The sequence below is a fragment of the Eschrichtius robustus genome, chromosome 15, assembly GCF_028021215.1.
Source record: "Eschrichtius robustus isolate mEscRob2 chromosome 15, mEscRob2.pri, whole genome shotgun sequence".
NCBI lineage: Eukaryota > Metazoa > Chordata > Mammalia > Artiodactyla > Eschrichtiidae > Eschrichtius > Eschrichtius robustus.
Genome location: NC_090838.1, coordinates 2031012 through 2171787, shown reverse-complemented (window position 1 = coordinate 2171787; position 140776 = coordinate 2031012). Strand labels below are relative to the sequence as shown.

The following is a 140776-nucleotide window of genomic DNA, read 5'->3' as shown; positions in this document are numbered from 1 at the left end:
GAAGTGCTTTACGAATAAATGTGATTTTCAGGCCACACGTGGCTCTCGTATTGACCGCTTGGTGCGGCCGGCAATTCTGAGACATCTGCGAATGGCGGTGGTGGGGCGGCCTGAAGCTGGAGGAGAACCACCCCAAGGGGTGAAGACCTGGGGGCCAGATGCAGGACGTGCGATTCCAGGAGGAGGGCCAGAGCGGGGGAAAGATGATTGGGAAGAGTCGGGGCTCGAGCTGGAGAAACGGATGTGGTCAAGGTGTGGTGGGAGATGGCGAATTGCTTTAGAATGGGCCAAGAAGTCAACAGAAGAATGTTTTGTTGGAAAAGTGCCTACCGTGTGTGTAAAGCACTCCCTGCCCTAGACAGGAGCCAAAAATACAATTCACAAATAATTGTTCATGCGAGTGTTCCGTGCTAATACTGCCCTAGGTGCTAGTTATAAGGGAAACCCACTGGATCCTTGCCCTCGCGAGATTGCAGTTTAGTGAAGATGGCATCCCATAAATTGTATGGCTAAATATATAATGATGAATTGTAATAACACATAACAGTAAAATGAGTAAAGGTGGCCAGGAGGATTCATGCTTTAAGAAGCCAGGGAATTCTTTGGAAGAGATGAAATTAACCTGCAATGTGGAAGAGTAGTCACCAGGGAGAAGGGCATTTCCGACGCAGGGAACTACTTGTGCCACATTATCTGGCAAAGGGGAGATAACTTAGTCTACTTGAACTTCAGTTTCCTCACTTGTCAAATTTAACAGCAATTATCTACATGGGCCAGGCGCTGTGGAAAATGCTGAAAACAATGCACTAGGTGATCTCTAAGATTTCCAGCAACTTTAAATAAGCTAAGATGGTGTTCATCTCAGATTTTTAAAGCTATATATGCTTCTCTAATAATGTTTCAAAAAAAAGAGGCAACTAACTATCTCACTGGAAAATTAAGAGTCAGCTTGGGACTTGTTCAAGAGAGGAAGTATAGCTGCATCTGCAGTCTTATCTGGGCAGCCATTCTGAACCCCCTTGATGAACCATTTCCATCTCAATGCTCTACATGCCTTTTCAATCCGGCTTCAGTGACAGCCACTCCACCAAAGCAGCACTCCAAAAGTGCCTTCAGTAAAGTACTTTCTGGTTTCCAGTACTTTGATGAGAGGAGTGGTGAGAGAGGACATCCTTGCCTTGTTCCCCATGCCTCGGGGAGGGCATTCTGTCTTTCATCAGTAAGTATATGATGTTAACCTTAGGTTTCCATAGATGTTCTTTATCTTTATTTATTGAGGAAGCTCCCTCCTATCCCTGTTTTCTAAGAGTTTTTATCATAAATGGGATTATGCATTTTATGCATTGATTAATCACGTGAGTTTCTCTTTTTAGCCTGTTAATATTGTAGACTACATTAATTGATATTCAAATATTGAACCCACCTTGAATGTCTGGAATAAACCCCAGCTGGAAATAGGATATAATTCTTTGTCATATTACTGGGTTCCATTTACTAACATTTCTTATGAGGATTTTTTTTTTTTTTTTTTAAAGTGTGGGTTGGGAATCAATTTATTTATTTATTTATTTATTTTTGGCTGTGTTGGGTCTTCGTTGCTGCACGCAGGCTTTCTGTAGTTGCGGCGAGCGGGGGCTACTCTTCATTGCAGTGCGCGGGCTTCTCATTGCGGTGGCTTCTCTTGCTGCAGAGCACAGGCTCTAGGTGCACGGGCTTCAATAGTTGTGGCACATGGGCTCAGTAGTTGTGGCTCACGGGCTGTAGAGCACAGGCTCAGTAGTTGTGGCGCACAGGCTTATTTGCTCTGCGGCATGTGGGATCTTCCCGGATCAGGGCTCGAACCCGTGTTCCCTGCATTGGCAGGCGTATTCTTAACCACTGTGCCACCAGGGAAGTCCCGAGGATTTTTTATGTCTATGTTCACAAGGGACGTTGGTCTGTAGTTTTCTTTTTTGTACTGTTTTTGTCAGGTTTTGGTATTAGGTTAATACGAGCATCATAAAATCAGTTGGGAAGTGCTCCCTCATCTTTTATTTTCAGAAAAAAATTGTGTAGAATTGGTGTTAATTCTTCAAGCATTTGGTTGAATTCTGCCATGAAATCATCAGGGCCTGGAGATTTCTTTTTCCAGGGTTTTTTACTATTATGAATTCAATTTCCTTAATAGTTACAAGGTTATTCGAATTATCTCTTTCATATTGGAGGAGATTTGGCAGTTTGTGCTTTTAGAGGAATTGGTCCATTTCATTTAAATTGTTGAATTTATGCAAGTAGAACTGTTCATAATATCCCCTTACTATCCTTTTAATGTTCATAACAGTAAAAGATACCTTTTTAAGTAGGTTTCACAGGGAACCTTCAAGTCAATACATTATTTCCAGTTCCTGTAAGAATGAAGGAAACAGAGCACGTACCCCCCAGGGTTAGTTTAGCAGAAGAGCAGGGACATGATAAATGACGTATAAGAGAACATTTGGGCAGTGATTGGGAGAGTGGAGTCTGTTAGGGAGGACAGCAAAGCACCCCTTCTTTAGGAAGATTTGACCTTCCAGAGGTCAGAGGAAGGTCACTCCATACCTAGAAAGGAGAGGTATTACAACAGGAGAATAGAAATATAGAAAAAGTATAGATTGGAGGCACTGGAGTCAAATTTTGCTTAGGCCTCTGCCTAACTGAAATACACTTCTAAGTTGTTTATTCAGGAGAGGTGCCATTATGAACACAGAGTCCTTGCCATACTGGAATACAGCAACACCTTCATTAGCTAATTGAGCATAAATAGCCCACATCTACCTTACAGTTGGTTATTAAATTGGCATCACTGTCAACTTCTAACAATACATCAACTTCTAACAAGTACCTCAATCCATTGTCTTGTAAGCCCTTTGCAAATGGAAATAACCAAAGGGTGACCAAGGGAGATGAGGTCATCCCCGCTTGCTACATCAGTATTAGATGTAATTGTACTGCATTGTTCATCCAGGCATGAAGTTAACTCCATGTCCACTCTGAAAGGCACAGCATGTGCAGAGGCTTAATGACAGCCATTTTCCTGCACACTCAGGGCCCTGCTTAATTGCTGGCATCAGACACAGAAGCAACATAATGATGCCTTTCTTCCCTCCTAGCCTCAGGCTGCATTAGTTTTCCTGCAGGGGAAAGCCTTGGCTGTGGGAGGAATAGGCACATTACAACTAAAACATGCCTGCTGACCGGGAAGGTCAGGAAAGCCTTAAAATGGTGCAAGTAGGTGAAGCATGCAATGAAAAATGGCTGTATTAGGAAATCCAGCTGCAAACCCAAATGTTAAAAAGGTACTTTGTCCTTTCTCCCTACCCCCAAGAATGCTACTGAGTGAGCATCTGGACAAGGGCATGAGGGAGAATTGAGAGGCCCCAGGACACCAACCCAGGCTGACCTGGATGCTGTGAGCAGAGGTCGAGGTGGCCTCTGTCCAGTGACCTGTGTACAGCTGATGAGGAGTAGAGTCAAGTGCCCATATTGCAGGTTGTTCCTCCTCTTTCCGAGGGAACAGATGCAGCATCTTCATCGCTTCAAGCATTTCCTTTAGTATTTCAAGAAACAATTGTGTAACAAAACTTTCTTAAAAACTAACAACTTCTTGTAAATCCAGTTAACATATATTAAAGAACCTAAAGCTTTCTTTAGATATACCAATACTAAATCTAGGTTTCACCTAAAAATCATTAGTCTAAATCTATTACTCAGATATATATTTCAAATAACTGCCACTGGGCTGTCACTCTAAACAGACAAAACTATCCCTTACATATGGTTATGAGAGAAAGACCAAGTATGTACTCTTTCTCCCTTGACTGAAAGTTATTTGTACAATGGGTCTAATTCTCATAGACATTTTTATACAAAATTCTAGATCTTCCCGGACTGAAAACTACTTACCAACCTGAAGACCAGTTGATTGATTTATCTACTAACAGATTTAGGACAGAGGCTGCCTAGATTCTTATTTGTAACCCTCATGGCATGTGCTGAACTTTTAAAACTTGGAACCTGAGAGAATGTTGCATGTGTACATTTAATAGGTGTTTTTAATGTAAAAAACACAAACACAAGGAGGCTAAACAATATGTTACTAAATAACCAAGAGATCACTGAAGAAATCAAAGAGGAAATAAAAAAATACCTAGAGACAAATGACAATGAAAACACGACGATCCAAAACCTATGGGAGGCAGCAAAAGTTCTAAGAGGGAAGTTTCTAGCTATACAAGCCTACCTCAAGAAACAAGAAAAATCTCAAATAAACAATCTAACTTCACACCTAAAGGAACGAGAGAAAGAAGAACAAACAAAACCCAAAGTTAGTAGAAGGAAGGAAATCATAAAGATCAGAGCAAAAATAAGTGAAATAGAAACAAAGAAAACAATAGCAAAGATCAATAAAACTAAAAGCTTGTTCTTTGACAAGATAAACAAAATTGATAAAACTTTAGCCAGACTCATCAAAAAAAGAGGGAGAGGACTCAAATCAATAAAATTAGAAACGAAAAAGGAGAAGTTACAATGGACAACGCAGAAATACAAAGCATCCTAAGAGACTACTACAAGCAACTCTATGCCAATAAAATGGACAACCTGGAAGAAATGGACAAATTCTTAGAAAGGTATAACCTTCCAAGACTGAACCAGGAAGAAACAGAAAATATGAACAGACCAATCACAAGTAATGAAATTGAAACTGTGATTAAAAATCTTCCAACAAACAAAAGTCCAGGACCAGATGGCTTCACAGGTGAATTCTATCAAACATTTAGAGAAGAGCTAACACCCATCCTTCTCAAACTCTTCCAAAAAATTGCCGAGGAAGGAACATTCCCAAACTCATTCTATGAGGCCACCATCACCCTGATACCAAAACCAGACAAAGACACTACAAAAAAAGAAAATTACAGACCAATATCACTGATGAATATAGATGCAAAAATCCTCAACAAAATACTAGCAAACAGAATCCAACAACACATTAAAAGGATCATACACGACGATCAAGTAGGATTTATCCCAGGGATGCAAGGATTCTTCAATATACACAAATCAATCAATGTGATACACCATATTAACAAATTGAAGAATAAAAACCATATGATCATCTCAATAGATGCAGAAAAAGCTTTTGACAAAATTCAACACCCATTTATGATAAAAACTCTCCAGAAAGTGGGCATAGAGGGAACCTACCTCAACATAATAAAGGCCATATACAACAAACCCACAGCAAACATCATTTTCAACGGTGAAAAACTGAAAGCGTTTCCTCTAAGATCAGGAACGAGACAAGGATGTCCACTCTCACCACTATTATTCAACATAGTTTTGGAGGTCCTAGCCACGGCAATCAGAGAAGAAAAAGAAATAAAAGGAATACAAATTGGAAAAGAAGAAGTAAAACTGTCACTGTTTGCAGATGACATGATACTATACAAAGAGAATCCTAAAAATGCCACCAGAAAACTACTAGAGCTAATCAATGAATTTGGTAAAGTTGCAGGATACAAAATTAATGCACAGAAATCTCTTGCATTCCTATACCCTAATGATGAAAAATCTGAAAGAGAAATTATGGAAACACTCCCATTTACCATTGCAACAAAAAGAATAAAATACCTAGGAATAAACCTACCTAGGGAGACAAAATACCTGTATGCAGAAAACTATAAGACACTGATGAAAGAAATTAAAGATGATACCAACAGTTGGAGAGATATACCATGTTCTTGGATTGGAAGAATCAATATTGTGAAAATGACTATACTACCCAAAGCAATCTACAGATTCAATGCAATCCCTATCAAATTACCAATGGCATTTTTTACAGAACTAGAACAAATCATCTTAAAATTTGTATGGAGACACAAAAGACCCCAAATAGCCAAAGCAGTATAGAGGGAAAAAAACAGAGCTGGAGGAATCAGACTCCCTGACTTCAGACTATACTACAAAGCTACAGTAATCAAGACAATATGGTACGGGTGCAAAAACAGAAACATAGATCAATGGAACAAGATAGAAAGCCCAGAGATAAACCCATGCACCTATGGTCAACTAATCTATGACAAAGGAGGCAAAGATATACAATGGAGAAAAGAGAGTCTCTTCAATAAGTGGTGCTGGGAAAACTGGACAGCTACATGTAAAAGAATGAAATTAGAACACTCTCTAACACCATACACAAAAATAAACTCGAAATGGATTTGAGACCTAAATGTAAGACCGGACACTATAAAACTCTTAGAGGAAAACATAGGAAGAACACTCTTTGACATAAATCACAGCAAGATCTTTTTTGATCCACCTCCTAGAGTAATGGAAATAAAAACAAAAATAAACAAATGGGACCTAATGAAACTTCAAAGCTTTTGCACAGCAAAGGAAACCATAAACAAGACGAAAAGACAGCCCTCAGAATGGGAGAAAATATTTGCAAATGAATCAACGGACAAAGGATTAATCTCCAAAATATATAAACAACTCATTCAGCTCAATATTGAAAAAACAAACAACCGAGTCCAAAAATGGGCAGAAGACCTAAATAGACATTTCTCCAAAGAAGACATACAGATGGCCAAGAGGCACATGAAAAGCTGCTCAACATCACTAATTATTAGAGAAATGCAAATCAAAACTACAATGAGGTATCACCTCACACTGGTTAGGATGGGCATCATCAGAAAATCTACAAACAACAAATGCTGGAGAGGGTGTGGAGAAAAGGGAACCCTCTTGTACTGTTAGTGGGAATGTAAATTGATACAGCCACTATGGAGAACAGTATGGAGGTCCCTTAATAAACTAAAAATAGGGCTTCCCTGGTGGCGCAGTGGTTGAGAATCCACCTGCCAATGCAGGGGACACGGGTTCGAGCCTTGGTCTAAGAAGATCCCACATGCCGCGGAGCAACTAAGCCCATGCGCCACAACTACTGAGCCTGTGCTCTAGAGCCTGTGAGCCACAACTACTGAGCCCATGTACCACAACTACTGAGCCCATGCCCCACAACTACTGAAGCCCACGCTTCTAGAGCCTGTGCTCCACAACAAGAGAAGCCACCACAATGAGGAGCCCACTCACCACAACAAAGACCCAACGCAGCCAAAAATAAATAAATAAATTTATTTTTTTAAAAACCCTAAAAATAGAATTACCATATGACCCAGCAATCCCACTACTGGGCATATACCCTGAGAAAACCATAATTCAAAAAGACGCATGCACCCCAATGTTCATTGCAGCACTGTTTACAATAGCCAGGTCATGGAAGCAACATAAATGTCCATCAACAGACAAATGAACAAAGAAGATGTGGTACATATATATAATGGAATATTACTCAGCCATAAGAAGGAATGAAATTGGGTCATTTGTAGAGACGTGGATAGACCTAGAGACTGTCATACATTGTGGAGTAAGTCAGAAAGAGAAAACAAATATTGTATATTAACGCATATATGTGGAATCTAGAAAAATGGTACAGATGAGTCGGTTTGCAAGGCAGAAATAGAGACACAGATGTAGAGAACAAACGTGGACACCAAGGGGGGAAAACCATGGCAGGGGGGGCATGAATTGGGAGATTGGGATTGACATATATACACTAATATGTATAAAATAGAGAACTTATAAGAACCTGCTGTATAAAAAAAATAAATAAAATTCAAAAAAAAAGGTGCTTTTAGTCTCACAGTCACAACTTATTCTACTGATATTTATGTTAGAGAATACCTGCTAACTGGTTTTTATGCATTTGCTAGTTTCTTTATTCTTTAACTGTACAATAAATAAGTCGGTAATACGGTGATTGAGTAACAAGCCTCAAGAGAAATATGATCTGTCTCACTCTCTGGCTTTTAAGATACTTTGTTAACCTTTTTCTGGTGTATCATCATGGACTCCTGACTCGTATTCACTTTATAACAACCAACCGCAGCCACTATTCTCCTTCAATGTTCAAGTTGTCTTACTCAGGTTGGGCCAGAAGGAGCCCCTTTTAAATCAGTTCCCGTGTCCTGTGATTGCCATTAATCTCTAAGCATCTTCTCACTTTCTGGCATAAGCAGGTGTTCCAGGCTCATTTTGTACTATTCTGTCTCAGACATGGGATTAGCCTTTTCTCCAAAAAGCCTTGATTCCTTTTATTAAAAAGTGATATTGAAAAAAAAAGTGACATGGACTATCTTTAAAAAAAAAAAAAAAAGTGATATTGGAGGCTGGAATTTCAGTACTAGGGTGCATCATGGAGGTCCTCTTACACCACTTCAGTAGACAGGGCTAGAAAAGATGCATTTTTACAATAGGTTTTTTCATATAAAGCCAAGAGTTCATATTGATATTTCCAGTCCAGTTCTAACAGAACAGTTCCTTTTAATATCCTTGATTATATAATTGTATCTCCTTTTATAATAAACATCTTAAACATGAAAGCATAATTTACCTAAACATGTAAATACAATTACTTACTTCTTTATCTGGCAGTATGAGAGAACAAATTCAAAAAAAAATTCAGGGCTTCCCTGGTGGTACAGTGGTTAAGAATCCACCTGCCAATGCAGGGGACATGGGTTCGAGCCCTGGTCCAGGAAGATCCCACATGCCGTGTGCTCCACAACTACTGAGCCTGCGCTCTAGAGCCCACGAACCACAACTACTGAGCCCATGTACTAAAACTACTGAAGCCCGCACACCTAGAGCCCATGCTCCGCAACAAGAGAAGCCACCGCAATGAGAAGCCCATGTACCGCAACGAAGAGTAGCCCCTGCTTGCCACAACTAGAGAAAGCCTGCGCACAGAACGAAGACCCAACGCAGCCAAAAATAAATAAAATAAATTTTAAAAAAATAACAATTCAATATTAATATAAATCATACAATTGTTACTGAACCAAACTTGGGTCCGCTCAGCTGCGTGCAGCAAAGCCAATTTACTGACCCCTGGTTGTGGTGAAGGAAAGTACAGCATTTATTGCAGACACCAAGCAAGGAGAATGGGTGGCTCATGCTCAAAAGAACCAAACTCCCTGATGGCTTTCAGGGAAAAGTTTCTAAAGACAGGGTGAGGGAGAGGGTTAAGGGATGCATAATCGACTCATGCATGTCCTTTTGATTGGTCAGTGGCGAGGTAACAGGGTGGCATTTTAGGAGTCAACATCATCAACTTTCTGGTTCCATTCGATCTTGGGGCTGCATGCCGGCAGTCAGCATGCATGCCAGTGGTCAGCATGCAGTCAGCTTCCTCCACCTGGCTGGGGTTTTAGTATCTGCAAAACAACTTAAGAATGTGCATCAGACTTATCTTTACCTTTGAAACAGAACTGGGAGCTCTTGTGACTGATATATTTTTTAAGTTATGGATGTTCTCCTGCCTGACTGTCCTATCTTTGTTTCTGCATTCTTTACTTCCCCAAATATTAACTGCTAGGGCCTGTTCTTTGTTCCACATGTAGGAGCCTAGGAGGTCACAGTGTATTTCCATAGCCTCTTTTCCCAATTAATAATAAGCGAGGACACAAACAGGTCTGTCACTGGGAAGGCCTCTACTGGGCCTGCTCAGTTTCAGTTCCCCCTTTTCTTTGACTCTTTTCCATCCTGAGGGGAGCAGGGGATGGGACAAGAAAGAGAATAAAGTTTTAAATAAAGAGGTTAATCATAAATTCAGCAGGGGAACTCAGTTTTGGGGGAACTTAATTTCACAATTGCTTAATAAAACTCAAAAATTTTCTAGTAGGATTTGCAGTTTGTTTGCTTTGTTCCACATTATGTCTCATTCTGGTGTGTATTGAAATTTCTCTGATAGAGAGTTTGGGTCAATCATTTGAGATTGTTTTCACTTTGAGGGTCTTTTTAAAAATATTTATTTGTTTGTTTGTTTATGTATTTTGGCTGTGCCAGGTCTTAGTTGTGGCATGCGGGATCTTTGTAATGGCATGCAGGGTCTTTAGTTGCAGCATGTGGACTCTTAGTTGCAGCATGCATGTGGGATCTAGTTCCCCGACCAGGGATCGAACCCAGGCCCCCTGCATTGGGAGTGTGGAGTCTTACCCACTGGACCACCGGGGAAGTCCCCACTTTGGGAATCTTGACATCCTAACAACTAATAGTTATAAGGTCATAGAACAGGGTAGTTTTCAGCTAGACAGAAGACACAAGAGTTTATTCTACCTCCAGTTAATGGAAAGAACTTCAACAACTCAGTCTCCAAAATTCTTTAAATGGGTTTATTTAGCTACCATCTAACATCTATCATTTTGTCAGTATACCAATGCCTAAATGCATGTACAATGGTGAGGAATGGGAATTTTTTTTTTTTGGCCGCACTGCACAGCATGTGGGATATTATTTCCCTGACCAGGGATGGAACCTGTGCCTCCTGCCATGGAAGTGCAGAGTCTTAATCACTGGACTGCCAGGGAAGTCCCAGGAATGGGAATTTTAGAATCTCTGGTAGAACTAGGTTGTTATTTGTTCCAAACCAGAACGTTATCTTTTTATCAAATCAATAATTGTTGAATTTCCTATCTTGTTTTTCCTTTTCTGAAGCCAATTGTTGGGCCTCTCTAGCCAGTTTTTCTAAATTATCATTTGGGGAAATAGCACTTTGGCCCATAACAGAGGTTTGGCTGCTGTTGGCCCTTTTAAGGGCAGCATTCATTGCAGAAATACCAGCAAGGTGTTTTCCCCTAGCTTCCAGAGAGTCAAGTTTATATATACCACATATTCTTTATTCATTCATCTACCAGTGGACAATTAAGTTGCTGCTTTTACCGAACCAAACTTGGGTCTGGAGGCTGTCTTTTCTACATTGTATATTGTTGCCTCATTTGTCATAGAGTCATTGACCATATAAGTGTGGGTTTATTTCTGGGCTCTTTGTTCTGTTCCATTGATGTACGTGTCTGAATTTGTGCCCGTAGCATCCTATTTTGATTACTGTATCTTTGTAGTAGAGTTTGAAATCAGGGAGCATGATACCTCCAGTTTTGCTCTTCTTTCATAAGATTGTTTTGGCTATTCAGCGTCTTTGTATTTCCATACAAATTTTAGAATTGTTTCTTCTAGTTTTGTGGAAAATGCCAGTGGTATTTTGATAGGGGTTGCAGTGAATCTGTAGATTGCCTTGGGTAGTATGGACAATTTAACAATATTAATTCTTTCAAGCCATGAGCACAGCATATCTTTCCATTTGTTTGTGTCATCTTCAATTTCTTTCATCAATGTCTTATAGTTTTCCAAGTACAGATATTTACTTTCTTAGATTTACTCCTAGGTATTTTATACTTTTTGATAAGATTGTAAAATGAGATTGTTTTCTTAATTTTATTTGGTAGTTTGTTGTTATTGTATAGAAACACAACAGATTTCTGTATATTAATATTGTATCCTGCAACTTTACTGAATTCACTAGTGAGTTCTAGTGGTTTTTTGGTGGTGTCTTTAGGATTTTCTATGTATAGTACGATGTCATCTGCAAACAGTGACAGTTACTTCTTCCTTTCCAATTTGAAATCCTTTTATTTCTTTTTCTTCTGTGATGGCTGTGGCTAGGACTTCCAATATTATGTTGGATAAAAGTGGTGAGAGTGGGCATCCTTGTCTTGTTCCTGATCTTAGAGGAAATGCTTTCAGCTTTTCACCCTTGAGTATGATGTTAGCTGTGAGCTTATTATATATGGACTTTATTATGTAGAGGTATGTTCCCTCTCTACCCACTTTGTTGAGAATTTTTATCATAAATGGATGCAGATTTTGTCAAAAGCTTTTCATGCATCTATTGAGATAATCACGTGATTTTTCTTCAGTTCATTAATGTGGCATATCATATTGATTAATTTGCAGAGATTGAACCATCCTTGCATCCCTGGGATAAATCCTGCTTGATCATGATATATGATTGTTTTAATGTTTTGTTGAATTTGGTTTGCTAACATTTTGTAAGGGCTTTTTTAAAATCAATGTTCATCAGTGATACTGACCTGTAATTTTCTTTTTTTGCAGTGTCTTTGTCTGGTTTTGTTATCAGAGTGAGGGTAGAATGAGTTTGGAAGCCTACCTTCCTCTTCAATTTTTTTGAATGGTTTCAAGAAGATAGGTGTTAACTCATTTAAATGTTTGGTATAATTCATCTGTGAAGCCCTCTGGTCCTGGCCTTATGTTTGTTGGGAGTTTTTTGATTACTGATTCAACTTCAATACTAGTCATTGGTCTGTTCATATTTTCTATTTCTTCTGATTCGGTCTTTGGAGATTATGTTTCTTGGATTTTATCAATTTCTTCTAGGTTGTCCATTTTATTGGCGTATAATTGTTCACAGTAACCTCATGATCCTTTGTATTTCTGTGGTGTTGGTTGTAACCTCTCCTCTTTCATTTCTAATTTTATTTTGGGAAGGGGCTCTCTTTTTTATGTCTTGATGAGTCTGTCCAAAGGTTTATCAATTTTATTTATATTTTCAAGAAACCACCTCTTAGTTTCATTAACCTTTTCTATTTTTTTTAGTCTCTATTTCATTTATTTCTGCTCTGATCTTTATGATTTCTTTCCTTCTACTAACTTTGGGTTTTGTTTATTCTTCCTTTTCTAGTTACTTTACATGTAAGGTCTGGTTGTTCATTTGAGATTTTTCTAGTTTCCTGAGGTAGGCTTGTATCATTATAAACTTCCCTCTTAGAACTGCTTTTGCTGCATCCCATAGATTTTGGATTGTTGGGTTCACATTTTCATTTGTCCTCATTGATTTCTTCAGTGACAATTGGTTCTTAATAGCATATTGTGTAGCCTCTTTGTGTTTGTGTGTTTTTCCAGGTTTTTCCTTGTGGTTGATTTCTAGTTTCATACCATTTGGGTCAGAAAAGATACTTGATATGATTTCAGTTCTCTTAAATTTATTGAGACTAGTTTTGTGGCCTACACGTGATCTATCCTGGAGAATGTTCCAAGTGCACTTGAAAAGAATGTGTATTCTACTGCTTTTGGATGAAATTCTACATATATATCTTCACCTGGTCTAATGTGTTGCTTATAGCCAGTGTTTCCCTATTGATTTTCTGTCTGGATAATTTGTTCATTTATGTAAGTGGCGTTAAAGTACCCTACTATTATTGTGCTACTGTTAATTTCTCCATTTATGTTTGTTAATATTTGCTTTATGTATTTAGGTGCTCCTATGTTGGGTGCATATGTATTTACATTTGTTATATTCCCATGTGGGATTGATCCGTTTGTCATTATGTAATGTCCTTCTTTGACTCTTGTTACAGTCTTTGTTAAAGTCTATTTTGTCTGACTTGAAGTGTTGCTTCTCCTGCTTTCACTTTTCTTTTTTTTAATTAATTAATTTATTTATTTATTTTTATTTTTGGCTGTGTTGGGTCTTCGTTTCTGTGCGAGGGCTTTCTCTAGTTGCAGCAAGCAGGGGCCACTCTTCATCGCAGTGCACGGGCCTCTCACTGTCACGGCCTCTCTTGTTGCGGAGCACAGGCTCCAGACGCGCAGACTCAGTAGTTGTGGCTCACGGGCCTAGTTGCTCTGCGGCATGTGGGATCTTCCCAGACCGGGGCTCGAACCCGTGTCCCCTGCATTGGCAGGCAGATTCTCAACCACTGCGCCACCAGGGAAGCCCTCCTGCTTTCATTTTGTTTCCAGTTGCATGGAATACCTTTTTCCATCCCCTCACTTTCAGTCTGTATGTGTCTTTAGATCTGAAGTGAGTCTCTTGCAGACAGCATATAAATGAGTCTTGTTTTTGTATCCATTCAGCTACCCTATCTCTTTTGATTGGAGCATATAATCCATTCATATTTAAAGTAGTTATTAATAGGTATGTACTTATCGCCATTTTATTGTTTTCTTGTTTTGTAGTTATTTTTTGTCCTTTTTCTCTTCTTTTGCTCTCTTTGTGATTTAATAACTATCTTTAGTGTTATGTTTGGCTCCTTTTCTCTTTTCTTGCATGTGTATCTATTGTAGATTTTTGGTTTGTTGTTACCAATAGATTTATATATAGCCATATATAGTGAAGTCCTATAGGGACCCTTCCTATAGGACCCTCCCCTCTGTTCACTAGAGCTGTATGCTCGAGGGGTGCCTCCTCTGTGGGCTGTGTGGACCCTTTTGTTGTAGCAGGGCTGACCATTGTCAGCACACTGGTAGGTAGGGCTACCCCCTGCCCCGTAGCCCTGCCTCATGCAGAGGCTGCTGGTCTGCTGGTGGGTGGGGCCTGGTCCTGGCACAGCAGACTTTGGGGATTGGGGGTCCTCAGGCTGGTGCCATCCCACTGGTGGGTGGGGCTAGGTCCTGGGGTTCCTGCTTGTAGGGCTCAGAGGGTCCCAGGACTGATGCTGGCTCGCTGGTGGGTGGGCAAGCCTCTGTTGCTAATAGGCTAGAGGAAGGACTCCAAAGTGGCTCTTGTCAGCACTAGTGTCCTTGTGGTAGAATGAGCGCCCCAAACTGGCTGCCACCAGCATCTTTGTCTGCAGGGGGAGTCTCGGTTGCCTCTTGCCTCTCTGGGAGGCTCTCCAAGATCAGCAGCAAGTGGCTTTGACCCAGACTCCTTTCAAACTACTGCCTCTGTTCTGGGACTTGTAGCATGTGAGATTTTGTGTGTGCCCTTTAAGAGTGGAGCCTCTGTTTCCTATAGCCCTCTGACTCTCCTGTACACAAGCCCTGCTGGCCTTCAAAGCCAGATGTTCTGGGTCCCGGTGCAGGACCCCAGGCTGGGGAGGCTGATGCCAGGCTTGGACCCCTCGCTCCTTGGAGAGAACCTCTGTGATTGGGATTATCCTCCTTTTTGTGGTTGTCTACCCAGGGGTGTGGGTCTTGACTGTACCACATCTCCGCCCCTCCTACCGGTCTCGCTCTGGCTCCTTCTTTATTTCTTTAATTGTGGAAAATCTTTGTGCTAGTCTTCAGGTCATTCTCGTTGACAGTTTCTCTGTAAATAGTTGTGATTTTGCTCTTCCTTTCGGAGGAGGTGAGCTCAGGGCCTTCCTGCCCCGCCATCTTGGCCACACTGCTAGTTTCTCCCCTTCCTTTTCATGTAGAAAAAGGAAAGCAGGGGGGGGGGGCGGGATCTGATAACTGGGATGCCCATGGGCAGGTGGGTTCTGCAAACTTTTCTTCATGGCCTTGAAGATCATGTCATCTGGTTCTTCCCATAAAATTGGGTCAGGGTTGTTATTGTTCAGTAAAACATAGAGAAGTTTGGCCATAAGAGAGAAATTTGGAATCCAATTTCAGCTGTAACTAGCTGGCCCAAGAAAACCTCTCAGCTGGTTAACTTATGACACCATGAAGCCTGTCTGAATCTAAGTGTAGTCCTTGCTCTGATATCAGATGCCCTAAGTATCGAACCTGGGTTTGAGAAAACTGCCATTTTTCTTTGGCAGTCTTATATCCCTTTATGGCAAGTAGATTCTATCTTCCTGTGAAGAGGCTTGAAAAGGAGAGCAAAGAAGCAAATCTACATATTGCAACAAAGTAGAACCTTTAGGGAACTTTATTTTATATCATCCAGATCAGCCTTAAGGATTTGTGAGAAATAAGGACTCTCAGTAAAACCCTGAGACATTACTGTCCAGGTGAATTGTTTTTCTTCCAAGTGAAGGGGAAAAAGGTATTGGCCTGTTTCATTGACTGGAATACTAAAGAATGCACTTGAGAAATAAAATATTGCCTGCCATATCAGTAAACAAATGATGTCACAGTCATCAGCGATTGCAGCCACCTCCGAAGGTGAGCAGTGAGCCCTGAGGGAACTCGGGAAGGAAACAAAGAATACCTGCCATCTAGCAGCCATCAGACTGCAGCCACTCCCGAAGGTGAAACTCAGCACGTGAAAACAGAGGATACTGGCCCCAGGTAGCTGAGGTAGCTGAGGTGCATATCAAAGGAATGATGTCAGTGAGCCCAGACTCTTGCATCTTCCCATGCATAGAAAAAGTGCTAAATTCCTTAACTTGAGATATCGTTTTCTTTTATTATCAGTAATCTTTTGTTCCTACAACGTGCCCTTTGTTGCAAAACTCCTGTATATCCTAACTCCCCCCTCACCTCCTTGGAGCAGTTCTGTCAGGGTTACTTGAGATGCTGCCTCCCGGGCTTGAAGTCCTCAGTATGTGCACCAAATAAAACGTAACTCTCAACTTTTAGGTTGTGCAATTTTTTAGTTGACACACTGCATAAATCAATTACAGTAAAGGATTTACTTCTGGTGGGAATGGATGTATGAGGGTTAGGAGCAACAGGATGTTGAAGGATAACAGTGTTGTTTATTGCCTGGAGGTCCTGGACAAACCTCCACCCTGGGCCTTAGGGAGTGTTCCAGGGACCAGTACAAGGGATAATGAAGTCTTGAGATTTGTAATGCACTTTGGGCTTTATGCCTCGAAGGGCTTCTTTACTTAGAATATTGATCAATTCTGGGAAGAGTTTTTTGAGGGATCTATTTTGATGACAGATTCGCTGTGAGTTTTGCCAACATCAGTTGGAGATTTTGCCCATAATGAGGTTGGTAGCTGATTCAATAGGACAAACGATCAGTGTTTTCAGGATCAGCTCTAGTATCATCAGAGAGGAACAAATAAGAGACGTCAAAGTGTCAATTAATTCTCCTGATTGGTTACTGTGATGACTACTGTCAAATTCTACAATTATTCCCACCTTTTGAGAGAAAGAAATTCTGGCATGATACTTCTTTAAGAAGTCTCACAAAATAAATAGATAGGAGCGGAGGAACTAAGGTTGAAAGGGTATGTATTTCTCAAAGGGTCTAAACAAAAGGGAATAGATTCAGACACAGGAACCTGTTGAGGTTCATTAGAGATTCCACTATTTGAACTGTTTTAGTGCTCCGAGGCGGGGCTGTTTAAGTAGTGAAGTTGAGCACTGAGCGTGTGGGTCCAGTGTCCTTTAGGACTAGAAATAATTCATCCCAAATCTGCAGAAATGTTTCTCCAAGCTGATTAAGAGGGAGGATTGGGAAGAGCCCCTGCAGTTCCTTGGAGCCCCCCATTGAGAACTGGGAGGATGTCAGAAAGACTGGAGGCACCTAAAATGCTTAAATTTGTAATAGTCTCCTTTCCAATGTCCTGGATCTTTGCAATAATAGCAGAAACTGGGAGTATTTGGTTTTGTTAAGGAGACTTCATTTGCTGAAGTTGAAGATGAAGAATTTTGGGGTCCTGCTTGGACATGACTCACCTAGTGTGAGAGAGCTGGTCTGCAGAGGAACTAAATCTGGAGTGGACATGGTTCCCCATGCCATCCTGGTGCTTTTTACTAGAAGGGAAAAATCCCAGTTCAGCCCATTAATCAACATAGAGCTAAAAGCTACCCAAGATCTGAAGGAAAACCAGAATTAAAAAAAAAAAAAAAATCTGAGGGGCTTCCCTGGTGGCACAGTGGTTAAGAATCCGCCCGCCAATGCAGGCGACACGGGTTTGAGCCCTGATTCAGGAAGATCCCACATGCCGCAGAGCAACTAAGCCAGTGCGCCACAACTACTGAGCCTGCGCTCTAGAGCCCGCGAGCCACAACTACTGAAGCCTGTGCGCCTAGAGCCCGTGCTCCACAACAAGAGAAGCCACCGCAGTGAGAAGCCCGCACACCACAACAAAGAGTAGCCTCTGCTCGCCGCAACTAGAGAAAGCCCACGCGCAGCAACAAAGACCCAACGCAGCCAAAAATAAAATAAACAAATAAATAAATAAAACAATCTGAAGTTGATTGTAATACTCATGAGCAGATTTATCAGTTTTTTGTGTGCAAGCCTGAGTTTTGTTCCAATTAATAGGCTTTGGGAAAGCCCTAGGAATTGCTCAGTGAAGTCGCCTAGTGATTGCTCCAGCCTGACCGTGTAAGTTAGTGGGCTGAAACCTCAGTTGTAACTCTAGAGACCTGTCAGGATTTTCCCCGTCAGTGGTCTTCATGCAATGCTGGGCTGGCCTTCACCAATGAGCTTATGAAGGAGCTGATGTAAGTCAGAGGAACCAGGTTGATAAATTTGAACGACTATATTAAATTCCTCGGCAAATCTGTGAGAACCTTTGGTTACTTTGGGAAATCTTTGACTATGGCTCACCGTTCAGCCTTAGTCCAGGGAGTATATGAAATTAAGGGTTTAGACTTTGGCTCCTCAAACGGCTTAATTTCAAAGGACGTTTTCTGACAAGTTCAGAGGAGAGGGGGTGGGGGGAGTTTCAGAGCAAAAGAAAAGTTTGAGGAGAGAACTAGTGTGAGGGAACTGAGGGTGTAGAGGAGGGTAGGTGGCACAGAAGGGAAGGAGGGAGGTGGAGGCAGGCAGTGTGGCCATGAGGAGGGCCGAGGGAGAGACACGAGATGGTGCCAGAGGGGAGCCTGAGGCCAAGAAGCCAAGAAGAGGAGTCTGAGGCTTCTGGGCCACTTTCTCTTCCTCGAATCACTGTTGCCTCAATTGATCATAAAATCTTATCTTGCAGAGAGACAATTTTAGACCCATGATAATGTTGGGAAGCCGCAAAATGCCAATTAAAATAAGCTTTCCACTCAGTTTTGGAAAACTTTGAGCTATTTTAGTCCAATTTGGTTGTGAGGAAATTAGGTTTGGGATTTCAAAAGTCTCCCATAAGGGCCATTGACATTCTAGACTGCCTTTGGTCAGATCGGTCCATTTAGTTAGAAACACACATGAGGGAGGCACGCGGTTTTTAAACATAAAACCAGTTGGAGCCCCTGTACAGGGGGTTCCTCAAAATACTCAGTTAGATAACTGGGATTCCATTTCCTAGAGGTTTTCCTCTCCAGTAAAGAACAATTTTCAAACAGCTTAAATGGTTTACAGCACAAACGGCTCAATTCAAACAGCTTGCAAGCCAGTCCCAGCCAGTCATAAGGAGACAGCGTGGTCCTGGAGGAGCCCAGCTGAGGTCTGTTTTTCAGCCCATCTTCAGGAGGCCGCCCTTCTGAAGGGACAGGCCAAAGGCTGAAAACCCAGCACTTCTTCCCCTGAAGCAGTCCCTTCCCAAAGGAATTGGGGCAACAGCATTTTCAGCCAGCTTTGGTTGAAACAGTCTGACCTCAAGATTAGACCGAAGTGCCAAATGAAAACTTATACAGAGCAAGGCCTTAACTGGAGAGATGAAACCTTTAAATAGATCCTGAATAAAGCCTGGAGAGCTTCAAACACAAACAGGCCGTGAGCTTGGATGCAGGAGAAAGATGTACCTTCAAACTCCAGGGTCAGCAAGAAAAGCAGTGAGCCCAATGGGGCAATGTGGGTACCACCCCCGTCTGCTCACCCGGAGGTGTTGGGAATCTTCTCCAGTCCCTGTAAGGGCAAGAAAAGTGATGACCTGAAACAAATAGACTGCCAGGTATTTCTCCAGCAAAGATGGGTTTATTCAGGATCAGCAGAGAGGTGGTGCGCCACGCGGAAGCCCTGCATGGTGAGGGAAAGAGCACTTTTATGGAGAGGAAGAGGGAGGCGGGAGGGCTGTGGTAGGCAGTCTGCGGCTTTTCGTTGGCTGAGTCCTTGCCTGGAGAGAAGGGGAGTCCTTCTTTCTGTTGGGCTCTGCCATTGTTGCAGGACATGCGAGCTCCCCGTTCTGGTCTCCCAACTCTATTTAATTCTGCCAATTAATTCTTTACACTGGGTAGTTCTGGTCCAGAACAGAATACTGCCAGGGCAGGGAGCACAGTTAAACAAGCAAGATCTGTTCTCCTTTAAAAAGTTACTTCTTTTTTTCTTTTTTAATTTATTTAATTAATTAATTTATTTATTTTTGGCTGCTTTGGGTCTTTGTTGCTGCACGCGGGCTTTCTCTAGTTGCGGCGAGCGGGGGCTACTCTTTGTTGCGGTGCACGGGTTCTAGGCACGCAGGCTCAGTAGTTGTGGCTCACGGGCTCCAGAGCGCAGACTCAGTAGTTGTGGCGCATGCGTCACGTGGGATCTTCCCAGACCAGGGATCGAACCTGTGTCCCCTGCATTGGCAGGCAGATTCTTAGCCACTGTGCCACCAGGGAAGTCCCTAAAAAGTTACTTCTTTATTGTATAAAAGTCCCCATGAACAAGGATGCTGTGTTGGGAATGCTTTATCTCAGCTCTGTGAGGCAGAAAGCCTAGAGGTTGGTTGGGTGAGAAAGCCTGGACTTCAAAGTCATTCTTTCCCCTCCAAATCACACCTCCCAATGTTAATAATAATAAAGTGACAGAAGGAGAGTTACCAATGGGTCCTTGAAGGTAAAATGAATTTATGGACCTGCCTGTCTGATCAAGAATTAATGGATTGAATTTAACCAGAAGGTTTTTCTCTCCCCTCCACTTATTGCTGGCAGGGTTTTTATTATTATTATCTATCAGCTAGCGTAAGAAGCATGTGAGTGAAATAAATGTGCAAGCCTGAAATGAATGTGAGACTATTATGCATTTAATTGAAGCAAGGTCACTGGCTTCTTCTGGAAAGTCTCAAGGTCACTCTTCCTATATAACAATATGTGACCTTTAGACATCGGTGACCTATCAGTAGATAGAAGGTAATTGCTCACATATTACTTTTAAATTATAGAAATATTTACACTTTTGACTTTTATCATAAACTGATAATTTGCTCATCTTCAATATATTTCATCAAAAGCAACATCATTCTTCCCATTAATCTTCATGAAACATGCGCAGGATGAAAAGCATTGGTGTGCCGTTGAGGACATGCCGTATTTCGACCATGTCAGAGGAGCACGTGCAGTCAGTGGACATGCACAGCCACCGTGCACAGCGGCATCATCTCCATTTTTTTTTTTTAATCTGTGCTAAGTTGGCTAGTTTTAGTAGCCATTCTTCATCCTCTAAGCACTTAGCAGAATATGGCCTGCTGTGTTTGTGAAAGTACCCCTGCGGTTCACCATTCAGCTCGGACACCCTGTTGAGAATTCTTCATCTGCTAAGCCCTTGGATTTCTTTATTCTTTTTTAATTTTTATTTTATTTACTTACTTATTTGGCTGTGTCGGGTCTTAGGTGAGGCATGCAGGATCTTCGTTTCAGCATGCGGGATCTTTTGTTGCTGCGCGCGGGCTCTCTAGTTGTGGCGAGCGGGGGCTGCTCTTCATTGCAGTGCGTGGGCTTCTCATTGCGGTGGCTTCTCTTGTCGCGGAGCACAGTCTCTAGGCGCGCGGGCTTCAGTAGTTGCAGCACGCGGGCTCTAGAGCACAGGCTCAGTAGTTGCGGCACACAGGCTCAGTAGTTGCAGCACGTGGGCTCTAGAGCACAGGCTTCAGTAGTTGCAGCATGTGGGCTCAGTATTTGCAGCACGCAGGCTCTAGAGCACAGGCTTCAGTAGTTGCAGCACGTGGGTTCAGTAGCTGTGGCTCGCGGCCTCTAGAGCGCAGGCTCAGTAGTTGTGGCGCACGGGCTTAGTTGCTCTGCGGCGTGTGGGATCTTCCCAGACCAGAGGTTGAACCCGTGTCCCCTGCATTGGCAGACAGATTCTTAACCACTGCGCCACCAGGGAAGTCCTTTTAAAACTAATAATTAACATTCAAAAAGATGAATAAATTTCAATTTTAATGATATTTATCAACTTTAGTAAATTTTTTAATGTACAAACTAAAATCTGCACTTTAACAAAAATACTTCACCTTGTAGTTCTCACTGCTCTCTTTCATTGTTTTAAATTTTAAACATAAGTGCTGACGTAGAATGACAGGTGAAGTAATGGAAGTTCAAGTCCTACTTCTTTGTGTTTACAGTCATGGCTTACAATCATTTTTTTTACTTCCAATATACTTTTTAAATGCAGGAGGACACAGTGCCCCAGGGGTTGGACCGAACCATGCCTGAAGCAAGGTCTATACTTCTGAACCACGTGAACGTATTATAGCTGAGTGCGCTTGCGTTGGAACCAACTGTATAACTGGGAGGTCTTGGAAGTAACTTCCATGTAAAATATAATGTTTGTGAAACGTGTTGACCTAAAACAATAAAACAGCCAGTTATTTTACCAGCAAAACGCGTTTATTTGGGAACAGTAAAGAATTGCAATTCAAAACTTACAACCCGTGGGGAACTAGAGGCAAGCCCTAGGAACAGAGGAGGGGAACGTATTTTATAGAGGAGTAGGAGAACTGGGAGGGGCTCTTCTGAACTAAGAGCCCATTGGAGGAAACTGGGAGTTTGAAGTGTAGTGGCTTCTCATTGGCTGGGCTGTTGCCAGGCGAGGAGGAATTCTTCCTCCCTTCTGCTGGGTAGTAAAGTCACAACCATCTTCCTGCTGGAGATGCAAGGTTATTCTCTTCCTGTTCAGGCTGCAGTTGTTTTAAATGAGGTTCCTGTTTATTCATTTTCACAAAAGGTTAGTAGTGAAAATGGGAAACTACACCATTTCTAGACCAACAAGAGAGGTTTTCTTCTGGGAGGAGTATCTGTCACTGACAGTGTTTGGAAACTTTGGTTGGGTTTTATTATCATTTTAAAATGCTCTACAGAACAGGCGCCTGGGTGCTGCCTGCACCAGGGCGAGGCTCCCCCCACCCAGGCATTGGTGTCACGGTGGCTTCAGATTAAGAGCCAGAAGATTTGGGATCAAGTTCCAGTTCCAAAACTAACTAGATGACTTTGGGCAAGTCATTAAAACTCCCTGAGCCTCTGTTTCTTCGTTTATTAAATAAACATTAAGATCTGCCTGTTGACCTCACAGGGTGAGGTGAGAAGCTCACGGAGTAGCAGAAATGGAGACGCGTGGCCGGCTCCGGGGGGGAGGGGCGTCATTCAGCAGTGGTCTCAGACCTGAGCGTGCATCACCGTCACCTGGCGCTTGCTAAACCACAGCGTGCTGGGCCCCACCCACACGGTTCTCATTCTGCAGATGTGGTGCAGGTGCATCCGTCCTGACAAGTTCCCAGGTGATGCTGTTACCAAGGGCCGCTCTTTGAGAACGATGCCTTAGGTTTCCCAGGGCGGGCGTTGGACTGGGGTCTGAGCCCTGGCTGCACCCTTTCTATCTGCATGGCTGTGGCCAAGGTCCTTAATCACTTGAAATCTCAGCTTCCTTCTCTGTAAACGGGATAATGCTAGTGTTGGGATCGGTCATGGCTGTGTGTACACTACTTAGTACAGGCTTCCTGAATGTCAGTTCTGACAATGTGAAAGCGATTCTGTGGCGTCTGTACACTCCTGGGTATTAATAAAAAAATACTTCATTTCTGAAGCAAGAAATGGCTTCAGAGAGTTATCTATCCAAAATCAAACATTTTGGGAAACCCTAACATGTTTTACAGAAACATGATACATAGACTGGTAGAAATTTTTATTCAAAAAATATAATTTGCAGGAAAATGTAAATTGGAGTTACAAGCACATAGTTTGAATATATGATGTTACATGTGTTCCTATGTTGATCTATAATTTTTGCTAGGTCAGCAGTTCTTAAGATTTTGGCCTCAGGACTCTGCACTTTTTAAAATGAAGACCTTGAAGAATTTTTATTTATGTGGGTTATGTCTATTGATATTTACCATATAAAAAATAAAGCGCAGAATTTTCATGCCCTCTCTGGGCACACCACCCTCCCAGCACCTCCACGTGTTCAACAACCTGACAGCTCTCTGAACTGCATCGCTTAAATATTTGACGGAGGCTTCCTCATGTGGGCATGATTGAGTACTACCTCAGTCTCCAGCCCCCTCCCCTCCCCAGAGAACAGAAGATGGAGTTGAAAGTTCCAACCCTCTGACCACGGCTTGGTCTTTCTGGTGACTTGAAGCCATCAAGGAACCCACCGAGAGTTGTCTGCTTAGAACAAAAGACGTCCCTATCACCCAGGAAATTCCAAGTGTGGTGAGATAACAAGGTATAAAAATGTTTAACTTTCAGAGGTAATGTCAAGTACATAAAGGTCAAAAACAAAACTTTAAAACTCGTAGTGAAACATACGGGGGAATCTTTTTTATGGGCAGTGGTTCTCAAAGCGTTGTCCCTGGGGCTTCCCTGGTGGCACAGTGGTTAAGAATCCACCTGCCAATGCAGGGGACACGGGTTCGAACCCTGGTCTGGGAAGATCCCACATGCCGCAGAGCAACTAAGCCTGTGCACCACAACTACTGAGTCTGTGCTCTAGAGCCCGTGAGCCACAACTACTGAGCCGGCGTGCCGCAACTAATGAAGGCCACGCATCTAGAGCCCGTGCTCTGCAACAAGAGAAGCCACCTTAGTGAGAAGCCCGAGCACTGCAACAGAGTAGCCCCCGCTCGCCGCAACTAGAGAAAGGCCACGCGCAGCAAGGAAGACCCAACGCAGCCAAAAATAAATAAATTAAATTAAATTAAAAAAAAAAAGTGTGGTCTCTGGCCAGCAGCGGCAGCAGCAACTGGGATTTATTGAGCAGGCACGTCACAAAAAGAACCCAGGTGAGGAAACGCTTTTGGTGAAATGTCCATTGTCACTGGTGATCAGAGAAATGTACATGAAGACCACAGTGAGACACCATTGACACCCACTGTCATAAATTTAAAAGTCTGAAAAACTCAGTTATGGGGAGAGTAGGGTTCTGCAGGCTCTCTGAGAATTTCCTGCTGAAAGTAAAAACTGGTGCAACTACTTTGCCAAAGTGTGTCACAACTTCTTAAGTCCCTTCTGATTACATCGAGAATTGATACCTTTTTAAAAGCTTGTTCCTGATTGACCGCTTGAGGAAGAGGGCTCCCTACCACATTACGACTGATGTCAACAAAGCAAAACGGCACCACGTCCTGTGATGACTGGTAGACAAAACCCCACTACTGTTATAGCGCACTTTCTTCGACATCTCTTACCTGCATACTCCTCTTTCCTATTGCCCAGGTTATTTCTTTTTATCCCTTACGACAATGGTCAAGTACCTGTCTCATGTGTCTAGTAATTCATTCCCCTCCCTAGAGCAGAAGCTCTGTGTCATCTCACCCGTGTCTACAACAGTGCCCTTCGCGAACTCAAGTCACAAGAGTAATTTAAACTTTTCTAGCTGTCGTATTTAAAAAGTAAAACAAAAAATAAATAAAAGTAAAATGGAACAAAACATAATTTTAAATATATTTGTTTAACCCAAGATAGTCAAAATATTATCAGCTCAACATGCAATCAATATGAATCAATATGAAAAATTAACGACTTTCACCTTCTTTTTATTTTCCACAGTCTTCAAAATCCAGTAGAATTTGGATTAGTCCCCTTTCACATGCTCAGCAGCCACACGTGGCCAGGTCTAGAAGAGTGCCTGGTATATTGTTGGCACTCAGTAAATGCCTATGGAATTTTTCAGTGGACCCTGAGAAACAGCAGGTGGTTCCGTTACCCCTCATGTACAGACTACAGTGGAAAATGGCAATAGCTATTTCTATACGAGTATATGTTATATGCCATATGTTACATGCCAGGCAGTAAACTATCCACTTTGCAAACTTTATTATTTCACCTAATATCTCAATTTAAAGAAAACCCTTTTGCAGTGGGAATTTTCATTCCCATCATTCCCATTTTTCAGTTGATGGAATTAAGTCTCCAAGGGCTATGGATTTGACTGAGGGCACATATCCCCTGGTAGGTATCTTCTGACTCTGGTCCAGAGCTCAGTACCTTATTGAGAATGGGCCAGTTTTTGCCCAGGATAAGTAAAATCACACACTGCGAGCCAGAGATTAAGACAGAAAACATTTTCATATGAGTAATCAGTCAATGAAATGCCAGAAGGAAGAGTTTTGTAATTGTAGAAAGCCGCATGGATGATTGTCTGAACATACTCAGATAATTCCAAACTACAACTTTGTAGGGACCGTGAGTATCCTGTGATAAGGGACCACAGGAACTTCCCTGGTGGTCCAGTGGTTAAGACTCTGTGCTGCCCCTGCAGGGGGCACGGGTTCAATTCCTGGTCGGGGGAACTAAGATCCTGCATGCCGTGCAGTGGGGCCAAAAATAAAACAAAATAAATAAAGGACCACAGCCAGCTAATTTACATGAAAAAGCAAGTCCTAAGTAGGTCTGACCCCAAGGTCAGGGGGATAGGGTCAGGCAGCACTTTTCCATGGGCCCAGCCTCTCTCCTCCCCCAGGGAACACTGCGGTCGACAGCTATGTCTATACCCTACACAACTGTCATTGTTTCATATCTGGCTGAGGATCCCAGTTCTTTCAGAGCTTTGAAGTGAAGACGTTTGCTTTTGGCCCACTACCCCGACTTACTTCCACTTCAGCTTCCTAATCAGAAATCAGTGCTTCCAGGTGCCACCTGTGTCCATAACTTAACCTGTGTCACCAGGAGAACATGAGCTAGTGATGCTTCTAAAGAAAAGCAGGTCCAGAAAGAAAACTTCCAAGGCCTGGCGTGTGCTCATCCAGAGGCTACAGGAGCTCCAGAGGCCCCGGGCAGAGGGGGAATGAATGACCGTAAAAAGAGGGGCTGCGGTCATCCTGAGAGCAGTCACGGGGGCATCCCTAGCTTTCATCATATATCTACAGGAGAAGAGATGAGATGATCTATCATTAATTGATTTTTAAGGACAACTTTTTTGAAAGAAGCTACCTTGAAGTGCAATAAAGATAGGGATGAGGAATGGACTAGAGCCAATTTAAATTTAAATTAGGAAAGTTGAAATCTGTAAAATGGATGTTCATTGAGTTCACAGGCAAGAACACACTGACCACACCTTTGCTGTTCCTTCTTCCTGGAATATCCTACTTCCTTCTCTCTGCCTAACTCACCTGAATGAACTCTCCTTTTATCCTTCAAAGCCTTACTCGGGCACTATTGTGTTCCCTGGCCCTCCAGGCAAGGGTGCTCACTCTCCCCTGCCTGGCACACACTTTGCTGACGTCCTCTATTTGTTCACAGGTCTATCTTGGGATTCCTTGGTGCTCAGACTGCCTTAGTCAATTCTGCATCCCCCAGGGCTTGGGTAGCACACAGTGCGTGTTCGATAACGTTTGTTGAACTGAAGACTTCAAGAAAATTAAGTTAGTTTGAAAAGCAAGACGTGTCAATGGAGAGGACTTGGAAGTCAGTTTGCTTACAGAGCAAAATGTGAAATACTGGGCAGAATTCTAAGACACTGCCTTTCCAACTAAATTTTCCCCTTGGGTCGTAGCGCGTTAAGTATTGGACATCCTACTGGTTACACACCGGCCTGGGTGGGGTGGGGAAAAGGGCCACCCCCCTTGAGCGGAGCACCGAGGCGGCGGTGGGATGCAGCGCTCACACCCCCTTCCCCCTCTCCCTCAGCGGCACCCACCCCTCTTTTCCCTTTGTGAACCCCATTGTCTTTCCGGCCACGACAACAGTGAGCCAGTGAGCCAGCCCATCCGCGTGCTTGGCCAGTCCTGAGTGCACCCCGCACCGCGGGAGCGCCCCAGAACCACGGGAGGCCGACGTCGGGGCCCGTGGCCGGGCGTCCGATGCCCACCGCGCAGAGCCTGCAGCGCCCACCGAGCGCGGAGAGCCACCCGAGCTGCTGCAGGCGGCGGAGACTGGGCGAAAGCCGAGCCGCCTTCCCACCCAGCCCGACCGGTCCTGCCCACACCGCCCAGACCCCGCCCACCCTGGGCCCCGCCCAGGCGCCCCTATCCCCGCCTCTGCCCCTCCTTAGGCCCCGCCCCCGGGACCTCCGCCCGGGCCCTACCGTCTCACTGATTTACAGGAAATTGACGAATCAGAAAAGCGCGACTCTGGGCCCCGCCCCAGGTCCCGCCCCCTAGTTGCGTCATCTCCCTGCGCCGCCGCCGGAAGTCCGGCATGAGTGATGACGGCTTGCGGCCGGGATAAGGGGTTCTCGCCGGTGGGCAGTGAGCGATGACCAGGCTCCTGGGCGTGGCGCACAGAGTGGCTTTGGCTGCCGTGCGTTGCAGTGGTCGCAGCTGCCGCGGGCTCGCCATGTTCTATGCCGTGAGGAGGGGCCGCAAGGCCGGGGTCTTCCAGACCTGGTGAGGGAGCCGCGCCTCCTCGGGAGCGGGTTTAGGGTGGCCGTCGGCGGCCCCGCGGCGGGGAGGCGGCTGCCACCCCCGGAGCGCACGGCCCTCGGCCTGGAGTCGGCGCGCGGGGGCCGTGACATGGGAGGCCTCGACTCCGCTTCGTTTTTGCTGGGAGTGTCAGAAACGCCACTTACAGTCTGGGGTGCCCAGAGGCCTCTACTTAATCCTTTTTCCCATCTGTCACAATGAAAGAGTTTCCACAGGGTTACACGCGGTGGAACTCAATGCCTCGTCTAATCTTACGGGTGTTTTTAGAAAGGGAAGGTTTTTAAAATTAATTAATTTATTTATTTTGGCTGCTTTGGGTCTTCGTTGCTGCGCGCGGGCTTCTCATGGCGGTGGCTTCTCTTGTTGCGGAGCACGGGCTCTAGGTGCACGGGCTTCAGTAGTTGTGGCTCGCGGGCTCAGTAATTGTGGCTCGCGGGCTCAGTAGTTGTGGCGCATGGGCTCAGTAATTGTGGTGCATATGCTTAGTTGCTCCGCGGCATGTGGGATCTTCCCGGACCAGGGCTTGAACCTGTGTCCCCTGCATTGGCAGGCGGATTCTTAACCACTGCACCACCAGGGAAGTCCTAAAAAGAAAAATTCTTGTAAACTAATGTTTGTATCCCGATAACAGTCCTTTGAGGTAGGTGGGATTATTCTCATTTTTGGGTGTAGTTACCGTGGTCAAGAAATTCTTGGGGCTAGTAAGTGACAGATGTAGGACTTGAACCAGGTGTTATGACTCCATAACCAGGACTCTTTCCACTGTATGATATCAAGGTTTATTATCAGTCTTTGTGTGTGTACGTGAGTGCATAGTGTTTCCCTGTGCAGCTAGGCTACTGAGGAAGAAGCATCTCAGAAGCTAGCCTTTCTGTTGTAATGAAATGATTGAAGACCCCCAAATTCTAGTATGCTTTGAGGAAAGCCTTATGGTGCAGGTGTATCGTCTGGCTGGCACCTAGCATGACACATGGTGAAGGGTTGGACGTGCAAGATAAGACTACAAACTGTAAGGCGTGACCCTTTGCCCCCAAGGAGCTGACGGCCCCAGCCCTTGTCACACTGTTCCCAGCCTAAGACAAGGATCCGTGAAAAAATAGGGTGACAGAGGGAGGGAGGAGCTTAACACTTTGTTTTGTCACTTTGTTTCAGGGATGAATGCAGAGCCCAGGTGGACCGGTTTCCTGCAGCCAGATTTAAGAAGTTTGCCACAGAAGAGGAAGCCTGGGCCTTTGTCAGAAGCTCCGCAAACCCTGATGGTTCAGAAGGTAGTCACGACTCACATCATTGTAACATTTTAACCTATTCAAAGCCTTTCATATCCCAAGTGTCACTTGATCTGTATAGCTACTCTGTCAGCAGATAGAGAAGAATATGATTGTTTCCATTTTTCCATTTTACAGATTAGGAAACAGGCTGAAAGCAATTTAGCGTAATGACTCCTGTTGGTAACGGTATTGGAGACAAGCCAGGACTCAGATCTCCTGTTCCATTCAGTGTCCTCACCATACTTAATTCCATCTTTTAGAAATACTTATTCTTGGGCTTCCCTGGTGACGCAGTGGTTGAGAATCTGCCTGCTAGTGCGGGGGACATGGGTTCGAGCCCTGGTCTGGGAAGATCCCACATGCCGCGGAGCAGCTGGGCCCGTGAGCCACAACTGCTGAGCCTGCGCGTCTGGAGCCTGTGCTCCGCAGCAGGAGAGGCTGCGACGGTGAGAGGCCCGCGCACCGCGATGAAGAGTGGCCCCCGCTCGCCGCAACTAGAGAAAGCCCTCGCCCAGAAACGAAGACCCAGCACAGCCAAAAATAAAATTAATTAATTAATTAATTAAAAAAAAAAAAATACTTGTTATTGGATTGAATGGGCTCTAGTTGTAAGATGATCAGTGTAGTTCTTTTCACAGCATGCACCTGTATGGTGTTTCATCTTTACCTAGGATAGAGTCACACAATCGGAATTTCCTCCAGTTTCACATGTTACCAGAAGTAGACTTAATTGAAGTTTAGGGCCCAATATAAGGGACATCAGGTAGGCAAGACTGAGGGTGGCTGCTTTCGAGCACAAAGGTTTAAAATGTAGCCTACCTTGAAGAAGTGTTTTTCATTAACTTTACTCACAGACATTTTTTACTACAGTGGATGAAGAGTGAGAGGAGGGTATTTTAAATCAGCTTCTTTTGAACAGTCTCTCGAGCCCACTGAGATGCTCGAGCCCTGAACAGGTGCTCCTCTGGGGTGTCATGACACTTCTGGACAAAGCAGGATTCAGGGAGGGGCAGATCACGCTAGGAATCTGCCCTGAAAGGCAAGCTTCCGAGGCAGAGGAGACACTCACTCGTGGTGCAGCTGCTTCACCCTCCGTTTCCCAGCAGCTTTTAAAGGGAGCGTGATGTGACAGTTCCGTTTTCTACCCAGGCGAGAAATCGGCTTGGGATAGAAAGCTAGTGTGCAAGTACGACTCTTGTCTTGGTTGGGTTCTTAATGCTTCTTTTCACGGGTTTTTCGTTTTAACCAATTAGTAACTTATTCATATCTCAATCCTTCCAGTGTCAGTATATTTCTGTTTATTAAGTTCTCCAAGTCTTAAGGCAAGGTCGCTTTTTGTATCTGTGAATCTGCTTTGCTTAAAACTTTACAGAGATCTCCAGTTGGTGACTTACATAATGTGTGCAAATGGGGTTTAGCATCGTGAATGTTTTGAGAACCGTACCAGAGCAAACCTGTTAGCGTCTTTCCCAGTTTTTCTCTTAACGTTACATTTATCCTTATTTGGGGATTACTGAGCTATTTGCTAGTTATTGTGGTTTATACAAGTTGATTTTAGGTTAATTTACTTAAAGGAAACCCACAATTTTGTGAAGGAAACATTATCTGACAACCGTAGTATCCTTCTCCTTCAAAGGCGTATCTGTTCTTCCACAACTTTCATTTCAGTTTAACTTTCTCTGTTACAGTAAATGAAACCGATGATTTGTATCACTATTAAAATTCTGCAGAATTGCACTTCAGCCTGTACCTCTGGGGGTGCTTCTGCAGAGCACCTGCGGGAGTATTTTCACGGTCGGTATGAGGTGACACCAGTACGGCAGAGCGGACATGTCGGTACTGCTCCGGACCCTCGAGCTGTGCCTGGCTGACCTGAGCTTTCTTCGGAGAGCTGTGGGCTGAGAAGCTCTGCCAGGCCAGCAGTTCCAGCTTTTGCCTCTGCCTAGTCGGCGCTCAGTAGATGCCGGAGCACCGTCTCTCCACCCCTGGTTTAGGGGTTCAGAGCAGAAAGCGCGCGCTGCGGTGTCGAGTTGAGGTGGTTATTTTGGAGCTGCAGCGAGTTGCTGCTTGTGTGTTTCTAGTTCCACTCCAGAAAAGGGTAGCGTAGGAAAAGCTGTTTCAGATCACCTAGTGCTGGGCCTCACTTTATAGCAGCTGAGCGGGCTGAAGTCGCTTGACTGAGTTCACAAGCGATAAAAGGTGAAGCTCAGATCGAAACTAGTGTTTTGAATCCTGGTCTAATTCATCCTCTGCGTCAGCTGCCGTAATTATATGAAAGAGTGAGTGAGACGCAACCTGAGTGGGTGTGAGAACCCCTTGGGGATTACCCTCGGGTCCACCCCGGCGGGGCCACTGCAGGGAAGCTCTCCGACGGCGCCGTCCCTGCAGGGACCCAGTCCCGTTACCTGTTGGTTTCTGTTTCCCTTTTTTAATATGTCCCATTATCCGTTCTCACCTCAGATATGAGATTTGGACCCTCGTTTTCTCTGGGGAAAGAGCCCCTCAAAGGTTTTCGAACTGTCTGTGAGCGCTGACGGGTTCAGCACCCTTGGGATCTGTTCTGTCTCCATTGAAACCAGATTTCGTTTTTAACAGCAGCTTTGCTCTAGTCTTCGTATTGCCCTCGCTGAGCTTACTGTGGAAAATTTAATTTCCCAGGACGTGAGTGTCTGAGGCGGTGTGGCCTGTCTTACGTCTTTCCCTCCATAGAGCCACATACGGGGGTATTTAAGCCCGACTTAGCGAAGTTCCGGATTCTCAGTCATTCCATGTCGTGTCCTTTGTTTCTGGCTTTTGAGCAGACTCTACCTTTCAGGGCAGAAAAATAAACGTGTACAGGAATCACAGGTGAAGGCAAACAAGCGACTTCATGAGCCCTTGGATGAAGGTGAAGGTGAAACCACAGAGCCGTGTGCAAAGCACGTGAAACAGAATGCAGAACCGCTGCCTTCAGTGAGCAAAGACACGTTTTCTTATATGGGTATGTCTTTCTTGGATTTTTAAATTTTTACTACAGTAATCATATAAATACATTCACGTGTAAGAACTTTCCCCACTTTCTTAATGAGGGAAATTTGAACTGATGTATAACATTCTTTTTTCTTCCCCCTTTCTTTTTACATATGTATGTATTTGGTTGTGTCGGGTCTTCGTTGCGGCACGTGGGCTTCTCTCTGGTTGTGGCGTGCAGACTTTCCCTTCTCTAGTTGTGGTGCGCAGGCTCCAGAGCGCGTGGGCTCTGTAGTTTGTGGCACGCGGGCTCTCTAGTTGAAGCGCGCGAGCTCAGTAGTTGTGGTGTGGGCTCAGTTGCCCCAGGGCACGTGGGATCCAAGTTCCGCGGCCAGGGATCGAACCCGCGTCCCCTGCATTGGAAGGCGGATTCTTTACCACTGGTCCACCAGGGGAGTCCTAAGGTCACTATTTTATAATTGATCTAATGGTGTAGAATTATTAGAATTCTGGACATTCATAGGCAAATCGTTATATAGGCTGTGCGTGAAAAACTCTTTGATCTTTGTGAACACCAGCGTTCCCTGTGCACACGGTATTCCTGGTCGCTAAGAAAATGCCAAAACTTCAGCTCTTAAAATAAGAAAGGCCCTGGACAGAGCTCCTTTATATAATTGGTTGACACCAGCAACTTAACCTTTTACGTGTAATCTTTGCAAAACAGAAGTGATCCTACCTTATCCTGAGAAACAAGATAGTTGTGAATTTCTCCTCTGCCTCTAGCTCCAGGAATCCAGTGTTTATACTAAGTAATTTGATGGTATGTGAGTCTCCTTTTCGTCTTCTACACGTCTGAATAGAAGATAAGAATAAATAGCCTTTTTTTGTATAAGTCAGTGTATTTGTAGGTTCTAAGTTCTTCGAGGAAAACCGGAAAATGTTTGGTCAAACTCTATGAAAACTGTATAAATCAATTTTTGCGGTTACATGAAAAGCAAAACCAGATGGTCTTGATCTGATTATTTACGGATAGCAACTGAAGCAGCTGTTTGCGGGGCGACTGGGAGATGGTCCATTTCCAGTGCACTGACAGTTGCGGGGGCACCTGGCACGGCGCCTGACGGCCACTGGCAGTCACACGGAGTCAGGGACCAGGAAGGGCTCGTGTTGAGCGTCACGTTCAGTTGAACGGAGGAGCCCTGCCCGGCGCCCGTGTTCGCAGACTCCCGGCCCCACTCCGGTTAGGAGTGTGCTCCGCTAGCATCTCACCTCCTCCCCGCTTTGCCTCTGCCTGTTCAATCCGCCCTCCTTTTCACACGTCCCTCACGGAGCACGGCCTCCGTTTGCTCCGCAGCCCCGCTCGCTGACCGCCGGCACCCCGAGCTCCCCTCCACCCTGCCGGGTGCTCTGCCGCTCATCGGCGGCCTGAGGATGGCCTCGTGTCGCTCCTTCTCTGCCTTGCTCTCTACCGCGTTGGTGTGTTGATCAAACTCTCTGTCCTGATGGAAAGAAGCAAAGGCGGGACCACAGTTCACTAGTTGCAGAAGGACCAAGAAAAAAAATTAGGCCAACATTTGTCGGAGGACTTGACCTTCTGGCAGGCGGGTCATTATCAAGGCACTGTTGTCTGCAAGGGCAGCTCCTGGGGGTGAACGTGGCCTTCCCGCACTGCCCCCCGCACACGCGTGAAGAGAGGGGCAGTGGCTTTGTTCGTGGGCCTCTGTAACAGGGCATGTAAACTGCAGCGGGGTTTACAGGGCGATTGCCTTCACCTTTAATGCCCCCCGGCAGGCAGAACCGAAATAGGAGTGGGTTCCAAGCAAAAAGCGTCAAGTGCCCCCGTACAAGGCATTGGTAATGTTCTCCTGCACGGAAAGCCTCCAAAGCACAAATACTCTCTCAGTTTAACATGCTATAATTCAGTCGTAGTAAGTTTTTAGGTGAGTTTCAGCTTCTGGTAACGGTGATCCGGTGGCGCTCACGAAGCTTCCCGCTTACAGGGCCCTCTGTCGTCGTCTACACGGACGGCTGCTGCTGCAGTAATGGGCGGAGGAGGGCTCGAGCAGGAATCGGTGTTTACTGGGGGCCGGGCCATCCTTTGTAAGTAAACCAGAAAAGCTGGCTTTTATTAAGCTTCACATTTAACCGAATCATACTCCAAAACCTGGGAAAGACTGAGGCAGGATCCGCTTACTGTTTGATTGTTTGGTAGCGTTGGCAGGGGTAGTGCAAGAGTCCCACGTCCCCGGGAGACGGCTTTGGCAAGGATGCACGAGGGGCAGGTCACCATACTGGGGACCCTGCGTGCCCCTACGAGTCTTGAGGATGAGTGAGCTTAGAGGTGGCCCGTGTTTTTCAAAAGGCACAAAGTCGAGGTGATGTGACGTGAGATCATTCAAATACACCTGCCCCCAAGTATGCAAGAACTTGAGTAGTAACTGACCGCCGCAGAATTCAGTGTGAAAGAGGGGTTGGGTCCCTGTGAAGTAACCACTCACCAGAGTCCAGGGGCCTGCGCAGCCCTGGGCGAGAGCAGGGTCAGCTGCGCACCGCTGATGCTGTTCTCGAGCCTCCTGGCCTGTAAGCCCTTCTGCCTTCACTTCGATGTTCGCTCAGCCTGGAACCCCCTAAGGGGTGGCCAGCTCGGGTGGCATGAGTGTCCGCGGGTTTAGTGCCTGCCCAAGACCACATGCTAGTGTATTTCAGGTCCAGAAATTAAACCTGGCTTTTGCCTTCTGGTCCAGAGTTCTCCTACAAGGCCACACCATGGCACTTTTCAATAAAATGTTAGTATCGTTGGTTTGATTTTTGCATGATTTCATATTTCAAGTAAAAAAGTATACAAGCCTGGGGAAAAAAAAAAAAAAAAAAAGTATACAAGCCTGCTATCATTTAAGAGACTTAAGGAATCACTTGGAGAATTAGCGTATAATTTTATTTTCTTTTGTACTGTTTTGAAACCAGAAATGTAGGAATTAGACTTCCTGGGCGACAAACAAACCAAAGAGCAGAGATTCATGTAAGTTACCAGAGGTATCTTTCCACTAAAAATGTAAGTTTATCATTCTTTACTGTTGACTAGAATGGTATCAATGTACTTTCTACTCTCTGTGTGTATAAGATACTCCGAGTCCAGAAGAAACTTAGTTTGGGGCTAGTAACAGTTCTGAAGAACAGGAGTTTTCTAGAAAAATTATAAAACTTGTTTCAAATAGATGTCTAGACAGGAGAATTGCATGTGTAGCGTTATTTCACACAGACAACGTTATCATTATGGTTAGCACAGGGAAAGGATTTAGATTTTAAATTTTTTGGTAATCGTGAACATCAGTGTCGAAAGTTGAACAATTTCTGCAGCATGACAATTGATTTGTATCTTCAAGGCAGCCTGCAAAGCTATCGAACAGGCGAAGGCTCAGAACATCAATAAGTTGGTTCTCTACACAGACAGCATGTTTACTATCAATGGTAAGCGTTTACATTGGACTTCTTCTAGGGCTTTTCCGGTACGTATGAAGGGAAATAGGTATTTCCTTCCCCTGGAAGAGGTGCGGCATCAGGGCAGGACCCAGACGGTGAGGGGGCTGGCGCTGGGTGTGTCTGGTGCCAGGGAAGCCTGTGCTGCTCTGGTATGTGCCGCGGAGGCATGCTTTGCCAGGCGCCGAGGGCGTGGCCGCGAAGGTAGAAGATGTGTGCACCCTCTGGGGGTACCGTGTTGTAGGGCCCGTGGGGTGGGGGCCTGGGGGGCGCTGATGAGGCTGGAGGGGGCGGTGCCTCAGCCCGACGGCCTCAGGGCAGACACGGGTGAGAGTTAAGGGACGGGGCGAGCCAGAGCACGGCCCCCGGTAAGGAAAGGAAAAGTCCAGAAAGCCACTCAGGTACACGTGGAGCAATGGTCAGAGGGGAGTCTAGGGAGGAAAAAATACCAGAACGTTCGAGAATAATGATCTGTGAGTGTTCCTTCCAGGCATCACTAACTGGGTGCAAGGCTGGAAGAAGAGTGGGTGGAGGACAAGCACAGGGAAGGAGGTGATCAACAAAGAGGACTTCATGGAGCTGGACAGGCTTGTCCAGGGCATGGACGTTCAGTGGGTGAGTGTTGTCTTAGGTGGCCACCGCTGTGGCCGTTAGGACCAAATGAAATAAACTAGCTAGACAGTTTAATGGTTTCTGTGAGTGATTTGATGACTTCAGTTAAAATAGCAGGGTCTGTGGAATTGCTGTCGTAGCATGTGTTAGAGCACAGTGGAGTCTTTTGACCATCGTCTGAGTAATGCTGCTCTAACAGGCGGGTCCTGCGTGCAGAGCGCTGGGTCCCGGCGCTGAGACTGAGGGGCTCTGGGCTCTCCACGTCGTCCTCGCCCAGCCACACCTCGCACTGTTAGAGTGACCTGTGTTCGTCAGCCTCCTGGTTTCTTTGGAAGCAGCCATAATGTCAGTTCAGGCTTATTTATGACGTATCCTCTTAAAAATATAGTTGTGTGATTAGACCTTAGTAACATGATTTTTTTTCCCAAAATGGAGGTATTTTTCTTACACTAGGTCACTTTTGTTAAAGTTACCTTTTCGAACAATACAGAGCAAGTTAAACGGCAGCCATTTTCTTAACCCTACCGTGCTCTCCCAGCCCAGGACCCCTGATGACCGTTTGGCAACCTGACATTTAAACATGCCTTTCAGGGAGTTCCCTGGTGGTTCAGTGGTTAGGACTCCGCCCTTTCACTGCCAAGGGCATGAGTTCGATCCCTGGTCGGGGAACTAAGATCCCACAAGCCATGCTGTGTAGCAAAAAAAAAAAAGCAAACAAACAAAAAAAACCCCGAAACTTGCCTTTCAGCAACATAAGTGCAAACAGTGGTTAAATCACATGAGCGCATCCCTTTGTAACAGCACTGAGGGAGAATCAGGTGTGTGTGTATGTCGTATATGTATCCATCCGCACGTCTGCTCTGTCCAGAAAGCTTGCCAGGTCCCACTGTTAAGTGGGAAAAAGGCAATACAACAGTAAAATCCAATTTGTGGAGAAACAAAACGGGATTCCTGTCGGCGTATCCAGCGCCCGAGTGCGTTGTGCTGTCAGAATTGTGCTCAGGAGGAGCTGTGAAGGGAGCCTTCACACTTGTCTTCTCTGAATGGTTGACGTGTTTTACAGTGAGGATGTAGTCATGTGTTGCTTGTGTAAAAAAGTAGTAAAAATAAAAGGAAACGTTTTATTTAACAGATGCATGTTCCTGGCCATTCGGGATTTATAGGCAACGAAGAAGCTGACAGATTAGCAAGACAAGGCGCGAAGCAACCTGAAGACTGACCAGGTCCTTTAATTCTTGGAACAACTTGAGCCAGTGGCTGTTTGTCACCTTTACTTACTGGTGTGAAAAATAAAACTGTAGGCTGGACCACTGCAGTCGATGGGCAGACACAGCTTTCAGACTAAATCAGAAAGGCAGGGTGGTGGTCCGTGGCATGTGCCTTAAAGGTGGTTAGATGTGTCATAAACTGAACATCCTTTGAGATTTGAGAATTATTTGAGGTTTTGTTAGAAGTATGCTTTATTGGGCTTGATACTGTTCTCATTAGTTTTATTGCAGTCTAGACAGAAGTGTCAGGGCTTTGATTTAATAAGGATGGAGTAGAACATCGGTTTAAAAATGCAGGCAAGAAGCCTAGAAGTGTTCTAAGAGTTCATTTACCCTACAGTTGGCGAGACTTGAGTCATGGTTTTTAGGTGGGCTTGTGCCTACGGGCGGATTGGAGGAAGGCACGGCTCCCTTGCTGGGCACAGGCCTGCCAGGGCCCGCGCCTGGGCAGAGGGAAGGTGGGCTGGTCTTAACCTGGTGGGGCACTGTGATAGGGCCGCCTGCACACGGGCAGCCCTGGCTGCCCGACCGTTAGATAGCAACAGTCATAACTTCTAAAGGCCAAGATTGTAAATAAATGTTTTAAAATTGGGAGTGCTCTTTTTGTTGAAAGCACTATGCAAGTTAAAAAAAAAAGTTTGACGTGACTATTTTTATCTTTTATTACCTTTTTGTCATAAAAACATGCAGAAAACGATACAAAACAAATGTATAGCTTATTGAATTGTTATTATAAGGTGAGTACCCTTGTAACTACCACCCAGGTCAAGAAGTAGAACTTTGCCGGGCGCCCAGAAGGCTCCTCACGTGCTCCTCCAGTCACAGCACCCCCTCCCTCCAGAACTAATCCCGACTTGTACAGAAACGACTTCCTTGCTTTTTCTTTGTGGCGGTTTTTAGCCTAGTCTACTCTTTTTTTTTTTAACTTGGTATTCCTTTTTTTTTTTTTTTTTTTAAACTTGATATTTCGTAAGTCTCTTTAATTTACAGGTTCCACCTCAATCTCTGTTCTCCTTGCGGTTTATCTGTTGAAGAGCCCGAGCCATCTGTCCCGTCGTTTCCCACTGTCAGTTTTGTTGCTCGCGACCCCGAGGCGCTGTCCAGTGTTTTGCTCTGTCCTCGGTGTTTCCTGCAAGTTGGCGGCTGGATCCAGAGGCTCGATGACAGGCAGCCTCCACCCCTCGGGCGCGTGTGTTACGTGCTTTCGTCAGAGGGCAGGGCGCTTTTCATCCTTTGGATGTTGGCGGCTGCCAGCGCTCAGGGCGCAGGCCCATGAATTAGGTTGCAGAATGCTGGTATGCTGTCACTTTGCTTACGTTTATCGGCTGGAACAGTTTTAGAAGATACTTCCCCTCACCTAATGCTGGCGCTCAGTGTAGAATTCACGTACAAAAGGCGGGATAAGTGCTAAGATTGGCTCCCGGTCATCCTAAGAAGGTAGCCCAATTAGGGGCTTTTAGTTATATATTTTTATAACATGTAAACATATGTATATGTCATGAACTCATGTACTTAAGCCTGTTTGATGGGTTTCGGTCCATCGCAGTTTCCCTCTTTATTGAACCCAAATTGCAGCGGCTTTGGCCTGTAGGAGGGAGCCTCTTCAAGTTGGCTCTTCATTTCTTTTGAAATTCATATATGTACACATGCGTGCATGTGTACTGACCACACACAGACACACTCACGCACAGACTGTGCACACGGTCATAGAGAGCTTTCTTGCAGTCTGATGTGTCAGGGTGCTCTAGACCCATCGTGTACCTTTCCTGCTCTAGACCTGGAACTGGCTTTTTCTCTGAGGAGCTGTAGTTTCTTTCAGTGGCAAAAAGAGGTATTTCAGATCCTTGGTGCTCATCGCTACAGGGTTGGTTGTTGTTTCTAGGCCTAAAAAATACACACGTGTGCGCACACACATTTAAAGAGAAAGTGTTTTCTGAGCTCATGTTGACAGTCGCAAAACAAACCCAGGATTCCAGGGCTTCCAGCCCTGGCCATGTTACAGCTGTGTCTCCTAACACTGGGATCCTGGTTCTCAGGCTGTGGGACTACGGAACAGAATATTCCGTAATTACACACTTGCTTGTTCTGCTTTAACATGTGCTACGTGGATACTAACCCTAATATACCATTAATTACAATGAAAACGGCACTGGAGCCACATTGTCAGCTGTTACATAGTAAAATCTCTCCCCGCTGCCCTCACTTAGTCTTATGTCCGTGTACTTAATGCTCATAGCCAGTGTTTAGGTCAGTGTTAGCCTGGGAACCATACTCCCTGGGTTTCTGTATGTTGAGTTCAGCTTGTGTCCTTTATACTTGAAGTTTTGCAGAATACGAAATCCTTTCCTCCGTTTTCTTTCCTTGAGCGTCTTAAATATTCTGTTTTCTTCCAGCATAAAGTGATGCATGAAGAGCCTGATGAATCTTATTTTCTTTCCAAGTCACGTACTCTTTTTGCTTAGGTGTCCAAAGGGTTTTTTCCTCTTTCTCAAGTCAGCAGTTTTATTAGAGTGTGTCATGTGTTGGTGGCCCTGGGTCAGTGTTTGCAGGTATATGGTGCGCTTTTTCTGTATGTATTTTCAAATCTACTGTTTCAAGAAAGTTTCCTTGAATTGTGGCCTAGTGCTCTGTTTTATTTTTTGCTTTGGTTTTCTTTCTGGGGGGGACCCCTGTTATCTGTATGGTGAAATCTGATTTACCCATCTTCAGTATTTGCCACTTTATCTTGAATGTTTTGTCTGTCGTAGATTGCTTCCATGTCTTGGCTGCTGTGAATAATGCTGCCATAAACATGGGGTTGCACGTATCTTTAGAGGTCTGTTTTCAAAGAGGGCAGTTAAAGGGAAGGGGTGTGCTGACCTACGGATTCCCCCTGGCAGAATCCCTGGGTCCAGGAGGGTCCTTGCTCGGCTGAGGCTTTTGAATCCCACCCTCTGTCCTCTCAGTCCACGTCCTCTATAGCCAAACGTGGACCTTCTCCAACACCACGGTGTCCTCTGTACCAGGGGTCTATATGATGAGCAGGGTGCCCCATTCAGGTAGGCGACCTGCTTCAACCTAACGCTTTAGAACCCGGCGGCCAACTGAATGTTAATGTCCCCAAATTCCTGTGTTGAAGCCCTGACCCCCAGTGTGGCTCTATTTGGAGATGGGGGTGTTTGTCTCTCTCTGTTATGAGTGCTTGTCTTATGTTCTGTTCTTGTGTGTTTATTAAAGTCTGATGGGCAAGTCCTGTATTGAGGTTATTGGGTAGCAAGAGGATGAAATGTAAAAAGAAGTTGGATTCAAAACAAGAAAGGTTAGAAAGGTTGTCTGGTTCTTCTCCCCATCATACCCCAGAGAAGCTGCACCCTTTATGGTGTTTTTTAAAAGGCTCTGGAAATCTTGGATCATTCAGTTACAGCCCCTTGGCCACCACGTTATCGTGACAGAATGTGACGGGTCTTTTCATAAGGCCATGTAGCTTCGCCCTCCGAAGGGCCTGTGTTCAGGGCTCGTTGTCAGTAGCAGTGAATCTGCTGGGCCTCCCCCGGGACCTCTCTGTGAGCAAAGTCACGGATTAGCTTGAGTTTGGGAGCGCGAGCGACGCTTTCCCTCTTCCTGCTAAACCCCCCGTGGCATTCAGCCCCGAAGCCACACAGACACATGCAGGACAAAGGGTGAGGGCAAGAGAACATTTCTTCCACAAAGACAGAGAGACCGCCAGCTATGATGCAACCCATCCTGAGGTTTGACCAAGATGCAGGGTGAGGCTGGACTTCTTTTTATAGATTTATCAGCCGTTTGCATACATGATTTCCCATCTAAAGAAGGTGATATCACACTTCATTCAGGCCTCCTGCTGGCTACTTCAGAAGAAGCAGATGCATAGCACGGTGACTCTAGTTAACAGTACCGTATGGTATACTTGGATTTGCTAAGACAGTAAATCTCTCATACACACACACATTTAAAAAGGTGACTGACTTGAGGTGATGGGTGTGTTAATTAACTTGATTGTGGTGATCGTTTCACAGTGTAGACATAGATCATCACATTGGCCCACAATAGAGCCCCATAAATACGGTCAAGTGATCTTTGACAAAGGGGCAAAGGAAATACAATGGGAGCAAAGATAGCGTCTTCAACAAATGGTGTTGGAACGTCCATTGGACGTCCACACGCAGAAAAGTGGATCTACTCTTCTCACAAAAATTAACTCAGAATTTTTCACACACCCTAAATGTAAACTATGCAGAACTATGAAACTCCTGGGAGATAACATAGGAGGAAACCTAGATGACCTTAGGTATGGTGATGCCTTTTTAGATTAAAAAATCAAGGCACGGGACTTCCCTGGTGGCACAGTGGTGGTAAGAATCCGCCTGCCAATGCAGGGGACGTGGGTTCAAGCCCGGGTCCAGGAAGATCCCATGTGCTGCAGAGCAACTAAGCCCGTGCGCCACAACTACTGAGCCTGCGCTCTAGAGCTCATGAGCCACAACTACCGAGCCTGCGTGCCACAATTATTGAAGCCCGTGTGCCTAGAGCCTGTGCTCTGCAATGAGAGAAGCCACTGCAATGAGAAGCTGGCGCACCAATCAATCAATAAGTTTATTTTTTTTAAAAATCAAGGCATGATCCGCGAAAAAGATAATCGATAAACAGACTCCACTAAGATTTAAAAGTTCTCTGCAGAAGACAAGGTCAAGAGAATGAGAAGGTAAACCACAGGCTGGAAGGAAGTATTTGCAAAGTACACATCTGATAAAGGACTGTTAACCAAAACAGAGAAAGAACTCTTAAAATTCCACAGCAAGAAAACATACAACCCAATTGAAAAATGGGCCGAAGACTTCACAGACACCCCGCTAAAGGAGGTACGTAGGTGGCAGCTGAGCACGTGAAAAGACGCTCCGCATCGTACGTCATCAGGGAAATGAAAAGCACAGTGAGAGACCGCCACACAGCTCTTAGAGTGGCTGGAATCCAGACGCCGATAGCACCAAGCGCTGGTGAGGTTGTGGAGCAGCAGGAACTCTCATTCGTTGTTGACGGGGAGGCAAAATGGTGCTGCCAACTGGGGAGGAAGATTCTTACAAAACTAAACATACTCAGCATATGATCCAGCAACTGTGCTCCTTGGTGTTTACCCAAAGGAGTTGGAAATGTCTGTCCATACAAAACCTGCACATGGATGTTTACAGCACCTTTATTCATGATTGCCAGAACTTGGAAGCAACCAAGATGTCCTCTCGTATGTGAATGAATAAACAAACTGTGGCCCATCCAGGCAATGGGATATCATGTAGAGCTAAAAAGAAACGACCTATCGAGCCTTGAAACGCCATGGAGGAACCTTAAATGCATGTGACTAAGTGAAAGAAGCCAGTCTGAAAAGGCTACGGACTGTGTGATTCCAACTGTGACATTCTGGAAAAGGCAAAACTATGGAGACGGTAAAAAGATCAGTGGTTATGGGGGTGGGGGTGGGGGATCGTGGAATAGGCAGAGCTCAGGATTTTTAGGGCCGTGAAAATACTCTGTACGAAACCATAATGGTGATACATGTCATTATCCGTTTGTCCAAACCCACAGGTTGTACACCACCAAAGTGAAGCCTAGGGAGAACTGTGGACTTGGGGCGACGGTGCTGGGTCAGTGCAGGTGCATCGATGGTAACAAACGTCCTGCTCCGGGAGCGGGTATGGATAGTGGGGCGGTCTGCGGGGGGAGAACATGAGAATCCTCTGTGCCTTCCTCTTTGCTGCCAACCCACAGCTGCTCTAAAAGCAGGCTTGTACACTACACTTTAGATGTATACAATTTTATTTGTCCATTATACCTGTGGAGGGGGAGCTGCAAAAAGTGCAAACAACGTGTTAGATGAATGAAGAAAAACGGAGAAGAAACAGTGTTCCCGCAGCATCTTCGAAATTGCTAGCAAGTCTGTTCCAGGTGACTCTCCTTTTCAGTGCAGTTATTAAGACTGATTATCATTTTTGTATAGAAAAGCCACTGTCTTCTGAAACGTTAGGAATTCCAGCTTGCTAGGCTCTTAACTCTGTTTAAAACTGCTCCCATTAACTTCCTCGAGTTGTCCGGTATACAGTCCCGTCATCTAACAGTCATCTCGTTTCTTCTTCCCTGTACGTTGTGTCACTTACTACAGTCTCGTGTCTGATTGCCTCTCCTGGCACTTCCTGACTGTTTCCCGTTCAGGTGAGAAGCGGCGGGGAAGGAGGGCATCAGAGCAAACGTCTTCAGTTACGTGTGCTTTCAACCTTGTCAAGTGTGTGGTGCCGTCTCACACTTATTTATCTTTGGCGTATCCCACCATCCAAAAGCACACTGTCGAGTTTATTTCCTGAAGTCGATTCTACAAAGGATAGTCCCACGGACGCCGTGGCCCCCAGCCTGTGTCCCCTGCCCCGCCTGCACCTCTGCCTTTCACGCCCCCTTGGTGCCCAGGCTCTGCACGCGGCCAGCCCCCCGCCTCTGCTGCCTGCCTTTTCGGATGCTGCCGCGGCTCCTGCTTTCTCCTTTCTCACTGTTGCTCATCCAAGAGGACCCCTTTGCCTCAGCCACCCGGCCCGGAGGTGTGCACCATGGCGGCCCTGGCTGAGTGGCTGTGCTTCCCAGTCTGTGGGCGGAGGCACCCCACTGGGCCGCAGGAACTCTCCGGGGAGCTTAAGGTTCGGAGGGAAACACAGCCAGACTCCAGCCTGGGGAAGCTCGCGTTCAGCGTCAGGCCACGCCTTCCAGTGACTCGCCCCCTTGCCAAGCGGGCGTTGGAGTGGCTGCTGACATAAGAAGCCAGTACTTGCCAGGACCGACCGAAGGCCACGCGTCCACCCTGGGAGGGGTCTGCCGGGCCCACGTCCCGGTCGTCCACAGGTGTGTTTGCTAAGGAGTGAAATAGAAATTTCTTTTGATACGTGTGGATTCTCTTTTCTAATGACTAAGTTGCTGGGCATAAATATTAGTTGTTTAGACCTAACTGTTCATCCAGGAACTGTCAGGTATTTGTTTGGGCCTGAGGGGGGCCGTGAAAACATTTACTGAGACGTTAAGGATGCAGTGAATGGAGAGAGTTCCAGAAGCTGTGGGCTCTCCTGGTAGTTTTCTTACTGTTCCATATAAATCATTTCCTGCTTGTCTGTCTTTCCAGTTGGAACGTGAGTTTCCTGTTTGGGGGAGATTTTACATTTTTGCGTCTGGAACAAGGGCCTCTGTCGCACCTGTGTTCCCTCTGGGGTTTAGACGTGTCCTGTCACATCCCAGTGCCACGTGGGCCCTGCCAGCGTCGCCTGGTTGAGGGCCATGGAGACTGAGAGCCCCCAGGGAGGGCGATCCCAGCACCGCAGTTCAGCAGCTTGAAGACGCTCGTTATTTTAGGTTTCAGCACCTCTGAACCTGGGGTGTCTTACGGTCAGGGGTGTGTCTCTCTTTAGCTGTCTCTTCACTCCTCAGGGGCCGTGAAGTAACTGCACTATTACGGTTGGGGGGGTCTTAGATGTGTTGGAATAGGCGACTCAATCCACAGGCAGTGTCTCGGGTTTGGGGCACTGGGGTCTTCCCGCAGCCCACCCTGCCCTGAGTGTGGAGGAGCTTCAAGCAGAAAACAGACCCAGCCGCTGCGCATCTCCTGGAGGGTGTCCGGGTGCTGAGAGCTCCCGGGTGCAGAGGCCACGTGCTCTGAGTCTGGGAAGCGGGCTGGGGTCAGGGGACGGGACACGCGGGAAGAACTGCCCCCACGTGGGGAGAAGACAAGACGGGGCGGGGGGGGGGGGGCCGCAGCGGCTTGGTCAGGGGCAAACAGCACTTCTTAGACAAACGTAAAGTAATCAGGGCCTGGCTGGAGGACGTGGAGCTGCCTGTGTGCACGGGTGCTGCCATGGGCTGAACTGTGCCCCAGAAATTGTTAGGTCAGAGCGCTGGTCCCAGCACAGAATGTGGCTGCGTTTGGAGACTGAGCCTTCAGTGAGGTGGCTGCATTATAAGGAGGCTGTTTGGGTGGCCCTCGTCGCACAGGGCTCGAGATGCACTTGCAGTGGGAGGACCGCGTGAGGGCACAGCCAGCAGGCGGCCGTCTGCAGGGCAAGGTGAGAGGCCTCCCAGAAACCAGCCCTGCCGGCATCCTGATCTTGGAGCCCCAGCCTCCGCGACTAAGGGGAGGGAAGCCTCTCTGCTTAAGCCCCGGGGCTGTGGTGTTCTGCTGCGGCAGCCCGAGCAGACGGGTGCAGATACATACATGAACGTTTGGAGGATTCCATTCCCAAATAGAAATGGCGACCGCAGGTGGTGGGGTCATGATGACTGCGGATTGTTGACTGAGTTATTGTTGCTAAGTTTCTCAACTAACTTGGCGTTACGTGTTTAATACAAACACATACAAATTGAACATAAACATTGAGGAAGAATCACCTCACACCTGTCAGAATGGCTCTCATCAAAAAGAACACAAATGGGGACTTCCCTGGCGGTCCAGTGGTTAGGACTCCAAGCGTCTACCGCAGGGGACACAGGTTCGATCCCGGGTCGGGGAACTAAGATCCTGCATGCCGCACAGCCCAGGCCGAAAACAAACAAAACCCCACAAATAAAAAAAAAAAATGTTCGCAGGGCTTCCCTGGTGGCACAGTGGTTAAGAATCCGCCTGCCAGTGCAGGGGACGTGGGTTCGAGCCCTGGTCCGGGAAGATCCCACGTGCCACGGAGCACTTGAGCCCGTGTGCCACAACTACTATGCCTGTGCTCTAGAGCCCGCGAGCCACGACTGCTGAGCCCGTGAGCCACGACTGCTGAGCCCGTGAGCCACGACTACTGAAGCCCATGCCGGGCCTAGAGCCTGTGCTCTGCAACAAGAGAAGCTACTGCAATGAGAAGCCTGCGCACCGCAACGAAGAGTAGCCCCCGCTCGCTGCAACGAGAAAGCCCACGCACAGCAACGAAGACCCAACGCAGACAAAAATTAATAATAATAATAATAATAATAAATCTATTTTAAAAAAATGTTGGCGAGGGTGTAGAGGAAAGGGAACCCTCCTGCACTGCTGGTGGGAATGTAAATTGGTGCAGCCACCGTGGAGAACAGTATGGAGGTTTCTCAAAAAACTAAGAACAGAGCTCCCGTATGTAGAGCTGGAATTCCGGGCCTTGTGCCCCGGCCTCTAGTCTGACAGCTCTCGGTTGGGAACTTGTGCTGGGCCTGGGCGGGGCTTTGGGTGGAGCTGGGAGGGACCTCAGAGCCAGCAGCGAACAAATCCCGGGCGGAGCCTAGAGGAAGCCGGGCCCCAGCACAAGGCGGCGTCCCCCCCGTCCCCCGCCACAGCAGGCAGCCGCCCCGGGCTCAGGACGCGCGGCCCGCTTCCCGCCTGCGCTCACCCTGGCTGGCTCCGGCGCCTGTGAGACACAGACAGCTGCCCGAAGGGCACGGGGTTTCCAGCCTGGACCCTCCCCAGGCCCGGGCCGACTCTCCTTGGCATCTGCCCTCGGACCCCTGGCAGACCCGTCAGACGTGCGCACAGCCGGGCAGTCGGCTTTGCCCGCGCCTAGCCCGCCGCGCCCAAGCCTTCCCCGTTGATCTCAAAAGCCTTCCGCGTTGAGATCAACGCGGCGCATCCCCTCCCTCCGGGCGGGCGCTCCGGCCGAAACCCTGGGGGCAGCCCTGACCCCCATGCCTGGTCCGTTCCCCGTCACATCCTGTTGGCCTTCATGTAAGACGGAGGCAGAGTCGGGCCACTGCCCCTCAACCACAGCAGGCCCACCAGCCCGGGACCCAGCTCGGGTCCTGGCTTCCTCCTGCCTCCCCCTCGCACGCGGGGGCCGTCCTCCCCCTCCCCCTCCCCCTCCCCCTCCCTCCCTCCTCCACGCCCCTCCCCCTCCCTCCTCCCCGCCCCTCCCCCTCCTCCCCCGCCCTCTCCTCGCCTGCCTTCCTCACCGCAGCCCCTCTGGGCGCCGGGACCCCGCCCTCAGGCCCTGCCCTTGCTGTTCCTCAGCGGCGCACTTTCCCTCCACCAGCCCGCTGACCCCCCTCACTTGCCTCCTCCCTACACCTGTTCAGAGGTCATATTAACCTGGAGCCTTCCTGGCCACGCCTCAGACGAGTGCAATTCTGCTTCCCTGTCCCCGGTGCCAACTCTCTGTCTCCCTCTCTGTCACTGTCACACACACGTGTGCGCATACACACATGCACAGGGCTGGCACTTTTCTTCCTCTTCACCTGTGTCGTGTTCCTGCCACCATCTGACCCACAGGCTGTTGCTTTTCGCTTGTCCCCCTTATTCGAACTTACACTCTGTGAAGCCAGGGAGTTTTTTTTCCTGTTTGGTTACTGTTGCATCCCAGGGCCTAGGACAGCGCCTGGCACAGAGCAGGTACCCGGTAAATATTTGTTGAATGAATTGCAAAACAGAGCCTTATCTCAAGGGTCTGAGCAGAGCAGAAAACCAGGGGGCAGGGACTTCCCCTGGTGGCGCAGTGGTTAAGAATCCGCCTGCCAATGCAGGGGACACGGGTTCGAGTCCTGGTCCGGGAAGATCCCACAGGCCGCGGAGCAACTAAGCCCGTGTGCCACAATTACTTGAGCCTGTGCTCTAGAGCCCGTGCGCCACAACTACTGAGCCCAAGTGCTGCAACTACTGAAGCCTGCACACCTAGAGCCCGTGCTCCGCAACAAGAGAAGCCCACGCACCGCAACTCGCTGCAACTAGAGGAAGACCGCACGCAGCAGCAAACACCCAATGCAGCCAAAACTTTTAAAAATAAAATTAATTAATTTAAAAAAAAAGAAAACCAGGGGCAGGCTCTCGGCGGGAAGTAGGAGATTCGGAACAGGATGCAGCAGGCAGACTGAAGATGGGGAAAGGGGTGGGGAGGGGCTGGGCCGGCTCTGAGAGGACACCAGCTCCCCGCTGACTCCTTCAGGGACAGCTGGACCCAACCCAGCGTTTAGGCGATCAGCTGTTTAAGGGCCCAGATGTGCTGAGTCACTGCATACTTGACAGGTGGGAATCTGTCACTTCGGCAAGAGTTTTACTTTTCATCAGAGTGAGATTTGCTTTCTGAAAATTATCCTTATAGTTCAGATTTCAGTATCTATTATTTATACAGTCTTGTGGTTTTTATGACTAAGAAGATTTAGTCCTAATACTTACTTTACTCAGTTGGCCTTCTCGTGTTTCTGCTTCCTACCCCCAACATGGGTGGGGTTAAAATCAAAAACAAACGGAGGCCAGCCCTGAAATTCCCCTGAGCAGACAAAACGACTTTGGCCACACAAACAAAGCTTAATATAGCTTATTTTGCAAGACCACCTTGACCTGGGTCATTTCTCGCTTAGGCCTCTGCAAATCACGGGCAAAACTCAAATGGTTTCCCCCAAGTTGGTTATGAGGTAACCACTGACCAACTCCCTATCTTTTAAAAAAAATTCTAGTATTATAGCCAGTCACTGTGAAGAGTCAGCAGTCACGGCCTCCTTGCTACACCTGCTCCTTTATAACCATACACCCCAGCTTCCTTCTGTGTTTGTTTGTTTGTTTTTAAATTTTTATTGGCGTATAGTTGATTCATAATGTTGTGTTAGTTTCAGGTGTACAGCAAAGCGAATCAGTTAGGCATGTACATATATCCACTCTTTCTTAGGTTCTTTTCCCATATGTGTCATTACAGAGTATTGAGTAGAGTTGCCTGTGCTATACAGTAGGTCTTATTCATCTAGTTTATATATAGTAGCGTGTACATGTCAATCCCGATCTCCCAGTTTATCCCTCCCCACCTTTTGTGCTTTGGTTGGAGTTCTCCTGGTTTTCAAACTCTTTCTGGTGTGTGCACAATAAATTTTTACTAGTTACCACTCTGGTGCTGCATTGGTTTTACTTCTGATATTTCTGAACTTTTGACAGTGTTTACCAGAGAATGTTCTGTGGAACACATTTAGAATTAGTGGATGCCACTCTAGAATGGGGACAAGTTTTGTCACCATTAGACAATTTCTCCATGACAAACATCACCAGTTTTCAGAAGAGAGATAACATCAGCAGAGTTTCCTCAAAGTGTTTGACCTCAAAACCCTTTTTTTTTTGGTCATTTTCCTCAACATATGTGACTTGGAACACATTTGGGGAAAGGCTTTACTGGAACAAGTGTTTGGGGGACAGTAGGATCCCAAAGATGACAAGTGAAGATGGGAGAGGTGACCTCACACTGGAATAAACATTCGGTTTTATTTTCATCCTGGAGGCACGAAGGTTTGGGATAATTCACTGACATGCTATAAATACACCTGCATTTCCCCCCCCCCAGGAAAAGGAGGCTACGGCTGTGTGGATGTCTTCGACCTCATTTCAGAGATGTATTAAGATCAAGAGAAACGTTTTCCTTTTAATTAGTTTGAACAAAATTTTGCTGACTGGGGCCTCTAGGCAGCTGGTCCTGAACATTCCTTCTTTGTTAAGAAATCCAGACTCGTGCTCCCTTTTTTCAGCTGAAAAAATTTACATGCACAGATGGCTTGTTTCTCAGTTCAAAATCCCAGAACTTTTTGTAAAAATTAGTATCAGAATTTTTCAAATATACACACAAAAAGGAACAGTTTCACAGGCGTCCAATTCTCAGTCACCCAGCTCCATTCTGGTAAAGTTCTTGTCCTTTTATGTGCTGAGTTAGTGAACTTGCCAGGTCTTCTTGACTTGTGGGATCTGGGGCCGTCCCACTGGTTTCATTCCGTAGGTCTTACTGTTAACCCTACATTTATTGATGGATGGACCCTTGTGTTTCACAAAAAACTTTTATTTCTAGCTCTCGCTTTTAAAATGCTCTTGCAACAGTGCTTTTCGCCCAGGTGCTCTTTTGTAGCTTCTAGCTATTGCCACGTCCTCCATTAGTTATTACACCCAATCTCCCTGAACATCTTCTATATTTTCCGGAAAGCCTTCCAGGTTCTTCCATTTAAAGACATTCACTCAAGTTTGGCCCTAATGGGAGAGGAGTTTAGACACAGCCTCCCGCCGTGGAACTGGGTTTGCTCTGGCCTCGCCCAGACTGGGCTTAGCCTGAGGGCCCGGGAGGGACGGGTGTTGAGCTGAAGACACGAAGGATGAGGAGCCGAGAGCCCTTTTGCTCGTCTCTTTTATTCTCTCTTAATTAGAAACTCTCCCAAAGTAGGAGAATCTGGCAGTTTGTATTCGTCGTGAGCATCCGCTATGCCGTCTGCCCAGCTGGTCCTTCTTTCCTGGGGCCACGCTGTCTCCCTGCCCATCCTGAGGCTGTGATGGGGCTACCAGGCTCGGGGCTTCCCTGACGGCTGCCCACGTGGCCACAACCGGGCCTCGGGCTCCCACAGAGACCCACGGCATGGACACGTGGCTCTCGCTGGGCCACCTGGAAACTTCCATGAGACCGGATGTCCAGACACTACATCAAGAGCTCCTTTTCCCTGAATTACAAGCAAACCGTTTCAGAGCTACTGGTGGCTGTTTCCTGACATGTACAAACAGCTCATCCCGGTGGATGAGAATTAAGCCAAAGCACAGAGAAAAGCTAGTTGGGATGTGGAGAGAGAGACAGACAGACAGACACAGGCAGAGACAGACAGAGACAGACAGAGCTGTTAAGTTCCTCCGAGCCCCAAAGCCAGTTGCGCTCAAGGCAAGGGATGCTCTAACCTTTCTCAGTATCGTGAGCCAGGGCCTCTGTTTCGTTTTGTCTGCTTAAGCAGCTTGTTGGATTTCTGTCACCTGCACCCTAAACAACAGAGCTGAGGGCTGCATTTTTTTTTTTTTTTTATCACTAAAGTATAGTTGATTTACAGTGTTGTGTTAGTTTCAGGTGTACAACATAGTGACTCAGCATTTTTGCAGATTATACTCCATTGTAAGTTATTACAAGACAATGGGTATAATTCCTTGTTGCTTCTCTATTTTACACATAGTGGTTTGGGTCTCTTCCGGAGAGCTGCGTTCTTAAAGGGCAGGTGAGCGGAGGAGAGCAGCTTGGTGAGGATGCCAGGACAGTACCCGCTTCCTCCTGGGCTGCGTGCTGCAGGAACGGGGTGAAGCCAGGTGGGTCACGTTGTTGCTGCCTGAGCGTGGCTTGGGCCGCAGCACAAAACTACCAGCAGTGATCGTGTCCTTCACAAGACAAAGCAAAACAAAGCCCCGTTTCTCTTAAGAATGTCCTGATGAAGTAGTAAAAATTATTAATTTTATTAATCTTGACCCCCCCCCCCCCCCCCGAGTAGACATCTTTGTAATAGCCTCTGGGGCAAAGCAGGAAGCATACAGAAAGCATCTCTACTGTTCGCCAAAGTTCCCTGGTTGTTTTGAGGGAAAAAGCTCTTGTATGATTGAGCTGCAAGCCGAGCTTGCCACCAAATAACTATGGTTATTCCACCCAGGGTGTTTGGCAGACATTTTCCCCAAAATGAACTGAGCCTTTTATATATATATATATATATAAATTTACTTTATTTTATTTAGTTTTGGCTGTGTTGGGTCTTCGTTGCTGCGTGCAGGCTTTCTCTAGTTGGCGGCGAGCAGGGGCTACTCTTCGTTGCGGTGCACGGGCTTCTCATAGCGGTGGCTTCTCTTGTTGCGGGGCACGGGCTCTAGGTGCACGGGCTTTAGTAGTTGTGGCGCGTGGGCTCAGTAGTTGTGGCGCACGGGCTTAGTTGCTCCGCGGCACGTGGGATCTTCCCAGACCAGGGATCAAGCCCGTGTCCCTTGCATAGGCAGGAGGACTCTTAACCATTGCACCACCACGGAAGTTCCGAGCCTGTCTTTTAAGAAAACAACTGACAGGACTTCCCTGGCGGTCCAGTGGTTAAGACTCTGTGCTTCCAGTGCAGGGGGCACGGGTTTGATCCCTGGTCGGGGAACTAAAAGCCCACAAGCTGCACCATGAGGCCAAAAAAAAAAAAAAAAAAAAAAAAAGAGGATATTTACTCTGAAAAATGGAAGTACGCAGGAGAAAAGTGCTTGGAGAAAGGAAGAGCAAGGAAGGAAGGTGGGACAACTGCATGTCAAACCCTGGCAGCGAGGAGGAGCGGGAGATGCAGGCGGAGGCCTGGGCACGTGGAGGGCAGAGAACAAGAGGGAGAGGTGGTCAGGCGCCAGCCACACGGGCCGTGGAGCCAGGGCAGAGTTAGCAAGGAGGGTTAGAGTCGAGCGGTGACATGATCTGGTTTGTGTTTTTAAATATACGCTCTGCATAGGAGGGACTGCAGTGGGGCAAAGATGGAAGCAGGCGGTCAATTTCAGTTGTCAGTTCCATGAGGCAAGAAGACAGGCAGGAGGAGCTGGGATGCAGGGATGTGAGTGGATTTGTGGTGTGTTTGGAGGGTCAGATCCACAGGATTTGCTGGTAGGTAGGACTGGATGTTGAGGGTGAGGGAGAGGAAACAGGAAAACCCCTGGGCTTTTGGATCAAGGCACTGGGTGGTCGGTGCTGCTGTTTACGGAGTTGGCAAAGGACAGAGAGAAACATGTTTGGATGCGCGGGACTCGAGAGTTCGGTTTGGCCACGTTAGTTTTGCGGTACTTATTAGCCCTGGGACACTCCACAATGTAGTGGTCATGCCGAGAGGAGCCAGAACTGGGTGGTGGTGGGGGGGAGTAAGGAGCGAGCTGAAGGAACAGGGAGCGGAGGCTGTGATGAACTGGCTGATGAGAACAGAGGCTGTGATTGGATCTGGGAACCTGAGGGAGTGGTGAGAAGGGTGAGGAGGGGAGAAGAGAGCAGTGAGGGGCAGAAAGAAAGTGGGCAGTGATGTCTCACGTGGAACCCTGAAGGATGGGCAGTAATTGTCAAGTAAGGCGCTGGAGAGGCAGGCTCTCTAAGAAGGATATGGGCACACACGTGCCCACACGTTGCATCCTGTATTTGCAGTCAGGGTGCAACAGAACAGAATGGAAATAAAAGTGTGCCCTTCACACAGTATTTCTGGAGGTTCTAGAGTCAGCTGTATGCTTTGGGGATGTGCTGTCTGAAAGCAGTCCAGCCTAAGTCCCACACGTGTTCTAGTTACCTGATTCCCTGTTAAAGACACTGGGGTGAATGGCTGAGATAAGCTGATCTCTTTGATTGATCGATTTGAAGAGATAAACCTAGGCTGATTGAGCAGCTGGATCTTTCCCCCCCTTGTCAGCTAAACTGATTAGAAATTCAAGGATTGGGAAGCTTGTATTTATTCTAGGACATGACATTATATAGGAAAAGGAGATGAAATGAAAAAGGAAGCAATTTAAAATTATAGGGTGGTATTGCAGACTGCTGATATTGTAAACATGGGGGCGGGGGGGATGGAGAGTACAATATCCCACCCTGAATGATGCCGGGGGTCCTCTGTGGTGACTTGATCTGGCTTCAAGCCACAACTGTGCACCATCTCAGCGGCACGGGCTTAACAAAAATCACTCTTTTTTTTTTTTTGGCATTTGCTTTCTTCGCTGTAAAATACGAACTATTTAATCTCTGTATAAATTGCTTCACAAGATGGCGTCTGGATGTTCAAGGAGACTGTAGCCCTCACCCCGCGAGGCATGTGCGCGGTGCTCGAGGGCGCTGAATTTTACCCGATCCCGCGCACCGGGAACACAGTGCCGGCCAAGCAGCCCCTCCCCCGGCCGACTGAGCTCACGCAGGGCCGGGCCACACTCGGCCTCCTGCACGAGGAGCTGATTGTGGACAGCCACGGGTAGGCGGTTGGCCCCGCTCAGGTTCGGCTCCGTGTGGTCACCGGGCCTGAGCCGAGCCGGCGGACAGCCCTCGGGGGACACCTGCCCCGCGCTCGGAGCCCATCCGCCGGCCCGCGGGAAGGAAGCCCTCGGCCCGGGGCCTTCGGAGCGCGTCCCGCCCGCTTTCTTTTCCCGCGCCGCCCTCCCTCCCTCACTCCCTCCCTCACGGCGGCTGCCGGGGGAGGGGTCCGGGGAGGGGCGGCCCGCGCGGGTCCCGGGTGCAGGTCCCAGGCTCAGACCGGCCCGAGCAGGCTTGCGGTCAGGCGGCGGCGCCGCCCCCGGGCCCGGCCATGGTGCAGGCCTGGTACATGGACAAGTCGGCCGACGACCCGTGGCGGCCCCACCGCGGGGAGCCCGCGCGCCCGGTCGGCCTGGAGCAGCTGCGCGGGCTCGGGGTCCTTTACTGGAAGGTACGCGGGACCGGGGGCGCGGTCGGGGTCTCGCGGGGCGGGGGCTCCGGGGCGGGGGCGCGGGCGGGCGGGAGAGGCCTCCGCTCATATCCCCGAGTTCCCGCGCGCCCCGCGCCCCGGGGAACGGGGGCCGCCGCCAGGACGGGGCCCCCGCCGTGATGGGGCCCCGTGCGCCCTGCGCCCTGCGCCCTGCGCCCTGTGCATGCCCGGCGGCGGGGCCGGGGGTCGGCGCCCAGGCCGCGGTGCGCACTGCGCATGCTCAGTAGCGGGGCGGGGGGGGGGTGTCGGCGCCCAGGGCGCGGCGGGGGGAGGGTGTGAGCGTTCGGAACGCGGCGGAGGGTCCGGTGCCGGCGGGGTCGTCGGCCGCCCGGGTTGAAGGCGGGACGGGCGGGGCGGGAGGGCTTGGGGTCCCTGCAGGGCCCGCGGCGAGGCGCCCCCCACGACCTCCTGGAAGGCGGTGTCTTCAGGGCAGTATCGTGTCTGTTCCGAGAAGAAAATAAGTTTGTTTTACCGCAAATCCCTGCCCTTCGGGTTTCGCGGTACATGTGACAGTTTAAGAGCAGGTGTGAGAGAGTGGCCAACTTCTGAATGTACCCAAAGGATACAGTAAGACGCTGTAAAAGGCATCTTTGCGGTTTCCAGGAGAGCAGACCAGTTTCTCCTGCCTTCTCGGTGTGCTCTGAATGGTGAGGCAAAGGGCTGTCGACATTAAACTTCGTTTACTCGTCCTGTGTATTTTCGTACCTTTCTTAATAATCATCGCGCTTGAGCAGCGACAGCAGGGGGAGCCTTTTTGCCTGCTCTGTTGGTGCCGCCGCAGGGCGGTAGGAAGCGCTCACACGCTCGGGGTTTGAAGGTGGATGGAGCCCTAGTGCATACCGTGTGGATCTGCTCATCTGGGGAGTCGTCTTTAGCAGCTAATGTATCGCTGACTAGTACTTTGAAGTATTCTGAGTTTGCTATTCAGTAGTTGGGATGCCACGCGAATTTTATTGCAACATAAGGCAAAATATGTGAAATTCTTTGCCAGTAGTTTTAAGGAGGAGTTCATAGTAATGGTGCCTGGGGCCCACGGGGTGTGGTTCATGAAGAACATGACATTAGAACTGGACGTTAAACAATTGATAGGACTGTGATAAGTGGAAACAATGAAAGACCGTTCCAGGCGTGGGAAGCTGTCAGCAGCAGGGGTGTGGGGCTGTGAAGCATCAGGTATTTTTGAAGAGCAGCCCATAATCGCATTTGGTTTAGAATGTCGGTGTTTTAAAAATAGGGAATAGGGACAGAGGAGTAGAAAAGGCAGTTGGGGCCAGGTGGTAGAAGGCCTCTTGTCTCTGCCTGAGGAATTTGCCTTTTATTTGTAGGCTCTGACAGCTTCAGGTGTTTTGGCCCAGGGAAGCAAAGTAACCAAAGAGATGCCATGGAGAGATCAGTCAGACTTGCAGAGTGGATTGGTTGGCAGAGGAACAGGACATGGCGGTGTGGACAGGCTGGAGGCGATGAGAGCTTCCCCTGGGCTCCTGGCGGTGGGACTGGAATCCCCAGGCAGGACCGTTGCAGAGAAGGGAGGTGGAAATTAAACACAACTGCGTAGTTTTTAGCTGTTATGAAGAGTGGGAAAACCATTAAAAGAAATAGGGAAAGGAGGGGAGAAAGGTTGGTTTAGTATGGACAAAGGACTAGATGATAAATCAGGAGTATAATCATATTGGAGATCCAGAAGGAGAATGTTTCGATGTATTCATGTGACCTCCTGTTTGTGTTTTAAACTCTTTTAGTTGGATGCTGACAAATATGAGAATGATCCAGAATTAGAAAAGATCCGAAAAGAGAGAAACTACTCCTGGATGGACATAATAACCATATGCAAAGACAAACTACCAAATTACGAAGAAAAGGTAAGGGAGCTCTAAATTATTTGAAAAGGGGAATCATTATACTTGCTGCTAATAAACACAAGCTTTTCTTTCTTTTTTCATATCTTCATTTTGGTTTTATATCAGAGTAATGCTGGCCTCATAGAATAGGCTGCGAAATATTCCCTCCTTTTCAGTTTTTTGGAAGAGTATGTGTAGAATGGGTTTAATTTTTCCTTAAATGTTTGGCAGATTTACCAGTGAAGCCATATGGGCCTGGAGCTTTCTTTGTAGGAAGGTTTTTAGCTACAAGTTCAATTTCTTTACCAGATACAGGGCTATCCAGAATACCTGTGTCTTGAATAATCTTAAGTAGTTTGTGTCCTTCAAGGCATTTGTCCATTCCATCTGAGTTGTCAGATTTATTGGCATGAAGTTATTCAGACTATTCTCTTATTACCGTCAAAATATCTGTAGAATCTGTAGTGCCGTCTCCTTCATTCCTGATATTGGTAATTTGTGTCCCTTCTCTCCTTTGCCCAAGTCCCGCTAGAAGTTTATCAATTTTATTGATCTTATCAAACAGCTTTTGGTTTCATTGATTTTTCTCTGTTGTTTTTCTGTTCTCTATTTTCTTGAATTCTGCTCTTGTCTTTATTTGCCTTCTTCTACTCACCTTGGGTTTAATTTGCTCTTCTTTTTCTAATTTTTTAAAGTGGATGCCGAGGTCATTGACATGAAGCCTTCCTTCTTCTTTTTTTTTTTTTTTTTCATGCTTTTTATTTTTATTTTTTTTTTCCACACACACACACTGTATTTTATTTTTACAAGAGATAAATAGACTGACACCAAGCATTGTACATGGATGACCACAACAAAAGCGACAATGATTGCAATTACCAAACATGAAACACTTCCTTCTTTTTTAATATAGGTGTTTAGTTCTGTAAATGTTCCCCTACGTGCTGCTTGAGTGGCGTCACACAAATTTTGTTTGGTATTTTTATTTTCATTCAATTTAGAATATCTCCGAATTAACTTCCTTTTTGATTTCTTCTTTGAACTATATAGGTTTCTTGACATATGTTGGTTTCCAGTTATTTGGGGACTTTTCCAGAGATTTGTCTTCTATTAGTTGCTGATTTAGTTCCATTGTAGTGAGAGAGTGTATTTTGTATGACTTGAGTCCTTGTAAATGTGTTGAGTCTTGTTTTGTGGGCCAGAATATAGTCCATATTGGTGAATGCTCCATGTGAGCTTGAGAAGAATGTGTGTTCTGCTGTTGCTGGTTGAAGTATTCTGTGAATGTCAGTTATGTCCGGTTGATTGATGGTGCCGTTCAGTTCAACTGTATCCTTCCTGTTGTTAGAGGCATGCCTGTTCAAGACTGTTATGTCCTCTTGGAGATTCGACCCTTTTGTCATTACATAGTATACACCTTTATCCGTTATGAGTTTCTTGCACTGAAGTCTGCTTTGTCTGAAAGTAATGTAGCTCCTTGAGCTTTCTTTTGATTAGTGTTAACATGGTGTTTCTTTCTCCAGATCTTCACTTTTAACCTATTTGTGTATTTATATTTAAAGTGGATTTCCCATAGACGGCATATAGTTAGAGGGTTTTTTGTTTGTTTGTTTTTTGTTTTTTATCTATTCTGACAGTCTCTGTCTTCTAATTGATGGATTTAGACCATTCACATTAAATTGATTATTGATGTGGTTGGATTGATATATACCATATTTGTAACTTTTAATTTATTATACTTGTCCTTTATTATTTAAAAAAGGTACCCCTCTTTTTCTTCCTTGTCTGATTTTAATTGAGCATTTTGTGTGATTCTGTTTTCTTTCCTCTTAGCTTATAAAAAAAAAAAAATGTTTTAGTGGTTGCCTTAGAGTTTTATATTCTGGGCATAAAACCCAGGAAACTCTGGGGCTCCCCTTAATACCGGGCTTCCCACGCCAGTCCACGCTTATCCTCCTGCAGTTTGTCGAAATGACCCCGTAGGTGTTCCTGCCAGCTTAGGCTTCAGAGGCTTCTGCTCTAGGTAAACTGATCTCAGCTGTGACTCTGGGTTCACCTCTGTCTGAGATTTCAGGGTAGCGCTTTGCCCTGTGACGTCAGTCCCCTGATGGATCTGAGAACAGTCATTGATTTCAATTTGTTAAGTTGTTTTCTTGTTGTGAGCATGAGAGTGACAACTTCCAAGCTCTTTACCTGTCGGACCAGAAACCAGAAGTCCTCTCCTCGACTTATCCACCTGCCTTCAAGAATTGTTACCACTTCATGTGTTGGAAGAACCTTAAAGTCATATGCTTCCTTTTCTCCCCTCCCTCTCTTTGTGCTGTTATTGTCAAACATTTTACTTTTATAAACCCCACACTCTATTGTTTTTATTTTCAAGTAGTAAATTATATTGTGAAGAGGTTTAAATCATATTTAAAAATACTCTTTAGTTACCGTATAGTTAGCATTTCTGGTGCCCCTTACTCTGTTGCGTAAGTCCATGTTTCCATTTGGAAACTCAGGTCTGAGTTGGTCTTGGTTGATTGATTTATCTTCTGGTTAAAGGTTATGTTTTCTCGCTTCTTTGCATGTCTGGTAATTTTTGATTGATGCCAGACATTGTGATTTTGTTCCCTTGGGTGCTGGATATTGTTGTATCAGTATAAATATTCTTGAGTTTTGTTCTGGAATGCGTGTAAGCTTATTGGAAACAGTTTTATCCTTTTGGGTCTTTCCTTTAAGATTTGTTAGGTAGACCAACCTATAGCTAATTATTCCCCACTAATGAGGCACAGTTCCTTTGTGTACACCACACAAAGCCCCGTGCATAGTGAGGTTTTTCCAGTCTGACTGGTGGGACAGACACTGTTCCTGGATCCGTGTCAGTGCCAGGAACTGTTCCTTTCAATCCTGAAGAATCGAATGGTTCTTTTCCCAGCCTCAGGTAGTTTTCTCAGGCACACGCGGGTTCTGATGAGCTCTCAGAAGAACACTGGAGGGAGGGAGATCCTGTGCGGGTCTTTGGGATTTTCTCTGTGAAGTTCTCTGCTCGGGTACTCCCGTCTTGCATGCCAGCTCCTTGGTCTCCCCAGATTCTCAGCTCTGCTCTTCAGCCCAGGGTGCTCTGCCTGGCTCCCCCGCTCCCTGCACCACCGCCTGAGAACTCTCCCAAGGTGTAAACCAGAGGAGGAGCAGGCTTCCCCTCTCTTGTTTCCGTCTCACGGGTCACTTTCTTCCCTTTCCTGGTGTCTGGTGTTCTGCACACCATTATTTCTTATATCGTGTTTGTTTGGGTTGTTGGAGGTGGGAGGGGAAATCCAGTTTCTGCTACCCCACCTCATATGGAAGTGAAGTCAGGGTTTTTTTAAGTTGTTAGTTTTATGGTAATTCCCGGGTGCCCGTTAATAAAGACGCTCACTGATCCTTGGCAAAATGAGAAAACAGCTGTGCAGAGCTTTTAATAAGTTAAACGACTGCCTTGGTTTTGAAATTGTTATCTTTGCTTTCTCAGGAATAAGGTGACTCCTTTATGAAACAATAGCGACAATAGTAGTTGTTTTAGAATTTTTCTTTCTTGACCAAAGTTGGCAGCTGTGTTGGTCCCAAGACTTTTTCTTCCATCGTGCTGAGCTATGAACTGTGAAGCTACGGCCTTAGATCACTGAGCTTTAGCCTCTTAATCTTATCATTGGACACCTGGAGGGGACCGCTTCCCATGGCCATGTTGATAAAGCCAGGCCCAGAACCCAGGTCCTCCTCCTGGTCTCAGGCTCTCTCTGCTGAACCCGCCAGGAAGGCTCCCTTCCGTTAGCTTGGACGTCTTCTGTGTGTGTGTTCCTGAAAAAGAAAATAGAAGTAGGTGAACCAACACTTAACGCATTGACCGAAGAATGAAAGTGGTGCAGCGACACCGAAATTGTTTAAAATAGATGTGTTTTGTGGTTTTTATCTCCTTACTTTGTTCTATATCAAATAATTCTTGTCACTCAGAGTACAAATATTATATAACACCTTACAAAATGATGGAAGTTTTCACCAAGTGCCCTACTGAGTCATGAGATCCTCCGAGATTTAAATGGTGTTTTCTAACTTGGAATTTTAGACTTCCCATCTTCCACAGAAGGGGCTCATATATTGTAAATGCTAGTAGTTAGACTATTTTTATCGCTACCATCTTGTAGAATAGCTTCTCTCCTGAAATAAAACCCTGTTCCTAATATAGGCTTCTCTCTCTTGTTCTTCTAAAACAAACTTCTTTATTATCTGATTATCTCGTGTTTGCCTTAGGTTTCCTCGTGGTTAGACTCAGGTTATTCTACAGAAGTGGTGTTGTGTCTGCCCGGGGTACCCTGTCGGGAGGCACGTGCTGTCAGAGGGTTGCATCACCGGTGATGCTAAACTTGGTTGGGCTGGTGCCCATCACGTTTCTGTGTTGTGAAGTGACCATTTTTTTCCCTGTGTAACGAATAAGAAATTTGTGGAGAGTTACTTTTCGACTGTGAATACCGTATTTTCTATCAAACTTTGACTCGGCGATTTTAGTAAATCCTGATGATTCCTGCCTGAAACAGTATCACTGTCAGGGTAAAAACGGTGGCCTTCCAGCCATCGTCCTCCTGTACTGAGTTGGCCTCTCCGTTCTCTGCTGTTGATTTACATCAGTACGGGCTTGTGGAGTCTTATTTTCCTCATGGCTCTGTAGTCCATTCCTGCCGTGATCCACTTTGATGTTCAGATTGTTCCAGACTTGGCAAGTGGACACCCCTCTCAGTGGCCCCTGCCCTCCTGACGCGTCCCCTCACGTTTATCAGCACCTCCGTGCTTTCTGGGTCAGCGTGTTCCAGGCTTTTCCCCTGAGCCGGCCCTGGAATCGGCTGTTCTTCCGGGGACGTGGAAACCCAGACGGTGCTTGGTGCCCTCATTGCTACTCTGGGGTCAGTGCCCCAGGTCCTTCCGCCAGCTGGATGAGTACAGAGAGAGAGAGAGTGTGTGTGTGTGTGTGTGTGTGTGTGTGTGTGTGTGTGTCTACTTGTGTGTATTGTGTCCGTGTGCATATGTGTGTGTCCCCGTGTGTGTATGTGTACTTGTGTGTGTGTCCGTGTGTGTATTGTCTCTGTGTGTATGTCTGCGTGTGTATATTTGTGTGTGTCTCTGTGTCCGTGTGTGTGTGTCCGTGTGCATATGTGTGTCTGTGTCATCTGTGTGTGTCCATGTGTGTGTACACATGTGTATGTATGTGAGTGTGTCCGTGTGTATATGTGTGTCCGTGACTGTATGTGTGTGTCCGTTTGTGTGTGTCTGCGCGTGTGTCCCTGTGTGTCTGTGTGTGTATGTGTGTCTATGTGTGTCCGTGTGTATGTGTGTGTCCATGTGTGTCCGTGTGTATGTGTGTGTCCCCGTGTGTATGTGTGTCCGTGTGTGTGTCCGTGTGCGTGTGTCCCCGTGTGTGTGTCTGTGTGCGCGTGTCCCTGTGTGTCTGTGTATGTGTGTCCCCGTGTGTGTGTGTCCCCGTGTGTGTGTGTCCCCGTGTGTATGTGTGTCCGTGTGTATGTGTGTGTCCGTGTGTGTGTCCCCGTGTGTGTGTGTGTGTCCGTGTGAGAGAAATCGTTGGTTCACGCTGATGTCTCAGAGTCCCGGCACGCTCGTCAGGACCGCTCCTCAGTCTGTAGAGAGAGACTTGGCTCTCTGTCCTCCCACAGCAAGAACGCGGCTCCAGTCCCATCGCTCCTTCTACACACCCCGTGGTTCCGGGATGGCAGCCGCACCCACACCGTTCCGAACAGCAGGCCGGTCCCTGGAGTTCCAGGCTTGTTTGTGGTCCTGTCTCACACTGAGGATGTTGTCAAAGTAATGTGTTCAGAAGGTACTTAGATGAGTTTTCTCTTCCTTCTTTGGTTATGAGTGTATCGCTTGATTTCAGACTTATGGCCCCCCTCCCCGCCCCCAAGCTTGTTTTCACTTTATTTATGTCTCTGTACAACATAACTAGGTTCTGAAGCCAAAATTATACAACAAGGCAGATCCGTCTCCCCGCCGCCTCCACGCCGTCCCGCCGCCCCCCTGTCGTGAGCCGCGCTCCTGGTTTCCGGTGATCGTGATGGCGCTCACGGCCGCTGTGTATTCTCCCGCTCTCTGCTTGGGCCTTTGAATTGTTTCCAGTGTCTTACAGCCAGTACGGCAGGGCGTGACGTGTGCATATTGTGTGTCGCCAGGGCGTCTCTTCAGGGTGAACCCCACGAGGGGTGCGGGGTCAGCGCATGCTCAGTTGTGCTGACCCTCCAGGGGCTCTGGGCCCCGAGCAGCGGGGGCCCGTCCTCGCAGCCTCACCAGCCCACGGGGTTGACAGGGAGGTGTTCATGTGCTTTACTCTGTCAGTGGTGATTTTCCAAACATCTGTGGATTTTCCAGAAACGTGCAGACGTTATTCGAGGAAAGCTTTACAACTCCTGCGCAGGAGGGGGGAGAGATAGGAGATCATAACCAGGCAAGATGGGCGTTTACTGTAGAATTCCTTCAACTTTTTTGCGTATTTGAATATTTTTATTATAAAACGTTAGAGGGATAAAGATCTGAAAAACACAAAAGTACATTTGGACAAGTGGAAAGTGTTTGTTGAGATGGCGACTGCCTTCCTCAGATGCACACGTGGCTTTTGATCTGCCCGTGTGATCAATGTGACTGCCGTGTGCATTTGATCTCGTGGTGGTGTGGGCGTGTGATCACGTGACGTGTGTGATCAGCATGATGGTGCGTGTGATCACGTGATGTGTGTGATCAGCATGATGGGGTGCGTGTGATCACGTGACGTGTGTGTGCGTGTGATCAGCGTGCCTGCCGTGTGCGGTGCAGGAGCCGGGATGTCTGCGTGGGAGTCTAGGCTCTACACCCCCAGGCTGTGTGATGTTGGGCTGGCGACGTAGCGTCTCTGAGCCACACCCTCATCTGTCAAACGGGGGTGACAGAGAGCTCCTGAGTGAGTTGTTAATATAAGCTACTGAGAACGCTGCCCGGCACGTGGTAAGTGCTGTGTGCGCATTCTTTCTTTTCCTGCTCGTCCACCGGTAGGTTTCATGAAACATTCTAGCTCCCGCCCCCTTGTACGTGTGATGATATTTCTTATCTTGTGGAGCGCGTGTCTGGCACCTCAGTCCTGGTCTTCAGGGCTCACGAGAACCCCCTCCTGCTCTAGATTAAGATGTTTTATGAGGAGCATTTACACCTGGATGATGAGATTCGCTACATCCTGGACGGCAGTGGGTACTTCGACGTAAGGGATAAAGAGGACAGGTGGATCCGGATCTTCATGGAGAAGGGAGACATGATCACTCTCCCCGCCGGGATATACCACCGCTTCACGCTGGACGAGAAGGTGGGCCTGCGGTCTTCTCTGCTGGGGCCTGGTCTGTGCGCGGACGTGGACACTCAGCCCTGCCGCCTGAGGCGAGGATGCCACCTCTGAGCGAGTGGCCGGCGCCGCGGGGACCCCGCCCGCCCGGGCCGTGCACGCAGGTCAGCGGGAGGCATCCGTCCAGGGGTCCGGCTTTGTGCGGGTCTCAGGGTCGCTGCCCCCTCGTCATTCTAAGAGCATTCCAGTTGGGCCTCAACAGTCGTGCACTAGAGCCATCGAGAGCAGCCACAGAAGCAGGAATAGGGCGGCTCTGGGGGTCTCTGGGTGTGATTCGGACGAATCTGAGGTTTAGCACGATTTTTGGCTAGGAAATGAACGCACTAGGTTTACAACTCAGGATTATGAGGCGGTGTGTGAAGAAGAGTCGCCTTGTCACCCCTGTTCCCAGCGCCCAGTATCTCTCCCTGAAAGTAACCACTATTATGTCCTTAAAAATCTGCTTAGAGCGATGTCATCCATATCAGGCGAATGTGAGTCAGTATTCTTTCCCTTTTCCTCAGGAGGTAGCCGACTTCTATAGGTGGGGCTGCATTTTCCTTTTTTCTGCTCGCGGTGCTTTGGGATCGTTTCGTTTCAGGATGTAAAGGGCCTCGTTCCTGTTTACAGCTGCCTGGTGTCCACTGTGGGACGTGCCCTGATTTATCCCATTGACGGGTGACCCCTAAAGATGGGTACGCCAACTGTTTCCAGTTTTTTGCTGTTGTAAACGGTGCCGTAATAAGTAACCTCACACATTCGTCATTTTGTACTTATGTGAGTGTACCTGAGGGATAGATTCCTGCAAGTGAACCCTGGATGGACAGGTGCGCACGTTTCTATTGTGACGCAGGCTGCCCTCCCTTCTAATTCGTGGGAAACCGGTGCCAAAGGAAGCAGGAGGGGAGGAGGGGCACACGCCCAGGCGGGGTCAGCGCTCACGGCTGGTGTGTTTGCCGAGGGAGTGCAGGGTCAGCGCTGAGCTGGAGCTGCAGATGCTTTGGCCGCCCGAGCACGAGGCCTTCTCGCCGTGGCACCGACACTGCCTTTCAGAAGATGGAAGAAAGTGCTAAGACCCAGGGATAAAACAGCAAGGAGCGTTAACCTCCGTAGCTGGTCTAACCGTTGCTGCTGTGTTTGCTTGTTTTCTAGAACTACGTGAAGGCCATGCGGCTGTTTGTGGGAGACCCAGTGTGGACGGCGTACAACCGGCCGGCTGACCACTTCGAGGCCCGCGGGCAGTACCTAGAGTTTCTGGCACAGACGGCCTAGCGGTGCCCTGGGGCCTGGTGCACCCCGGCCCCCCTTGTGAAGGTCCCAGACCTGATAGCAGCAGAAAATCAGTCGTATTCTCTTTGCTTTTGTGTTGTAGACTTGAGGGTAGGTGAGCTTTCCTCTGCAAGATTGTTGGATCAGAATATGTTTTAATGGGAGCAGCTGTAGAACCGGTTTGTACGTGGAGGCACCTGTGGAGATCTGGGCAAATCCGCTCATTTTCTCTGATTCAGGATCAGTGGTCAGTGGCCCTGTGTCAGCTCGTGCCTTCAGCTGTGACCCAGTGAGTTTCAGCGCCCCAAACGCAGCCACTTAGCTGCCCCATCTGGACCCGATTCTTGGACTTTAAGCAGATACCAGGCGAGGCCACGCCTGCCCTGTGCGGAGGAGTGACAGTGGATGACAGGAGTGGACAGAGAGAAGACGCTTTTCTCCCAAAACACGGGGGAGGCGGGGTAGGGGGTGCTGTGGGGGACGAGCTGGTGTGTTAGGGGGACCCTCGCTTGATTATGCCACGTTCTTGTTCAAGATAAAGTAGCTGCCCTAATGTTAGGCTTGTGGCTTGGAGTTACCTTATATTCTGGTACATATGGTTCCTTAAAATCATCCCATTTAGATCCTTTGTGGGATTGTATGTGTGTATAATTAATTTTTATTTTATCTGGGTTATTACTTGTTCCAGGTGAGATTTCTAGGTTAAACTCCGTACAGTAAATCTCTTTTACAATCAAGCCTTTGAATTTTAACAGAAAAACTTGTACCTTTTTTTTTTAGTTAACAATTCTGAGACACAATTATACCTAATTCGTTATAATCGTAGAAAAACCCTAAATTAACCTCATATTTGAAGGGCAGTTTGCTTTAAGTATTTTTTTTAAACTGGATTAAAAATCTTTATGTTAAAAGTGATCTGTCGGGACTTCCCTGGTGGTCCAGTGGTGAAGACTCTGCACTCCCGATGCAGGGGACATGGGATCGATCCCTGGTCTAAGATCAAACTGGGAACTGAGATCCCACATGCCGCGCAGCGCGGCCAAATTAAAAACAAAGAAAAGCGATCTGTCATCACTTCCACATTGTTCTTGGGGGCGTGTGTCCACGGCACAGAGGAAATTCTGAATTTTAGGATTAACGCGGCAGCACAATGATAACACCACCAGCCCCCCAGGGCCCCGCGTGCTGCACCTCCCCGTCCTCCCCTTGACGGGGCTCCGGGGACGCCTCGAGCAAGGGCGGCTCCTTCCGCAGGCCTGGCTCAGCGCTGGAGAGCACGGTCCTTCGTGCGTTCAGTCAGGACGCTACGTCGGGGTCTCCCAGGAGCTCGCGGCTGTGAGCTGAGCTGTCCGTCTGGAGCCAGGTGCGCCCGCTTGCTGAGTAGGACACGTCTCCACGTGTTGTTTTACAAACGTGTCCTCTCTCGAAAGGCATGTAGCACTTCCTGGAGGGCGGCGTACGGCTGGGGTGTGATGAGCCAGAACGTGAATTATTGCCCTTGGGTGTAGCTTCACACTGGTTCACGTGTCGGCACTTTCCCCTTGTTCCTACTGAGGGTGTCTGCCGTGCACCCCGACCGTGCGAGGAGACAGCCCGGTTTGGGCCCGTGCCGTGGCTTCCCTCCAGAGGCCGGCGTGGCCAAGCCAGGAAATGGCCAACCTTGTCCTGTCGTGATCCAGGTGAACCATGTAGCAAACTGACGTTTTAGCCGCTCGGTACTTTCCCTGCTTGAAATCCAGCCTTCAAGGCTCCTGGCCTTCCTACGGTGTTCCCGCTCTGTGTGCTTCGTCTGCGTCTCCTGAGTGGGCGCGGCCACGTCGTCTCTGACGTTTATCCAGAAGGAAGGGTGGTGGGCGAGCAGGGCAGCCCCCGGCCTCTGTTGGAGAGAGCCTCCCGGCCAGGTGCTCCGCTGATCGTCGCTAATTAGAAGCAGGTAGAGCTTTGCGGGTATTCAGCTGTTTCTGCCCTTCAGATAAGCGTTCTCGTCTCCTCGTTCTGTTCACACCCACAGAGAAGCTGTAAGTATATGACAGCGAATTTCCCTATATTTACTTTCATCTGTGTTCACTCACGTACCAGTGATATTACTGTATACGTTTTGAAATGTAAGCTATTTATAATCTATTGAGAGAAAAAATGCAGTCTCCTTTCGGTAACAATTTATCTACATAACATTACACAAAGAAAAATATTCTCAGTAGTTTTCTCTGGATAGTAAAATGATAGATTACTGATTACGTTTTTAGTTTTTGTCCATATATAGTTGATCATTTGTCTACAGAGAACACAGTAAGCTACTCGTCTGAACTCTCAATGTTAAGACTCCTAAGTCGGCCTCCAACAGAGAGAAGGGAGTGTGGTGGTCTCGTCAGGACTGGGATTGGGGTGAAGCAGGAAGGGCTGCGGGGGGCTTGGGGCGCAACCACCCCGCGTCTCTCTCGGTTTGCTTTCTGGGTCCCTGTTTCTCGTGTCTTGTCCCCGGGCCCCGTGTCCTAATTTTTGGTTGAGAAAACATGGCCGCTAGATTCAATTCGTGCATCAAAGTAGTGCTTTAAAATATGAAAGTGTCGGATGCCGATCTTGCCAGAACGAGTCAGTTGTGTATGTACGAAGCCCAGGTGCAGCCTCCTGTCTATCTAGTGTGGCTTCCCTGCCACTCGGCCGCCTCCCCCTCCCCACCCTCCGGTTCCCACCAGGCTCAGGAAAACCAGACGTTTGCACCCAGAAGCTGGTGGTAGTCCTTAGAGAACTGGGAGGAAGCATTCGTTTGGACCGAATTGTTGGTAAGCCCCAGACGGCTTTTCGGTTTCCTTGGGACGAGTTATCCCGAGTGGAGGTGGAGTCAATCTTTGTTTAAGGAGGTACTGATGGGATGACCAGCAGAAACGCAAACGAGGGCGGTGCTCAGCCGCACCAGGTGTGCTGATCTGCCGGAAGTCAGGAGCAGAGCACCCCGCCCCCCCCCCCCCCCCCCCCCCGTCCCTGCAGGCAGAGCCAGAACTCAGACAGGCGAGCAGGGCAGGAGGAGGTGGTGCCCGGGTCGAGCATCCCGGGGCTGGCGCGGGGCGCGGGGCGCGGGGCGGGGGGGGGGGGGGCACGTGGAGGCTGGTGGGCAGGCGCTGAGGGGAGGGCTGACGCCTGCTGCCAACGAGGCGTAGCCCAGGTGATGGGCCTCGTCCCACCGGGGACCCCGATCCTGTGCTGCTCCCAGGAGCTCAGGCCTCGCAGGGCCGGCGGGAGTGCATCCGGGCGACGGGCAGGTGCCTGACCCTCAATCCCGCAGGTCGGCTTCATCCTCTACCCCTCCCGCCGGGGAACTCGGTGCAGACGGGTTTGGGGCCTCGCTCCTCGCAGCCCACTGCCCGGGAGGGGTGGGTCTCTGCCCAGCTCTTGCCGCACGCTTCCCGGGGCTGGCGTTCTGGGTCGGGAGCTCAGGGGAGGGGCGGCGGGTGTCGCCCACGTGCGGAAGGAGCAGCGCGGTTCCCGGATGTGGGGCGGGGCCGCTCCGGCTCCACGCCAGGGCGAGAAGCCGCGGCCTCTGTCGCTGTGCGAGCGAGCCCGTCTCCCTGGGCTTTAACACGCCTCCCCGGCAGCCCGGGGGCGAGGGCAGACAGCCCCTGGAGGCGGGTCGGAGCGGGGTTCACGCGTGCTTTGCGGGTTGCAGCTCCTCAGAAGTGAAGGCAGCCGCAGGCCTTGCTGCAGGGAACGGCCGCTCCGGAGCCGCCTGACGCGGGCCGAGCCCTGTGTCTCCGTCCGTTCCCGCCACCAGCGCGGGACACAGCACGGACCCCGAGTTCCCGCAGCTCTGGGGCAGCAGGGGACCGGGAGCAGGGGCCGGCAGGTCGGGTGCTGGGGGGCCCCTTCCTGGCGCAGAGGGAGAGCCAGCCCTGGGGTCTGCGGCACTGACCCCCTCGGGGGCCCCTCCTGACGCCACCCCACTGGGGCCACTAGGCCCGTGGCACACTGACAGCGGAAGCTGAAGAGCTTTCCCTCGGAAAGTGAATTCAGGCTCCTTGTGTTGGCGCAGAACGCCAGCCTCCCACATCCAGGAGCGGTGGCGAGCCCTCCGCGGACCAAGGGGCTCCCCTGGCTGCCGAGGCCGACAGGCAGCTCAGCACCGGTGCTGAAGCAAACAGCCCTAATCCTGCTGACGAAGATGGGAAATCTGTTTCCAAAGACGTTTGAGCGTGGGCGTGTGTGTGCGCACGTGTGTGTGCGCGCGTGCGCACACCCCACCCCGGACAAGGGTGCTGCAAGCTCCCAGCGTGCGTCCTCCCCATCTGCTCGGGGGCCCTGAGGCGGGAGGGGCCCTTCTGGAGGCACGGGAGGAGCCTGGGGGGCCTGGGGCCACTTGCTGGCGCAGCCGGGCCCTGCTGGGTTGGGAGAACTTTCGGCAGCTTCCCAGGGAGCAGGTGCTGCTTCTCTGAGTTCCCAGGTGTTCTCAGGTCTCTGCCTTAGGACGTCGTTATATTTCAAAGCATCCCCTGAAATGCGGTGGCGGCCAGGGTCCTGCTGGGAGGAGGGCACCCAGGTCGGTGGGTCTGGGGCTGGCTCGTCCTGCAGCTCAGCACCCTGGGCCTGTGTGCACAGCGACCTGCTGTGGGATGAGGTCTGCTTTTCCAAGGAAAGAAGCCCTCCGCTCAGACCTCCTCCTTTGTCTTCGTTTTGTTACTGTATTTTAATGCGTTTTATTTTCCAGGTTTAAGATGCTTGTGTTTGTTTTGCACAAACTCTTCCAAGAAATCCCCAGTTCTAAAACCCAAAGGGGACCTCATCGGAGTGATACAGGAGCCCAGCAAAGGATACAGTGAAATCAACGTGATTTGCTTCTGCACCCATGTTTTCGGGCCGCTCCATCGTTAATTAACCCTGATGGCTGTCTGGTGAGGCAGGACGCGGGGTGCCCCGACGTTATCGATGGCCCCTGCGGGGCACGGAGGGGGCACACAAGGACACGCTGGCAGAGCCACGCTCCCTGGGGGCTGTAGAGGGTGTAAGGCAGAGGGGCCGCCCGCGCGGGCCGGAAGCACGGCAGGTGGTTTGTTCCCAGGTATCTAACAAATCCGCTTTAATCCTCCGAGAGTGCTGCCTGCAGGGGTCATGGGCTGGATACTAACCACCAAAAATTCACGTCAGCTGGGACCTCAGAGCGTGACTTTATTTAGAAATGGGGCCTTTGCAGATGTGATTGGACAGGGCTCTCGGTGAGGTCCTCCTGGGTGAGGGCGGGCCCTGAACCGAGGCCTGGGGTACTTACAAGAAGAGCAGCCACGGAGGCAGACGGCGTGTGAGGACCCCTGAGGACCGAGGAGGGGGCTGCAGCCGGAGCCCCCAGCGGAGCCCCCAGAGGAGCCGGGCTCGCGGACGCCTGGGGGTGCGCACCGCTGGCCTGCACGTGAGATGGGGCACTTGGGTGGTGTCCAGCCGCCCCGTCCGTGGTGATTTGCTGCGGCAGCTTCGGGAAACTAACCCAGTCTTGTCCCCGATCTTTCAGATGAGACCCCGGGGCTGGGAGGGTTCAGCTTCCCGCCCACGGTCGTGCAGGCGGTGAGCAAGAGGCTGGTCCCGGGCCGGCGTCTCCCCGGTGCTGGGTGTGGGGAGGACCCGGCACACCCGTGGGCCAGGAGGGGGCCCCGGGCACCGTCCCCGCTGCTCCCAGGAGTCCCGGGTTGTCCTGGTGGACGGCGCCCGTCTCTGAAACCAGAACTCTTTCCCCATCGCCGCCGGCCCTGCCGGTCCTGCCCCAGGAACGTGTCCGTCGGTGCCCCCGTCGCTGTCCCGTGGCTCCGCTGGTCCCCGGACACCCCCGCACGGGTGCACCCAGGTCACGTCCTCCCGGAGGAATCCTTAGTTGAAGGCTCCTGACTGGTGGCCGGAGTCCACCCTGCTCTCCGCCCGCATGTGGCCACCTGGCATCGCAGTCACCCTGGGCGCCCGTGTTGTCTGCCGGCCACATCGGCGCCGTCTCGAGGGGACGTCCTCCGTGGGCTGTCCCGTCGTCTTCCTGGCTGAAGCGAGTCTCTCCCGCGCCTTCTCCCACCTTGCCCGGCACCCGCCAGACGCCCTGCTGTCGGGAGTGACTGGGGTTGGCCGTGAGGACCAGGCGAGGGGACCCAAGGCCGTGGAAGCTGTGCTGAATCACGGCGCTGGTGGCCCAGCCGACCTCGCTGAATGAGCGGCTCTCGCGCCCAGGTGGCGGCCGGGGTCTCGGGGTCGCAGCCCAGCTCCGTGCCGGCCGGGCCTGGTCCTCACGCGCATCTGGCAGCGTGCGCTGCGTGGGGTCCAGGGCGAGTGGCCGCTCCGGCCCTGGGCGAGCCTCACGGGGACGGAAGGACCGTCCCGGGCTCCCCAGGTCTATTTGAGGGAATCGTCCTGCACAGCCCGTCCTGTGTGTGTGTGTGTGTGTGTGTGTGTGTGTGTGTGTGCGCGCGCGCGTGTGCGTGCGCGTGTGCACACGCAGGTGAGCGTCACAGTACATGAATACACGCGTCGCTAACCCTAACAATTCCGAGGCAGCGTGTGAAGCTGTCGCCGCCCCCTTCCCCCGGGGGTCCCCGGCCACGCCCCTAGAAAACGCACTATAGACCTTGGGTACGGCCGCAGCACTGCTGGGTGCAAGGCTGCTTTCCTGAACAGCACGTCTTGTTAGCGTCAGCGTGTGGAAGGAAGGACTGACTTTCTCAGCGGCTCTGGAGTATACGGTATGGATTGAAGTATTTGTGTTCCGGATGGGGGGACACTTAACGCTGTGTCCCGGTTTCTGGTTTGGCTTTGCTTTCCGTGACCGCGAAGGGTGCCGCACACCCTTGTGGGTGGTGGATCTCGGGCGCCTGCGCTCCGGCAACACCAGCGCCCCCGCCAAGGCTGTTGGTGAAGACGACCCTCGTCCTCGCTCTGCTCCCCTCGCTCCCGTGTGCTCCCTCCTCCCCGGGCCCTGAGGGCTGTGGAGCCTGGAAAGCCCTGCGCTGCGGCTCCCACCGCCAGGCCGGGCCTCGCCTCTCCCGGGGCACTAGCGCTGTTCCCCGCGGGCCGCTGAGGCCCCGGGATGACGAGGTTGTCTGAGTGTCCCTGTGTCGTGACACCGGCTGGCCTTCCGTGGCAGCAGTGGGAACCATCCTCAACCAGGCGTCAGTTACTTTGTATTTCCAGAAATCGAGAGAAAACATAAAGGATGACATTAAACCACCATTCTAAAAAAAGGACTGGCCCTCCGCAGACACTGGTGAGTCTCCCAGGACCAGCCCCCAGCCCCTTCCTCGCTCCCCTGGGACACTCACTGAGCCACGTGGTTCCTGCACCTGTTTTTCTCCAGTTCTGCAAACGTGTACCTACAAACAATGTTTGTATTTTAAAAACAAATGGCATTTCATTGTATATACAGTCCTAATCTTGATTATTTGAGCAGGTTTTGGATATGTCCACGTGAATACATGTCCAGACCATTCCTTTTAATCGCTGTATATACTGTTCAATTATAGAGCATGTCACACTATCACTATGATTTTTAAATCACTTTTTATTTTTTAAAGGCAAGACATTTACCAGTTTTGATGATTTTTTCCCCTCTGGTTATAAAAACAAAACACACACACACAATGTGGAAAAATGTGAGGTTCAGAGTCATAGAAGGGCAAATAAAAATGCCTTTGTGCCCATCCTTGCTGTGACTGTGATTTAAACATCTAGTATTACTTTTCAGTCCTTTCCGTTAACATATGCACATATTATGTAAATACACATTTCTTTTGAGTACTTTTCCATGTCATTAACTTTTTAAACACGATCTTGCATAAACGCGTCTTAGGAATGTGGGGCAATTAGTGAAACCACTCCCCTACTGTAAAATTTTGACTCAGTTGCAAACTCCTTTTCCAGAAAAGCTCATCTCTTTCTGCTCCTACAAGCCAGGTCTGGGCGTGCGTCCCGACGAGGTTCATGGACTGTCAGGTCTCCCGCCTGGTGAGCATTTGGGTGGGGCGGGGGGGGGGGGGGGCGCTGGCCCCGTCTCGGACTGGCTCGTGCTGGCTGTCACTCCTGGGCTCACCGGCTGCAGACGCCGTCCCAGGCCCGAGGGTGCCACAGAGGACAGGCCGCCCCGCGCCCTCCAGGGCACAGGTCACGGAAGGGCGGAGGCGAGCGGTGGCAGGGGCCCTGCTCCCCCGCGGGCTGCCCACGGCATTGGCGCAGGGACCACAGGGAGGGGAGTGGGTGTCTTGCCAGCTCAGCTGCTGTGACAGATGCCACCGACAGCGGCTCTCGGGGCGGGAGGTCCGAGCTCCAGGTGCCACAGGGCTGGCCGCTCCCAGGCCTCGCTCCATGGCCGAGTCCGCACGTGGCCTCTCCTCCCCACCCTGTGACTTCATCTCACCTGTGTCACCTCCCTGAAGGCCCATCTCCACAGACGGCCTTGCTGGGGTGAGGGCTTCAAACCGTGAGTTTTGGGGAGCCTCTGGGGGAAGAGCTTTCTGGGCGCTTCCCAGGAGTCTGTGTGATGGGCGGAGGGGTCCTGGGTCTGGGCCCAGGGCGCGGGTGCAGACCCGGCCTCGTCCCCTGGGCCAAACCTACCTCGTGGGGGTCAGAGGAGACCACACACGGCACTACCTGATGCATTTACTCTTTTAAGAAATTAAGGTAAAGGAAAACGGAGTGTGAACTAGATCCTACAGACACCCGGGGCGCGCTTCCCTCGCTGCCTCCGAGGAGCTGCAAACGTGCGGAGCCCCAGCGAGCCCCAGACGGCAGGGGTTTAGCGCTCGCCCTGCCTGTCTCGACGCCCCCGGAGGGAACGGGGGTCGGGGAGGGTGTGTCCAGGATGCAAATACCGATTTACTGGGGAACCTGGAGTCCGGTGTCTGACCGGCTTGGCCTCCGCCCCCGGGAGCCTGTGCAGCGTTACCCGCTCTGTACACAGCGGACCCGGGAAGGACGGTTCCGGAATCCGAGGGGATCCGAGCGGGAGCCTCCCGCCCCGCGCAGGTTCAAGGTGGAGGCCGAGCCTTGTTTACCAGCACCTCCCACCCCCTGCCGCCAGATTCGAAGGAAAACCCTCAAAGTGAAGAAATTAAAATGGCGTTATCTTGGGGCTTTTGAGACATAAGGAGTTCTGATTTTTCTTCTTGAAAAGAGACGATTTTAGAACCTCCTTGGTATCCCACAGTCCTCTTGGGGGTCTCATCATCTTTCTCTCCTATTTCAATGTGTAATGAATCCGTACTTCAACAACTGCATTGGGACCATCTGCCCAGTAGACGCTGCATTTGTGTTTTTACTTTATTACAAAAATGACCAGAAATACAGCTTTGCTTTGCTTTACGCAATAGATGTTTATCATCTCAGAGTCTTTAAAGTGAGTTCCATTTTAAAGTGTATATTAGAATAGCTGGATATTTAAAGGACCCTGGCCAGAGTTCTTTCTTTAGTGAAGAAGCACTCACGTACTTCAGAGAGAGACTTCAAAATCAGGAGTGACCATGTAGACAGGACCGCAGACGCCCTGACCCTCAGACCTGAGAGAACACGTGTCCGCACTGTGAAGCCCGCCCTTGTTCTGTGCAGTAGGGCCCGAGTTCTCCAGAACCCACCCCCAGGCGTCCCCACCCCCGCTCCCTCTGATGTGCAAATGCAGGAGGAGGAAGGACGGGTTCGTTCACCCTTCACCAGGCCCGTCTGAGGTGACCAGCACAGGCTGGGAGAGGATCAGAGGCGTGGACGCGGTTAGCTTTGGGACGTGGGCGGGGACGAACGGTCTCTCTTCCCCCTTATCTATCTATGGATCCTCTAGAACATTCAGGCTCGGAGCGAGAATGGTCTGTGTTACGTGGCTCAGCTTAGCACACGAAGCAGGTCAGCTTCCAGGAATGCACAGGAGGGGCCGAGGCGCCCTGGACCCCCTCCCTCGGGTTACGTTCACCCCGCGTGTGCAAAGGGCCGGAGCGGCCTGGGCCTCGGGCTGGATGGAGAAGGCCGGCTTGCAGACGCCAGGGCGGGGGGTTTGTCGGCTCGGGCGTCAGGCGGGAACTAGGCCAGCTTGAGGCACTGCGTGTTGAAGCAGTCCCCCTCCTTGCTGGCCACGGCCTCGAGCAGGGCCTGCTTCTTCTGCAGACTCCGGGACGACTCCAGCTCGTACATGGTGGTCAGGTTGAAGAGCGCGCTCTCGTGCAGGCAGCGCCGCGGGTCCTGCTGGGTCATGGCCTCCAGCTGCCGCAGCGAGTCCTTGAGTCGGCCCAGGTAGAGCAGGCACACGGCCGCATTGTTGTTGGCCTGGAGGGGGACACGCGGCACTGGATGCGGCCTCATGGGGCCCGAGGACCTCCCTGGGCCCCAGGAGAGCGCCGGATGCCGGCGGACTTGTCGGGGGGGGCGGGGGGCACGGGGGGAGCCACCTCTGCTCGGGGGTCTTACCACCGCATTTGCTGGGTCAATCTTCAGAATCTCTGTGAAGCATCTGTGGGCGTCTGCAAAGTTATTCTGACCGAGGTGAAGGAAAGCTCTGGAAATAAGCGATACACAGAGGATTAACCAGGAAAGTCAGGATGTGGGCAGGTGTGTGGCAGCAACACCAACGGGGCAGCTACCAGAACTGGAACCCCACAGGGAGGACCAGGCAGCACTGGCCCCTCAGGCATCACCCGAGCCGGGTGGTGTCAGGGCTTTCCGGATGTGGCAGGGGACAGTGCATTCTGGGGATCAAACTGCACTGGGTCTAACATCTGTTAGTTTAATTCAATCGCTATCAAAATACCAATGGCATTTATTCACGGAACTGGGACAACAAAATTTTAAATTTGTAGGGAAACACAAAAGACCCCGAATAGCCAAAACTATCTTGAGAAAGAAAAGTGGAGCTGGAGGAATCATGCTCTCTGATTTCAGACTATACTACAAATCTACAATAATCAAAACAGTATGGTACTGGCACAAAAATTGACATAGATCAATGGAACAGGATAGAAAGCCCAGAGGCAAACCCACACACCTACGGTCAACTAATCTATGACAAAGGAGGCAAGAATATACAACGGAGAAAAGTCTCTTCAGCAAGTGGTGTCGGGAAGACTGGACAGCCTCATGTAAAAGAATGAAATTAGAGGGAATTCCCTGGCAGTCCAGTGGTTAGGACTCGGCTCTTTCACCGCTGGGGCCCAGGTTTGACCCCTGATCAGGGAACTAAGATCCTGCAAGCCCCGTGGCATGGCCCCCTGCCCCGCAAAAAAAAAAAAAAAAAAAAAAAAGAATGCAATTAGAACATCCCTTCATGCTATACACAAAAATAAATAAACTCAAAATGGATTAAAGACCTAAATATAAGACCAGAAACCAAAAAACTCCTCGAGGAAAACATAGGCAGTACACTCTCTGACATAAATAGCAGCAATATTTTTTTGGATCCGTCTCCTAAAGCAAAGGAAATAAAAGCAAAAATAAACAAATGGGATCTAATTAAACTTAAAAGCTTTTGCATAGCAAAGGAAACCATCTATAAAATGAAAAGGCAGCCTACGGAGTGGGAGAAAATATTTGCAAGTGGTGTGAACATAAGGGGTTAATATCCAACATATATAAACAGCTCATTCAGGGACTTCCCTGGTGGTCCAGTGGTTAAGAATCCGCCTTCCAATGCAGGGGATGCGGGTTCGATCCCTGGTTGGGGAACTAAGATCCCACATGCCATGGGATGCTTCAACTAGAGAGCCCGTGCACTGCAACGAAGAGCCCACTCGCCGCAATGAAGATCCCGTGTGCCACAACAACTAAGACCCAAATAAATAAATAAATACTAAAAAAAATAAACAGCTCATTCAATTCAACATAAAAAAAAAAAAAGATTAAAAACTGGGCAGAAGTCCTGAATAAACCCCTACTTGCATGGTCGATTAATCTGTGACAAAGGAGGCAAGAATATACAATGAGGAAAAGACTCTTCAATAAATGGTGTTGTTGGATAAACAGGACAGCTACATGCAAGAGAATCAGACTAGACTCCTATCTCACACCACACACAAAAATAAATTCAAATTGAATTTAAGGGCTTCCCTGGTGGCGCAGTGGTTGAGCCTGCCTGCCATTGCAGGGGACACGGGTTCGAGCCCTGGTCTGGGAAGATCCCACATGCCGCGGAGCAACTAGGCCCGTGAGCCACAACTACTGAGCCTGCGCGTCTGGAGCCTGTGCTCCGCAACGAGAGGCCACGATAGCGAGAGGCCCGCGCACCGCGATGAAGAGTGGCCCCTGCTTGCCACAACTAGAGAAAGCCCTCGCACAGAAACGAAGACCCAACACAGCCAAAAATAAATAAATAAATTAAAAAAAAAAAAAAAAAAAAAAGAGGCTTGGGTTTGAGAACTGCTTATATTTCTGAAATGTAACAATAGAAGCATTAACTAATTAATAAATAAAAGTTAAAAAAAAAATGAATTTAAAACTTAAATGTAAGACCTGAAACCATACAACTTCTAGAGGAAAATATAGGCAGCATTCTTTGACATCAGTCTTAGCAATATTTTTTTCGGATATGTCTCCTCAAGCAAGAGAAACAAAAGCAAACATAAACTGCCAGGACTACATCAAACCAAAAAGCTTTTGCACAGTGAAGGAAACTCAACAAAATGAAAAGGCAGCCAACCGAATGGGAGAAGATATTTGCAACTGATATATCAAATAGGGGTTGACAGCCAAAGAGCTCAAACAACTCAACATCAAAAAAACCTGATTAAAAAATGGGCAGAGGGGGGCTTCCCTGGTGGCGCAGTGGTTGAGAATCTGCCTGCCAATGCAGGGGACACGGGTTCGAGCCCTGGTCCGGGAAGATCCCACATGCCGCGGAGCAACTGGGCCCGTGAGCCACAACTACTGAGCCTGCGCGTCTGGAGCCTGTGCTCCGCAACAAGAGAGGCCGCGATAGTGAGAGGCCCGCGCACCACGATGAAGAGTGGCCCCCGCCTGCCACGACTAGAGAAAGCCCTTGCACAGAAACGAAGACCCAACACAGCCATAAATAGATAAATAAATAAATAAATTTATTAAAAAAAAAAAAAAAAAAATGGGCAGAGGACCTGAATACACATTTTTCCAAGGAAGACATACAGATGGCCAGACACATGGAAAGATGCCCAACATCACTCATCATCGGGGAAATGCAAATGAAAACCACAATAAGATATCACCTCACACCTGTCAGAATGGCTGTTATCAAAAAGAACACAAGGGGTGGTGGGGCTGGGGAGAAAGGGGACCCTCACACACTGTTGGTGGGAATGTAAACTGGTGCAGCCACTGTGGAGAACAGTATGGAGGTTCCTCAAAAAACTAAAAACAGAGCTGCCATATAAGCCGGCAATTCCACTCCTGGGTATTTATCCAAAGAAAATAAAAACACTAATTAGAAAAAATACATGCGCCCCTATGTTCACTGCAGCATTATTTACAATTGCTAAGATATAGAAAGCAACCTAAGTGTCCATCAACAGATTAATGGATAAAGGGGTGTGTGTGCGTGTGTGCACGCGTGCATGCATGGAATATTACTCGGCCATAAAAAAGAATGAAATCTTACCATTTGTGACAACATGGATGGACCTAGAGGGCATTATGCTAAGTGAAATAAGTCAAAGAAAAACAAATACTGTACGATTTCACTTATATGTGGAATCTAAAAACAAATGAACAAACACAGAACAGAAACAGAGTTACAGACACAGAGAACAAACAGGTGGTTGCCAGAAGTGGGGTGGCTGAGGGGAAGACAGAAACAGGTGATTAAGGGAGGGAGATTAAGAGGGACAAACTTCAGGTGAAAAACAAACATGTCATGGGTCTGAAACGTACAGTGTGAGGAATACAGTCAGTAATAACGTGATAACTTTGTGTGGAGACAGGTCATAATTAGACTGATGGTGGTGATCAGTTTGAACGCTATAGAAATATCAAGTGCCTATGCTGTATAACAGAAACTAACACAGTGTTGCAGGCCAATTATACTTCAAACAAACAGAAAAAGATCAGATTTGTGGTTGCCAGTGGAGGGGAGGGGGGAGGGGCGATTAGATGAAGGTGGTCAAAAGGTACAAACTTCCAGTTATAAATAAGTACTAGGGATACAGTGTGCAACACGATGAACATAATTAACACGGCCGTATGTTATATATGAGATGATAGATGTTCATTAAGCTTACTGTGGTCCTCACTTCATGATGTCAGTATGTAAATCAAATAATCATGCTGCACACCTTAAACTTACACCGTGCTGTAAGTTAATTATATCTCAATAAAACTGGAAGGAAAAATAAAGAAAAATACATACCTGTTCATTAAAACCATTATTTTACCCTGCAGTCCCTCCAGTTTCTCTGTTACTTTCTCTACGTCTTGAAAGTACTTTTCAGCTGTCTTTATGTCTCCGATCTGCTTTAACAAAATTATGTAGTCAGTTCAGCTGACAAATGTTAAATCTACACCCACATATATAGTTTCCTAATGTTATGTTATGTTAGGATACTGAAGACAGTTATGTATCAGGCAGGGTAAAACTTTGGTACAACCATTTACTAGTTACCACTTTTTGTTACCAAAAAAAAAAAAAAAAAAGCCATTTAGGATACAGCGGGATGTCAACATGTATCTCTATGTCAGAAAGTGAGTGGTTAATACACCTGCGTGTTAACAAGTCTCTTACAGTTTTTAATTTGTACCCTTCAAAAGGAATCCTGGCATAGCATTATGAAAAATAAAAATAACCCCCGACTCTGGCCAGGCCCCGGACCCATTCTTAACCCTGCCCGTGGATCATTTCAAGAACCTCTGTTTGCTGTGTAGCACCAGGCAAAACATGCTCCACAAGTCCAACTTGTATATTTGGCAAATTAAACTTGATTATTATCGTTAAAAAAAAAAAAAAAGAAAGAATGACTAAGAAACTACAACATTTACCTTTTGGTATAATATTACAGTCTCCCAATCAATTACTGGGGGGTTATTTGCGACCGGGAAAATGATAGAGATCATCAAACTAACAAATTTCAGTCATATTTTGACCCAATAATACAGGATTCTATTGTACAAACAAATGACCGCACGCTTATCAAACGGTTAAGGAAACCTCCTCAGCTCCCTCTGTAAAAGGAAGCCAGAGCCACTGGGGGTCCTGATGGCTAAACCCCCTCCCCCGTCCTGCCATCGCTGCGGACCACAGCCTGGGGGGCGGGGGTTAAGAGGGAATCAGGTCTCCTTCTGCATGAGGAAGGAGATCAGTGATCTAAGGCTTAGAATGCCAAATACAGGAAAAATGAAAATCCCGTGAAAAGAAAAACCTTACAACCAGGGGGAAGGAAGCACAAAGGCCTCTGTGCTCCAGGCCTGAAGGGGCGGCTCTGGAGCAGCCGACCCCAGGGCATCTCGTTGCAACAAACCACGAGATGTCTCTGCATCTGCCGAGGGGACAGCATCGCAGCTGCAGCGGTCAGCGCCCTCTCTTCCGCATACTCACCCCCATCCCGATCCCGGGGTCCTCCAGCCACCTGCCGGGAGCGCTTGTGCCCTTCCCTTTCCTTCCAGGGAAGCCCGCGGTACCTCCCTGCAGCCAAGGGCAGGCGTGCCCACCACCCAGCGCCAAGGGTCTGGGTTACTCTCCACAGTGAGACCCCTGCAGGCAGCACCCGGCCCCTTCACGTTACCCTGGCGTTTGGTGACACAATGACACTGGCTGCACTGCTGTTACTGTGAGTAATGAGTGCCCTTCGTCGCCAACCCAGGGGTCTCGAGTCCTCGGCCAGCGCCCATCAAGCTGCCCTCACGGTCTCCGGCCCCTCTCTGTTGTTAACGCTGCCCCGAAAAACACCCCACCAGGAGGAGGACACAAAGTGGCGCCACCGCGTATCTACCGGCCCCACCCTCCTGCGCACACGGTGGGAGCACCCGGGGTCCCCCCCGCCCCCGAGGCCTGAACATCTGCGTTCCCTGCAGTGCGCTCACTTACCCTGCATCCTCCAAGGGCCCAGGCGCACACTGATGGAGAGACTGACGCTCACCAGCTGACAGCAAAGGTGCACCAAGCCCTGAATGCCTGCTGGGTGCTGTGCTAAGTGCTTCCCACCGCTCACAACTTCTAACAAGCTGTGCTGTTGATCCCACTCCTTTCCTCACTCTCTGGATTAAAAAGATGAGGCTCAGAAAGGCTGGCGGCTTTCTCAGGTCACACAGCTAACGTAACAGAACGGGACTGTCCAACTCCCAGACCACGCGCTGGCCCTCTGCACCACACGGCCTCAAGGAGCTGGTGCGGGACTTGCGCTGAAACTGTTTTCTAGTGGGAGATAACGAAGGAATCTTAGAATTTTCTTTGCCACCTACTGATTTTTCTGATCACTAGAAGGTAAGTTCACATCCTTATATTTCTGGGTTTTTTTCCTTAAAGAATCTATTTATTTATTTTTGGCTCCGTTGGGTCTTCATTGCTGTGCACGGCCTTTCTCTAGTTGCGGTGAGCGGGGGCTACTCTTCGCTGCGGTGTGCGGGCTTCTCACTGCGGTGGCTTCTCTTGTTGCGGAGCACGGGCTCTAGGCACACAGGCTTCAGTAGTTGTGGTGCACGGGCTTAGTTGCTCCGCGGCATGTGGGGTCTTCCCAGACCAGGGCTCGAACCCGTGTCCCCTGCATTGGCAGGCGGATTCTTAACCACCGCGCCACCAGGGAAGTCCACATCTTCATAATTATTAAAACGTAATTAGGATTTAAAATCCTACTGATTTTCTAAGATTTAGAGGCAGCTTAAAAAATTAAACAATACATAAAAAGGCAATTAAAAGTATTGCAAAATAACTAGTAAGCAAATAAACAAACCCAAACTAGTTATTTGAAGAAAACAACAGATAATAAGTGGATGAACTAATCAAGGAAAAGGAAGCATGAGTAAACAATTATAAATGTAAAAGAAGAAATAACTATAGTTAAAATGAAATTGAAGTAATTATGAAAGAAGACTGTATTTTACAGAACTCTAAGCAAAAACATATGTGAATACACAGACCAAACAGGTGATTTTTTGGGCACTCTAAATGGCCAAAATTGATCCCAGAAACAGAGAGAAAAAACCTCATGTGTGGAACACTAAAGCCATTAGTAACAATATTAAGTTATCCGACAAATCCTAGGAGGGTGGCTTAGGCCTCTTTGAGGTCAGTTATTCAAATCTCCCAGGAACATATAATTCCAGAGTATCCAAAATATCCCAGACAACAGGGAAAGCAAGCAAGCAAGCTATTTTTATGAAGACAGAACACAGATACCAAATGCTTTTGAGAAGGGCACGCTCACACACACACACACGCATGCATACACACGCACAAACCCAGACCAATTTCACTTATAACGATAACTGCAGAGATCTGGGGACACTCCCCCCGGGAGCCCAACGTATTGGAGGCGCAAACGTGAGTATTTCTGTGGCCAGAAACGTCTCCAGGGAAGCACCAACCAAGCCCCAGTCTGACCGTCAGGGTCCCTCCCCAGGGCCGTCAGGTCCGTGACTGCCACGGAAAGACTGTGCTTTCACATTTCAGCGTTCCTAGATGGGTCTCCAGCATACATTTCTCAAATTATGCAAATTAAGACTCAGAAATGAAGTTTCTGAGATTGTCCAGAGTAATGAGGAATTAGAGCAGATACAGAACATTCTTTTAGCATGAGAATCAGGATAATGACCGGGCACCACGAGATGCCGGGCACCGCACTGCATTCTTTACACGGCGGTCTCGTTTCATCGGCACAAGGACCCCAAGAGGCAGCCACGAGCGTCCCTGGTGCCCAGGGGAGAGGACGCAGCTCAGGAGGGTGGCTAGCCCAGGGTCAAGGCTAGGTAAGCACCAAGGACAAACAGAAACCCGGGTCTTTCAGATGCTAGAACACGCGTTCTCCAACATCCACGAGTTACTCAGTGAAGGTCAACCTTCAGAGCCTGGGGCAGGGACCCCGGGTGTCCTGGGAGGGACTTGGACGACACACAGGCGGCCTTCACTGTTGGGCTGTCTCTGGACGCCCCCTCGTGGGGGAGCGGCGTGTGTGCGCTTGCGTGTGTGCGCGCGCTTGCGTGTGTGCGTGGCGTGGAGGATGGGGTGGGGGTGGGGCGCGTGTGTGCGCGCATTCGTGTGCGCAGTGGCCAGGAGGTGCGGGAGGACAGGACCAGTATCAGTGAAGAGAACCTGGGCTCTGGGTGACCTTGTTCAAATTCCTCCTGTGGGCCTGACCCCTGGGACCTCGGGCAGGTCACTCGACCCCCGGGAAGCCTCAGTCTGCTCCTCTGTAAAGTGGGCCGGTCACACGGTGGAGGAGGATGGCCCAGCAGGGCACCCGCTCAGGGCCAGAGCCTCCCCACGTCCATCCGCCTTGCTTCGACCACCCCGGACGGCCCCGTCAGGCTCCCGCCCAGGCTGCGGGTGCTACGGTCGACACCCTTAGAGACTGAGGGTGCGGGGACGAGGCACCCGTGCTCGGCCTGCGAGTGTCGGCCTGCCGTGCTGGGGCGGACAGGAGCGAGGACGGGCGCCCGGCACCCCGGCACCACACGCGCCCCGGCTTCAGCGCCATCCCTGGCAAAGCGGGTACGTCCCGGTTTCCCGCACTGTCGGGACCTTGGGTTCAAGCGGGACCTCCTTTGTCCACGCACGCGGATTCAAGCGCGCTTTCCAATAAAATATCAACCACTGGCTACGTTATCAGCCAATTAAAATAAGATTACTGATGGTTTGGTCAACAGACTTCTACCTGCAACAGGGCAATTTCTCAAGGAATCCATCTCGGTGCTTCCCAGATGAAAATCTACGAAAATGCACGTCTAGCAATTGGCTTCCTAATCACGTCAAAGCCCAGAGCACAGTCAAGCCAGGACCAAGAAAACTACCCCTCCTACAGTCACAGAAGTCTGATCTGATGTATGTCCTGGGCTCTTTCTTACATCTACAGCATCCACGCCAAGGCAAACCCCGCCCACCCTGCCTACCGCGCGGCTCGCACCTGGAGGAAGATCCGGCCGACGCAGCTCAGCAGCTGGGGCTCCTGCTCTGGGAAGTACTGGATGACCGAGCGGTACGCGTCCACGGCCAGCACGTAATCCTGCGGGGGACGCAGAGAGCACGCTAGTTAGGAGGGTCACGCCCCGTTTACACGTTACAGGCGCTCAGGCTCCTGCAGACTCGCACGTGAAGCGGGAGCACGAATGCGTGGGCAGGTGGGACGCGGCACCGCCGTGAGGGCGGCAGACGGCCCAGCGAACCAGGCTCTGAGTTCTGTGTAACTACGGTCCTGAGGGCCTTCCTCTCTCCCGGGGGGCTCTGGTTGTGCACTTAGGGCAGAGGGGCTTTCTTCTTCCATCTTCTGAGTAGCAGTTAGTATTTCACCTGGACTCACTCTCTTTTCTGACAAAATCCTTCACTGGTGAATTTTGTCTTGCCTCCATCTGCCAGACACAGAAACCGAATTTATTAATAGCGTCTCTTAAACATTTTCTTTACTAAAACTCGAGATGAAGTTCTTACACGTAGACACACGAAGCCGGGCCGGGGGCGCTGGCTGGCTCTGGCGGGAGGAGGCCGTCCGGGGCCCCCGGTCGTCTCGCCAGGGTCACGAGGGCAAATCGCCAACAGCCCCGAGCTCCGACGGCAGCGTCGCCGTGGCGCCTGCTGGTGCGAACGGCTCCCCGCGTCTCCCGGTCAGCGAACAGCAGGCCGCGCGGCAGTGTCCTCCTCCCCGAGTCTTCGTAAATCCCCAGAAGGGACTTTTCTTTCTTCAGTCGCCTACGTTTTCAATCTCATGAGAACTGGGACAGGCGTCACCAGTTCGCTAGCTGGGATGTTACGAAGACAGACGACAAGGAACACTCCAGTTCAGCAGAAAGAAAAATGGAGACTGTCCAGTCCGGCAGCTTCAGGGCAGCTCACCACAGCGAACTGGCCTCGCTGGCGCAGGCGGCCAGCCAGCAGCACCCGCCCGTCCCCGTGGCTCCTGGCTCCGCTGCCCGCGCCCTGCCCAGCGCGGGCGTGCGGGTGAGGCTGTGCCGAGAGCCCTCTCTCGGGGCGGCGCCGACCGCCCCCCCCCCCCCCACCCCGGCGCCCGGGGGTCCGGCTCCGCTGAGCGCTGGACTTCTGCGGGGACACGGGGGCACCTCGCCGCATCTGAGGACCACCCACTGTGCTGCACGCCTACGCCTCACTTCCGGTTCACGGCGAACGGAAGGCCACCTCGCCGTCCGTGTCCGGCGGCGCCCAAGTGCCACCGGGTCAGGCCAGTGCACACGCCCCGACCCCGGCCCGCGTCTCTGGCCGGCGAGACGCGCCTCCGCGGTGGCTCTGTGGCCGGCGTCGCCGCCTGACGCCTCCACGTCTCGGCGCTCCGGCCTCCTACGGAGACGTATGCGGCCGCTGTCCCGCCGGAGCGGCGCACCTGGGAGAGCGCGCCCGGGCGGACACAGCCGTGGGGACCCCGTGCGGAGGCCTTCAGACGAGGCGCCGGGCCCGGACGGGAGCCCCGGGCGGTTGCAGCCTCGGGCCCGGGCCCTGGCGGTTCCAAGGAGCCCGGCCTCCAGTACACCAGAGCGGAGCGCGGCCCAGAACTTGTCAGCGGACGACCATTTGACGAAATCGTTTCTTTACCGGAGGAAACGAGGAAATGCGGCCCCGGCTGAAGGGCGCTCTTGAGGGTGAGCGCTGTCCAGGCCGCGCGGTCAGGCGGGCGTGGCCCGCTCGCAGGGACCGACTACTCTAGCTCCGCCTTCCCCCTCTTCTTTCAGCAGCTGCCCCGTCCGGCGAGGCGAGGTCAGCAAGGCGGCGGCGTGCGGGCAGTGCGGACGGGGCGGGAGGGGGGGGGCACGGAGGCGGGCGGTGCGGCGCCCGGAGTCTCCCAGGTGGGCTGGGGTGCCCAGGCTGTGACAGTGTTTCAGGCACATGTTCGGGCTGAAGCGTGTGGACAGACTGCTCATCATTAAAAAGGTGAATCAGCGTTCACGTCGCCGTAGCAGAAATGTTATTCAGAATAAGAAGCGGCTGCTGAAGTAACCCAGCGTCGCCCATACGCGACACGGAAGGGACGGGACGCGCCGGTGAGGCCGACGCCGCTGTAATGCCGGGCTCGCTCGCTAGGTGGCGACAGAATGCGCACGCGTGCTGGCGCCTCAGCCGCCAAATTTTTCATTCCTTTTAACTCGTGGAAATGAAAGCATCATCTAAAATCTCAAATTAAACTGCACTTGTGGTTAAAGTATTTTTGAAGCACAGTGATCTGTTCTGTACTGAGTCCCGACAACGTAGGTACAAGACTTAGTGTGGCGCCTGGTGGTATCATCACTCCAGCAGTAAACAAAAGGTGTTCTTATCCTACAATTTTCTATTAATGTGCCTTAAAAATGCACATACAAACCCACCAGTGAAACAGGAGACCCTCCTGAGGAGTCCCAGCCCGTGACCAAGGAGACACCGATTGGCCTGTGACTTTACGATGTGTCCTTTGTTTCTGCACGTGAGCCGGCGAGCTCCGCGGAAGGAAGGCGGCAGTGGCCCTGGGCGACTCCCTCCACCCGCGGGAGGGACGGGGCGCCGTGTCGGGGGTCGGGGTGGCAGGAAGGGAGGAAGGGAGGAGCTGAGAGAACCAGAGCGCCTTAACCCCAAGGCGCTGCCCAAGGGGGGCTGCAAGTGCATCCCTTCCGGGCCTTCGTTTCAGGGGAGGTCCCCGGGGCTCGGGGGTGGGAGGGGCACGCGAGGCAGTCTGCACCCCAGGGTCACAGCGACGCACGGAAGGCAGGGCCCTGGGGCAGGAGCCAAGTGCACACCCAGCGTGGCCTTCCGCACGGGACCCACAGCCGGCCCGGGACGCGGTCCCCTCGCGGGGCTGCCCTGTCAGGGTTAGACACCAGCTCCCGGAGCCCGCTTCTCCCCTCGGCCATTGCCTGCTCTGCTCTGCTAAAACCAAGCTCAGGAATGACCCTGGGCTGGCCCGTGGGAGGGCCACGATCTGGCCTCTTAATGGCCCAGAAGATGTTAACGGAGCTGCTCTGGGTGTCTGCGGCTCACTGATTCGGGCAGCAGCCTCCAGCCCCTGCAGCTGGGCCCTGCCAGGGAGGCACGGATGGAGGAACAAAGGAGCGATGCCCTCGGTTCCGCCTCCTCGTCCCCAGCCGCCTCCCCTGGGGCTGGCAGCGGGGGCGCGGGGCGCCTGTGGGGGGCGGGGCTAAGGAGCAGGTCTCGCGGGAAGCCTGTCCCCAGATGCCATGACCATTGAGCGCAAGTCAGGGCAGGACGAGGGAAACCACCTCCGCTAACGGGGGGAACGGAGGCCAACTCCGGGACTGAATCCAGAGAAAAACAGGAGGGAGAGAGAACTGAGAGCATGAGGAGGATTTCAATTAAATCATCTCGACCCCTGTTTGAACAACTAAACTTGGCAGTGTTAAGTTCTGCATTCTATTGACATTTCTTTCAGTAGAAATTAAAGCACGTTTATCCCGAGTGTCTCCCTGGCCTCTCTGCTCGATAACCCCCCGCATGCACACCATCTCGAGGTCCCAGCGGTACCCCCGCCCTGAGAACATCATACCTTCATGAGCAGCAGACAGTTGGCCATGGAGCACGTCACCCGGCCCAGGCGGGACCGCCACAGCTGCACGGAGGCTGCAAGAGCAGAGTACGGTGAGTGCATGGGGAGCACCGCCGGCCCGACCCAGACAGACGGGACGCCCCTGGCCCTGGCCCCGTCCCCGTCCCCCAGCCTCGGCCACCGCTCCCCCTGTGCTGCTCAGCCCACACCTTGGGCTGTGCTCTTGGCGACCTGCTCAGCCTCGGGGAGGACAGACCCCGTGACCTGACCAGGGCCACGTCCCCAGGCTGGCACGCCCAAAAGATGGGAAAAGCCAGCCAAGACGACAGCCCTTGCCCTGCAGCGGGGCCACTCCTGGTGTGACCTGGATGGGCCGGAGGCCTCCCGGCTGCAGGGCTGGTGGACGGTCACACCCCGGTGTCAGCAGCGCGGCCTGCCTGCCCAAGGCCTAGGTGTTGTGACCTTTTAAGGGGAAGCAACAATTCCTAACCCATCTGCCTCAGCAGGCTCTGAGGGCAGGGGGAGCGGAGCGGATCGGGGCGGGGAGGCTGGAGAGGCCGGTGCTCGGTCCGGTGCTGAACCTGCCATCCAGCTCAGGCCCAGGAAGAAGCACGTCCCAGACACACGTGAATGGTGACCACTGGGCGAGCTTGCCTTAAACTGACCTTCCTCCCGCTGCCGGGACCAAGGGTCAATTTTGGGATAACAGTCTCCTAGAAATGACGCTTATTCCTGGAGTGCTTGAGAAAAGGACAAAAAACTTAATTGTCAGAATTAAGAACGTAACTCACTTTGCCTTTCAGCAATTAAATATACATTAACTGCTTACATTCCCCTTAGGACATCACTTTTGTGAAAAGAAAAATGCTGAGTATCTTTTCTTAACGAATGTTAAGATGTGGATTCTCAGTGAACTGCATTTAATTTTGATTATCTTTGAGGACTTTCAAGTGCTTTCTTCCCCTCTTTGCCTTATAAATCTGTTGATCTGCTGTGAGTTGTCAGGTTTCCGGGCACTGCTTCCTGAGCTCCAACAACTACCTGCGCGTTGCCACCAAAACACGGAGCCCTGTGGGATGACATGGCCAGAGTCGGAGAGATGCTGAGGGCGGGATGTCCCAGGGCACGGAGACGCCCACGCCAGACCCGTAATCTACCTGCGCTTAAATCACTGAGGACGCGTGAACATCACACCTACAGACCTGGTCCCCTGGGGTTTCTCGAAGAAGGGATCTGTGTTTAAAGCACAAATGCAGCCAGAGCTGCTGGTCCTCGAGGATGGACATCTCCTGCCTGGGACGCTTCCCCCTTTCCCACAGTCACGAGCGCGTCCGGGGTGCACGGCGCCCGGGGCCCCGCTGTGCCCGAGGCACGGGCACAGATCTCTGCCCCGGGGGTTCTCCTCTCAGGCCACCTCTCCTGCTTCTGGCACATCCGTGTCCTCACAGTGTGGCTTCAGAGGAAGCCCACCCTTTGCCCACATCATCCGTGCTCGCCCGCGGTTACCGACAGCCACTCCAAGTCAGGCGCAGAGCGGGAGACCACCGAGCCCCTGAAGACCACAGAAGCCCACAGGCTCATGTGCAGAGATGCCAGCCTCTCAGGGAGGTGCCATCTGAGCTGGGTTTTGAAGCATGATTAGAAGTTCTTCTCTCTAATGTTCTCAAGAAATCTCAGCCAGGATAATCTTTTCAAAATGCAGTTCGGCCCCCGCCTGCCCAGCACTCACATAAAGACCCGTTTCCACGGCCTGGCCCCCGAGGCTCTACACTCAGGGCCCCATCTTCCTTTCCTCTCCAGCTCCACCCAGGCCTCAGGCTCCCTCCTGCCACTCACGGGCTGAGGCCTCTGGCTCCCCACGGGCGGGCGGGCCAGGCACCCACCTTGCTGTGGACGCTCACGTCGATTTCTGGGGTTATTTGCTGCAGGTGGGTCTCGGCCCGACGGGGCTCCCCGAGAGCAGGGTTCATGCCTTATGCCAGCACCAACCACGGTGCCTGGCTTGGTCCAAGAAAGGACCGAGGAGATGGAAGGCATGAGAGGATGAGTGCATTACGGAGTGAGAAGGAAAAGAATGAGACACAGAAACCCTTGGGGCCGAGCCCTCTGACGATGCCGGCTGATTATTTAAGGCAGGCAAGTCCGGCACTGACCTTGTCTGTTCTCCTGGGCTGTGCAGTTTATGCTGCCATCCTCTGCCAGGCCCTGCTCCAAGTTTGTCAGGATCTGTGGGAAATGGAAGGAAGAACAACAGAAATGAATTTGCTTCTAGACGTCACAATATACTCCAGGAGAAGCAGATTTCTCTGTATGCAAACCCACTTGTCAAGGAGCGTTTCGCAGGAACACATTTTAAGCTTCGCTGCTCACAAGGCACGGAGGTGATGGCAGGCAGGGAGCTGCTCTCTGACTGGTGGGGGGTTTGGGTGTATGACGCTCGTAAAGCATCAGAGACCCCAGACGTGGGGCAGGTACTCTCTCTCTCTCAGGAAAGCATTAGGAATGTTATTACACAAGAGGATGATTATTAACTTCTGTGAAAACATCAGTCTCGTTCCTCTAGGGCACCTGAGATGTGCAGCCTTTTTAAATGTATCAAATAAATTCTGGGCATCTGTCACTTTACATAGTTTTTACTGTTCGGCTAATAACCTTGCGTTGCTTCCTCTGTGATTTGGTTTCCCTGAAAGGAAAGAAGTTGCGACCATGGTGATCTGGGCAGAGCCTATGTTCTTTTGGAGGACAGGACGAGGAGAAAAAACGTGTTAATAGTAAACACTGTTTGCAGGGAAGGAAAAGAAAGACGTGCTAACTGAAAACGGGGGTCTCATGCTTCCGTGATGGCCGACTTCGGGCCACGTGCTTTGGGGAGACACCCCCTTGTGTAGTGGGCCACCCTGCCAGGCAGCACTGCCCCAAACGGCCCACCCTCAAGAGGTGAAGTTCATGACCAGCGAAGCAGCTGCTCCAGGCTTTCACCGGCCTCGTCCCGTCCACACAGAGACGGGCCAGCTGGGCCTCCTCTGCTGCCAAGGGTCAGCGCTTCACAAAAGGTGGACGACAGCTCGCTGTGAACACGAAGGCCTGTCCTACCGTGACCACTCAGGACACACCCGGGCTTCAAAACTGTAAACTCGAAGATGAGCTAGTTGGTCCAAACGAGGTCAAATGACACTTTTCAGCTAATCGGTGTTCTGATAAATAATCATAAAAACAGAAACTGACCAGGGAAGAAGGTCTCGAAGGTGCCATTGAGGAGGGACAGGAACAAAGAGAAGGGCTAAGAGGTTCCGAAGAAGAAAAGCGGGAGGCCTGGCTCCTCCGAGCCCCGGGAGCCACGCACAGCGCAGAGGGCCCGAGGCCTGGCCTAGACTCACAGGTCCATGGATGGGACATGGGGGGAGGGGCAGGCCTGACAGCAAAACCAACCACAACAAAAGAGCACGAGAGAATCAGAAGCACAGACTCCGGGAGGGCGGGGTTGGGGAGTGGTCCTGGCCCCCTGCAGGGCATCTCCACGCACCTGGGCAACCCACCTTGGGGGGGGGCAGGGGAGCACGGCTACCTCCAGCCTGAGCTAAATCGCAGGAGAACAGTGTCTGGGGGAGAGAGTTCCCACCCGTATGACTTCACACAGTCACAGTAACAGCACGCTGATCTACCGAAGGTCGTTTCTGTAGAGGAAAGTGTAGAAACGCTCCCACCCAAAGCCTGAGCTACTCAGACGGCAAACGTGGCCGCATGCCCCTCCTGTCACTCCGGTCCAGGTGCAGGTTGGACGCCCGTGAGCGGTTCTGGGTCTGCTTCCCAGAACGACCAAGGCGGGCCGTGCCCACGGCACCCATTCTGGAAGAGGCTCCGGAAACGCGAGCGTGGGGTGGCGGGTCGGCAGCAGCCGGGCGCCGGGCGAGCCACGTACTTCCGAAAGGAACTACAATACCGAAATGACAGTGGTTTTGAGCGTGTGAAGATGCTGCTTGGACATGAATAGGGAGCAGCCAGGAGGAAATGTGGGCCTGGGAGATAGTTCTGGACCCGCTGTTCTGTCAGCAGGTGGGTGTGACCGGAGCTGAGAGGCTGCATCGACACCCCCCGCCCTACCCGCAGGTCCTGGGCTGTCCTGGATTGGTTCTGGGACGGGCAGTGTCGCTCCAGCAATGCAGACGCCGTCAACACTCTGGACAGCAGTGGAGGGAGGACAAAGGACTCAGAAGGCCCGGGCTCGGCTGTTTCGTCCAGGGAGAAAACTATACGCCTCACACGAATATCCCAGCTGCCTGACTCCATATGTAACCAAGACCACTTGATCTCAGGGCTTCCCTGGTGGCGCAGTGGATAAGAATCTGCCTGCCAATGCAGGGGACACGGGTTCGAGCCCTGGTCTGGGAAGATCCCACATGCCACGGAGCAACTAAGCCCGTGCGCCACAACTACTGAGCCTGCGCTCTAGAGCCCGTAAGGCACAACTACTGAGCCCGTGCACCACAACTACTGAAGCCCGTGCGCCTAGAGAGCCCGTGCTCCACAACAAGAGAAGCCACCGCAATGAGAAGCCCGTGCACCGCAACGAAGAGTAGCCCCCGCTCGCCACAACTGGTGAATGCCCACACGCGGCAACGAAGACCGGACACAGCCAAAAGTAAATAAATAAATTTATATATATATATATATATATATATATATATAAAGGACCACTTGATCTCAAACAGGCAATGCGTCACCTACTCATATTTAAAGGGACCAAACCCATGCCCCGACTTCTCTGCAGTTACCCTGGGTTTGGAAGATCACTTACAAACATTTTTGGGTTCCCAGCGAACTTGAGCAGCCCACAAGAAACACCCCATTTACACCTCTCCAGAAATCCTAGAAGTTCGTGGGCCCTGGTGCATACGCATGACCTTGGACTCCGGTATTTTAAACTCCAGGTTCTGAGTCATATGCGGGGTGCAGCCCAAACCATGCCCTTCTGATGGGCTCCAGGCAACACCAGTATGGGTGGTCTGGGGACCTCGGTTTGTGGGAAAGCTCTCGGGGAAGGAGCCCTGGTCCTGTCCTTTGTCGGCCCGTCACGGGCTGTGGGTGGGGAAGGTCTAGGGACCGGGTTTATGCACAAAGCGTCCAGTCTTTGGACCCCTGGGGGCCGGCCCTAACTCAAGGACCCAAGGACTCACTAATGACCTGCGGTGTTCAGACTGAGGTGAGAGCAGGTCTCCCTAGAGGGGCTTAGATTTCTCTGGAAAGTCCTGGGACCTTCTCAGCCCTACCAGGTCCTAGGGGACCTTCTGGAAAAGAGGCTTTTCAAAGTGAAAAGAGGCTTCTTGGAGTTGCTCCAAGCCACTGCAGGAACATTAAACACTCGCATGGACCACGCACTGGGCCAGGTCGCTGGCCATCTAACCCACACGGCAGCCTGGAGGTGGCTGGCGACACTCCTCCTCCCCAGGCTTCCACAGGCTGGTCACCCCCCCAGGAAGTCAGGGTCACACCTGGAAACACCCGTCTGCCTGACTCCAAAGCCCCTCCAGCCATGGCCTGTGGACATCCCCCCGGCAGGGCGTCACACCTTGAAGCAATGCTCTCTCTTTCCATGCAGGTCAGAGTGAGAACCTTCGATGCCAAGGTAAACAATGCCAGGATGGAGATTCCAGACCTCTCTGTTCCACCGAGGGCTGCCTGTTGCTGGGCTATCACGCAGGTGTCGGGCGGGACCGCCTGCCAACTCAGGTGACCTTACGGCACACTGTGGGTCACCTCTGGCACATCAGATCTCACACGGGGCTGGGGCTGCTGAGGGGTGTGGTCGACATTCCCAAGTCTTTGTTCTGGGATCTGCAATGATGCAACCTGGAGTTTCCAAAGGCGCGAATTTCCACCGTGAGCCGAGTCAGGATACAAATCTTGCAAACCCTGACGACGGGGACGCGCCTGTCACCTCCTCCTTCTGGGCCCTCTGAGCACACCCGGGCCCAGGAGCGTGAGTGTCGATGGCAAAGGGCAGAGATGCGGCCTCGACCAGGGAGCAGGAGCCATCACCTCCCTTCACTTGCCAGTCACTCCCATCTTATCTGATGAAGCCACCATCAATTTGTTCTCTGCTGGAGCAGCAGGACAGAGGGACATGGGGACCATGGGCGTCAGGCGAAGCCGGGCAGCGGTGGGCGTGGTCAGCACGCCGATGGCCAGCCCAGCTGGGTGCTTCCCAGAGCGGCTGGCAGGGGGAGGGCGGACAATGTCTGCTCTCTCTTCCTTTCTTAACTTCGTTTACAAGGAAAACAGCATAACTGAGCAGGTCCATCTGTTGGAATTCCTTTTTAGTAAAGATATGAACCCTTCCTAGAAACGCCCCTCTCACCTCTGCCTCATTAGGGTGTCCAACCAAGAACAGAGCAAACCGACGTCCCTTCCCGAGGGGCTCCTTCGGCAGTGAGGGTCTCTAAAGAGGCACTTCCTTACCTGGTGCCCCGAGCCGGGCTCAGGTGAGGCGGGCGGAGGCTGCAGAAATCGAATTGTCGGGCAGGGCAGCACTGAACTTAAACCCACGCGGCATGTCCCCATCAGCGGCGACCCAAACCCCACGCTGATTTGGCATCGTGACGTATGCAAACGGGCTTAGAAACGTGTTCCCTGGCTCTTTGCCGACGGGACCCAGAGGTGCAGTGGCCCGCGGAGAAGCCGAGGAGCAGGGATGGTGGGCAGAGGTACCGCTGCTGTGGCGTGACAGGGATGGCTCTCCTAAGCCACGGGGCACGTTTATTTTAAATCGAGGTATATTTTGTTCTTCATCGATACCACTACCTCTGAACCAAACATTTACTACTTCACCACGTGGTTCTTACTTGTCACCTCCTATTTCAAAGACAGCAGAGAAAACCCTGGACCGTTTCATAAAGGTCAGAGTGACGTTCTGCTAGAACTGGGCCGCACCTAAAACATCCAGACAGAGCTCTCACCAGGCTGAACACACAGGCTCTAACCGTTCTCCAGTGAGTCTTCCGTGTAAGGAAAAGCTCAGCTTCTTCTGAGCAAACGATGCCGGGGGTTCCATAACTGGTGTTATGTCCCTCTCTGCTCTGTGTACCTGGACCCTCAGCGCCAACCTGTGTGTGACATAAACCTTGTACGTTACCAAGCGTACTGCTGTCTGAATTCTATCTTCCCTTTGTCCCGTAGTCCTCATTTAGTTTTTTTTCAATAGAAAAAAATTCTACTTATATAACTAACACGTGCATTGTATAAGACCTGGAAAGAGAATAAAAATGACCTTTAATCCCATTACGCACACCACTAACATACCGGAGTGTTCTTCCTTCAGGGCATATTACTTCCTTCACAGAGGCCATCCTGTAATTGTAATTCTGCAGTCTGGCTTTGACAACGGATGTCACATCCTAAACACTTCCCACGTGACGGCTGTGGAGACGAGACATCCGTCTGGAGCCCACGTCACGTCCCCACACCCCAGCCCGGTGCCCTGGGACTCCCCAGCTCTGTGCCCTGCTGCTTTGGTCGGGGCGGCACAGACTGGAAGCGGTGGGAGACCTCTATCCCAGTGTGTCCCTTTGCAGAGAGGACGCCGGCTGACCGGGCTGAGGGCCACCGGGTGGCAGGTGTCTGCTCCTCTCCCACCCCGGCTGCCCCGGGCCCGCCCGCATCTCACTCTAGCTGCCACGCCAGGTGGTCCCCTTTCACTTGGGAAACCCGCGCTGGGGCTGAACCTGTGAAGACCTGACGTGCGCTAGAGAGGCAGCGACCAAGAGCGGGCTCCAAGCACATCTGCACACACACCTGCACCCGCAGCAAGCGTGTGCGCTTCCCAAGAACCGAGAGGGGCCTCGGCCGACTTTCTCACTAAGGATGGAAGCCTTCGTGCTCTCTTCTTTACCCCCTTCCCAAGCGCTGCTTCCACCTCCACCCCTGACCTCCAGCTGGGAAGAACCACCTCCAGAGCAACGACAGACGCCACACACGCGATGAAACCGACGGGCACAGAGCGCTTCAGGGGTGTGGACCACACCACTGCTTTCCTTCTGGAAAGGACGCCCTGGTTTCGCTGCCTGCCCGGAGCGAAGCCCTCGATCGCCGTCAAGGCGCTGGCCGGTCGGCGGCTCCAGAGGGCAGCCCCGGCGCAGCCTCCTGCCCGCCCCAGCCCCCGTGACAACTCCAGGGGGCGGCCCAGGTGGGCCCTGCTCGACCCCGCAGCTGCACCCCAGCAGGCAGTTGCGTCTGGGAGGCCTCGTGGGCGCTGGCTGAGCCTGGGCCCCCTGGGTCTGGGGCGGGCAGGAGGCCAGGCCCGGTGAGCAGGCTGGGGAAGGGAAGCCAAGGCGGGGGGCCCGGGTGCGAGCGTCACCCTGGGAGAGACTATTTCACTGGCTGACTCATCTCCTTCCCTGCTGGACTCGCCCCCCGCCCCCTGACCCGCTGAGAGCAGCTCTTGGCAGAGGAAGTGCGGCTGGCGCTCTCTGGCACCGGCAGGGTGACGCGTGAGGCCGAAGCCGCGTTCCAAGGCTTCGGGGCGCACGCTGCACGTGCGGGGAACAGGGCTGCGGCTGGGCCCGCAGAGGGTGCAAGGCGTGGGCGGGGGCCGGTTCACAGCGGGCGACCTGCTCTCGTGCAGGCCCCTCGCGGCCGGACCTCAGCTGCACTTAACCCTCGGAGGATCCGTCTCCTTGTCTGTAGATCAGGCATGACACCGCCTCGCACAGCAGTTGTGAGCATTTACGGAGCTCTAACATAAAGCACGGACCACAGCACCCGTCGTGCGGGAGGGAGCACTGAGCACACCCCCGTGGCCACCGCCGCCATCACCGCCACCCCCGTGTCCGACCTCCGAGCCCGTGGCGTCAAGGGCAGCACCACGTGGCAGCAGACGTGGCGGGTGGGCGCCGAGGGACGCAGGGAGAGCGTGGAGCCCGCCGGGAGGCCTTGGGAGACAGCCTGAGGGTTAAAGCCTTAGAACTCACATGCACTTCCCCGTGTGACACGGAGGTGAGTGAAGAGCAATAAAAACAATCATCTGTGTGTGATTTAGAACATCGCTGATTTAGTATCAATTACAAGTTTTGTTTTCCTGTTTCTGGAAACAACTGTATTTTAACCATGCTTTAAGAGTCAAGGAAAGGAGTGTTAGACTCTAGCTTAAGAGTGTCAGGTGGCCTGCTGTGACGTCCACTCTGCGAGGGCGGAAGCCCTGCCACTTCCCTGCTGGGAACACAGATGACCCCCCGGGAGCTCCAGGAACATCCACCAAGAGCAGCTGGGGACTGAAGCAGGAACTCGACAAGTACAAATAACCTCGTTTAAAAACCTGTCACATGCTGCCGCTCCTAACTGCTTGCTGTTACAGCTTTGGAAGCCCTTCCACAGACGACGCTGCAGCTAAGCTACACAGCAAGGCTGCCAGGCGGGTAGGAAAGGCAGGCTCACTTCCAGTCTGAAGACGGAGGCTCTCGGGGGTGCGGCTGCCCGCTGCCTGGAGATAGGGAGACTCTGAACCCCACATCTCTCCCTCCCATCACTCAGTGGAGTAATCTCATCTTCTGTTGATACAACTTGATGCCTTCCACGTAATTGTTACTTTACAACCCAGAATAACTCGGGAAGCACTTCTGAACCTTATCTGCCTTCGGAGTCAGTATTACGAATGACACTTGTCATGATACACTATAATTTGCTTTGATTCTGGAACATTTTAAACCATTCTCTCTTTAAATACTGCTCTGATGCCTCTGTTTGACATGAAGCAGGTGCACGTAGCCTTTGCAGGATGCGTGAGTGGTCGGGCAGCCTGGCACATGTTCACGTGTGTGATTTCTACACAAGAGGAAACGCTCCTGCTTTTCATTTACTAATAATACCGGGAAGAAAGATTTCAGGCTTCAGGCTTTGCCAAAAACCACCCACCGCCCCCCCAGAATAATTCAGCAAGAAGCGTGAATTGCATGGTCACAAGGAACCAGGCCAGCCTGCCTTTCAGGAGGGGGTAGCAGAGTGGTGGGAAGGGTACAGGGTGGCGCGATGTGCGTCTCGTGAGGGCGGGAAAGTCTGGGTGAGCCCTCCACCAGGAGAGGAGGCGACAGCGGCCCACCTTGGAGCGATGGTTACCTTGCTGCAGACGGCCTTCACCCTGTGCAGCCGGTCCAGCGACTCCTGGGGGTTCCCCAGGTACTGCTGAAGCTCCGCATGCAGGATCCGCATCGAAAAGGGGACCATGGAGCCTAGAACCAAAGTCAAAGCAGAGTGAGTCTGTTTGCATAGCTAAGCACAACCAAGCGCCCTCTCAGGGTGAGCGCCCACGCAGCAGGGACTCTGCAGGTGTTCTAGCAGAAGCGATGACGGAGTCCCTTATACCTTGGTAAAGCGTGCGATGATGCCAATTATAAAACGTGTCTTGGTTTTCTCTGTAAAGCTGTATGTTCTAGACAATGACCAAAGGAGAAAGCTGGCTCTCACCGCTTTTCCACAGTTACGCCACAATCGTGTAGAAATTATCACAAAATGAGTAGAACGGTAGAGACCACTGCCTGCTCCAGTAAAAGAAAACAGAACACTCATGGATTCTCTGTACTTCTTTGGGATGTCGAGCTCCTGTGGAAGGTTGCGTAGATCGGGTTACCGGGGAGGGAAATGAGAGAGGGTACACCTCAGGCCCAGGTCCTGAGGACGGAGCGTCAGCCTGACTCCGGGACACGTGTGTGTGTGTGTGTGTGTGTGTGTGTGTGTGTGTGTGTGTGTGTGTGTGTGTGTGTGTGTGTGTGTGTGTGTGTGTGTGTGTCTGGAGTGAAAGTTCTACCTCAGAGCTGTCCCAGAAGGAAGGCATGGCAGCTGGCCTCGAAGCCTGACTCCGGGACACGTGTGTGTGTGTGTGTGTGTGTGTGTGTGTGTGTGTGTGTGTGTGTGTCTGGAGTGAAAGTTCTACCTCAGAGCTGTCCCAGAAGGAAGGCATGGCAGCTGGCCTCGAAGCCTGACTCCGGGACACGTGTGTGTGTGTGTGTGTGTGTGTGTGTGTGTGTCTCTGGAGTGAAAGTTCTACCTCAGAGCTGTCCCAGAAGGAAGGCATGGCAGCTGGCCTCGAAGACTCCACTGCCTAGGGCTGCCCCGGAAGGAATGAGTTCTGGGCAGTGCCACCTCCATCAGCGTGCCGGGGGCACGAGAGCAGTGATCCGAAAAGGACTGCAGTTGAAATGAGCTTTTACACAGTATCTGAATGTGGCTGTGTTCTCTTAGGGTGAGGGAATCTTTCTGTTAGTGTCACGTTCCCCTCTGACATGACTTGGACATGTATCTGTCCAAGTATATATCGTAATATGGTATATATCATAATATAGTAAGTATATAAGTATATAAATGCCATCAAATAATCAAACAGCCTGTGCTGATTATGAATGGCTTAAAGGAGGTGACAACGCCAGCACAGGGCAATCACACAGATTCAGAAGGGACCTCTCAATACTTAGATCTGGACTACACTTTCTTATTATTTTATTTTTTGGCTGCGTTGGGTCTTCGTTGCTGCGTGCGGGATTTCTCTAGTTGCAGCGAGCGGGGGCTACTATTGGTTGTGGTGCGCGGGCTTCTCATTGCGGTGGCTTCTTGTTGCGGAGCACGGGCTCTAGGCGTGCGGGCTTCAGCAGCTGCAGCACACGGGGCTCAGGAGTTGCGGCGTGTGAGCTCTAGGGCACGGGGGCTTCAGCAGTTGTGGTACGTGGGCTCAGTAGTTGTGTCTCGCGGGCTCTAGAGCGCAGGCTCAGTAGTTGTAGCGCACGGGCTTAGTTGCTCCGTGGCATGTGGGATCTTCCCGGACCAGGGCTCGAACCCGTGTCCCCTGCATTGGCAGGTGGATTCTTAACCACTGCGCCACCAGGGAAGTCCCTGGACTACACTTTAAAGATGGTTAGAAGCAAGCTGTGTGACAGCTGCAAGCTGCTCAGCCTCTCTGTGCCTCAGTCCGTCCATCATCCATCCAGCAACCATCAGCGAGGGTCTACCATGTGCCACACTGAGGTGGCTTCATGTTTGTGCTTCTTAGCTTGAAAAATTGTACTATGCTCTATGGTCTTCAGTAAGGAGAGGAAGAAGAAAGGTCAAAAGGACAAACAAAACTAAGGAATACTATGGAAAATAGTTTCTATTGTGATTGTGAGCCTAGAGAAAAGAAAGATGACAATTATTGAATTTAAATGTTTGAATTTTGTGTTTTTTTGATGACACTAAATAATTGCCACATCTGAAGAAGACAGATGACTGAGTTGACATCATGGTATCAGTCATTTCAGCTTCCTAGAAAGAACCATTTCTTGACCACCGGCATCACTAAAATGGGATTGCGCTAACATGGTAAGTCACACGTAAGTTGTGTCTTTCATGCCTATACATCAAACAGAGAACAGGCAATAGTCGTTCCCACATGGTTTAGAATTTACCTGCAGGGAGAGATCTCCAGAACACTTTAAGCTTTATAAGATAAATGCAGAAACAAAACGTCTGTGGAAGTTCCCAAGCCCAATTTATAAATGAGCTGAATATATGACAAGGTGGCCAGAAGTTACTTGCTCTTTTGCCCTGGAAATTGCCCATGGACCTGGGGAAGTTTCTGCATTTAAAAGAACATATGAAGATATTTCAAACTAAATGAAAATGAAAATACTACTTATCAAAATTCGTGGGATGCAGCAAAAGCAGTGCTAAGAGGGAATTTTACAGTGCTAAATGCATATATTTAAAAGACCTAAAATTAATCATCTAAGCTTCTACTGTAGGATACCAGAGAAAAACAAGCAATATAAAAGCAGAAGAAAAGAAAGAAAAGTTAGAGCAGAAAGTAATGACATTGAAAATGGGAAATCAATAGAGAAAATCATCAAAATCCAAACCTAGTTCTTTGACAAAAATCAATAAAACTTATAAAACTCAAGCCAGGCTAACCAAGAAAAAAGAGAGAAGACATGAATTACTAATATCAGAAATGAAAAAGGGGTCATCACTACTGATCACATGGACATTAAAAGGAAAATAAGGGAATATTATGAACAAATCTATGTCAACAAATTTTATAACCTAGATGAAATGGACCAATTCCTTGAAAGACACAACCCACTTACTAAAACTCATACAAGGAGAAATAGACAATCTAAATAGGCCAATATCTACTTAAGAAATGAAATCGATAAATAATAACCTTCCAAAAGTAGAAGGCACCAGGCCCAGGCCCAGATGGTTTCACTGGTGAATTCTATAAAACATTTAAGGAAGAACTGGCACCAATTCGCTACAATCTCTTCCAGAAAAACAGAAGTGCAGGGGATGCTCCCTAATTCATTCTATGAGGCCAGCATTACCCTTATAGAAAAATCAGGAAAAAATCAGTATTATAAGAAAGGAAAACTATAGATGAACATAGATACAAAAATCCTCAACAAAATTAGCAAGTCAAATCCAACTAAATCAAATCCAACAAAAAATTAGCAAATCAAAACTAACAGTGTATAAAAGAAATTATCCACCATGACCAACTGGGATTTATTCCAGGTATGCAAGGTTGGTTCAACATTCAAAAATCAATTAACGTAACCCATCACATCAAACAAGCTAAACAAGAAAAATCACACAATAAATCAAGAGAAACAGAAAAAGCATCTGACAAAATATACCACCCATTCATGATTAAAACTCTCAGCAAACTAAGAATAGAGGAAAACGTCCTCAATTTAATAAAGAACATCTATAAAAACCTACAGCTAACAACATAATCAATGGTGAAAAACTAGACGCTTTCCCCCTAAGGTCCTGAATAATGCCGAGATGTCCCTCCCCTTTTTACCACTCCTACTGAACAAGGTACTGGAAGTCCTAACTAACGCAGACAGAACAAAGACCTTTTGGAAGACCAAAAGAACGTGCCTGCAGTTCTGTCTGCTCTGGGCCCTCACACCATCTTCTCTCCAGGCACCGTCTTCTATGGAGTAACAGACATCCCTGTCCCAAACTGTCGAGCTTTCCACCAGAGCCTGTCTGTGCTGGACCAGACTCCCGCAGCTCTGGGAGGTGGACGCAGGCAGACGCCGGCGACAGGTGACGCTCCACGTGCCTCCCTGTGACTCGCATCTGGAGTTGGGACTCTATCCAGATGGCCGAGAGCAGGAAGAGGAAGAGCCAGCACCGGTCCTCCTTAGCCACGTCCCCCTTGCCTGTGGCTCTCCTGGGGGTGTCTGGGAGAAAGCCAGGGCTAAAGTGGGAAACAGCTTCCCCCGCTTCTCTCTTGGTACCACTGGGAAGGTCTCATACTGCTTAAAAATCTCGAAGAGCAGAAATCGAGAGGGAAGCACACACACAGCCTCATGACACGTCAGAAAGAGAAATGCCCCTCTCTGGAGAAATATACTGTCCATACAGCCAAAACAAGAAAAGCAGCTGGAGAAACGCTGTCTATTAATCCCAGCTTGAACAGGTTAACAGCAAGTTACTCAGCGGCTTTCAGGTGCCAAAGGCAAGCACAGGCGCTGGATGTACACACGAAGGGGATGTGACCACTGTCCCCAAGCAAACCCCACACTCTCGCCAATAAAACAGCAGAAACTGCTTCGACGTAACTCAGGCCTTTCCTGTTTTTGTTTGTTTGTTGTAAAGAAATGCAAATAAAAGTACCTTTAAACTGATTCTCTCAGTCTAGCAAACCCAGCCTTGCTGTGTGTGAAGAGTCACTGGGAATCAGTGAAGCCCTTCATGCCAGAAGAATCCAGCGACATGAAATACACACAGCTCCACACCAGCCAGAAGCCTGTCTCCCCTGCGTGGAGAGCACGCCTCGAAAAAGAGGGCAAGTCAGAATCTGGAAGGAAACGTGTTTCCCAGTGGATCTGTTTTTCTGGAAAGTTCCCACATACAGTCACGACCTGCCAAAATCTAGGTTGGTATAAATACGGTAGAAGTGCTCTCATTAATCATTTAGAAAACATTAAATGAAAACACTCCTACACAATTCATGTTATCGAGTCCCCTGCAGTACGGCAGACCCACTCGGCAGCCCCAGAGAGTCAGAGCGGGATGCACCAGAAATCACGCAGGCCCCGTGCTGGGCAGCAAACTTGAAAGAAGAAGCAAGAGGAGGAATGTCAGCTTGACTCCCGGGGGGCACACAGGCACAGGACTTCCCTGGTGTGGAGACAGTCTGGACCTCCCACCACCCACTCGCCTGTGTGCTGGGCGGGTGGCGTCCTCTCTCAACTTTCCTGGCCGCCCGCCCAGCAGGACAGGGGACTGGGACACGGCCAGGCTGCTGGGAGGCCCGAGCGTGCTGACGCGATGGCGCATGGTGCCTGGTGGACGCCCAGCAGAGCACAGACTCCGCGGACCCTCTGTCCACGGTCAGCAGGCTCAGCTCTCCCCCTTGGGGCCTGGCAGGTCCTCGTGCCGTCAAGGCAAGCAGGACCCAGTGCCTGACTGCTGCTCTGCACTTGCTTCCCTGGACCCGGCGCCCACACCCGTCCTTCCCCGACCCCGGCGGCCCGGTGGCACGCGAGGAGCGGAGCCCCTGCTTCCTCTGCTCTGCCGTGAGGACACAGGTCGGGGGACGCCCGTGCCTGGCGGAGAGCACAGAGTCCCTCACCCGCCACAAAACAACCCTCAACGAGACACTTCCAACTCCAAGGCTGCATCTGAAAACAAAAAACCAGCCTGAGCGAGTCCTAGACGACTTATTATTAAAGGGGTAATTCAGTGCTGCCCCAGAGCCCTGAGGCAGGAAGGGGAATTCAGGATGGTCCATACTGCCTCTGCACGAGTCTGAAATGCTGAGTCTGATGCAGGTGGCGCTGGGAACGCACGTGTCTCCCATGTTTCTCGCGTGAGACGGGTTACAGGAGGCTTCACTCGGGTGTCCTGACGATAGAGGTGGCGCCCCGAACTGAACATTTTCGTCTCCCTTTAACCATCTGTTCCGGGAAAGACTGGAAATGCCAGAGTTCACTAGGGGAGTGAGCAACGTGAAAAGCTGTAGGATTTACTAACCAGCCTTCTCAGGTCGAGGAAAATATGCTTGAAGTGATAAACTCTGAAGAGTTCTGGCACCGAGGAAAGTAAACTGGAAATCTAACCTAAGCAGCAGATGTTAACTCTGAGAGGTGAGTTAATTTTCTCGTGGAAAACAAGTAAGACATTTGAAATGTGCTGAACAATCCTGAACCACCATGTATGGTTATGTGTTGATAAAAAGTTTCTGAATTTAGTCTGAGAACTAGAAACGTGAGTTGCATGACTCTGGAGGGAGGGCAGAAAAGGACTGAAGACCCAGCGACAGTTCACCTTTGCTGACCCAGGCGGGGAGGGAGCTGATGGGAGCCAGAGGGTCAATCAGAGTGTGTCTGTCTCATCAGCTTTAGTTTGACTCGGTAGTTCATAAGGATTAAGTTCTGAAATAAGACTTCATATGAAATCATTATAGCTCTAATAAACTAAACACACAGATTTGAATTTAGTATCAGAAGAGGCACTGCTATCTGTGCGTTTCTTAAACAACAATCAAAATGTTTTTCATTTCTAACAGGGAGATCTGTGGCTTCACAGTTTTCCTCCGGGTGCACGGAAAGCTGGAGTGAACCGTCCTACGCAGAGGTGCACTTTGACAGCCCAAAGCTCACTTCCAACATTACGCTTTCTTTCGAACAGGAGACAGAATTCCAACAACAGATGGAAAAGATGGTGCTGGGATGGGAAACCTTAGTGTCCTACAAGAGGCTGAAAAGAACTCCATCAGGAACGGGTATGTTAACGACATCAGGAATGGACATTTCATCTGTTTTGAAGATAAAATTTCAATGAATATGCATAACTTAAAGAGTGAACCCAAATGTAATGTTAATAATAATGTATCAACACTGGTTATCAACTGTAACAAAGGCACCAGACCAAAGCAAGACGTTCATAAAAAAACACAGTGAATGATCTCGTAATATTATCCATGGATATAATTCCTCTCAACACTTCTCAAGAATACAAAGCCAACAGGAGAAGAAGCAATCTGTTTTAGTGTAACAATTACAATGTCAAAAATAATTTGATTAAAAGCAAATTAAAAGGAGAAGGCTATTATAAACATATGAAGAATGGCTCTCAAAAGAGGAACAACATGAAGGGTTTTGAAAAGGTACTTTAAAGCCTTAACAGGAACAGTAATTCTGAACTTGTCAACATTAAAGACAAACAAAACCCAAAACACTTAATTTGGGAAAAGGCTGGCATCCGTGACCCTCTTGCTTTCTCCCCAGGCGCTGAGGTGGGAGCAGGTTTCCAGGGAGGGGTGGATGTTCCACGGGCTGTGTAGGGTGGTACAGGGGTGTCTGTCTTCAGGGCCAAAGACGATGTGGGCAGGGAGCGTGGGGGACCCTTGCTAAGCTGACAAAAAGGTTATGTTGGTATTTATTTAGGGTTAGAAACAATATTTCCCAGAATGGGAGAAGATATTTGCAAGATTCATAACAAATAAAGGATTAAATACCTAAAATATGTAAAGAACTACAACAAATCAATAACACAAAATAACCCAATGGAAACGTGAGCAAAGATTATGAAGGAGTGGGTCCCCTCAGAGGAAACTGCAACAGCCAGTAACACACAAAAGCCATTTAACCCTAGAAGATGTAACGAGAGGTAGAATTTCAGACCCACCAGCTAGAAGTCTTATTGACAAGACTTATTCACCAGTGGGGAAACAAAAACTTGAATACACTGGTTTTGGGAACCTAAATTAGTATAACTACTTTGGAAAGTAATTTGACCACTTCTTTGAACACTGGAAATACAACCACCACACAGCCTGGCACTGACACTTTTAATTTATACCTTAGAGAAATGCAGGAACATGTGGCCAAAGAGAAACACGCACCACAATGCATCGTTCATTAGGGTCTGGAATCGGAAAGATCCTACTTGCTCACCTTATGGATACAAATAATGTTATGTGGGAAAAAGAGGCAAAATGAAGAAAGATACGCTCCTCATGTACATTTCAAAAGCCTGCAGTTCTCTCTGTATTGTGTGTGTGTGTGTATATGTGTGTATGCAGTGGAAATGTCAAAACATGATATGGAAACACAAATTCACGCTAAGCTGCTTTATGAGGGGATGGAAATGGGGAGCTTTAAAGGCTGAATCAATAATACTTGAGTTTATTACAAAAAATGTCTGAAGTAAATATGAAAAAAATATTAATATTTGTTAACTATCTGAGTGCTTAATAAAACTCTTTTTTGACGTTTAAAAAAATTTAATTTTTGTTGAGTAAAGAGTGGATTCAACCAGGAGGCATCCCAACATAGGACTTCTCAAAAGGGACAGACTGGATGGGTGAGAGTACACAGGACGTGAGTGACAGAAAAATCAAGCGTCTCCACCTGCGGGAACCATTCAAGCAGCCCAGTGACATCTGGTTCTGCGAAACTGTGTGTGTGAGGACCCTGCTGGAAGCACAATCAGAGTTCCAGACAGGGGCCTGCCATCCCTCAAGCAGCGGGACGCCGACAGGAAAGACAACCTTGCCCGGCAGAGGGGACAGGTTCTCACGGTGCCGCTGAGGCTCTGGACTCAGGCCACTGTTCTGACATCTTCTACTGGCAAGACCGGCGCTGAAGCTCTGGGTTTCCCGAGCTGTGTGACAGCTACAGGTGGAGAAGCTCGGTGGCCGAGTGTCACCCTAGCGTATCACATCTGGGTGTGTCCTGCTGGGGTGTGGGGACCACACATCAAGGAGGAGACGCGAGCTGTCTGCTCACAGCCCCCCGCCAGGGCTTCTAAATCCCACACCTGAGAATGAGCTCTGCTCACCACGCTGTGGGCAGCCTGAGGTGCTTGATGCGAGCAGCTTCTGACCCCACCTCTCGGGCCTGGAATTACAGGGAGGCACATACAGCAGCTTCTGACCCCACCTCTCGGGCCTGGAATTACAGGGAGGCACATACAGCAAAGGGGGGGGGCAGCAATCGACGGAGAGCGCGAAGAGGGAGGACACAGGTGAGGGACGAGCAAGGACAAGAGTTCAGGGAAGGGGGCTCCTCCAGCCTCCGGTGGCCTGTTCAACAACCACTGCCATCATTCTTTCTTGCGAACAAGGGTGAGAATTCCAAACAACTGATTAAAAGGCGGCCTGAGTGTGTGAAAACACACACTCCCTGAAAGTAACTCCATGAAAACTGCTAGAAATGTCAGAGGATATATAAGACCACAATACTCTTCCTTTCTTAGATGAAAATTAAAAAAGAAAATTTCATGATTTTTACTCATGATTCATTACTTGTTATGAATATTCTGAATGGGTAAAAATTATGCCCAATATTTAAATAAAATATATTAAAGCTCATTCATAAACGTTATTTGTTTATATCATTATAGCTTCCTTTTAAAAGCACATTTTAATGACCTGCTTTGCTTATATACTGGAAGCTAAAATGAAATGAATGAATCAAAATCTCCCATTTAGGCTTGTTACACCACAAAATGAGAAGAAAAATGAGTAAACATTCAGCATATCACTATGGATGAATGTTAACACATTTTAGCTCAAATGTACGTATGATTTACGTCTACTTCATAATTTAAATTAGCCGCTTAATGATGCAGGGCCACTAGCTCCACTTTATCCCTACCCCAGTGCAATTTAATTCCAGGCAGAATCAGAAGCCTGCGTTCAGTGTGCACATCCTTAGGACGAGATGTTCTAAGAGTTGAGGGGAAGGATGACAGAGTTCTACAGCTGGACCCGAGGACCCGATTCCTCATTTCGCAGGAAGCTCGGCGTCACCTCCATGAACCCCCGTCCGCGAGGAGAGAGAGCAGGGCCGCGGTGGCCACAGGACAGAGTACCTGTAGTTCAGAGGCACTGGCCGATGGCCTGTGCGCTCAAGAGCTCTCAGTTTTTGTCAGCAGCAGACAAAACACCTGTCGGCACCAGCTGCCGATCCCCGGACCCGGTGGAGGGTCCCGCGCTCTGCCGCGAGCGTGACCAGGCCCGGGGGTCGGGGGGAGGCCGTGGGAGCCGTCAGGCCACAGTCAGGCACGGAGGAAAGAAACATGTTTTTCCTATGCTGAAGGGAAACATAGCTGCTCCTTACCAGAAGCATGGGAACAGCCGTCTCTTGATTATCAAGGCTGCCAGGGAGAATTTACTGAACAGAAATATCCCCACACTTCCCCATGCAACACGCCTTTAGCCTTTCCATCGAACACCCTTCCACCATTAAGAAGTGGCAACAAAGACACACCCTCACTTGGGGTGGAAGCTTGCAAATCGCCTTCTGCGGAAGGGACGGACCACAATGGCTAGGAAGTGCAGGCGAGAAAGGAGTGCAGGACCTGCCACGCTGGGGGAGCGGCCCCCGGACAACCAGGGGATGCTGGGCCTCTCCAGACGAGCACGGGGGGACGTGAACTCCCCTACAACGCCGGGCGCACGGACGAGCCTTACGGAGCGAGAGGACGGATACAGTCCCGCTCCCCAGCGCTGCGGGCTTCCTGGCACAAGTGTGGGAGGGTGACCTTCCAAGACAGGAGGCGGACAGGTCTGCCTGCCCTGTGCAGACACCACGGGGCCCCAGAGCAGGAAGCGCGGGCAGGTGAGCAAGGCCCGGGGGCCTCCCACCCACATCTAAACCTGTGGAGCCACCACTGCAGCTGGGGCCACACCCCTGAACGCTTGCTCACCAGGGCTCCTGGCTTTGGGCCCTTCTCGCCTGGTCCTCCGGAGACTAGCTGGACCCGACAGGCCACTGGGTGGTAAGAAGTTTCACAAATTTGGGACGGGGGCCCTGCCGCCCCCTTCCTGACTCTGAGCGGTATAGCACGGCTGGTTCACTTCCACTCAGTCGAGCCAACCTCGTCAAGACAACCGGTCTGATTTCTGCCCTGTTGTAGGTTTTAAAACCTACTTTTTTCCCCACTTTTCTACAAGGGGGTGAGTTCCTTTAGTCAAAAAGAAGAAAAAGAATTTTTACACTAGTGAGGCTAAAAGTCTAACAGTAACTCACGTTGAAAATCCTCCTTCAAGGGCTTCCCTGGTGGCGCAGTGGTTGAGAATCCGCCTGCCAATGCAGGGGACACGGGTTCGAGCCCTGGTCCGGGAAGATCCCACATACTGCAGAGCAACTAAGCCCGTGCGCCACAACTACTGAGCCTGTGCTCTAGAGCCCGTGAGCCACAACTACGGAGCCCGCGTGCCTAGAGCCCGTGCTCCACAACAAGAGAAGCCACCGCAATGAGAAGCCCACGCACCACAACTAAGAGTAGCCCCTGCTCGCCGCAACTAGAGAAAGCTTGTGCACAGCAATGAAGACCCAATGCAGCCAAAAATAAATAAATTAAAAAATAATTAAAAAAAAAAAAAAAAAGAAAATCCTCCTTCAAGCCTGGGAAAACTCAGGGCAATGCAGACCAACTCCCATTACGTGAAAAGTGAAGATGATGAAGGATAAAGCACTGAGGACTAAGAAAGCCTAACCCCCCAACCTTCCCTGTGTCCCCCAAAGAAACAGGATCTGAGTTTTAAAGAAAAACAACACAAAAAGAAGTTGAGAAACGTGTTTTCACTTCTAGTCTTTTTAGTTCATCATTTACCTACCAAGTTGAGGAAGATGTTGATTTGATTTTTTGAAACTTCTACAAAAATTACCATCTTTATTATTAATTGGGCTTTTGTAGTCTCTTGTCCTGTTTTTATATTTTCTGCCTCAATCAAGCTCTGCATTTCCTGGCAACCAGGACCTTTCTTTGTTGCTCCACTGCTGCATCCAACAGACGCTGACCAGCCAATCTTACAAAAGATGGCAGCGATCTACGGTGTGTCACTCGTGAATTAAGAACAGGTAAGAAAAACAGCCAGTGCAGTGATTACTACGTGCGGCCACTTCTAAGCGCCTTACACATACGACCTCATTTACTCTTCATGACTCCCCAGGAAGAAGCACGGTTACCACCCCTGCTGTACCGACAAGGACACCGGGGCAGAGATGCAGAATCACTGGCCCAAGGTCACACACGAGTAAAAGGAGAGGCCAGGATTTAACAGGGAGTCTGGCTCCAGAGCCCGGGCTTTCAGTACCCATGCTTATGCTGCCTCTCAGAGGTCCTTCCAAATTGTTTTACATTTAATACAAACATTTGATGGGTTTCAAACATATTTACAAGGTTCTCCACCAAGAGATGTTCATTCTACCTCAAGGCTGCTCCAGGAGGCTCTTTGTAACCAGCCCTCTCCCTTCCTCAAGTCTTATTTCTGGCCACCTTCCGACAACTACCCCACGCTGCAGCCCAGTGTTTCCAAATGATGGTCCTGACCCATTGGTGGGCTGCAACCAGACTTTTAAATAAATTAAATAAATCAGAATGGAGATTCGGAGAAAATGGCACAGAATAAGAATTGCTGCATGACTGTCTGTCTCTGTTTCATTTCTGTGTGTACGTTTGCACTAAGTCATGATACGAGATTATTTTTTACTCCGGAGCACAGTCTGAATGTCACCACCTAATCCTCATACCAGATCTTAGTGCCATGGCACAGCAGGTGCCCGAGAAATGGCTGCGGAATGGGCAGACGGATGCGTCAGTGAGTCTGTCCAGGTCAGTGTGTTCAGGAGCCAGAGCGAGGTCACCCTGTAGGTCAAGGCTCACTGCGGGCCGCTCATCTGATGACCAGGACTGGATATGTAAGTGCAGGCAAAGCAAAGCACATGCAAAAGCACTGACGTTAACCCCCAGCCTTACCCCTACGCCCAGGGTACACGTGAGGGTAGTACTCGTAATAGAGATCTGGCTGATCCAGGTTCCCGAAGGGCTCAAACTCCATCTCGGCATTCTGGAAAAGGCCCAGCTTCACCAGCAGTGCCAGCCTCACAAACCAAAGCTAAAAACACAAAATATAATTGAAATAATAGGTTATCTGTGTATCGCAGGTTCAGAGATTCCTATTCCCTTTTAAATTGATATCAGAGCTCGATTTCAAATACATTAAAACAAGGGCTAAACTATCTATCTTTCTTAGCACGTTTGCGTAATTACAGGTTTATAAAAATGGATTTAAAAAGAAACACCCCCTCCCCGAAGGAGAGCAGAATCCAGGGGTTGTGGTGAAGGAGGAGCCAGTACGGACCGAGGGGGTCGGCCGGCGAGGGCAGGGGGAGCGGGTGGCGGAGCTGTGTGTGTGGGGGGAGCGGCGAAGGGCGTGGCATCTCTGGGGTGAGGGGCATGGGGGGCGCAGTCGGTTCCGGTGGCCAGAACCCACGCACCTTCAGGAAACCAGCGGAGGCCACGTGAGAGGGCAGGGTTGGGGCCTCGGAAGTGACCCAAGTCAACCTCGTTCCACCACGGAGAGAAACGAGGTGTAAAAGCAGTGACCACGTGGCAAGGGCAGGACTGAAAAGCCGGACACCGCTCCGAGCGAAGGCCGCCCTGCTCCGGCCCGCAGTGCACGGCAGTTGGGGGCGCCGCCTGTAACCTGGGGGCGGAGGGCGGGGCTCGCAGCTGCAGAGCAGGAAGGTGGCGGCAGTCTGTGGGACGACCATGAAAAGGGAGCGGGGTCGGCTCATGCGGGAAGCGGAGCCGTGTCCGGGGAGGGCCACCCTGGCCGTTGGGGACGGGCTTCAGACATGAGCAAGGAAAACCTCCTCCGCTTGGGCCAGAGGCCGGGGGACGCGGCGCGAGTAACGTGGGCCGTGCGCTCCTGACCGCTCCGCGCCAGCTGCCGGCGGGCAGACAGAGAAAACAGGAGCACGGCCCAGACCGCCGCGCCCGGAGGTCTCCAGGGTTCCTCCTCCCACCAGCTCTGCACGGACTTGGAGCATCTGGAGGCTGGTTTGATTTGGGGGGGGGGGGGTTCCCATAGAATTTCGAATAAAAGTTAGCAAACGCCCCGTGGAGAGGTGGGAATTGAAGGGCTTCTGCAGCTGCTCCTCGTGAGAGGAGCTTCCTGTCGTTCAGAACTCTACTCTCCGCGCTCCTCCCTCTTGAAGAATTTAAGGCCCTTCCAGCCCCCAGACGCTGCGGAAGCCGAGAAGCATCAGGGCGGTACCTGCAGGGAGTCGGCGGTGTGGCTGGTCGGCAGCCCGCTCTTGCCGTAGCCTTGGCCGTGGGCTGTAAGGAGCCGCCCGCACAGGTCCACGGCTGCCCTCCAGTTCTTGCAGCTCTGAAAGACACGGGGACACGTCACCAAGGGCTCGGCCGCTCAGACGGAAGGCCGGACGGGCGTTAGGCAGGAAGGGGGCCGAGCCGGAGACACGCTTCAAGACGAGTGACAGAGAGTATCTTAACAGTTAACCCCTGACAGAGCGCAAGGGCAGAATTCTTGTTGAAAGCTCCCGACCACAAATCCATAAGACTGCTTTCCTTTTTAGCAAGACACCTCTATCTTGTGATTTTTATCAAATTACAATCAAATATTTAATTTTAATCTGTGTGTTGGATGTATCTGTATCTAAGGTCTGTGTGTGACTGACTGTAGCGGTTTATATGTTTAACATGATTCTGTGTTCTCAATGTGAAAAACAAATCAATGAACTACGCCGACGCAACATGTTCTAGGCCGTGTATCCACACGCAGCGCTTCGTGTTATAACTAGAACCACAGGAACGCTGGCTGATACCGACACACGGGCTCAGGGACTCGGCCTCACCGTGCTCATCTCTGCCCTGACGCGACACAGAAAGGAGGGCCACCAGGCAAATGAGTGGGGAAGCATCGCCAGAGGGAACGTCTGACCCTTTAAGAAGCTGGAAGTGGGTGCTGGACGCAGGCTCTCCCGACAGAACAGGCACCACCCGCCGCTGCGTCGGCGCACAGCCCAGCCCGCAGGGCAGAGGCGGGGCAGGTCTGCGGGGCAGGGGCCGGAGCAGGGGGTGAACACACATCTTTGCACCTGTTAACCTTGGCTCCAGCAAGGAAGGGGGACAGTAAACTGCTGTTTTCAAGGACGCACTGAGTGATTTTGTGTCTGCGAAGTGCTTCTTGAACAAGAAGCCGGGGGTGCGGGGGGGAGCGTGTCCAGCCTGTTCTTTCCTCAGTCAGAATTCACATTTCTTTCTATGACGCAGTCAGCAAGGACCAGCTCCTCGTGGAGGAACCCTCCTTCCTCTTCTTCCTCTCTCATGTGTGTGTGTGCGTGCATGTGTGCATGCCCAGCCCGCTTAGTGCAACCGGGGCAGGAAGGACGTTGGTGCGGCATGAGTCCAGGCTCCACGGTGAACTGGTCGTGTGCCCTAGCGCAAGCCACCTGCCCTCCCCAGCCACAGGCACCTCAGGCTCCTCACGGCTCCTCCTGACCCGACAGGTCATGGCTTTTTAGTGCCGAGTGATATTCCAGCGTCTGGACGAACCACCGTTACCCATTCACCTGCTGAAGGGCACCTTGGCCACGTCCAGTTTTTGGCCATGATGAATAAAGGTGCTATGAACACGCAAGTGCGGGCTTTCGTGCGGACGTGAGTTTGAAATCCTCTGGGCAAGCAGCAAGGAGCAGGACTGCCGGACTGGATGGCAGGATCCTCTGGCTGTACACGGACCCTCGAGGCCGTGCACACCTCCTGCTCTCACCAGCAGAGAATGGAGCCTGCTGGCCACACGCCCGCCAGCACCTGCGGGGTCAGAGTCTGGATTCCAGCCGCTCTCTGAGGCGTGCAGTGGTCTCTCAGTGTTGCATGGGCTTCTCAACACTTTCTTGCATTATTTTCCTCACTGGCCTGACAGCCGGCACCAGCTATCAGATTCCCGTCAGCAAGCTGCAACTGTAACAGGATGACGCAAACCTGATTTCTTAAAATACATCTTGCAGCTTTTTCTTTCCACGATGAGAAGACTGGCACAGAAACAGCGCAGTGTCAGGCCTCCTGCTCCAGGGCCATATGCTGTCCAGCTCTGAGAGCCACTGGTCCATCCTGAGACCGGACTGGAGCCACTTCCCTCGAAATGGTCCAAAGTACAACAGAAACGATTTCCAGGAACACAGGACTTCCACGTTCTGGTGGGTAGCTCAGAAATATTTTTAGGCCGGTTAAGATAATTTATACTTTACTATCTTCAGATGCTTTCTCCGGTCTAAATTCAGCGCAATAATCCCTTTCTATGGTAACAGCGGCCGTGTATATCCTCCTTGGGCTGCAAACGTGGAAAGGGACAGGGAAGGGTGTTCTGCTGAGTTCGGGCCAGCTCTGTGTGTACATCTCAGCGGGTCCCGTGTGCAGGGCTTGGTGACGGCCTCTTCCTGCCCGCCTGCGTCACACACGCTGACCCCTCCTGCCGGTGACACTAGATCGCAACAGAGCGCACGGGGCAGTCTTCCCAGGAAAGGACTTCAGCTGAGAGCGAGTGAGGGATGACCCAGTGAGGAGGGCAGGTGTGAGCAGCCGGGAAGCACAGGAGCAGGAGGGAAGGCCCTGTGGCCCGAGGGAGGGGGGCAGGGGAGGGTGGGCAGCACAGGTGAGGACGGGGGCAGGTAAGGCCAGGCCCCTGCGCAGGCTTTCAAGAGCATGGCGACATTCTGGAAACAGCAGCCCCTGCCGTGATGAAGAGTGAATCTGAGGGGCCACGCAGATGTCGCCGCAGCACTCGGGAGGGTACCCAGTCCTCCAGACCCCGCGTCGGCCTGTGGACCACACCCACCGCCACTTGGCCCCTTCCGCAGGCTCCAGGCGGCTCTGTGCACCCTCCGAGGGCGGGGCGCTCATCTGCTGCCCGGGGACCGAGCGGCCCGCAGGGCCCAGGATACTCTGTGGTCCTGACAGGACACGCGGCCGCTGCCACCTCGGAGGGACTGTGGACCATGCCCCCTCAACGGCTTGTGACTGGTCCACAGCGAGAAAGGCCCAGAGGCTGAGAAACTTCTACAGGATGAGATGTCTGTTGAATAAAACAGTAACAAAAGGGGGCTTGCACCTGGTACATCTCATTTTTCTCATTATTATTAATTGATATTGAATTTTACAAGAGTTTTAGTCTGCTAAAGACTGTAAAGTCAAAAAAGAAAAACCACGAGAAAAACCCCAAACCCAAAACCAAACCCCACTGTCCTCAGCACCGAGCCTGAAAAGCACAGCTGCAGGTGGCCTGTAGCAGCGTGTGGGCTGCAGAGGGCAGGGGGACAAGACTGGGTGACCATCTGGGCCTCTGAGATAGTCAGAGGGAAAGAAGCATAAGCAGCTGGCGTGTGGCCTGTGCCCGCCCGAGACGGAACGTGGGAGGACTGCCCGTGGAGGGTGTGGGCAGCGGCCGGGGCAGGGAGGAGGGGCCTTCCAGTCGGCCAGGTGGGGACGCAGAGCCAGAGTGAAGGAAGGTGGCGTCCTGGGATCAGGGAGGAGACGCGGGCGGGTGGAGGTCGGATCCACGAGATGGGAGGTGAACGAGCCGCAGCGGGCAACGAGGAGGCAGCTCCGGGGTCTGCAAGTCGCCAAGCTCCCGGGGGCAGCGCCAGGGACAGCGAGACTTAGTGCTCGTTTCTAACCAAATACTCGGAGCCTTACAGAGCAAAGGCGGACCAAGCTGGAGACAGGCTGACTGCCCGCTGGGAAGGAAGGAGAGAGCTGTGGTCGGGGAAGGATTCTTTTTTTTTTTAAACATCTTTATTGAAGTATAATTGCCTTACAATGGTGTGTTAAATTCTGCTTTATAACAAAGTGAATCAGTTATACATATACAATATGTTCCCATTTCTCTTCCCTCTTGCATCTCCCTCCCTCCCACCCTCCCCATCCCACCCCTCTAGGTGGTCACAAAGCACCGAGCTGATCTCCCTGTGCTATGCGGCTGCTTCCCACTAGTTATCTATTTTACATTTGGTAGTGTATATATGTCCATGACACTCTCTTACCCTGTCACATCTCACCCCACCCCCTCCCCATATCCTCAAGTCCATTCTCTAGTAGGTCTGTGTCTTTATTCCCGTCTTGCCACTAGGTTCTTCATGGCCTTTTTTTTTTTTTTTCCCTTAGATTCCGTATATATGTGTTAGCATACTGTATTTGTTTTTCTCTTTCTGACTTACTTCACTCTGTATGACAGACTCTAACTCCATCCACCTCATTACAAATACCTCCATTTCATTTCTTTTTATGGCTGAGTAATATTCTGACCGCAGACCTCCGGAGGCGAGTGCCCGGCGGGAAGGGAAGGCTTCTGTGTGGGGGTGGGGAGGGGAGGCCATTCATTGAGGAGTAGGGGGAGGGGCGGGGTCTGAAAGAAGCAGGGATCCTTTAAAAAGGCACTGAGAACAACCAGAAGCGCCCACCGGCACACACACACACAGGGGATGGGACTTGGGTCTTCGGGACAACGGGTAACCCAACCTAAAACCTGACTCCCTAGTCTTTAGCTTCCTGCGGGCTCAGGGTGGTGGTGAGCAATTAGGGAAACGGCTAACAACGTTCCTCAGGCGCCAGTACTGAAAAGTGGGTTGGGAAACACTGCTCTAGGGTGCGGTCCAGCTCACCCATCCTGCCCGCATAAAAGACAGCCTCGCATTCCAGGTAACTGTCAACTGCGACTGTGTCCTGTCTCCTCCTCTGGGTGAGGTCCTGGGGCAGTGGCCTTGTCTAGGGCACTGGTTTTAGCCTCTAACAGTATTTCTTTACTGTGGCCCTTATCACATATAGATGCTCCAAGATTTGTGAAACATGAAATAGTAAATTCACAGAACTATAAAAGGCAGTAAAAAAACCCAATACATTAGTAATGGAAGAGATGCAAATCACAATTTACTAGTGAGTTGATTTTCAACAGCTCCCACTGCCCCTCCCCCAAAAAAAAGAAAGAAAAAAGATTAAAAAAAAGCAAATGCCATTGCTAGCCTAAGAAATGAGAAAAAACAATTTTTTAAAAAGAACAAGTCAGGGCAGACAAGGAGACATGAAAGCAAGTACATGCACATGGTACTGGTAAAGGTGCACTGCTATACTGTTTCTGAAAAATACATATTAATAGTCTGTATTAATATGTCTCAGAACTGTCCCTACTCTGACCCAGTCGTTCTCCTCCTAGGATTGATCCTAAAGAAATAATCCAAGGAGGACTGGGTCCAGGACCTGCAGGAAAAAATCCCCATGTTAAGTGGATCCACGCAGTTCACACCCGTGTTGTTCAAGGGTCAACTGTAATACGGAATTGTGTTTGTATAACACAAATACATACACGTTTCTATCCACATTCACACAGAGACACACTGCATGTATACACACACATACTAAACTAAATGTTAGTACACAATGCCATCATGGTATCGCTTATATGTGGAATCTAAAAAAAAACATGATACAAATGAACTTATATACAAAACAGAAATAGATTCACAGACGTAGAAAACAAACTTATGGTTACCAAAGGGGAAGTGGTGGGAGGGATAAATTAGGAGTTTGGGATTAACATATACACACTACTATATATAAAATAGATAAACAACACGGACCTGCTGTATAGCACAGGGAACTCTATTCAATAACTTGTAATAACTTATAATGGAAAAGAATATATATACACACATATATGTGTGTGTGTGTGTGTGTGTGTGTGTGTATATATATATATATATATATATAAAAAACTGAATTGCTGTGCTATACCTGAAACTAACACAACACTGTAAATCAAATATACTTCAAAAAAAATGTTAGTACATACTAACTAAGGTGTTAACCAACAGTGGTTTACGCAATCAATTTCTCTTCCATTTTTCTACAGTAAGAACATGCTGTTTGTAAAATGAGGAAGAGAGGTTTGGGACTCAAGGACAGGCTGAACACCCATCCGGTGGGACAGCAGCCTCGCAGACGCAGCCTTTACGTCCTGGTCTAGGAACGGGTGGCGGCTTGTCCACCTCTGCCTCACGTGATGGGGCCCCGACTCTCACCTGATGTGCAGGAACCACACTAATGCCTGTAGAAATAACACATCATTTTTTCTACCCAGTACAGATGTGTACCAAGTACTAAGTACGGCAGCTAAAGCACGAGGGGAGAGGGTTTTTTCTGGGGTGGGTGTGCGGGGGACTTTAGCTCTAGGAGATAAGGAGCCCGTTGACACCGTCCCAGAAAGAAGGTGTCTGGGAGCAGAAATATATTAATGAGACTATCTGATCATGGATATTTATGTATTTTTGAAACAAATAAGAAATAGTTATTACACAGCAAAGACTCCTATCTTATTTTATATCCACTATATATATATAGGTACCCACCACTAATAAAGCATTTAAATGTGTAATAAAATTATTTGCAGTACTTTGCAAATATGAAGTGCTCCACAAATGATTAAAAATAGTAAAATGTATCACATAAAAAGCCTTCGGCTCTTGCTAGGATTCTTATACTAAGATATGTTTTCTATATTTCAAACCAGATCACCATTAAAAATGAAGCCAAAACCTACCATCTTAATTATTCATTTTTTTAGTAAATGTAAGTCTTTTCAAAAGTGGCTTCTTTCCTAACTGAAAATAGAAAGCAGACCTGTTTATGCTCCTGTTAGCTTCTCCCCACTGATGACTGAGTACAGTCGCTCCCACTCCCCCTTCCTTCCCCCCATATACACAGGTTCCGCATTCAAGGACTCAACCAACCTCAGACTGAAAATATTCAGAAAAAATTCCTGAAAGTTCAAAAAAGCAAAACCTGGACTTGCCTTGCACCGGCAAAGAGTCACGTGGCACTTAGATTGTATTAGCTGTTGTCAGTGATCTAGAGATGATGTCAGGGACACGGGGGATGTGGGCAGGTTACATGCCAATACTACGCCCTTTTATACAGGAGATGTGAGCGTCACGGGTCTCGTATCCGCGGGGGTCCTGGAACCAAACCCCACGACGCTGAGGGACGACTGCCAAGGAAGACTCACGCTGATACCTGCCACTCTTGATGGCACGTGCCTTTCTTAGGCTGAGCCCTCTTCGGTTAATATCACCGGTCAGTAAGTGACATGTAATCATTTCTAAGCACGCTTACACTAACCCGGCAGCCAAACTTCTAGGAGTCAGAACGACCTACTTCCTGGGGACAATTAGTAACGAACAGCACGTGGAGGGAGTCCAGGCGCCTCCTGCCTACCTGTCGGCAGCCTGTTTGGGGACTCATCCTGCTCCGCTCTGGCCACTGCGGCTCAGGACCAGAGGTGACCAGACAGTTCCTCTAATCTCTACGTTAAATCTGATTATCTTCTGGTTTGAGAGTCAGACATGGTTGCAGAGGAAACAGAGAGATGAAATGAATTTCTTTGTATCATAATTTAAAAAGAAAAAAAGAAAGAAAAAAAGGGAAAGAACATAAAGAAGTTGCTAGAAAAGCTGACCATTTACAATTTATGATTCCCCAAATAATATCCTTCCTGACAGAATATTTACGTGGCTAAACTACAAATTTACTGTGTACTTCGAAGACACTTCCAGGCACAGGAATATTTTTGTTCACGCCGAGTGGGATCAACACAGACTGTCTTGTCCACCAGAGGCCTGGCAGCAATCAGGAGCTACTGACTGTTCCCGGGGGTTCCAGGAGCGCTGGGTGAAGGGGCTGCTGCAGGAATGTGGCCGAGGCCAGGAGCACCTCGCAGGGGCGGCAGTGCAGCCAGGGCCGGGCGACAGAAGCAAGCACAGGCCAGAGGTGGCGGCTGCAGGAGAGCTGTGGCCGTGGGACTGCCGCCAGGAAGGAGCTTGCCCTGCCCCCGCCCCCCACCCCAGCTCCCAGTGCCCCTCTCCAACGGAGAAGCAAGAGAGCAGGGGCAGGGCAGGAAGGGCCGGAGGACAGACGCAGAGAACGTCCAGGGCTGGCACCGGGTGAACCTGGCCAAGGCAGATTTTGCGGCCAAAACTAGTTCTAGGTTTCCAGGGCTCCCCCGGCCTCAGAGTTGAGGCTGAGGGATTCTCAGCTCGTTCTCAAGCACGAACGCGAGCCGGGGCGTTCCATGCAGCCTTCGCGCTTCGTCCTTCTTGCTCAGCACTGTTCTGGAAATTTACCCATACTGATGAACGTGGCTCTTGTGCCTGTATTTCAACTGCTCTGGATATTAAGTTTTTTAATAAAGTTTTTGGCCGATACAAATCATACAGCACATTCCTGAACATATCTTCATGAACATGTACAGAGGCTTCCTAAAGTATGTGATTAAAAGCGGCACAAGCCATGTATTTTACCAGCTGCTGCTAAACTGCTCTGCAAGGCAGCCCTTCCGGTTCAGGCGCCCCGCACACGCACCCCTGCTGACATCTGGTGCTCCCAATACGATGGGGCTGACACGCAGGACACTCTTGTCTCACTGAGATTTCTGTGGTCCCAGTGAGGCTGAGCATTTTTTCCATGCTTACTGGCTCTTTGGTTTCCATGAACTGCATCTTCATATCTTTCGCCTGTTTTTCTATCGGGCTGTATCTGTTTCTTATAAATTAGACGAAGGTCTTGATGTATATTTCAAACATCTTCTCTCATTTTTTAATGCTCTTTATGGTGTTTTTGTTAAACACAGTTTTAAATTTCAGAGTAGTCAGGTTATCGATATTTCCTGGAAGGTTTAGTTTTTTGTGTCTTGTTAAGAATTGCTTCTCTGGCCTGAGTCACTAAGAGTCTCTTCTATTTTTTGAAATTACTTCACTTGGAATTCCCTTCTGGGTGTGCTTAGAAGCAGCGGTCTTTTTATTTTCCCACTTGAACATCCAGTTAATGCCATGCCCTTCATCCATCAATTCATTCCGTTCTTTCCCCAATAACCTGCCACGCGGCTCTTCCCACACGCGTCCCCCATGCCAATCCTGCACGGCCCCTCGGTGTGGGGACCGTCCCTGGCCTCCGTCCCGCTGCTGTGGTGGGCAAGCGGCTCCTGCTGCACTTTCACTCTTTCCAGCGCTTGTCCTTGTGTGTTTCCAGTGAGCATGCAGGGTGGATGTTGCCTCTATCCCGCACGTCAAGCGTGCGCGTGTGTGCATGTGTGTGCATATGTGTACGTGTACGTGCGTGCGTGTGCGCGTACGCACAGACATGCGCGCTGGATGCAGGGAGGCGGGGGTTACTTCTCCAGCATCGAAAGAGTAAGCACTGCCTTCAGCTTTCTGATGCTCTTTCGCTCTCCGGACTTGCCTGAGAGGTGAGGTAGAGCCAGCAGGGCCAGGGTCCCTCTCTGTTCCCAGAAAAAGGCTGGAGGAGACAGGGCTGGCCTCTGCCCCCTCCTCCCCATCTCCCTGCACAGCTCTGGGTGGCCTGATGGGCGAGCCAGGTAGCAGGTGTGCAGGAGGGGATGAAGGAGACCCGAGGACAGGCAGGGGCGACCACATAGCATTGGCTCTAACGCCCGGCGCCCCCTTCCTTCAGGACAGCAGGACCTTAGCTCCGCAACCGCGCGAGCCAGGGCTTGTGATTACAGGCCGCCTGCTGCTTGATGATAATTACGGATTTCTCCAGAGTGTCTTGTGCTATTTCTATCTCATTGTTTTCCACCTCTAGTTCCCATTCTTGGTGGTCCTCCTCCATTTTCAATAGTAGATGTCAGAAATGTTTTGGTAAAAAAATTGTTTTTAAAATTAGAATTTAAATATACCATGTTAATCTTTAAGTGCTGTGGAGAAAATCTTAAAAATCTCATAATTATTGTATATGACATGTAGAACTCTGATAATGAAGGTATTTAAATACGGGAAAAAGATCTAAGCTTAAATAAATACGACCTTTTTTAAACTAGGAAGTAAGATATAGACTCTATTTGAGAAACTGAACATAGGCATTCCACAACTTCCAAATGAGAAAAATAGTCCAATAAAAATCACTCAAGTAACTGATAGTACGTACATAACTTTTCCCCACCTACGACTCAAAGGAAATCATTAACGCCACATATGACACCACTGAAGTAATTAAAACGTCTTTCTCCAGAGGCTGTGACATTCATTTCCCTGTAAATTACAATCTTAGAATACTCTGACATTACTTAGGAAAATACACTGAGAAACTCTTTCCTAGTCTTAAAGACGAGAGCAATTATTTTAGGGCATAATTAAAATGCCAGGGCAAGGTAACGGTCTTTTTATGAATACATTTCCCACCTTAAACAGTTCTCCTTGTTAGGACTGTTAATAAAATTTCTACTGGCCTCAAGTATTTTCAATGTATGAAAAACAATCAAACCACCACATACATTTATTAACAGCAGGAATAATCAAAGGAGGTAAAAAGATGGCCTGAGAATTAATGACACCGACTGCGTGTGGCTCTGGGTCCTCTCTAAGCGTTATCATTACAAGTCACACTTTGGGTACGGCCGACTGCTCACGACACTGGCCAAGTAAAGGGAACGACAGCGGCCCACTCCACAAGGGAGACCTGTTCATTCCACCAGATTCACGTGGCCGTGGACACAGTTACCTTCTAAGACCTGTATCTTCATTAACAAACGATAATGCATACAGACACTGAAAGGTTAGCTGTTCCCTCTCCCTTTTAAAAATAGAATATCTCCACATCTTTCCTTCCCAAAGCTTCTCATTCATGGGAATAAGTCTAGAATCACTTCAGTGAAAGAAACTCAATGAAACATTTGATTTACATTTACTAAAAACTAAACTTTTAATTGGTTTCAACGTGAAAATGTCAGCAAACCGCCTAAGCAAGTGTTTCTTTCTTCTTCTTTTCTTTTTTTTAGGTCTCTCTCTCTCTCTCTTTTCTTTAAGCAAGTGTTTCTTACTGACCTTATTGAGGACACAAGCTTTTGTAGCATCATAAAAGACGCTGTGGGGCAGACAGTTTCCAGTGGCTCACAGGCCACCAGAAGCATCTCCCCCGCCCAGCTTAAAATGCCTGCAGTCAGAGTTTCCTATTTCAGAAGAGCGTCTCTGTCTGGTGTTTGCACTTACTCCTGTTAATGAATAAAGAAAGGCTTTTGTGTGCATTTCTGGGGAATCCACTCATTTAATAATAAACCTTCTCTGCCAAGTGGAGAAAACAGAGTATTTTAAGAAAATCAACATAAAATTATTTCACTCCAGTTATTTTTGATGAAGTATATTTAATCAAAGTATATACTGCTTCAAGTAATTTGATCATTTGAAATAATGCTTTTTAAAAACTGGACTTAAAAAATAAATAGTACGTTAACACGATGCTCTCTGCTGCACAGGACTGGTTATCTGATCCAACAAAATTCTATTTATGTGCAAGGGCTTAGGATAAAATACTCAAAGTAATTAACTCGAGGGAAAATATTATGAAGGGAAGCAGGACTTATCAAAAAAAAAAACAACACAGAAAATCAAATACATTGTTACTTACAATGAGCTGTTTCAATCCAACAAAAGACTGTTCTACCGAGTTGGCGTTTAAGACCTGTCTCTTTGCTGCAGCTTTTTCACCCAGGAAGCGAAGCATTAAGTCTTTAACTGCATCTCCCTTGAAAGAATATGAGAAAAACATGTCAGGACAATAAAATGTTAATTAAACTCAGCTAATCAGAACCCATAGCTAACCAAAATTTCCTCTTTCTCCATTGGTGTATGGAGGTCAAAATGTGGTTATAGTACAGTCAAACTTCAATAAACCAGACGCTAAGGTATCACGATCTTTAATAAAATGTGCAGTTTAGAATGGCTCTTTCTTTTGGAGAGGATGCAGTGAATCACCAGCGCCTGTACCAGGCTTATGTAAGGGGCACACCAAGCCCGGCGGGGGGCCGGAGGCGCGGGGCATGGGGGGCGTGAGCAACACCGCCCCTGGGAGAAGCAGCGTGCACAGTGGGACCCAGGCTGGGGCGGGCAGGCCTGAGCGCCCTCTGCCCGCATCCCGCCAAGCTGCCGGCCGTCCTGGGCCCCCGGGAGCCCCTAGGGCCTGGCTAGAGTAGTTAGTGGTGGCCCAGGGCACTGCCTTCCGGCCAGGGCTGCGTCTCTCCCGAGCCCAAGGAGAGCAGGGGTCCCTCCCTCTGTCGGGCCCTCCGCTCGGGAAGCGGGCTGCTCCGGAAAGGCCCCCGTCAGCCTCCACACAGGGGCTCTCTCAGCCCCAGCCTCGGGTTAGACCCGTCTGCACCTGGGCTGAGTGACCGTACGGGAGGACAGATGGGTGAGGCCAGGGGAAGAGGGATCATCCATGGCCAAGTGACCCAGGAGAAACCTGGGAGGAGCCAGGACGGAGGCCCAGGTGCTCAGAGACCAAGCCGCACGTCTTACACAGGGGCAGAGATCTAGAAGCTGCAGTTCTATGATTTTTTTGCTTTCAGAGGGTAAGGTGAAATACTTCAGATGCCAGAACCACAGAAGTGGCTAACTGATCTAGGAGGGATAATTAAAGGGCGGAATAAAAAGAACTCAGCCATCTGGCTCCATAAAGCTTTGCACAAATGTAACTCCTATCAGACAAGGAGCTTTATCTGAGCCAGAGGAACTGCGAACCAGGAAAGGGCAAAATCACATCTTAATGCCGCCGAGGGAAGACCCATCTAACTTCTCCATCCTTGCAACCTTCTAAGTTAATAAGACCACACTGCGAAAATCTCCTGCCCTTTAAAATTCTCTGTTAGTTAACACCTGAGCTAGCAGGGAAGTTCCTGAGACATGAGCGTATGTAGAACTGACAAACATCTCACCCCTGAAAGCCCAAAGACGCGACAAAACGCCCTAACATGGACCGGCTCTCGCCGTGTCACTCAGCTGAAAGCAGTTCTGACACGGGGCTCACAGCGCCTTTGCCGCAGACCCTCCGTGCTCACTGGAGCAAGGGGAGCAAGCTTCCTCCCCAGGATGTCTTGTGAGCTATGCGGGCTGGGATCCACCTAGAACCCCAGGGACCCCTTCCAATCAGCAAACCTTCAGGGGAGGGCACCCAGGGCAGGGGAGCGTGGGGAGACTGAGCGTGAACGAGTCAGGTGCTGGATCTCAGCTTGCAGAGGGCCTCCCCTCCTGCAGTGTGGGAACGGCTTCAGCAGTGCCTTCTAAGTTTTAATGGATGAAGTCAAAGCAAAACCCAGAGCAGCTGACTCCCAGAGCGCGGGCTTTGGGCTTTACTGTCTGGAAGCCTGACAACACATGCGGTCACAGGCAGTGGTGCTGAAAGGACAGCGGCCCAGCCTCGCCCGGCGCTCCACCCGGGCACCAACGAGAAACGTGGCTGCGCCTCCCGGGAGGGCTCTGTCCTCCCAGTCCGGAGGGAGTGACGCCACCCGAAAAGACGACATCCCAACAAACAAACACAAAACAAACTCCAAACTCGAGGCTGTGGAGACCTCGGAACCCGCATACGTCGCTGGTGGAATGTAAGACGGTGCAGCCGTTTTGGAAGACAGCTTGGATGTGCCTCAAAACGCTAACCACACGTTTACTATGTAACCCAGCGGTCAGTGGGCCCGCACAGCTCAGACCGCGCTGTTCAAGGTCAACCGTAGTTGACAACAGAAAGGAATGATGCACTGACACATGCTGCAATTCGGATGACTCCTGAACATGTTTCAATGAAAGAAGCCAGTCATGACAGACCACATGTCGTGTGATTCATTTGTATGAAGTGTCCAGAAGAGGAGGATCCAGGGAGATGGCAAGCAGGTCAGTGGTTGCCTGGAGCTGGGGTGGGGTGAAGGGATGGGGCTTCCTTCTGGGGTGATGAAAACGTTCCACAAACTGACTGTGGTGATGGCTGCACAACTGTTAGAAATGCGAAACCCACTGAACTGTACCTTAGATGTGTGAATTACATGGCATGTGAACTGCATCTTAGTTAAGCTGTAAAAACAAAAACAATCTAAACCCCTTTCGCAGGGGGCCCTAAACAAATCGGTATTTAAGGGAAGCCGTTCACTGATACGTCAGCTTTAGGACGGTTACAAACGGCTTGCTCCGGCCACTCCAGACCTTCCCCATCTCACACACATGTTCAACGTAGGTCAGCACCCTTCACATCAGGAACCTAAGAAAGGGGAGCCAGGCCCACCTGCGAATGCGGCGAACAAACGCAGCGGCAGCAACGTCTGCTTCTGTCCATCACAGAGTGACCCAGCCTGGGCTTATCGTCCTAACGTAAACAACTAGAACATGGAAAACACACACAAGTGTCTTCCGACACAGAGAAGGATGTGATCTGAGACAAGGGAGAAGAGGAGTTGAGCTCCTGAACCCAAAGGCAGTTGTAGACCACAGTGGTGCGGGGGGCACACCGAGCACGGGGAACTCGCCGAGCGGGGACTGGCTGGGAGCTGGAGGGCAGCTGGCTGGACCTGGCAGTCAGAGCACCAGACAGGACGGAACTGTACAAAGAGCAGGGCTGGAAACCCGCGTGGGCCCTCGAGGGTACCGCTGAGCGGTGAATGGTGCGTGCACAGGGTGGATGCTCTGGGGACGGGGCGCAGGGACAGGGCAGCTGTGAGGTCACTTGGGGCTGAGACGTCCAGTCCAGGCCAACCATGCAGAGCGCTCTCGGACACACAGGCACTCGGTACAGGCGTCAGAAAGGTCACCCAAGTACACACGCTACTCTAAACTCACCCTAAGAAGCTAAAAAATAAACCTGAAAAGGATCAAATACATCTGCTGGCCAGAACAAAATACAAGTCTTTTTGAAGGAAGATGACAAAATATAGACACTCAACATTAGGAAATCCACAATATCCACCCTCTAATAAAAAATAACTAGACATGTGAAAACGCAGGCACACGTGACTCATGACCAAAAGAAAAAGTAAATACAAACAGACTCTGAAATTACAGAACTGGTGGAATTTTCAGAATAGAACTGTGCAAGAGCTATTATAAATGTGCTCAAAGATCTAAAGTAAAACTTGCACAGAACGAGGAGAGAAAACTATATAGAAAGGAACTAAATGGAAATTATAGAGACAAAAAATACGAAAAATTTACTGACTAGCATCAGCTGCAAACTACAAAGTGCAGAAGGAAAGATGGACAAACTGAAGGACAGAATGACAGAATCCCAAACTTAAGCACAAAGAGAAAAATGATTGAAAACAAAAACAAAGACAGATCCTTAATGACCTCATTAGTAGTATCGAGTAATATGTGAAACTGGAGTTCCGAGAAGTAGAGGAGAGAGAGTGAAAAACAGAAGAGCTAACTGAAGAAGTAATGACCAAAAATGTTAAAATTGGTGAAAATAATAAAGCCACAGATCCAACAGGGTGAATGAAACCTAAGTAAGATAAACATAAAAGAAAACCATGGGAAGGCACATCAGAATCAAACTGTTGAAAACCAATGATAAAATCTTAAAACCAACCAGAGGAAACCATATACACTAGGTACAGAAGGGCAAAGATAAAAATTACTACAGACTTCACATCAGCAACGATACCAACTGGAAGACCATGGAAGGACACCTTCAAAGTGCTGAAAGGAATAAAGCTGAGTCAACCTCCAAGTCTACGTGTTGTAAACACACTGCATTTCCAGCAAAAAGAGCTTTGATAGTGAAGATGAAATTTCTTCAGACTCAAAGGCGAGAGAATTCGTAGCTAGCAGACCTGCAGGAACAGGTACATCTTCGGCCATCCGCAGGTTTCCAACACAGGGACTTAGCATGGCCCGGGAAAGGGGTTTTCACAAACTGTGGGCTTCCCTGATGGGATTCCCATCAAATCAAAATTGCAGGAAGGGCCAGGGGAAGGAAAGAATCAGGGAACAGAATCAGACAGGGTGGTGGAAAGGCCCAGTCTCAAGTCTGGATGTTGGGTTTCCAGATCCACCAGCAAGGCCACAGCATTCTGAGTCCCCACCCTACTATCTTCCCTTCACGATCTTACTACCTTTACCACTGACATTCTGCTGCTTCTAGTTTACTTATCTCTTCTGTCTCTCTCCCTCTCCCTCCTTTACTTCCTCTCTCTCTCTCTTTACTGAACAAGCATCATACAAATATTCTCCAACTTCCATTCTTCACTGGTTCTGAAAATTTCTGAAAGATCATTTCCCCACAAACTTTCCATTTCTCTCTTTAAGCACACAGGCCATCTAAGACTCTAATTAGTTAAAAATGCCGACATTCCTCTTTCGATGCTATGTGGTTGGATGAAGTGTTACACGCTCACCTTCATGGCCTCTAACTTAACTCAGACTGCTATAGAAGTCACTTCATAAGGAAACCATTTAACAGTTTTCCCCCCAAATTTTATCCCATAGGAAGGAATTTTTAATTAGGCACCAATAGGTGAGCAATTTGGAAAAATTTCAAAGTGTTTTAGAAAGCTGACTTAGAACAATGCTGCAACGGTTACAGTGGCACAGGGAGAAACTTGTGAACAGGTAAATCCAACAAATGCTTGGTTGACCTCTTACAAGCTTGGTGTGCACAGTGAGTTAATAGATGTGTTCTACCCCGATCTTAAGTCCTCTGGCAAATACACGCAGCATTTCCAAGGTAAACCACACAGTTTTTCTTTTCTATCCTGGGAATGAAAAGTTCTTTGAAGGATAATATACAACTGAAGAGACACACGTGAAGAAACAACCAGCACATTTGTTCTATGGAAAAGTCAAAGACATTTTAGGAGCTATTCTTAATTCATATTTCAGTTTACCATGAGGTTTCCAAAACAATCACTGTGAATTATAAGAAGTACAGAAGACATTGCCTTAGGATTTAAAGGAAGCAGAAAGGAAACACGCTGTCTCCTGGCTGGCCGCTAGTGTGGGTCCTGCCCATGCAGTGGGCGCCCTGACCCTGGCTGATTCACCCAATGCCCTGCTTATTTCACAATTAGCCACCTGGAAGCTTCAAAGCTGCAGAGGAGCTATCACAGTACCCGTGCTTCTCACTGGTAGAAAGGGCCTCCATGCCTGATTCAATCTGGGTTAAACTAGCAACGAACATCAGCACTTTGTGTTCCCCAACTCAAGAATGACCGACACGCTTCACTGCAGGAGACTACCCAGCCACCCCGGGGCATTCAGCACCCCCGGCCCTGTCCACGAAAGCTCATGCGCTCAGCCCAGCCCTTTAGGCGACCACAGTGAAATACCTCTACATGGTTCTAAATGCACCCTAGGAGCCCTGGGCCTCAGCACCCTGTTGGGAACCACTGGGTTAAGTCATCAAATCCTGAACATCATATATCCCTGAAATCAGAGCCCATAACTGTGATTCACTGAAAAGACCCTGTGAAGGTAAATTCACGTTCAGTACATTCTGCTTGAGAGGGTGGAGAAGGGGGCTGAGGACAGTGCCTGGTGGGCAGCAAGCCCACAAGGAAGATGCGCTTAGTGAGCAAATACGCTGTAGAGACGGACGTGCAAAATATCTGGAGCCTGCAGGCTTTCACTCCAGTTACGGAGAAAAACAGCCAACTGGCCTCACTTCTCCAGCAGCCACTCTACTTCTTACGGGATTCGGCCTCACTGCCTGCACTGGGCTTTCTGGCCCTGCCGAGTGTGTGGGAAGGGGGACTCCTTCCCCCGGGAGGGCCTGCTGAGGACCGCAGGGTCCTCCTTTAGCTCCCAGAGGAGAGACCACGCAGGACCTCGTGTGGCACAGACACTGCTGATCCCACCTGCAACCCGGGCGGGACAAACTACACCTGACATGTGACTGAGCTACCTCACGTGGACGTACACACATACCTACAAAAACAGTATCACGTAAGGCAGGCTGCATGCCATCTTATAAAATACGAACCTCATTAAGTATTTTGCTATAACATCATTTTTCTTTTTTCTTTTTTTCACGATAAAAATATTTCAAAATAACATCATTTTTAATACCTAAGTAAATATTCCACTGAAAAAACAAGATGTGTCAAATGTATTCAACCAGCCTTCTGATAATGGACTTTCAGATGGTTTCAGGTTCTTTGCAATGATAAACCTCACTCTGAGGGGCAGCCCAAAAGCTGGGTATTTGTACATCAGTGAGATTATTTCCTTACAAATAATTCCTAAGGGTGGGACTTCTGGGTCAAAGGATATGCACATTTGGACGTGCGTTTTACAACTTTACTTAAGAAAGTTTGTACCAAATTATCAGTCCCACCAGGGCTGCTTAAGCAGGCTATTTTCTCACATTCTAACAAACATGGAATAATTATAAATAACTTAGACAACAGAAAATGAAAATAACTTTATCACCTTTGATTACTGGTAAGATTGAACTTTTTAATATTGGTATTTACTGTATGTAAAATTTATATATTTTTATGATTTATTATTTTGAGAGGCCATTCGTATTTTTTTTTTTTTTACTGAATCTATAAGAACTCTTTCTACATCAAGCACACTATATGTAATGCAGATATAGTTTTCCGTACCTAAAAAAAGGAACGGGGATTTATCATTTACTAGAGCTCAAATGTCATAAATAAACTGACCACGCAAAGTTTAGAACTACTTCAGAGAATTGTGACGCAAATACCTTGTTGGTACTTATTTCTAAGACCCTGATTAGTACCTAAACCACATTATATCAGAGAAATCAGCAGGGTTCCAAATTACCTAGTGACATCATAACAAAGAGTCTCGCAATCAGAATCTTTGGAACTGCTGAAAAATAAGGGTTTTTCAATCCTCGAAAGGTTTTCTACACATGTACGTACATGAAACAGAAACAGATGAAAAGGAATGAGCTGGGGACACAGAATCACCAGTTTCGCTGAGAAGCACCCACCGGCCCGCGTTCGCTCCGAAGCCCCTCTGCTCTCACCTGGATGTTGTCGAACTTGAGGCCCGGCATGGTGAGGCCCTCCTTGTCCACGAACACCGTGCTGTACTGCTGGGCGGTGACTGAAATCAGCACGTTCCTGGTCGCCTCCCCGGGAAGCCAGGCGTCGTTTCTCCGGTCCATCTCGCTCATGCTCAGGGCGGTGGCAAATGGGTCCTCGCTCCCGGCAAACACAGCCTGGATCTGCGAAAACGGTTTTGGAGACTGAGGAATTTCCAGAGAAGCTGTGGAAACACCTGACTCCGATCTTTCCGTCCCTGGGGAGTAAGAAGGGTCGGCAGAACCCAGGGAGTTTTCTCCCACTGGGGTAGCGGCGAGTGAAGACAAGCTTTCTGGAATCGAAGGGCTGGCGTTGGGGTTACTGACGGAGATGAAGGTGGAGGTTGTGAAGGAATCAAAGAAGTCCGAGGCCAAGGAGCTAGTGCTGGTTGTATCGCCAAAAAATTTGCTCAGGCTGGGGCTCGGCTGGACCACCTGAGGAGGGGTCCTGGCGGCCGCTTCGCTCGCGCCACTGAAACTGGGCGATTTCACCATCTGGGACTCGAAGCCATCGCGCGGGACCTGGGGCTGGGAGCCGGCGGGCGGCGGCTGGCTGAAGATGGTGCACATGGGCACCGGCTCGTCTTTGGGGGACGGCTGCCGGGGGGACAGTCCTGATGCCGGCCCCGCTGCGGGCGCCCTCGCGTCCCCTGGGCCCAAGTCCTCTGCACCCTCGTGCTCACAGGTGGGCAGGTCTTTCACCTCCTCTTGCTCTGGGTCTTCCTTCAACGATGCTCTGCTGTCGGAGGTCATGTCCGAGACGTCTTTAGGTGTGTCCTCTCCGTCACTTTCACCGTCATCACTCAGAGCGCCCAGCGCTTCTTCATCTACGACGCTTTCCCGTCTGTGATCTGCGCTGCCTTCCGCAGTCTCCACGACATCCTGCAAACAACCCAGGTCCCCCGCGCCATCGTCGCTGTTGTTCGGGGAATCAGAGATGAGGACGCTCTCCATCATGGGCTCATCGAGCTTGTCCACCAAGTTATTCGAGTCTTCTGACCCGAACCCGTCTCCACCGAGATCAATGGTTTCCTCGTGATAGAGGGGCTGCCCCTGGTCTTCCCGGGGCCCTTGCGGAGCCGTGCTCTGGGCCGGCCCCGCGGCTGGACCGCTCCGCTCGGGCGCGTGCTGCTCGGCACCTTCAGCACTCTCCATGGGCGCCTGAGACAAAGACAAACACACGTCAGCCTCATCAGCTTCCAGCTCGGTTACCACTACGATGGTTTTAGCTTATTGAAACTGTTTTCTGATTTATAAAAATGGTGAAATCGTGTCCTTGCAACGGTGGATACGCATCGTTATATACATCTGTTCAAACGCACAGAATGTACCACACGCAGAGGGAGACCTAACGTAGACTGTGGACTTCGGGTGATTATGACGTGTCAACGCAGGCCCATCAGCTGTAACCAGCGCACCATCTGGCGGGGATGTGGATAATGTGGGAGGCTCTGCCTGTGTCGGGGCGGCAGGGGGATGAGAAGTCTTTGCACCTTCCTCTCAGTTTTGCAGGGAATCTAAAACTGCCTTAAAAAATAAAAGTCTGGGGCTTCCCTGGTGGCACAGTGGTTGAGAATCTGCCTGCCAATGCAGGGGACATGGGTTCGAGCCCTGGTCTGGGAAGATACCACATGCCACGGACCAACTAGGCCCGTGAGCCAAAACTACTGAGCCTGCGTGTCTGGAGCCTGTGCTCCGCAAGAAGAGAGGCCGCGATAGTGAGAGGCCTGCGCACCGCGATGAAGAGTGGCCCCCACTTGCCGCAACTGGAGAAAGCCCTCACACAGAAGCGAAGACCCAACACAGCCATAAATAAAAATAAATAAATAAATAAATAAATAAAATATCAAAAAAAATAAAAATAAAAAAAATAAAAGTCTGTTAAAAATGTTTATCAGTTTATCAGCTATATATTCAAATGGTTTAAAATTCAATAGCCTCCATTTCTCCAGCCATTTATTATTTTTGTGGTAAAAGACACATTATATAAAATCTACCACCGAAATCACTGCTAAGTGTATAGTTCAGTGGCTTTGAGTACATTCAGTTTGTTGTGCGACCATCACCACCACCCATCTCCAGAACTCTTCTCATCCTGCAAAACTGAAATAAATAATACAGTAAACACTAACTCCCTGTCTCCTGCTCCTCCAGCCCCTGGCAACCACCATTCTCGTCTGTCTTTATGAATCTGACTACGCTAGGGTAGTATACCATACCCTAGATATGGTATTTGTGGAATGACGTGGCATTTGTCCTTTTGTGTCTGGCTTATTTCACTGAGCACAATGTCCTCAAGGTTCACCCATGTTATTGCATATGTCGGAATTTCCTTATTTTTTAAAAAAGATTTATTATTATTATTTTTTAAAATTTATTTTCAGCTGCGTCGGGTCTTAGTTGCGGCGTGCAGGCTCTTCACTGTGGCGTGCGGGCTTCTCTCTAGTTGTAGCGTGTGGGTTTTCTCTCTCTAGTTGTGGCGCGCAGGCTCCAGGGCGCGTGGGCTCTGTAGTTGTGGCACACGGGCTCTAGTTGAGGCGCGGGAGCTCAGTAGTTGCGGTGCGCAGGCTTAGTTGCCCCGCGGCATGTGGGATCTTAGTTCCTTGACCAGGGACCAAACCTATGTCCCCTGCATTGTAAGGTGGATTCTTTACCACTGGACCACCAGGGAAGTCCCAGAATTTCCTTATTTTTAAGGCCGAGTAATATCCCATTGTATGTACATACCATGTTTATCCATTTATCTGTTGATGAACACTTAGATTACTTCCATCTTTTGACTATTATGAATACTGCTGCTGTGAACATGGGTGTACAAATATCTCTTCCGAGACCGTGCTTTCCACTCTTTTGGGTAAAAACCCAGAAGTGGGATTCCTGGATCATTCATGTGGCAGTTCTATTTTTAATCTTGTGAAGAACTACCCAAACTATCTTCCATTAGTTACACCATTTTACATCCCCACCAAGAGTGTACAACAGTTCCAATTTCTCCACATCCTCACCAGCACTAGCTAATTTTCTGTCTTTTTGACAGTAGCCATCCTAACGGGTGTGAGGTCTCAGCCTTTTAAACCCTACTTATTTCTTTAAGACGCAGCTGAAGTTCCGCCTCTGCCCTCAAGCCTTCCCAAGACACGTCAGCCTATAGTAACACCATATACAAAAATAAACTCAAAATAGATTAAAGACCTAAATGTAAGACTGGATGCTATAAAACTCCTAGAGAAAAACACAGGCAGAACACTATTTGACATAAATCGCAGCAATATTTTTTTGGATCTGTCTTATAAGGCAAAGGAAAAAAAAAGCAAAAATAAACAAATAACTAAACTTAAAAGTTTTTGCACAGCAAAGGAAACCTTGACAAAAGGAAAAGACAACCAACTGAATGGGAGAAAATATTTGCAAATGATATGACCGATAAGGGATTAATATCCAACATATATAAACAGTTCATACAACTCAACATCAAAAAATTAAACAACCCAATTGAAAAATGGGCAGAAGAACCAAATAGACATTTTTCCAAAGAGGAAATGCAGATGGCCAACAGGCACATGAAAAGATGCTCAACATCGCTAATCATCAGATAAATGCAAATCGGAACCACAGTGAGATACCACCTTACACCTGTCAGGATGGCTATCATCAAAAAGAACACAACAAATGTTGGTGAGGATGTGGAGAAAAGGGAACCCTCCTGCACTGTTGGTGGGAATGTAAGTTGGTGCAGCCACTGCGGAGAACAGTATGGAGGTTTCACAAAAAATTAAAAATAGAACTACCATATGACCCAGCAATTCCACTCCTGGGTATATATTTAAAAAAACAAGAACACTAATTCAAAAAGATACATGTACCCCAATGTTCATAGCAGCATTATTTACAACTGCCAAGATATGAAAGCAGCTTAAGTGTCCTTCAACAGATGAATGGATAAAGAAGATGTAGTATGTATGTATATATGTGTGTATATACATATACACACACACACACACACACACGTACACACAATGGAATACTACTCAGCCATAAAAAAGAACAAAAATTTTCTATTTGAAACAACATGGATGGACTTGGAGGGCATTATGCCAAGTGAAATAAGTCAGAGAATGGCAAATACTGTATGATGTCACTTATTTGTTGAATCTAAAAAATACAACAAACAAGTGAATATAACAAAAAAAGAAGCAGACTCATAGATACAGAGAACAAACTAGTCGTTACCAGCAGGGAGTGGGAAAGAGGCAATACAGAGGTGGGGGAGTGAGAGGCACAAACCACTGGCTATGAGACAGGCTACAGGGATGTACTGCACAGCACGAGGAATAGAGCCAATATTTGTAATAACTGTAAATGGGCTGTAACCTTTAAAAATTGTATAAAAAAGAGAAAAAACAACAAAAAAAATAACTATACTCAGCTGGTCTCTCGATAAGATTACTTTTTCCTCTGTCAACACTTTCATCACAGTATTCCAAATTAGCTCTCTTTCCCTTTTATAGCCTGGACCACCCTGAGATCCAAAAGCAAGATTACTTTAAAGTAGGCTCAAAGTTAAACATTTTGGAGAAGTTTCTTGACCAGCATAGTCAGTTACTAATTCCCCACTTACTACATATTCACTTAATAATTATTAGCTATAAATAAGTCAAAAATACAATGAAAAGGAACGAAAGCCCCTTTACTTGTAATGTTTCCCAGCTCCAATGGGGGGTTGCCTCAGGAACATCAGAGTGGACGCACCCCAAGGTGTAAGGCTTTTCCCTGGTCCTCCCCAGGCAGGACACGAAGACTAAGCATGAAGACCAGGGAACGGCAATGACTTTGTTTAACCTTTGCAACAGCCAGACGAGACAGGCATGGGCTGCCCTAAAACACAGATGAGGACACTGAGAACCAGAGAAGCGATGGGACTCATCTGACCAGGAATGGAAGCAGGCCCCCCCTGACTAAGCCCCTGGGGACTGAAGTACCCCCGCGCCCAGCACAGTGCCTGGGACCCGGGGGATGCCAGGAACTACTGCTAGTTAACTGGGCCCTTCTCGGAATAAAAACAGTGCAGATGATAATGCCAGATGCCCCGTTACTACGTTAATGGACACCTGTGAAAAACCGTAGGATATAAGAAAAGGTCCAATACATGCAATTACAGGAAAAGGTGAAGAATATCAAAACTGGCAAAATCACATAGATACTTTCTTTATATGCAGAGAAAAGTGGAGAAAAGCCTACTCTTAAAGCAAGCAGAAATCACTGCCAGGTTAATTTGTGTGTATTACAAGATATAGAGAAAGACAGACTAAAATGGGGGGACCTAGGAAAGACTGTGCACAGATGACCTTGAACTACTTCTTACAAGGCAAGGCAATAAGAGAAGACTCATCACTAGCGAGACCCATTCATTACGTGGACTGGATCATTACAGCAAGAAACAACTGCTTAAGCAATAATTAAAGAAACCCAGGTTAAAACTATGATTTTAAAAAATTTGACCTGTGAAATAGGCAAAGATTTTTAGAAGTGACAGTTCTGGGGAATTGTAGGGAGACTTACTTATTGATAAGGGGAATGCAACCTTTCTGAAGAACAGCTTGGCAAGGAATAAAACTCTGACAAGCAATTCTGCGTTTACCAACTCACCTCAAACTCTCGTTTTTAAAGAAATCATCTTCTGAAAGGAAGAAAGCTAAGAGGAACGCTCTTTCAAGTCAATGCTTAAGTCTGTAAGTATGTTTTGATTCTCTCCGGTAACCTTGTTTCTAATCTAATCTAATTTAGAAAATCAATGTCACCTGTTTCCTAGTGACAGTTTACACAGATGTTACCCAGCCCAGAGTAAAAATTAAATTGTTTACCTTAATTTCTGAATGGAAACTACACATTTATTAGAAACACCGCCAAAGGACTGGGCTGAGACGCCCTGCAAGTCAGGGATCATTGCTCGCCGAGCGCCACTGTGTCTCAGACACCAGGTACGTTAAGGCTACCTTACTGGCTCTCAAGGAGATGACAGAGGGGAAACTAAGTAACTGTGACACACACACCGCACTGGCCCCAGGAAAGAGGGCTGTCTATGGAAGGGGACAGTGGTGAAAGTCCCGTCTCGGCTTTCTGACTCCTTTCACCAGAATACCTTAGAAGGTTCTTGCTCCTTTCCCTGACTCTTCTGAAGGCCCCTTTTCTATAAACAACTTTTATTAAAATGGAGTGGATACAATGTTTATAACACCTACTTCCCCTCCTTTTCTGGGCTAATATTCTGAGATTTGTCACACCCTTGTTTTTCCTTAATTTTCCACGTTTGTTTCCTCAGACATGTTAGATTTCTCAGTTTTTTCCTTAGTTTCCCCTCCCCACTTCTAACCTGAGACCCAACCCTGTAAGTGGCGTGAAGCTGTGATTCACTCATGTTTGCTGACGACGCTCTGTTGCGTGACGGTTCCACAGCCTAATATCTATTCTTCTGTTGATGGATATTTGAGGTGTTAGGTGTGTGAATCTACAGACAGAGCTGTTATGAATATTCTTGTACATGCCTCCTGCTGTACGTGTGAAAACTCCTTCATGACATTATGAAAAGTTAAGCGTGTGCGGTGGGTCATTCATAGAGAACACAGCTCTTTATCAGATAACGCCAAATTGCTTTACTAAGTGGTTGTACCAATTTACGCACTTAGTAGCGGTGTGTAAATAGTCTTGTTCAACACAGTCACCTACACTTGATACTGTCAGACTTCATAATATCAAGATGATATTAAAAATTCCTACAAATCAATAGGATTACAGATGATCCAAGAGAAAAATATTTTGAACAAAGATTTGAACAAGGTGAAAGGGATACACATTTCACAAGCATGTGTCCTGTGACTTCAACAGCCATACAACTCGATTTTTCTAGAATGATTCCACTTTATACCCATGGTTGCAGTAAAATTAAGCACCTCTTTTCACTCTCAAGAGCCCTGGTTGAGACAAAAATGGTCCCACGACTTATGTATCACGGAGGGACTCTTGCACATGGGCACCATAAGCTATGACCATGAATGTCACAACAGAAAATACAAACAAAATACCGTCCCCTTTTCAAAGCCCCCAAAATAAAAAATCTGGAAACAACCACTGCCCATAGGCGCCATAATAAATACACAGCAGTATATTCCAAAAATGGAATACTAAACAGCAGTGAAAACGAATGAGCCATCCTATAGCGAATGCAACAACGTCTGAATCTCACAAATCTAATTCTGCACCCAGAACCGGTAGAAAAATAAACAGTATGATTTTCCATATAAAGTTCAAAACATGAAAATTAAACAACATACTATTTTAGGAATACAAACACAAAAACAAGGTGATAATAACACCCAATTCGGTTGGGGAGGAGCTTGGAAGTGACAGCAAGGGGAGGTTTGATGGGGGAGGGACACATGAGAGTCTAAGCTGCTGGCAACAGTAGTGGGAGAAGACGCGTTGGGTCTGCACTTGAACTTCATGTTTTCCGTGTATGTTACATGCAGTCTTTACATTTCATAATCTAAAAATGGAAAAGCACGTGAATCTGTTCTTGATTTGCATGTGATATAAATCTTTGCTTCTCTTACTATTGATTTAATAAATTTTATGAAATCATAGACATGGTTTTAAGCCTATGTCAGCATCAAAATGCTAGCAAAGAAATCAGACTTTCTCTTTGTCCAGTTGAGTTCTTTGCACAATGAGCTTAATTAATGCCTTAAAATATTTTTAAAGTACTAACTTCAAGTGATTTAAATTCACTAAGAACAATGAAAACTACTGCTGTTCAGGCTCCCTTTCTGGACATAAGACTCTGCAATTACAAATCTTTCACCAGATTGCAATAATGTAAACCGTATTTCCATGAAAGAACTATGCCATGAGGTAGGAATCTAATTAGCACATATTTATAAAAGCCCCACGTAAAGAACACCCACCACAGATCAAGCATTTTACATGAGTTATCGTATTTAATCCTTAGGATCAACTCACAAAGTATTAGCTCCATCATACAGCAGAGAAAGTCAAGTGATTTGCCCAAAGCCACAGTACCAATACTTGATGCTGACAGGATTCCAACACAGTTTTTCTGCCTCTGCTCTCCTTGTAAGGCTCCTAGACAGGTCGTGACTGAGAGCAGCAAGCTGAGGCACAAAGAGCTCTGAGTAACTGCTTGAATCTTAGCTTCGCTACTAAATAAGATGACCTTTGAAAATGATTTAATCCTTTAGCCTCGGCTTCCTCATCTGTAAACTGGGATAATGAAGATTAAATAGCAACGGATGCACAGGAACTTTTTAAGCTGTGATAAGCTGCACACAAACATAGTAATTATAAGTTTAATGACGAAGCAGAGTGGTAACACACTCTTGGAACGGTGAAGGTCCTGTCTGAAATCACAGGATGTGCGGGCTGGTGAATATTATCCTATTTCCAGTTCTCAATCCCTTCTCCCAGCCCATCACACAGGGGCCCTAACTCGCTGTGTGCCACCCAGTACAACCTTCTGAATTGACGAAAAGAGACAAGAAGTATTTAAATACAGTGTTTTCCAGTAGCTATAGAGAGATATGGCAGGTCCAAGGAAATGTTTCATTGGGGTCAGACTCTTTTGTGGATGAGGGTGAGGAAAACAGGCATATTTTAGAGCACATCTTTGAGCCTTATGCTGTTTTACAATAAAAGTGCTTTCAAATCGTCCCAGTATATGCACTCTTATCAGTCAGCTCTGTCCTGGAAGGAATCAGCCAACATTTACAAGACTTACATGCTTTTACACAAACCACCGCATTTTGCCCTCACAATACTGAGTCTGGTCGGGCGAGTCACTGTGAACGTCCACCTACCGAAGAGTAAACCAGGACTAAGAAGTCACTGAGGGCCACAGCTGGGACCTGGGCCGCAGACCCCTCCCCAGCTTTCGGTGCCAAGCGTTGGGGGCCGCCCCCGGAAGGGGAGGCCCGCGCTGCGGACCCGGCAGGACCAGCCTGGGCTTGGCGGGAGGAGGAACAGAGACGAGACCCCGGGGAGGAGACGCCCTCGGAGAGGAGAGACCCCCGGGGAGGAGACCCCCGGGGAGGAAACCCCGGGGAGAAGAACTCCCGGGAAGAGAACCCTGGGGAGGAGACACGCCCGGAGAGGAGAGACCCGGAGAGGAGAGACCCGGGGACAAGAACCCCCGGGAAGAGACCCTCGGGGAGGAGACCCGGAGAGAAGACCCCTGGGGGACTGTGTCTGAGGGCCGGCGGGGCTGCGGTTAGGGACAGCACGACTCCCTCCCTACAGCCCGGGCCCTGTCCTCACCTGCCACCGGCCCCCTGGGGTTGGAGAAAGGGTCACCTACAGCCGTAACCCAGGGCGCAAGGAGAAGGCAGAGAAAGCCGGGAAGGAGGGACTGGAATCAGCACCTCCTACGGCTTCTGCGCCTGCGCGCGCCTGCTCCCGCGCATGCCCAGTGCAGGAGCCGAGCGCCCGGCGCGTTTCCGGTTCATGCTGCGGTGGGCGGGGCGTGGGCCCCAAGGTGGGAATCGGGGGCTGTGAATGCGCGGGGGGAGTCCAGCCCTTCCCTGGGACTGGGGAGGGAAATCGTTGTGACCCTCAGAGGCGACAGACAAACCTGTGGCAGAGGGGCAGATGGAAGGGAGATGGTTAAGCTCTTTTTTTTTCCTGGCCAAAGCACCCTAGAAACATTTATTTTCAGGGATTTGTCTTTGTGCCTATCTGTATTTTCAACTTTTCCTGCCATGCATCTGTACTACTGTGTAACCACATTAACGATAAAAATGGTAATAATAATAATACGAATAATAGCTGGGTGGATTTAATCCAGCAGTATGAAGATCCTGCATTCCTTAGCGCCACAACTTAATCTTAGGCAAACGGTGCCGGTGAATAGGATGCCCACGTCTGTGCCTCTGCTTCCTTGATTTCTGGTGTAACCACCCAGAGCTCTTCGTTCATCCAAGGATTCCGATCCAGCTTAAGTGCCAGGCACAGCGCTAGGCGCTGGAGCACAACTAAGCCAAACCAGACCCAGCCAATTCTTTATTCTTATTTATTTATTTATTTTATTTTATTTATGGCTGTGTTGGGTCTTCGTTTCTGTGCGAGGGCTTTCTCCAGTTGCGGCAAGCGGGGGCCACTCACTATCGCGGCCTCTCTTGTTGCGGAGCACAGGCTCCAGACGCGCAGGCTCAGTAGTTATGGCTCACGGGCCTAGCTGCTCCGCGGCATGTGGGATCTTCCCAGACCAGGGCTCGAACCCGTGTCCCCTGAACTGGCAGGCAGACTCTCAACCATTGCGCCACCAGGGAAGCCCTATTCTA

General features: G+C 49.3%; 3 protein-coding genes across 9 annotated transcripts; 2 read left to right on the top strand and 1 right to left on the bottom strand.

Annotated features, from left to right (window-relative positions):
• The first annotated feature begins 27751 nt into the window (after window positions 1-27751).
• RNASEH1 (ribonuclease H1) lies at window positions 27752-44473 on the top strand. Of its 5 annotated transcripts, none has more exons than XM_068564222.1 (9): window positions 27752-27947; window positions 29136-29251; window positions 32067-32231; window positions 34201-34300; window positions 35165-35219; window positions 35584-35668; window positions 36168-36292; window positions 37422-37512; window positions 43135-44473. In XM_068564222.1, the coding sequence occupies exons 1-8, from the start codon at window positions 27817-27819 to the stop codon at window positions 37506-37508; spliced, it is 864 nt and encodes a 287-aa protein (XP_068420323.1). In that variant the 5' UTR covers window positions 27752-27816; the 3' UTR covers window positions 37509-37512; window positions 43135-44473. The 5 variants fall into 5 exon arrangements, 4 of the variants coding, with proteins under 4 accessions (XP_068420323.1, XP_068420322.1, XP_068420321.1 ...); XM_068564221.1 differs by lacking the exon at window positions 43135-44473 and adding an exon at window positions 38548-41019; XR_011076517.1 differs by lacking the exon at window positions 43135-44473 and having other exon boundaries at window positions 35588-35668; window positions 37422-38204.
• Window positions 44474-54159: 9686 nt separating this feature from the next.
• On the top strand, window positions 54160-65824 carry ADI1 (acireductone dioxygenase 1). Of its 2 annotated transcripts, XM_068564967.1 has the most exons (5): window positions 54160-54684; window positions 56463-56582; window positions 63733-63912; window positions 64558-64622; window positions 65080-65190. In XM_068564967.1, the coding sequence occupies exons 1-4, from the start codon at window positions 54565-54567 to the stop codon at window positions 64600-64602; spliced, it is 465 nt and encodes a 154-aa protein (XP_068421068.1). In that variant the 5' UTR covers window positions 54160-54564; the 3' UTR covers window positions 64603-64622; window positions 65080-65190. The 2 variants fall into 2 exon arrangements, with proteins under 2 accessions (XP_068421068.1, XP_068421067.1); XM_068564966.1 differs by lacking the exon at window positions 64558-64622 and having other exon boundaries at window positions 54171-54684; window positions 65080-65824.
• A 6882-nt stretch (window positions 65825-72706) lies between these two features.
• Window positions 72707-139856, bottom strand: TRAPPC12 (trafficking protein particle complex subunit 12). 2 transcript variants are annotated; one of them, XM_068564964.1, is made up of 12 exons: window positions 139755-139856; window positions 130374-131591; window positions 123024-123140; window positions 111814-111927; window positions 110511-110649; window positions 97872-97984; window positions 89921-89993; window positions 87768-87841; window positions 84198-84296; window positions 79496-79596; window positions 75598-75685; window positions 72707-75456 (listed from the first exon to the last, which is right to left on the bottom strand). In XM_068564964.1, exons 2-12 carry the CDS (start codon window positions 131583-131585, stop codon window positions 75214-75216), a joined length of 2373 nt encoding a protein of 790 aa, XP_068421065.1. In that variant the 5' UTR covers window positions 131586-131591; window positions 139755-139856; the 3' UTR covers window positions 72707-75213. The 2 variants fall into 2 exon arrangements, with proteins under 2 accessions (XP_068421065.1, XP_068421066.1); XM_068564965.1 differs by lacking the exon at window positions 84198-84296.
• Between the last annotated feature and the right edge of the window lie 920 nt (window positions 139857-140776).

Bases quoted from the DNA above. Each gene is read 5' to 3' on its own strand.
- TRAPPC12 (XM_068564964.1), bottom strand. From the start codon at position 131,585: ATGGAGAGTGCTGAAGGTGCCGAGCAGCACGCGCCCGAGCGGAGCGGT. The intron at 97,985-110,510 runs GTAAGGCTGGGG...CTTTGGTTCTAG, and splicing joins CGTGTACCCTGGGCGTAGGG to GCTCCATGGTCCCCTTTTCG. The intron at 84,297-87,767 runs GTATGATGTTCT...CGTCCCCCGCAG, and splicing joins ACTGTCTGCTGCTCATGAAG to GATTACGTGCTGGCCGTGGA.
- RNASEH1 (XM_068564222.1), top strand. From the start codon at position 27,817: ATGACCAGGCTCCTGGGCGTGGCGCACAGAGTGGCTTTGGCTGCCGTG. The intron at 29,252-32,066 runs GTAGTCACGACT...TCTACCTTTCAG, and splicing joins AAACCCTGATGGTTCAGAAG to GGCAGAAAAATAAACGTGTA. The intron at 35,669-36,167 runs GTAAGCGTTTAC...TGTTCCTTCCAG, and splicing joins CAGCATGTTTACTATCAATG to GCATCACTAACTGGGTGCAA.
- ADI1 (XM_068564966.1), top strand. From the start codon at position 54,565: ATGGTGCAGGCCTGGTACATGGACAAGTCGGCCGACGACCCGTGGCGG. The intron at 54,685-56,462 runs GTACGCGGGACC...AAACTCTTTTAG, and splicing joins TCGGGGTCCTTTACTGGAAG to TTGGATGCTGACAAATATGA. The intron at 63,913-65,079 runs GTGGGCCTGCGG...CTTGTTTTCTAG, and splicing joins GCTTCACGCTGGACGAGAAG to AACTACGTGAAGGCCATGCG.